General features: G+C 34.6%; 12 protein-coding genes, 2 long non-coding RNA genes and 1 pseudogene across 21 annotated transcripts; 6 read left to right on the forward strand and 9 right to left on the reverse strand.

Moving 5' to 3' along the window:
• Positions 1-9,075: 9,075 nt before the first annotated feature.
• On the reverse strand, positions 9,076-28,079 carry LOC120160232 (formin-like protein 20). Of its 6 annotated transcripts, XM_039170648.1 has the most exons (17): positions 27,648-28,075; positions 26,307-27,010; positions 26,005-26,226; positions 23,725-25,925; positions 23,453-23,582; positions 22,621-22,692; positions 22,085-22,183; positions 21,904-21,945; positions 21,222-21,302; positions 21,075-21,125; positions 20,911-20,992; positions 12,269-12,363; positions 12,055-12,126; positions 11,860-11,976; positions 11,219-11,287; positions 11,049-11,115; positions 9,076-9,971 (listed from the first exon to the last, which is right to left on the reverse strand). In XM_039170648.1, the coding sequence occupies exons 1-17, from the start codon at positions 27,718-27,720 to the stop codon at positions 9,820-9,822; spliced, it is 4,329 nt and encodes a 1,442-aa protein (XP_039026579.1). In that variant the 5' UTR covers positions 27,721-28,075; the 3' UTR covers positions 9,076-9,819. The 6 variants fall into 6 exon arrangements, 3 of the variants coding, with proteins under 3 accessions (XP_039026579.1, XP_039026600.1, XP_039026586.1); XM_039170655.1 differs by lacking the exon at positions 9,076-9,971 and having other exon boundaries at positions 11,049-11,140; positions 27,648-28,076; XM_039170669.1 differs by lacking the exons at positions 26,307-27,010; positions 27,648-28,075 and having other exon boundaries at positions 23,725-25,881; positions 26,005-26,210.
• Positions 28,080-42,878: 14,799 nt separating this feature from the next.
• LOC120159734 (probable LRR receptor-like serine/threonine-protein kinase At1g74360) lies at positions 42,879-46,218 on the forward strand (the record flags this gene model as incomplete). Its single annotated transcript, XM_039170299.1, is given in 1 exon segment — positions 42,879-46,218. A coding segment is annotated over 1 exon segment (3,219 nt), but the record flags the coding sequence as incomplete, so codon positions are not given.
• Positions 46,219-46,981: 763 nt separating this feature from the next.
• On the reverse strand, positions 46,982-51,231 carry LOC120160266 (probable leucine-rich repeat receptor-like protein kinase At1g35710). The gene is made up of 11 exons (XM_039170679.1): positions 51,074-51,231; positions 50,339-50,486; positions 49,720-49,791; positions 48,949-49,020; positions 48,428-48,499; positions 48,192-48,335; positions 48,027-48,107; positions 47,859-47,930; positions 47,534-47,605; positions 47,244-47,315; positions 46,982-47,133 (listed from the first exon to the last, which is right to left on the reverse strand). Exons 1-11 carry the CDS (start codon positions 51,162-51,164, stop codon positions 47,043-47,045), a joined length of 987 nt encoding a protein of 328 aa, XP_039026610.1. The 5' UTR covers positions 51,165-51,231; the 3' UTR covers positions 46,982-47,042.
• Positions 51,232-52,626: 1,395 nt separating this feature from the next.
• Positions 52,627-53,171, forward strand: LOC120160271 (LYR motif-containing protein 4-like). Its single transcript, XM_039170690.1, has one exon. It carries the CDS (start codon positions 52,759-52,761, stop codon positions 53,041-53,043), a length of 285 nt encoding a protein of 94 aa, XP_039026621.1. The 5' UTR covers positions 52,627-52,758; the 3' UTR covers positions 53,044-53,171.
• Positions 53,172-55,780: 2,609 nt separating this feature from the next.
• LOC120160283 lies at positions 55,781-57,199 on the reverse strand. 2 transcript variants are annotated; one of them, XR_005519426.1, is made up of 5 exons: positions 57,142-57,199; positions 56,863-57,029; positions 56,648-56,759; positions 55,894-55,978; positions 55,781-55,795 (listed from the first exon to the last, which is right to left on the reverse strand). It is a non-coding gene; the product is annotated as an uncharacterized LOC120160283 (long non-coding RNA). The 2 variants fall into 2 exon arrangements; XR_005519424.1 differs by lacking the exon at positions 55,781-55,795 and having other exon boundaries at positions 55,875-55,978.
• LOC120159743 (pre-mRNA-splicing factor ATP-dependent RNA helicase DEAH1-like) lies at positions 57,187-60,781 on the forward strand (the record flags this gene model as incomplete). Its single annotated transcript, XM_039170311.1, is given in 8 exon segments — positions 57,187-57,304; positions 57,307-58,019; positions 58,131-58,193; positions 58,422-58,545; positions 58,634-58,734; positions 59,568-59,630; positions 59,729-59,801; positions 60,412-60,781. Coding segments are annotated over 8 exon segments (1,335 nt in total), but the record flags the coding sequence as incomplete, so codon positions are not given.
• A 15,349-nt stretch (positions 60,782-76,130) lies between these two features.
• LOC120159753 (putative UDP-glucose glucosyltransferase) lies at positions 76,131-76,924 on the reverse strand. Its single transcript, XM_039170318.1, has 3 exons — positions 76,822-76,924; positions 76,611-76,749; positions 76,131-76,425 (listed from the first exon to the last, which is right to left on the reverse strand). The coding sequence occupies exons 1-3, from the start codon at positions 76,922-76,924 to the stop codon at positions 76,131-76,133; spliced, it is 537 nt and encodes a 178-aa protein (XP_039026249.1).
• Positions 76,925-78,275: 1,351 nt separating this feature from the next.
• LOC120160298 (protein Asterix) lies at positions 78,276-80,101 on the reverse strand. Its single transcript, XM_039170722.1, has 3 exons — positions 79,902-80,101; positions 79,697-79,797; positions 78,276-78,504 (listed from the first exon to the last, which is right to left on the reverse strand). The coding sequence occupies exons 1-3, from the start codon at positions 80,055-80,057 to the stop codon at positions 78,441-78,443; spliced, it is 321 nt and encodes a 106-aa protein (XP_039026653.1). The 5' UTR covers positions 80,058-80,101; the 3' UTR covers positions 78,276-78,440.
• A 682-nt stretch (positions 80,102-80,783) lies between these two features.
• Positions 80,784-81,302, reverse strand: LOC120160305. The gene is made up of 3 exons (XR_005519428.1): positions 81,176-81,302; positions 80,927-80,975; positions 80,784-80,832 (listed from the first exon to the last, which is right to left on the reverse strand). It is a non-coding gene; the product is annotated as an uncharacterized LOC120160305 (long non-coding RNA).
• Positions 81,303-81,960: 658 nt separating this feature from the next.
• LOC120160292 lies at positions 81,961-82,954 on the reverse strand. Its single transcript, XM_039170710.1, has 2 exons — positions 82,439-82,954; positions 81,961-82,378 (listed from the first exon to the last, which is right to left on the reverse strand). Exons 1-2 carry the CDS (start codon positions 82,728-82,730, stop codon positions 82,155-82,157), a joined length of 516 nt encoding a protein of 171 aa, XP_039026641.1. The 5' UTR covers positions 82,731-82,954; the 3' UTR covers positions 81,961-82,154.
• A 14,353-nt stretch (positions 82,955-97,307) lies between these two features.
• LOC120159978 (PLASMODESMATA CALLOSE-BINDING PROTEIN 3-like) lies at positions 97,308-99,806 on the forward strand. Of its 2 annotated transcripts, none has more exons than XM_039170460.1 (4): positions 97,308-97,420; positions 97,548-97,787; positions 97,882-97,921; positions 99,466-99,806. In XM_039170460.1, exons 1-4 carry the CDS (start codon positions 97,366-97,368, stop codon positions 99,740-99,742), a joined length of 612 nt encoding a protein of 203 aa, XP_039026391.1. In that variant the 5' UTR covers positions 97,308-97,365; the 3' UTR covers positions 99,743-99,806. The 2 variants fall into 2 exon arrangements, with proteins under 2 accessions (XP_039026391.1, XP_039026386.1); XM_039170455.1 differs by having other exon boundaries at positions 97,310-97,420; positions 99,463-99,806.
• Positions 99,807-100,524: 718 nt separating this feature from the next.
• LOC120159996 lies at positions 100,525-102,424 on the forward strand. Its single transcript, XM_039170470.1, has 3 exons — positions 100,525-100,766; positions 101,231-101,313; positions 101,957-102,424. Exons 1-3 carry the CDS (start codon positions 100,740-100,742, stop codon positions 102,219-102,221), a joined length of 375 nt encoding a protein of 124 aa, XP_039026401.1. The 5' UTR covers positions 100,525-100,739; the 3' UTR covers positions 102,222-102,424.
• LOC120159764 lies at positions 102,283-105,893 on the forward strand. The gene is made up of 8 exons (XM_039170325.1): positions 102,283-102,430; positions 102,841-103,026; positions 103,490-103,654; positions 103,808-103,928; positions 104,453-104,686; positions 104,777-104,901; positions 105,411-105,622; positions 105,717-105,893. Exons 1-8 carry the CDS (start codon positions 102,283-102,285, stop codon positions 105,864-105,866), a joined length of 1,341 nt encoding a protein of 446 aa, XP_039026256.1. The 3' UTR covers positions 105,867-105,893.
• A 1,320-nt stretch (positions 105,894-107,213) lies between these two features.
• LOC120160312 lies at positions 107,214-109,796 on the reverse strand (annotated as a pseudogene).
• Positions 109,797-129,683: 19,887 nt separating this feature from the next.
• On the reverse strand, positions 129,684-133,758 carry LOC120160321 (mitochondrial substrate carrier family protein E). Its single transcript, XM_039170749.1, has 9 exons — positions 133,629-133,758; positions 132,999-133,114; positions 132,708-132,765; positions 132,359-132,508; positions 131,627-131,837; positions 131,140-131,185; positions 130,523-130,637; positions 130,332-130,404; positions 129,684-130,073 (listed from the first exon to the last, which is right to left on the reverse strand). The coding sequence occupies exons 1-9, from the start codon at positions 133,717-133,719 to the stop codon at positions 129,842-129,844; spliced, it is 1,092 nt and encodes a 363-aa protein (XP_039026680.1). The 5' UTR covers positions 133,720-133,758; the 3' UTR covers positions 129,684-129,841.
• Positions 133,759-143,502: the final 9,744 nt, after the last annotated feature.

Here is a 143,502-nt window from a genome sequence, read left to right on the forward strand (position 1 = left end):
AATTTTTCTAAAATTATTTTAAAAAGTAATTTTTTAGGTATTTGATCTACCTAACCCAAAGGTCGATGACGATTCCAAAATTTGTTTCTCCCAAAGCCCTAAGTTTTAAAATTAAGTTGGTTATATTCCCGATTAGCCTAAAAAAACTTAAGGACCATTCCGACAAAGGTTTTATTTAAAAAATATTGTTGTAGAATTAAATAAATATAAAGAGCATAAAAATTATAAAATTAAAAATTAAATTATGAACTAGGCAAAGAGACACCTGAAAAGGTACCCAATAAAGGTAGACCTAAATTATTATCTTTTTTTAGATTATATCTAATGTTTAGATTAGGTTTTAACTTAATATCGGTCATTAAAAAATTAACAAAATTATTAACGTGATATTTTTGTTTTTTAATGATTACATGGCATTGTCTTACGATGACATATTAATGCCACCGCTAATTTTTTAACGACATGGTACAAAATGAGACATAAACTAAACGTTAACAATGACTTTAAAAAAAGATAAAAGTTTAGGTGCAAAAATAAAATAAAAGAAATAGTTTAGTGCTAAACGTGTAGTTTACCCAACATTTTTATGTTAACCAACATTTTTTACGTAAGTTTCACTTCAATTATTTATTTATTTAAAGGTAAAAAACATTTCCCATTCGTGCAAACCAACCAATGGCATTGCAATCATGATATTGGACACCATATATAAATTATATAATACCGAATAATTATAATATGAAAAAAATAGTGAAATTTTGCAGATTTACATAATACAAATTATTAATGTATTTAGTATTTTAAATATGATTACGATAAATGTAATTTTTGATATGTTACGCAACGTTTTAATTATTTTTTTCATATTGTTTTATATGATGTCTTCATCTATTTTTTTTATAATTTAATATAGTTATTTAATTTTCACTCCAAAGTTTTCAAGTAAAACATCACTTCCTTGCTTAAATTCTTCCTTAAAAATTCCATAAATATGGACTACCAATGGCAAGTAGGAGAATAAGTACAAAAAATATAATAATTAATTTTTATAAATAAATCCATTTGAAAATTAAGAAAAAGTCGAATATGAACAGCTTCATTAAACCCTACTCAATAATTTTTTGCTAAATTAATTATTGATTTTTTTGTATATTTCCAATTATCCATTATCTACAATGACATTATTGCTTGCTAAATTAATTATTGAATTTTTGTTGTTGTTGTTTTGTATATTTCCAATATCCATTATCACAATGACATTATTACACATGCTTTACTTTAGACTTGTTAAATCATTAAAAAAATATTTTAATATCGATCACTAAGTTCTCACTATTCTATTCATTATTTTCATTAAATATATTTTTAAAACAGTATACATTTTGTAAACAATAAAATAAAAAATTCTAAAATATATTCGAGGTTTATAAATACTCTTATTTTTAATAGGGTGACCATTCAATCGAGTAAGTCGAGTAAAAAAATTTCGAGTTATTCGAGTTGATGAGTCATTTTACAACTCGGAGTTGACTTTCTATTTAAATTTAATTGTAAATATTTATAATTATAATATTATTTGATTCCAATTTAAGTGACTTTCTATAACCATATATATAATACAGATATATCTCTTCATATTTTTTCATATGTGATATACATATATCATACAAAGCCCAGAATCAACTCAAATTTCGAGTCGAGTCGAGTTTATGAAATTGCAACTCGAACTCAATTCGAGTCGAGTCGAGTCAAAAAAATTAGTTTTTTCGAATCGAGTTAAGTCAAGTTTTGCTCACACCTAATTTTTAACGATATAATCTTTAAATTATGAACTTGAATACTCCTATACTTGCTAATTTTTTAAAAATATTAATCGTGTAAAATTTTTAATCTATATACACATGTAATTCGTAAACAATCTTTATGTATTAAATTTTAGGATAAAATACACAAATGATCTCTTGACTATTGGAAATTACTTTTTGAGTCTCTCAACTATTAAAAATTACAAAATGATCCCTGATTATAGGACATTGCTTTGTTGAGTCTCTTGATTTTCAAAAGTTACAAAATCGTCACCCTACTATTCAATAACACCCCAAATTTCGGGCTAGTAGTTTTGGATTTTACTCGAGAGGTAAGTGGACCCCCGTGAATTTTAAAAATTTAAGTTGATGTGTTTAATTGGGTCAGGATCAGGCCCAATTAGTCCTAAAAAGGATATTTTAATTAGTAGAAAAATGAGGAAGGAACAAGAACATTATTTCTCCATTTTTTTAAAGATGAAGCCTTTATATATACTATTTCCTTTTCTTCTCCTCATTTCTTCCATTTTATTATTCTCTTCCTCTTCAAAGGCCAAGCTAAAGGTAAGGTCTTTAGCACTTTTCATGCTTTATTTTCGCTCATAATTCCTCCAGCAATGTCATTTTAATGAATCAAGTCTTGAGTTTTTATAGTTAAAGAGAAAAATGGGAGTTTTCATTAAAATCACCAAAGAAAGGAGTTTAGCTAAGCAAGGGGCTTTATTTCGGGTTTCTAACACCAAGGTAGTGTATTTCTAATCCTTTGGACTGTTAAGATTTTCATAAGCATGAGGATTTACTATGAGTTGTATATTTTATGTTATGATTAAATGACATTTTAGAGGTTATAAAGACATTTTTATGCTTGAGCTTAAATAACTATTTTAGGGTTTAAGTATCGATATTGGGATGAATAATATTGATACTGGATGAATTGGGGTAAAAATTAGGGGTTTCATGCAGGGAGTATCGATAATGTAGGCAGTATTCATACTCAGGGTGAAAGTATCGATACTGAGCCTCATTTTCAGTATCAGAATGCATTTTTGGTACCAATACACATAGAGATATAGATACTTGACCCCATGGTATTGATACTACAAGTAGAGTATCGATACTACTCACTTTAGAAGGTTAGATTTGACCTCTTCAAGGCCCATAAGAGCGATGGATGATCCGTAAGGGTAGACCTTAGTTCGTGAGGGACGTAAATACCAAAAGGGCCCAAATGAACTCGTAGGAGTGGATTACAACCGAAACAATCATAGTAGGTGTAACTCAGTTAAGTTCTTTCAGTCGGCCACGTAGCAAGTATCTAAGAACCATGGATCATTCTGAGGATGTACGACAAACAGTAGGACAATTTTATCAGATTATGAGCAAGTGAAGTTGTGAACTGTAGGAATGTCAGCGAATAGTGGATGTACAGTCGTCCCTTTAATTCAATGGTGAATTAAAGGAAAACGTATCAGGGTGACTAGAGAGTCGTTACTCAAAGTTCAACCCAAGTTAGGTATCAGGCGAGCAAATAGTTCAGCCAGTGATCAGCAAACACGAAAATCATCGTAAAACCCTGAGAACGCGTAGAGATTTCACTAGAGGCAGAGAACGATTAAAATACCCTTAAGTAGCGAGTGAACATAATTGATTAGCATATTAAATAACAACAATAAAAGACCAATAAGCCTTCGCGTAACGTTCCATATAAATAACAAGCGAGAAAGTATCTAGTGAGAATATGGCCTCACCATAGTGAGTCCAATTATGCTAGGGTATATTCAGGTTACCTTAGTTGCCCTAGTGGGCCATTGTCAGTGCACGAGACACTTCAGGAGCTAATGAGGGTGCGAGGCCCGAACACTCACAAGTAATCGGTTAACGATGTCAGTGTCGTGTGGCCTTTGGTATGCATGTATAGTCCCATCAATCCAATTCAAGAGGTGATGATTGTCTAATGGTATAGGATATCCGAGAACACATGAAACAAGTACGCGGCTAAATATGGTCGAGGCCTTAACACTCGCAAGGGATGGGTTGGCAGGTGTGATGTCCTTACACATATACACCACAACAAGTGTGCGAGGCACTTCTATGACTAATTTGGGTGCGTGTCCTGACACTCGCGAAGGGTGGGTTAGTCAGACATGATATCCGTAGTTTTCTAGTGTCTTATGGCTTTGTGAGACCAAATACTAGTCAGTATTGCATATAGATAATGCACAATAGAGTCAAAGTCTCATTTGTATAATGTTGAGTCGAGTCAGAGTTGCATTTAGATAGTACAAAGCAGTCGTAGTAAGTCAATAAGGTTAGAGATCCTTGAGAGGGTGTACTCATGGAGAGGCCCTTGTCTAAGGACTAAGGGAAGCATGAGACCCCTATTTTAGTGACAAATCAATTAAGCTTTAAGTAGGTAACACTTGATCAAGATCATGTATGTGACTACTACTTAGTACCATATCTTTAGCACGCTTATGTTTATGAAATTCTTAATGTTGCTCTAGATTAGTGATTATACTGTTGTGCTTTGTAAGCTCAGCCTTCGGATGTTTTCTGTTGGCAGGTTTCTAACTTGGGCCGTTCTTGGAGCACCGTCGCAGCAGGACTTCCAGCATCTCCTTCAGAGTATTGTATTGTAGCTTTAGAGGGCATGCGTATTCTAGGACCTTACTTATGTATTTGAGTTATAAACCTCAAAATATATTATTTTGTTTTAAACTATGTGTCACAAAGCTCCGGTTTTATAAATTGTTTTTATGACAGTTATGTATGTTTTATTTATGATACCGTTAAGTATGTTTTTAAAAGAAATGAGCAGTTTTGAAAATCAAGGGTTGCCTCGGTAGCTTAATGTGGCACTTTAGGCCCAATCGGGTTTAGGGTGTTACAATTCATATATTCCAAACTCATCCTTTTCTATTAAAAAATTAACGGTAATCTAAGTGGACGTTGACTTGCTGATTGAGATATGATAATATCTGATCCCAGAATCTCAAACGACTATCATATCTCAGTCATCATGTTAACATCTAGCTCATACGACCATCAATTTTTTGATAGAAAATGATGATTTTGGAACTTATGAATAGTCAAGTGATCATTTTGTAACTTTTAATAGTCGAGAGACTCAATAATGCAATGTCTTATAGTTGAAGGACTATTTTATAACTTTTAATAATAAGGAGACTCAACAAAATAGTTTTCTATAGTCGACGGACCATTTGTTTACTTTACCCTAAATTCTATTGCAATAAGTGAACTTCTAATTAGGATGTCATATATTAAAGACAACGAAGTGATCTCTAATTTTTGTTAGTTAAAGAAACGAAGTAGAATCATTATTAGTTAAACAACAAAATCAGATTTATTATATTACAAAATCATTATTATGCAAACTCATTAATTAATTTTGCATTAATTAAAGCCATCTTGCTGCTTAATATTTCATTTTCTTTTCTGGGCTATTATTATTTATTTTCTTGAAAGCAAAGAATGAATCCCTTTACCATGTGAAACGTAACTAAACACAAGTCATCACTTTGCCATACTCGTTGCATATAGTAGACCACCATACCAAAATAATTGATTTTATTTTTCAATATTTAATTTAAATCAAAACAATTAATTAAATTATAAATCAACGAAAAAATACATTAAATTTAATGAAAACGTCGATGAAGATGAAAAGGGTGTTTCTTTTTTACGTAATTTTGTGTCCATGAGTTCGTAATACTGGCCACCTAATATGGGTGATTAGTAGGAAAGCAGAATAAATTGCGTATTTAGTACATAAACTATTAGTTTTTGTTCGTTTTAATATCTAAACTTTTAATTTTTTTAAAATCATAATTAAAGTTTTTAATGGTGAGACATTAAAATGAAATAAAAACTAAACATCAGGTATGCTTTTAAAAAAATTGAAAGTTTAGATACTAAAACGGATCAAAATTGATTATTTAGGTACTAAATATGTAGTTTACCCTAGAAAAAAATGGAAGAAGAACACTAATAAAACCCCAACAATTTGTCATGGTAATATACGACTTCACCTCTGCAAATTGGTTAGTTTTTAGTTGGCCAATCTTGTTCATTTCCATTAAAATAAAACCAAAAACCCGCCATTTGTGGACGACTTTAAAAGGGGGAGGAGGCGTCAAGGCTTTGCGTTTGCCTTTGCATTTGCATAGAGTTTACTATCATCTCTGTGAATCCGCCATGGAAGAGAGCTCAAGAACTCGAAGCAACATCATCATGAGAAGATCAATCTACTCTTTCCTTCAAAACTATCATTATTTCACCACAACCGCTGCGATCCTCGCTTTCCCTTACTCACTTTCGGTCCTCGTTTCGCAGTTCTCCGTCCCTTATTCTCCTCTGTTACCAGCAATCCACGGCCACCTCGAAGCCATTTTCGCGGCGGCCTAGTTCCCGCCTTCTTCGGAATTCTTCACGTTCCTCAGTTTCAAGATTTCCGAGACCGTTTCTTCATCGATCTTTGCTCTCCCTTTCACCCTTTCTTTCTTGCTGTTGTCCAAAGCCTCCATTATTCTCCTCCTCAAAAGCAATAACCCGAAATCCCCGCCACCTTCGTTCTCTTCAATTTTTTCTCTTTACAAGCCCCTGTTTCCCACTTTCGTATGCAATTCCTTCCTGCTTCTGGATGCAAATTCGACGGCTTTCTCGATTTTGTTCTTTGGGTTCTCATTATCTCCTAATTGGGTCACCTTCATGTCGGCCGCCGGTGCCGTTGTTTATTCGATGATTCTTGCCAATGCCATTATCTCCTACTTTGACTGCTCTGGCATTGGCGGTGCCCGGGAATCTGGCGTTGGCTGCCATTGAAGCTCTGTTCCATTACCGTGTTGCTTCGAGAGCTTATGGTGGCGGTGGTGATTTCAATGGCTTTTCGATGGCTATGGAAGGGGTTTTGATTGCTTACTTGTACTCCATTTTCGTTGTTCTTGATACTGTTGTGGGTTCCACGTTCTTCAAGAGCTGCAAAACTGGGTGTTTGGTGGATCGGGAAGGGAGGTATTGTTACAAGATTGAGATTGTTGCGGAGAAGGATGGAAATGCCTATGTGAAGTTGAAGAACATCGAGGAGTTTCCTTAGGTAAAATGATCATCAAGTCTTGGATTTCAAAGCGAAAAAGATGAACAAGAATCTGCATATGTAAATCCATACAAACAAGATTCATTTTCCGGGAAAATTTGGATTCAAAACTCGAGAAACACGAGAGGGATTCTTTCTTTTTAATTCCTTATAAAGTTATGATAGAATTTGTTTTGGGATTTGGGAACTGATATTCGTGTATGCTCTTCTGTAAACAAGACTAAATGCTCTAGTCATGGGAAAGTTGCATATTATATGCGTGCCTTTGTAAACCCTAAACAAAGGCACCCAAAAAGAATTTGTAAACCCCAAAGTTTTGATAGAATTTGTTTTTTGCTCGAGCCATGATACACTGTTTAGTAGTGTATCATTTTCGTGTTTAAACAAAGAGTGGAGTATCGTTCCCTGGAATTAAGGGAAGTGGACCATTTTCTCATGTTTGGTTCAAGTTTTTAAATGGGGAATTGAAATTCAATTCCATCGAGGGAGGTAAAGTAAATTTCATCCATAATATGATGGAATTAAAATCCTTTGGAAGAAGAAATGTGAAATTTGATCATACTATTTTCATTAATATTTTGTTATTCGGGTCAGATTTTTTTTTAAAAATCGAGATTGGTCGGATTTTTTAAAAAAAAATCGGGTTCGGGTCAGGTCGGTCGGGTTTTTTTAAGTTTGATATTCGGGTTGGGTTCGGGTTTAGGGTGAAAAATACCAAGCCCGACCCGAAAAAATATATAATTTTACCTTATATATTTACGAATAATTACAATAATACCCCTCTATATATTTTTTTTCAATTAAGTCATTGTTTTTATTGAATAAAAATAATTTTTTTATTATTTCGAGTCGGGTCGGGTTCTAATTCATATATTCGGGTCGGGTCGGGTTGGGTGAAACTTTATTTTGGTCGGGTCTCGGGTGGAGGTTCCCTTGTTCTCGGGTCGGGTCGGGTGGACCAAAAACCCGACCTAACCCTACTCATGGCCATCCCTAATTGAGATGATTTTAACTTATGATGTTTATTAGTATGATTTTTATAATTTATTGAAATGAATAATCAATCAATAAAATGAAAATTTAATATTTTTAAAATTTTTATAATATATTGCTACGTGTAAGTTATAAAACAAACTAAAATTAAGCAAAAAAAAACAAGAAGGACAATTCTGTCATTTTACATTAATGAAATCAAATTCATCTAACATGTCTGCGAACCAAACAGAATATGGAATTGGATTCCAATTCAATTTCCTGCCAACCAAACATGTTTCAGATTCAGATTTCAATTCCTTCACAGATTTCAATTCCCTCATAAATATTTCAGCAAACCAAACGTCACCTAAACACCCAAAAAGATTCTCATAATTTGGCTTGACTCAAGTAGGAGTGTAAATGAGCCGAACTTGAATGAATAAGGTTATATTCATGTTCGTTTATTTATTTTTAAAAGTATTCATATTAATATTTAATGTTATGTTCGTGTTCATTTGTTTATCTTTTAAGGTGTTTATGTTCTTAATTTAACGTTTATGAACTGTTCACTACATAGTCGTTTAAATGTTCATAAACATACTCGTTTAACATTTGTGTCCAACGTTCATTTATATTCGCGAACATGTTCATTGTTCGCAAACATTTTCATTTGCATACTAAAATGATAAAATTATGCCACTAGTGCTTAGATTCTATAAACTTCATAATTTAAACTCTGAATTTCACAATGTATTCAATTTAGTCCCTACATTCATCAATATTTAAACGTGAAAAAATAAAATACAAATGAAACTTCTAAACGAGTTTGTTCATGAACATAAATGAACAAGTCAATAAACGAGCTCATAAACGAACCGAACACACCTCTATTCGTGTTCGTTTATCAAACAAACATAAAATATTTGTTCATACTAGCTTATTTAACTTAACATACGAACATAAACGAACACTATAAGAGCACAATTCACGAACAGTTCATCGAACGTTCTATTCATAGCATTGAGCTTTAAATTTCAAATCGATTTTGAACTCGAGCTCTCTTACAGCTCGACCTCGAGAAATAGTTAAAATACAAGAGAAGAAACAGACGATTCCATGAATTGCTTCTTGATTGAGGAATGAAGCCAAATCATATCCAATGAAAGGAAAGAAACCAAGGGAGGTTTTAAAAATCGGCAGGCTATATATTCCGGGTGCTATATTACAGTTACATCAAGAAAGCCCCTCTTCTAATTTCTCTTTTTTCCTAAAACCTAACATCCTATACAACCTCTCCCTATGGCGGGCCTGTTTCTTGGAAAAATGCAAAAAAACAAAAGATTATGTTACAAGAATACAAGATAAAAGAATTGAATTCTACACTATGAAGATGGTTAGAGTTGTACACTACATGCCTTCATGGTACGGTGGGTCTCACCGGCTTCTATGAGTCCACTGGCATCCATTCTGATGCCGAAACAAATACGACAGATGAATGATGGCAGATGAAAAGAAATCATTCATTGCCTGGACTTGCCGGTCCACCCAGTTTAGGGTTCAGAAAATAATGCGAGAAGGGTCATAGCAGTTACCTTGATAGCTTGCATTTTAAACCTCTGCTACTCTCCTCATAACCCACTCTATGCGTATAAGTTCGGTCCGACTACTCCAAAAAGAATTTCATTGAATCATTCGTAGTTATTTGATTTGGATATCTTCCCATGGAAAATGTCTCCCGAAGCCTTATGCATAATTCAAGTGGCCTGAAAGCCTCGTTTACGACATCTCTGAAGGCATGAAATAGGAGGCACGTCAAAAGTCCTCGAGAAGCAGCGGTTCCTGTAATTCAGTCATTCTCATCGGCACGGGTATCTGCTGATTGGAAGGATCGTACTACCTTGTAGGAATATAGAAACTGATTTTCAACTATTTCACACTCTTCCTTTTAAGGTTGGTTTCCTTGGCTTTCTCCATTTCAGCCTCCTTCTCGGCTTTCTTCCTGTCCAGTTCAGCCTGTTTAACATTCTCTTCATGTGCTTTCCGAAACAACCTCACGAAATTTAAGAGCGTTGCAGTAACTGCATTGATCAATACAGCATCAGATTGGACCAACTTCACATCACTATATAAAACTAGCGTACAACATCAAATTTGACCGGTTCAACTTCAAACAACTTAGATTATTCAGACTCGAGTGTGACTATAGGTATGGATGCGTCAGACACAGATATGTGCAATTTCTTTCAAGATTTTTATGTATTTGGAAAGTCTTTCAGAGCATCATATCCCCATATCCAGATGTGGATAAGGCACGGATAATTCAAAAAAACTAGAAAGGAGCAACATAGCAAATCACCGTACAGAACTAGCTGTGACGAACATCATTATATAAAAACAAAGAGAACCCTAACTAGGATAGAGATTTCGGTATTTCAAAATTTTCAAATTGAAACTCTATTCAAACTTGAAATTCGAATCAAATTGAGTTTTGCTCACCCCTAAACCAAACAAAGGCCTTATATTGTCTTTTATAGACCTTTTCCCCAATTTTTCATATTTGGTTATTCAACTTATTTTATTGATTATAGTTCAACTTCCAGAGAATTTTAGCCCATTGACCATATGAGGACTGATGTTTATTTCCATTTCATGGGAGGGGGGAAGGAGGAATAGAAAAAGGGGGTTTAGTGTGGTGTGAAGGTTGGAGAAAAAGCAAAGAAAGATAGGTGAATAAAATGCCTTCTAATATTCTTACTAAGAACATAGTGAAGGCATAATCTATCTTAACCAAGACTCGGGTGTGAGTGTCGACAACTACACACCCAACATGGGCATGTTCAATTTTTTTTCATGTATATGGAGTTTCAAATCCCCATACTAGAAGTTTCCATGGGCCAGTCCAGACAGGACAACAAATTTATTTTTAAAATTTTCCAGACTCAAACCTAACCCATATTAAATTTAAATAAAAATAATTTTAAATTATTTAAATAAAGTTTGTGTCGGCCTGGGGGAGCCATCTCGTGGACAGGTCTACCCCATACCTATGTCTGGATATGCAGCGGAAGGTGTCGGATATAAGTATTTCAAGAAAAACAGAGAGGCAGAACAACAAAGGTCATAATAAGTATAGAAGGTATAACTATAGAATCTACCTTGCTCAAATGGGCACCGGGCAGGATCCTCACCAAAATAGAGTGCAAGCGCATCTGCATTTCTACCCTGTCCACCAAAAAGTTGAAAGAACCTAAATGATCGAACATAATAAAGAGTTGGACAACAACGCATGATGTATCAATGAGAATGTTGACAGTTGGAAATTTACCACCGTAGAATATAGATTTGTTAAGGACACCACCTCGGTCTCAGCAACAGAAATAAATTCCTTTAATGTCTAGATTAAAACAAGAAAAAAGAAATGTTCAGAACAATGAAAGCATTCCCAAGATAAATGAAAAAACAATTGATGGTGTTAGATGTAGGTGACAATGCTACATAACAGATGATCACGCCAATGCACCAGAAAACAATATAAAACCCAATGGCATTCAAATGAAAAGGACTGCCATGTAAGATCAGAGAACATTATCCGAAGGAATGTTCAAAACAGAGTATGATTTCTATCCATATAATTCTGACGTTCCACTATATTTACAATAATCACTTGTGCTGCAAAGCTAATGCCTTTGCCTTTTAAACGTGTATTACTCTGGTTCTTTTTTACTAACCAACTTTTAGGGGCATTACATGTTTACATACAATTTCTCTTATTGCATTCTATAAAATAGTTACACATGCAAAGGGTGAAATAAAGGAAAGCTATTAGCTAATCAGGAACTCCATCAATAGTCAACAAATAGAATATGATTGAATACAATAGTTGAATGGGGTAAGATACAGTGAAGACAATTCAACAAACCTTGTAAGCTACGTTGAATCATAAAAAGAAATGAAACAATTATGTACCTTCCGGAAAACTTCAGATACAGGACCATCATTTTCAGAGGCAACCAGCTCCTGCTTAACCTTTTCTAATCCCTTAATTATAGCTTGCATTTCTTCTGCTAAAGATTTTAATTGTATCTGTACAGGAGGCAAGGCTTCAAATTAATATAGCATCATCAAACTACAAACCTAAAATGCTAAAAGACTGATGAAAACCTTAGTTGCAGCTTCGAGGCTAACAAATTCAAGGTGAAAATCCAGAAGCGTGGGTGCCTTGGCAGCTAGAACCTAAGCAAAAATAAAAAGAGTAAGTTCCTCTTCTTTAGTAGTAACATAACATATAAACTGGGTGTAAAACATAATTCAGGCAATTATTACATGATCAGAATGATCTTAATAACACCAGAGTAAAAGATAATTAGTGAAAAACCTTGCAAAGATAATGCATAAGCGTCATCTTGCTGGTAGAAGCACGTGTATCTGTGAGCTTTAGAAGACTGTCCAACTTAAATCCAATAGCAGAACCTGTATAATTGTAAATAGTTTGGAACTTCATATTAAAGTAACATGCAACAATTAAAAGATTTTCACCAACTCAAATCGGAATGGTTGATCAGAATTGAATGCATAAATATATAAAAAAATAAAAAGAGACGACATTTTTAACTAGTAGCTTTGGAGAGAGACAAAAAACAAAACTGGAACTAGTAGCATAACAAGGAATAAAGTATTAGTGATGCATCAAGTAAACAAAATAGATGACATAATTTTGGAAGCTGGACGTAAAATGGCATATATGCATAACTCAATTAGAGTTCTAGCTATTGATGATCAGATAAAATTGTTAACTTCAAAAAAAACATGAGTGAGAGAGTAAAAAACGTAGAGAGATAAATAGTGATAGGGCATGATTCCGTTGGGGAGAGCTGGACGATTTTCGTTGATAATCTTAGTAAGAGGGTCTCAAGAGGAAAGTTAAGGGAAATATTTCATCATTATGGTCAAGTTGTGAGGATTTTCATCCCAAAGTTTACTCTGAAGCCGAAATATATAAATTCTATTTTCGCGTTTGCTCAGTTTGCAAGTGAGGAAGGGAGGAGGGCTATACAGTCTGTAAACGGAACTTGGATTGATGGGAAAAGGGTTATAGTAGGGATAGAAAAATATTGAAAAAATCGGAATGGAGAAGCTTCTGAAGGAAGGACTGAGAGGATCGGTTCAAAGGCATTAAGGGTGGAGAAAACAACGGACAGAATCATTCTGGATTTTTGGGAAATTTGAGGGATAGTAGATCATACAAGGAGGTGGTGGAAACGATTAATAGAAAGGATAGTGAAAATGTTAATGAGGAAGTTAGAGAAAGGTCAAAGAAGGCTGCAAATGGGTTAAGGATTGTCTGGGAGTTGCACATCCCTACGGAGGATTCGGACTGGGTTAAAAGGTCCTTTACAGGGGTAATCAAGCTTCCATTCGAGCAGGATTTTGTTCAGAAAGCTTTGGCGAATGAAGGTATTCAGGTTAAAATAGCGAGATGGGGTTATGCATGGAATGCATGTGTCGTTACATTTAAATCGATTGAAGAGTATTCCGAAGTATGGGCACAAAAACAGGATGATTTGTTTTATTGGTTCGACTGACTGGCTCCATTGCTGAATGATGAGGGAGTGCCATTGACGTTCTGTCTGGTGGAATTAGTGGGATTACCGCTATTATGCTGGAATGGGGAGTTTATGGAGAAACTTGTTCAAAAATGGGGGAAATTCATATGCATCAAAGAGTCCTCAAAAAATAGGTCAGACCTATCGTTAGCGAGAGTTTTGATCAGGGTGGTGAGTCCATTTGACGTCCCGGAATCGATCACAAAAGGGTCCTACGGCAGATCATACAAAGTCAAAGTCATCTTGGGTTCGGTTGAATCAAAATTGGATGATTTTTCCGGGGAGAAGGTTGATGAAATTTCAAAAATTGGGTACAGTGAAAATGATTTTTCCAAGGAAGAGAGAAGCTGCCGACTGTGTCTAGAGGAAGTTGACAATCACAAGAAATCTGAGGACTCTAGGCTGAAGGTAGATATGTGGCTTGACCAGGAACAGAGAAATAGGTTGAAAAAGGGGGACAAGGAGCAGTTTATTCCAAAAAAGTCAAATACTGATACCTGTAATTTTGGGCTGTCAAATTTTCTTGGAAAAGGAAAATATCCTAAAGGGGATCACGTGGGTCTTGGGTTGAGGGAAGAAATGGTCCTAGATGTTCAAGCCCAAGAGGATGACAATTTGAGCTCTATTTCATAATATGAAGATTTTGTGTCCTTCAGGGCTTGCGTATAATTTAAAGTGGATTGGTGAAGGGTCCAAAGGAAGATTTATGCCTCAATTAAACAGGAATTTGAATAAGTCAAGGGATGAAGTGGTAGAGGATGGGGTGGACTTGGACAAGGTAGTTAAGAATGTGGAAGATACAGAGGTGGAAAATGAAGATATACCAGTTGAACCAGCTGGAATTCAGTCACTGGAAATTACTAAGGGTTCGTTATCAAATGGTCTAAGGAGATGGAGTCCTTTGGATCATCTGTCTAGAAGTTTGGCTATTAGAAGCGTTCCGGTTGGACGGTGGAATAGAGGAACTTGTAACAGTGTATAGAAGAACAACAGTAAGAAAGGTTTGGTATAACCTGAGCAGAGAAGAAGGGTTGTTGCAATCAGTAGAGCTGATTGACCAAAATAGAAAAGCATCCAATCCTATCGCGAACACTCAATCGTTCCCAATGTTAATGGAGGAAGGTAACATTTGTGTTGATGAGGAAGGTGGTTCTCCTCGAAAAGAAGCTGATGATAAATTTCAGCAATCTGGGAGTGTAGAAGAAGTTAGAGCAGGTTGTTTCTCTGGATCAGGGGCCGGGAAAGAGAGAAGAGAAAGAGAAGGATTTTAATAAGGGAAGCTTTGGATGTGGTTAGTTCTCCTACAGTCTCCACTTCTTCTTTCTCGTTGTTTTTGGAGGAGGCATTGGCTGTGGGAAGTCAGTAGGATGCTGGGGATTTCCTTCAAAGAGGGTAAGAAGGCTTTTTTGGAAAAAATTATAAAACTTGAGGAGGGTTTGGGTGATAGTAGGAATTGTTGAAAGCAGCGAATTAGGATTTTGTGCTTCTTAGTTCAGAGGCTTTTGGGTTCTTTTTGTTTTTATGACAGTCATCAATATTATTTCGTGGAACATAACGGGTTTGGGGAAGAAGGAGAAATCCAGAGTAGTGGCTAATTTGGTTAAAAAGAATAAGTCGTGCATCTTACTCATCCAAGAAACAAAGCTAACTGTTCTATGGCTCTTAGGAAAAGGATAGGGGGAATTTTCTTAAGGGAGGAGTTTTTTCATCAGCTGATGGGTCTGCAGGTGGACTATTGGTATTGTGGAATGAGAATGAGTTTGAAGTTTCCAACAGTCATATAAGTGGCAGATTTATAGCTATATTTGGGAAGTTTAAGAATATAGAAGAAGAGTGTGTGATTATAAATGTATATGGTCCGTCCATTGAATCTGAAAAGGAAGAATTCTTCAGGGAGTTGTTGGAGTTTGTTTCTGCTCAAACTATTTCAATTTGCATTGGGGGGATTTTAATTTGTATCTTGATCCGGCTAAGAAGTTGGGAAGGTCTCAAAACTGGCATTCTGTTGATACTCTTAGAAATTTCCTGCAGCTAACTAATCTAATTGATATTCCTTTGGTGGGAGGAAGCTTTACTTGGTGTAACAACAGAGAAGATTCAACTTGGGTCAGACTTGATAGGTTCTTAATTTCAGGGAATTTTTTTACCAGTTTTCTGAGGGTAGTGCAAAGACTTTTACCTAGGTCTCTATCTGATCACAATCCAGTTTCATTGGAGGAATCGTCTATAGGGTGGGGCCCTAAACCTTTCAGATTTTTTAATTATCTATTAGAGGAAGAAGGTTTTGAGGACTTGGTTAAATCTACCATGGATGGCTTGAGGGAGAGGAACAAAAGAAGTGGCATCTTCAGCATTCTACAGGAAACTAAAAAATAAATTAGAATCTGGTCAAGCAGGAAATTTAATGGGATTTCTGAGTCGATTGAAGATTTGGAAAGGAAAATAAATGAGTTGGAACTTAAGGCACAAGATAGTAATCTTTCTACTCAGGAGTGGGATCAGGTTAAGCTGTTTAGATCGGATCTTTGGAGGCTATACAGGATTGAAGAAAGTATTTGGTTTCAAAAAGCAAGAACGAGATGGATTAAAGGCGGGATAGAAACACAAGATTTTTTCACCTGTGTGCTTTAAATAGAAGTAGAAGAAATGCAATTACTAGCTTGAAGATTAATGGAATTGTAGTTCAGATCCTTTCTTGATTAAGACTCATATTTCTGATTTTTTCAAGACCGAGTATAATTCCATTTTGACAATGGAAGTGGAGGACTAGTTCTGGACTTTACAAAACTGTCACGGGATCAGACATCTAAGCTAGAGGAGCAATTTTCAGAACAGGAGATTTGGCAAGCTATAGCTACTTCGGACAGCTCTAAATCTTCAGGTCCGGATGGTTTCACAATGGGTTTTTCCAAGAAATGTTGGCATGCATTAAAGGAGCATGTGTTGAAATTTTTTAAAGATTTCTATATTGGAAGGAAGTGGGAGCATGGGGTAAATCACGCTTTTATTACTCTAATTCCGAAGAAATTAAATCCGGAAAATATAGAAGACTTTAGACCAATTAGCTTTGTGGGCAGTTTGTATAAGATCCTATCAAAAGTCTTATCTAAGAGACTAAGCTGCTGTGTTGGTGATGTCATTAGTCCTTTCCAGTTTGCTTTTATACCGGGGAGACAGTTGTTGGATTGTGCCTTTATTGCTAATGAAGGGATCGATTATTGGAGAAAACAAGGACTACAAGGGGTGGTATTAAAAGTTGACTTTCGTAGAGCCTAGGATTCCGTTGAATGGCCTTTACTAATCAGAGCAATGAAGGAGATGGGATTTGGTATTAGATGGTGCTCGTGGATCTCACAGTGTCTTTCCTTAGCTTCAATTTTGGTTCTTGTGAATGGCTCCCCCTCGGATGAGTTTCCTATGGCTAAAGGGCTTAGACAAAGATGTAGTCTCTCTCCGCTTCTATTTAATATAGTAGGGGAGTTGCTGCATTTGATGCTTTCTAAAGCAATTGATAAAGGTCTGTTCCAAGGTTTCATTATTAGGAATTCTGAAGATTCATTTCGGTTATCTCATCTTCAGTTTGCTAACGATCTCATCATTTTTTGCCAAGCTTCACTTAACCAGATTAAAAATGTTAAAAGAATTTTGACGATTTTCAGTATAATGGCTGGGTTGCATCTAAATTTAGCGAAGAGTAAACTTTTTGGGATTAACGTTGATGAGGTTATTCTATCTGATTGGGTGTTGGAAGTGGGCTGTTCAGTTGGTCGATTTCCCACAGAATATCTGGGACTTCCCCTCGGTGCTAGGAAGAATTTTGAAGCTTTATGGGAGCCAGTTTTTAAAAATTTTAATTCTAAACTAGCCGGGTGGAAAGCTTATTCTCTTTCTTTGGCTGGTAGGACAGTCCTATTGAAGTCTGTGTTATCTTCCCTGCCCATATTTTTCTTATCATTCTTTAAAATGCCTTGCAAAGTAGGCAAGAAGTTAAATTTTTTAATGGCCAAATTTTTATGGGGACACAGCACGGATAAGAGGAAGATCACTGGGTTAATTGGAGTACAGTTTGCAAACCTATGAATAGTGGTGGCCTTGGTGTTATTGATTTGAATCTTACGAATCGAGCACTATTGGGGAAATGGGTGTGGAAGTTCGCAAACGAAAAGAATTTCGTATGGAAAAGAGTGTTATGTAGCAAGCATAAGATTAGTTGCAACACTATGTCTATCAGCAAGGTTATTTCTCCTAGATCTTCTTGGATTTTGAGAAGTATTGCCAACAATTTTTGGAAGAATGATTCGGTAGGAAATTGTCTTAGATCATATTCGAAGTTGCAAGTTGGTAATGGAAAGTCTATTTCATTTTGGATTGATCCATGGGTGGAAGAGGTTCCTCTAAAAAATCTTTTCCCGAGAATCTATGCATTGTCTCCTAACAAATGGGGCAAGGTTGCTGATTTTGGCAGTTTTGAATCGAATTGTTGGGTGTGGAATATTTTCACTAGGAGGAATTTGTCTGATTGGGAATTGGATCCATGGATGGATTTGATGTCGAAATTGAAGGATATAAAAATTTCAGATTCTGTAGAAGATTGTCTCTCGTGGTCAGCAAGTGGGGATGGACTATTCTCGGTCAAATCTTGCAGAAGTGCACTCGGAGGAAGCTGTGGGTACTGATCTGTGGTCAAAGGGGGTGTGGTTGGGACTGTCCCCACCTCGGGTTGAAGCTTTCCTTTGGCAGTTAGCTCATCAGAAAGTGACAGTTAAAGTGGAGTTGGTTAACAGAGGAATGTCCCTAGGTGAATATATCCTTTGCCCATTTTGTAAGAAGCATGAGGAATCAGTGCAGCACTTGTTTATAACGTGCAATGTAGTTTGGGAATTATGGAATAAGGTAGTAAGCTTTTGGGATTTATCTGTAGTTTTACCAAAGGACCCTCCTTCTTTACTTATCTCGTGGGGGAATTTGAGGGTGAATTCATTGATTTGGAAGTTTATCCTGGGAGTCATTTTTTGGTCTATTTGGAAAGCAAGGAATGAAATTGTGTTCGAAGGATTATCTCTTGACAGGCTCTCTCCGTTTTTCATTGTAAGATTTAGGTTATCTAAATGGTTTAAAGCCAAGTATCCTAAATTTCCTATACATGAGGATTTGCTCATTGGGGATCCTTCACTTGCAGATGGGATTTCTGTTTCTGAATCTAAGGACTGTTCTGTGCTTTGCTGGCTACCCCCTGTTGATTTTTTGAAGATGAATGTCGATGGAGCTGTAAGGGTAAATGACTCGGTTGGAGGTATTGGAGATATCCTAAGGGACTGGAATAGTTGCACTCTTCTGACATTTTCAGAGAATGTCGGTCAAGGTTCCCCACCAGTTGTCGAATTAAAGGCTATTAAAAGAGACATTGAAATCTTTTTGGCATCACGTTGGTTTTCTGTCACTAGGTTGATTGTTGAGAGTGATTGTAAGTCAGCAGTGGAGTGGATCCACTCTTCGGCTTTGGCTCCTGTTTTCTTATTTCCTCTAGTTAAAGAGATTCTATCACTATTCTCTGAAAAGGTGTTGTTAATTAGGTTGATTCCAAGAGCTTGTAATGGGGAGGCAGATAGTTTAGCAAAGAAGGGGATTGGTTAATTGTAAGATTATAGTTTGTTATTTTCTTTCCCAGTTAGCAGGTTTTTCAAGTAGGTGGAGTTGTTAAGTTTTATGTCAGTTTTTCTGGCGTAATTGTTAAGTCTTAAGTAATTTTGGTTCAGTAATAAAACGAGGCACTTTTTTCCTCCCTCCACTAGTGGATCCTTTCTGTTGGGAAAGGGTTATCTATGAGGGAGGTTTTTAATGAGGCCTCCTATTCCTATCAATTAAAAAAGTTCTAGCTATTGATAAGGATGCATAGATGATTACACCAGTGAAGCATTCTTCTTTTGATTTGGATTTAAATACATGCCTTAGGAATCACACTGCTGAACCACTATATAAAAAGTGCCAATTTAGTATACATCTATGAAATTTAGGGTGTGTTTGATAACAGGAAAATGTTCCTGTGTTCGATAGTTGGAAAATATTTTCCTGTGTTTGATGGTTGTAATTGGCTCTCCTAATGTAATTGGTTTTCCTAATTCCTTTGTCTTTTATGTAAAATGTTTTACCATCTGATTTTCGGTAAAACATTTTCCTTTTCACTTCAAAGTATAAGCACTCAAAAAATATTATTTTATTTATTTAATATTAATATAATATGAAAATATGAAAATATTAATTACTAAAATATTTAATATATATAATATAATTTTAATAATATTATATTAACATGTACTTAGTTATATTATAATAATATATTATTATATTATATTTTTAATTTAATAATGTATAATAAATTATTAATATAATTAACATTATCTATTACTTTTATAGATATAATATTGTTAAATTATTAATAATGAATAATATTAATTTATATATTTAATATTAATATAATAATTTAGTATTATGTTAATAAAATATTAATAATTAAAATTAGGGGTGTTCAAATGGTTAATTCGACCACTGATCGAACCGAATTTCAATTAATCAAATTAGTTGAACTTTTTTTTCTTTAACCGTTAATCGAACTGATTTTTTAAAAATATTAACTAAACTGAACTTTATTCAATTTATATGTAAATCATTTTCTATAAAATTAATTATAGTATACCAAACAATTAGTGAAAAATGATTTACATAATATCATTAGAACACCTTAAAATAGTTTTCGAAAAATGTTCTCCAGAAAATGTAATTTATTTACGTAAAATAGTTTTAGGTAATTCATTTTACGTAAAACAGTTTTCATGTAATTCGTTTTACATAAAACAGTTTTCAGGTAATCCATTTTCTGTAAATTATTTTCTAGAAAACCAATTACAGTCTATCAAACAGACCCTTAGAAACAACATAAACACCAAGACTCTAAGTCGCCAGGCAACCTCAAAGATTAAGACAAACTAGGAACTAATATGAGAATTTTAGAAAAGCATATTTAACTTTTCTTCTTACATCCAAATAACATTTGGCATTTCTTCTAAAGAAGAGGAAGTTAGCATATGGGATTGTAAACTAAGCCTTAACAGCATCACTATCAGAAATGATAAGCATAGTTTTAAAAACTGTGTATATGCCCCAGGACAATTCAGATGAACAAGATTTCCAGTTTGAGATGCAGTAATGCTGTAAAATTAACGTGACCTCGCTTGAAACAAAGTAAGTAAACACAAAAGCACGTATTATTCACATGAATGAGTCTAGACAAACATCAAAGTACTACATTACAAATGTGTGTATAGCTAGTAGCTCTCTCCTCTACAAAACGTTTTTATAAGCTGCAGTTCTAGCATTAAAGATAGAAGCCAAAAGGAAAATTAAACATGGCACGTACCCCTTGCGGTTCCTTGGTTCAATGTATTTCCCAGATAGAGAATTTTCTTCATGATCTCCTTTAATTTATGGGAATTCCGTACCTAAATAACCAAAATAGAAGTAGTAAGACAGAGAATATATAAAAAGTGCAGTCAAGTCTCTTCAAAGATATTAATGATGTACCTCATTACATGCAGAATTTATAGTGTTCAAGCTCTTCTTAAATTCAGAAATCTGCAGGTGGTAAAAAGTGTGAGGACCCACGTCAAAGACTGGATTCAATAACGCAAAAGAGATCAAATCAGATTAACTAAGGAGATACCACCAAACCTGAGAACCGAACTGAATCTTGAAGGAAAACACTCTTAATTTTGACTCCACTCGCGGCACTTTCATCAGCTCCAAAAAGTACTGAAAAAAAAATTCAAAGCCAGTTAGTATTTATAAGATTTTGCAAGATGGATCCAGAGAAGTATCCAGGAACTAATTGTGTTAGCCAGAGTTTCTTCATAAAAGAAATACCAGTCATTATCTGGTATTTTCTACAAATCTCATTATTCTCAAGTGATTTACATTTTATCTTTTTGATGTCAGACCAACCAAATAGCCTCTTGCACTTCCATTTACTGATACCTACTTAATAAAAATTAGGAGCATAGAAGCACAGGATCTTTGTCGAGGGTAATTTTTCCCTGGAACATCCTTATATTTCTCTTTCTCCAAAAAACCACAAAATCAAGTGAGGGATAAATCTATCAGTCTCCTAACCATATATCCAAGACCTAATTCCTTTCCAAGAGAAGCATGCACCAACGTTGAGCCAAATGCATGATTGCAAAAATATTAGATGGTCATAATTTAGAAGTGAACACAAAGGGAAATCATATGTCAGAAGACTGCATTTGCCACAAGTCAATCGCTATGCAACCATCAATCACTCTACCAATATAAAACACCCAAGTCAAACAATTTGACAAAGTTAGAAGATATGGCTATAGGAAATTTTGCAGACCTGTTCACACTTCCCTAGACTCTCCTTGTCACCAGTGTAGCCCTAAAAAATCACATAGATAGTAAATCACAATCAAAGAAGACAAAACTTAAAATGATAAAAGGATTCCTACCGTGATAATAAAAGCAGTTGGAAAGAGGTTAAAATTCAATACTGATGTAAGAATATGCTAAAGCTTCACCTTTAGAAGTTCCATTTCCTCTTTAGTGGGGCAAAATTTAATGAGATTTTCCACTTGATCAACATCTAATACTGTATCATCCATTGCTAGAACTGCAGCCTGAGAAAATAGATGCAGCTGTAAATGGATAATAAACGAATAAATTGAAAACATTTTATTAAAATTAAGAAGAAAATGGAAAACGAGGAAGATAAAGAGGATCAATTCAAAGAAAATCCCATTTTCTTCCATGCATCCACTAATTTAGTCAAATATAGCATGAGAATCCTAATTAGCAGCATAAACCGAGATGTAATATGCTGAAGAAGCCAATGCTCCTAAGGAGACCACCTCCCTGGGCACTTAAGTGCAATTGTGCAGCCACTAGTAAATAACATGAATCAAGTAAACTTTTTCCTGTTCATATATATTATGGGGAAAATTAAAGCTGCCATATTCCAAGTTTACATCTGTATTGATGATCATATCATACACCACTTCCTCTATTTGTGTTTAAAACACAAATAAATGCAAGAACAGGACTGTATCCAGCTTACCATCATATCAGAAAGTGGCATCTTAACTTTAGTGAGCATAATTTCAGTGTTGTTGGCCCTCCTCAAGTCAATCTACAATCCGATAACAAAATTGTCAGTGATGAAATCAAAGAAGGGTTAAATAGGAATCACAATGATGGTACTACAAAGTTCGACGAATGTAATAAACACAACTTTTTATACATTTTGGCATTTCAAGAAAGGTATTTTTACATCAATATTATGTCCCAACTCCCAAGAATACAGAAAAACATAAGAACATCAGGGATAGAAATCAAGGAGAATGTACCTAGTCCCAAGAGAACTTCCTAGTGGTTAGAGCTTGGATCTCAGAATGGGATTTATGGGATCAAGAGGATCACCTCCCCTTGCATTGTCAAAATACCTAAGCCCCAACCCCCAAAAACAAAATAAAAATAAAGGATGCATATCGAATAAAGCTTCATTAATATCATCAACTTGTAGCTTTTTTTTTGGAACAAAAAAAAAAGAAGTGCGTATCATTAATGCATAGTCAAAATACTTATGTTCCCCCAAAAACTTAAGGATGTATATAGAATAAAGCTTCATTAATATCACCAACTTGTAGCTTTTTTTGGAATAAAAAGAGAACTGTGTATCATTTGTTCAAACCAGAAGACAAAGACAAGAAATCCTTCTCTCATGAAACATAGAATCCTGTACTATATGTTTAAAATAACGAATTCTTCAATTTCTAATATTGCGAATCTTGTTCATTCAGTCTAAGGTGGTTCGGTAACATTACTACAATCACTGAAAAAGAAACATGTATATGGTTTATTCAAAAATAAAGAAATAAACTCCAGATTACCAAGTGAACTTTTTCAGGCTTTGATCCAACCGATTTGCGTTGTCCTCGAGATTTACCCCCAGCATCAGCAGGTTTAGGAACAACAGCAGAGAAAAGAGTCTCAATCTCTGACACATCAAATTCAGGTGCACTGGCGAAAGAAGGCAATGTCAACAAATACAAATGGGAAATATATAATGCCATAGAAACTTAGCATAAATATCTAGTCAGAATTTATCACTTATATAGGTGAACCGTACAAAATGGGTAAAAATCAGTATAAGATATAATACATTTGAGGCTCTCCGTATCTTTGCAATTCTTCCCATAAGCTTCCTTGAACTGCCCTTGTAACCTTGCTCCAGTGTAATGGTTTTAAGGAAGATCTCCGAGGTGTTGCAGTTGCCCCAGGACGTGATAGCCCACGCCCTCTTCCTCTCACATCAGTTGCTCTAGCACCCACTGGTGGAGGCGGAGGTGCACCACGAGGAGCTCCAGGTGGAGCTGGAGGGCCAGGAGCTCGACCTCCAGGTGGCGGCGGTGGAGGTGGTGCTCCACCTGGAGGAGCTGGAGGAGCACCACGCATAGGAGGTGGGGGCGGTGCAGGCGTTCCACGCATAGGAGGTGGAGGCGGTGTTGGCACTCCACGCATGGGAGGTGGGGGTGGTGCAAGCGCTCCTTGCACAGGAGGTGGGGGTGGTGGTGCTCGATGTGGGGGAGGAGGTGGAGGTGGCACTCCACTCGAAGGGGGAGGGGGTGGTGGCGATGGAGGAGGTGGGGCACCAGACATCAACGGAGGAGGAGGGGGTGGTGGTGCTCGATGTGGGGCAGGAGGTGGAGGTGGCACTCCACGCAAAGGGGTAAGAGTTGGAGGAGGGGCACCAGACATCAATGTGGGTGGTGGAGATGGTGGAGGTATGACACCAGACATCAATGTGGGAGGAGGTGGGGCACCAAACATCAATGTGGGTGGTGGAGGTGGAGAAGGTGAGACACTAGACTTCAATGGAGGTGGTGGAGGTGGAGGAGGTACGGCAGTAGACTTCCCTCCTAATGGTGGAGGTGCCTCTTGAGTTCCTCTCAACAAAGGAGGAGGCGATGGTGGTGGAGAAGCCCCATGATGAGGAGGCACTGGTGGAGGCGGGGGAGCTGGAGCTGGAGCTCCAGAAAATGGAGGGAGTGGGGGTGGAGGAGGGGCTGATGGCATTCCACGCATGAAGGATGGAGTCATAGCACCTGGAAATGGTGGGGGAGGGGGAACATTACCAAGTTTTAATGTGCTTGATTTGATAGAAGTACTGTGAGGAGAACATGCTACACTAGGGGCATCTGAAAAATACCCAGATTTCCAAGGTGGTGGAGCTGGAGGAGGCAACACCAGTTCGGCAGCCTGCTTGCTGGAAAATGGGGGAGGAGGAGGTGATTGCGGCGGTGGTCGAGATGGCAAGTGTGTAGGTGGAGAGCTAGGTGGAACAGAGACTGACTGCTGTAGACCAATAGTTGATGCTGGAATTATTGGAGTTGTGGATATTTCTTTTGGAGAGTCTGTACCCTTCAAAGGCTCAAACGTCTCTCTGTTTTGCTCAGATGAAACATCCTTCAATACCAAAGCTCCAGTAGAGCCTTCAATATTGGAACCTGAATCTGATTCCGTCAAAGATGTGATACAGGAAAGTACAGGTGGTGCACTATTATATCTTGACGGTGGGTATGACACATGCATTGGCTTAACATGAGCGGCATTGTTAGGAGGGATCCACCGAGATATGATATTAGGCTTTGCTTGTCTTGTAGGAGGGGCCTGAGGTTCGAGTTGTTCGCTTTTTGGTTTCACCAAAACAGAATCTAAAGCTGGTTCTGCGTCAGGTGCAGCCTGTTTCTTTGAAGCAGGCATTAGTTCCTCAGGTTTAGGTTGGGAAACGTCAGGTTTCAAGCTTTGTTCAAACATTTTAAACCGCGACTTCTTTGGCGGAATAGTATTGTCTCTGTTTCCTTTATCTTCTATCTCTTCTAATTTGTCAATCACATCTTCTATAACTTCCCTGGTTTCTCTAGCTCTTGGCACATCAGCAGTAAATACCACTGAATCAATTTTCATGGCTCCATCATCAATTGCTATATCTTTCACTGAATTAATGTCGGAATTAATCTCATCTAATTTGTAGTTCACATCATCCACTGCTATGTCCTTCACTGCATCTATACTAGAATACACCGATGCATCCTGTTTGTGAATCCCATCATCTGACGCACAATCTTGAAATGTAGGAGGATCCACATCCTCCCTCCAGACATCTTTCTGATCTGGTTTGTTGTGAGGAACTATCGAATTGCTGTCATTCACCTTTCCTTCCACTGCATCGACTGCATTGCTGAAGATCTCTTCAACTTCGAAAAATTCCTCTGGTGAAGCACTTTCTATCACACTCCTATCTTCACTTGCTACTACTCTAGTGAGACCAGGTGCAGCAGCATCAGGATCCATAAAAAGTACCTGATAAAGAGATAAGTACGATTCAACTCCTAGAGCTTGAGAAAAGAAAAAAATCTCAAAATAAAAATTTTCAGCTTACCTCTGCTCTGAAATCCTTTGGAAACTGATCCTTGGCATCCCACAATACATCAATCTCATCACGGTATAACATTAAAATATTTGCTCGAACAAACGCCGTGTGGAACATAACTCTGAAGATCATCTCTTCCCGTACCAAATCTTCATCCAAATGAATGCACTCAAGCACAATATCCCCTTGAATACGGCAATGAATATCCATTTTCACCAATGCACACTCTTCCTGCAGATAAACCTTATAAGAACATCCTGAATTTTGGGCATTTTAAATTTTTAGTTTCAATTGTGAGAGTAAGACATCACCTTTAGGAAGTGACGAATTTGTTTTTTCTTCTTCGAAGTTGTAAACAGAAGCTTGGAACTTCGGTTGGCTGGTGTTTTCGGGTCCTGGCCATAAACACGGACAACTGGCCTGCACCCTTTTCCCCCTTCAAAGAGTGGAAGAACTCTAAGAATTAGGCAATCCAAAAATAGTGGTGTATCTGAGGGAGGCCAATCAGAACCCAAATTTCTTCTAGAAATATACTGAAGATATCTCAACTGGGATGGCTGAGGGTTCAAAGGAGAAAGAAGCTGCAGAAGGTCCCGAGGAGCTTGCTTGTAGATCATTTCAAGAGTCTTCTGCTCACCAGTGTACTGTTTGCGATATAACAGAAGACCAGCAAGCATGAAAGCAAGTATGGGCCATCCCCCTCTTTCACAGTGCATCAAAAGCACATTCTGCTGTCCTTCCAACGACAACCAACTTTCACTCGATCGAAGGAAGTGGTGAATCATTTCAAGCGGCAGCAGCGGACATCCCTCATATTGCCGTGGGTAGTCCATAACAGTCATATCGTATCGAGTTAAAATGTCTGATACTTGGCTACGCTTCTCCCCTTCTCTGAAATTAAATACCATGAAAGAAGCATCAGGAAAATGGTCTTGTAGCTGCGCCACAATGCCACCCATGTACACCTTGTAATCATCTTCTTCCAACACATCCGTGGAGAAGCAACAGTCAAATACTGCAAAGCAACCAACCCGGAAGTTGAAACAAATAAGCAATTACTAACCCTATGCCATCAAAAAGCAAAGCATCATCTATCAAGTTATTCAGTGTAAACTGTAAAGTTCCTTCCAAATGTTCACAAGAAGATAAAAGCAAATTAGAGTTCCAAACAAAAATATCCATACCAAAAAAATGGTATTCAAACTCAATGCATTGATAAGAGAGAGAAATAGAGCATATTAGTTTCTTAGCTCCAAGTGATTTTGTAACAAACTTCAAAATCAAATAAACTACTAATTCTACTTTAAGGCAACTAAGCCGCCCAATTTCAGCTCATCGCCCCAACAACCATGAAAACAAACAAGCTAAAAATCAGCCAATTTTCTTAACTTTAATAAATTAACCCAAAATAAACCAACAAATCCCTAAAAATCAGGGAATTTAGCAGTGCATTGTCCACATAAATCAACTTCAACGAAAAAGAAATCGAACTACGAATTTTGAACACAACATTCCTAAAGAGAATCAGAGAACTAAAAAACTCGTCACCGTTGGCATTTCTCGGGTAGAATAAAGATGGTTGCCACAATTTAAAGCTTAATCGAACAATAACCAATTAAGAAGAAAATGAATAATAAGGATGAAAATGCTACCGTAGACTCGTTCTGAGATCTCGAGAAGCCGATCCGGCGGCTTCCGGTAAAACAATCGTCTGAACAGCGCCATCTGATGGCGCTTTAACTCCCCCGATCGGATCCAAAACTATTTTTTTCTTTCGATCACCACCATTCAGCTGAACTTTCTATTCGATCCTCCACCATTTCAACAAAACCACCACAGATCCTCGATTCAGATTCTCAAATTCAATGATAACTTCCGTTACTCATCAATAATAAAACCAACTCCGACGTCAAACCAAGCACAATTATCCGTCAAAACCCTCTCCAAAACTCGAGAAATTGTTTCCAAAGAGAAAAACAAAGCTTTGTTATCAAATAATTGTACAAAAGAATAGTCACTTTCCCAAAAAGAAAAATAAACTAAATTAGAGTAAATATTGCAGAGAAAATAAGGAGAAATAAAACTTCGAGGGAAAATAAGGGAAGGTTTGATGCAGATTAAAAAAAATTAAAAATCAAAGGGAAAAAAGTACGAGACATGTGACAGTAGGCGATCAAAGAAGGTGGGGATTATGATGAAAAATAAATAAAGAAAATGAAACTTTCAGATTACAGAAGCGATCTGCCGTAATAAAATTTTTATTTTATGAGGAAAATGAAAAAGAGTAGACTGGAAGGGAAAATTACTCCTTGGACGGTTGGACCCGGGTTTTTATTACTTACGTGTACTCCACGTGGACATCACTTAAAAGCATGGATAAAGCAACTTTTAATCATTGAATTTTGCTAGACTTCTCAATTTGGTCCCTGAATGTTTTTATCTATACTAATCTTTGAATTTGAATTTTTAGTTGATTTTTAATTGTTTTGATAATGTGGCTCAATGTTGGAGTGTCGTACCATCAAAATAAAATGAAAAGACTTTAAATTTTAAAATTAAGATGAACTAAAATAAAATTTAAGGAGTAAATTAAAAAAATATCAATCTAAGAAATTAGTATAAATCAAAATAAATTGAAAATACTAAATTAATTTGGGTAAAGTACACAAATGGTCCCATGACTATAGGTTATTAAGCCCCTCGGCTATTAAAAGTTACAAGATGGTCCTCCAACTATAGAGTGTTGTTTTGTTGAGTCATTCGACTATTAAAAGTTACAAAACCGTCACCCAACTATTCATTATGTTCCAAACTAGTCATTTTTTTGGTTAAAAATTTGGCTATTGTCTAAGATGAACGTTAACATGATAATTGAGATGTGACAGTCGTTTGAGATTTTGGGATTGGATTTTATCATATCACAGTCAGCAAGTTAATGTTCAACTCAAAATACTGTCAAATTTTAACAAAAAATGAAAAAATTGGAACATATTAAATAGTCGAGTGACAATTTTGTAACTTTTGATAGTCGAATGACTCAACAAAGTAACACTCTATAGTCAAGAGACCATTTTGTAACTTTTAATAGTTGAGAGACTTAACAAAATAATACCCTATATTTAGGAGATCATTCGTTTACTTTACCCAATTGATTTGTACTATGTCTACAAAAAAAGGAAAATTTTAGAAGAAAAAACAACGGGAAAGAGAGACAACTATTGTATATTTCCGAATAAGGTTCTATTTAGTCGAATCGAGTTTTAATTATTGTTCAGTTTAACTTAATTTGAAAATTTGTGAGTTTAAAATTGTCAAATTCAATTCAAATTGAAAAAAAATAATTGAAGCTCAACTTGAATTGAAAAATTGCAAGCTTAAAATTTTCAACTCGACTCGAAATAAAAAAAGTGAAACTCGATTGGAGCTAGAAAAACTTGAAATCGAAATATTATTAGACTTAACTCGATTAAAGCTCAAACTCGAACTCAATTCAAACTCAAACTCTGATTTTAACCTAAACCTTAAATACATGAAAGTTTTATATTTTATTTAAAACAAAACAACATATTAATGTTAATATTATTGATAATTTAACTAAAAATAAAAAAATAATATATTATATTTTTTGAGTTTCTCGTAAGTTTTTCAAGTCGGATATCAAGTAGCTCGTTAAAAACGCAAATCGAGTTCGACCTTAAGTTAAATTTATTTGATTTAAATGTTGATTGAACTAACTTTAATCGAATCAAGTTCAAATATCTTACTCTCTCTCTCGCCTAACTTATATATATATTGAATCCTTTTGTAAAATTTAATTCTATCAACTCCTCCATTCTTATTGATGTTTACCTTCCTTCGTTTGTGTCGAAGTTTTATTTGCTTTGCTCTTCTTTATCATACCCGCCTTTCTATCTTGAGTTATTGACAAGAATAATAACGAAAATTACAATTAAAATAATACGAGTAAGTTTCCAATTTTCAGTACTGAATTTTCAGAAGTAATGAAACGGTCACTAATTTTATACTTTTTAACAAATAAATCACTTGAACGCTAACCGTGGTTACTTCATTAAGAGAAATTGATGTATCATGTTCGGATGAATTGGTGATGTTTGACCACGTCGACACCCTTTGACTTTTGACACACATTTTGACCATCCACAATGACACCCTAAAATAAAAGAACTATAAGGGATGATGAATCTATCTCGTCATCCTTGAACGATAAAAAATTGTTAGAAAAACGTGATCGTTTAGTTTTTTTTAAAGTATTTATGAGGATGGTCAAATTAAGAGTAAAAAAAAGGTTTCAACATGGTCAAATAGTGACAAATCAGTCACCTAAACGTGTCACATTAATTTTCTGTTAATTGGGTAACGATTGCTATGGTCGAATGACCGTTCTGTTACTTTCAAAATTTAAATATTAGAAATGAAAACTTACTCATATTTCGATGACCTGTAGTTTACCCTTAATTTTTTAGTAGCTTTGTTTGTCCATCATCAACGGCAACATCAGTGCCTACGTGGCCCAGTTTGGCTGAAATGTGTCCACGAGAATCACCTGCGTCTCAGCTTATTTAATGTATCTGATTAAAACCAATCAGATCACGAAACGTTTTTTAAATAGTACTAATATTCCGGTCACCCCTTACGCGTTTGTGAAACCGAGAAGCATGTGAACATTTCTCCGGAATTGAGGTCCATCTGTTGGGAAATAAATTTAGTGTAGCACATGGATGGCATAATGATATAAAATATCTCTGATATTTTATTAAATAGATACTTTAACTCTTCTTATTTTTTAAAAGTATTTTAGTCCCCAAAACTTTATTTTAGTGAAAAAATACTCATTCATGGATAAAAATTGTTAGTTAATAAACGATTAACACTATAAAATAAAAGATCTTAAAGAGAAATAGAGGTCAAAATGATTATTTAATCACACGTTATAAGCATTTATTTTGGCATTATGCTTATTTTATGTATGTAGAGATGTTTATTAATATGATCGAATCAAATTTATGTATGAGAATAACGTATTATGTTTATCCAATTCAATTTTATCTCCAATATGATTTTTTTTATCAATAAGATTATAATGTGTGTCACAATTTTATTATATAATACTAATTTAGTAAATAAAATAAAATAATATGTGAACATGTTGACTCACGATATGTGGGTGTATCATGTCAGCTTAATAGTTCAATGACTGAAGTAAAAGTTTTCTTAACGATAGTGACTTTAATGAAACTTTTTCGATTTCAATATTCAAAGTGAAAGTATCCTAAAACTTCAATGACCACCAATATAATTTACTCTTTTTATAATAACACTTTTTTGTATATACATATTTATTTGATAAATTATAATTATATATTATCTGATAACACCCTTTAGTTAAAGTATTTAAATAAAAGATTAAAAGTCAGTGTAATTAATTATATATGTAATTACTATAATTTCCACACCCCTTACTCTAATTACATTTTATTTAATGAGATTGTTTTTGGATAATCCATTTTCATTACCCATGAAAGCATGAAGCTTGCTACAAGAAACCAATTCACTACATAAACAACAAATTAACAGCTAGCTATACAACCACAAACCATGAAACAGGGAACAAGAATCCTCTAAACTCACGAGATCCCCCAGCTTACACAGAGGGTAACGTTCCTCGAGTCTACTCTGTTGATAGACCAGCCATTCAATCGAATCTGGATGGTTTATCTAATATCCTCTAGAACATCATCCATCAGCCTAGCCTTTCCCCCAAATAGACTATTATTCCTCTCCTTCCAAATGCCATATACATAACTAGCCAAAGCGAGTTTAAACACTCTAACTATGATAACTTACACTTAAAATAATGGATAGCCCATGCCAATTCATTGTCCCATCTGTTTACTCTACGATTGACACCACATAGAGAAAGTATAGCCACCCATAAAGCTTTTGCAAAACCAAACTCAAAGAAAATGTGACTTCTAGTCTCAGGCTCAATGTCATAAAGCAAGCATTTATCATTCTCAATTATTAATCCCATCCGCAGGAGCCTAACTCGAGTAGGAATCCTATCTAAGATAGCCATCCATAAGATTATACTATGCTTTGGGATACGCCTAGGGAACCAAACCAGTTACTGCCACAAGACCCTTGGAGTTGTGGTGCACATGTCCTCCCAGACGTGTCTCGTGCTAAGTTCTCTGACCGGATCAGCAACTAAGTGAGAAATAATAGGCCTCATTTTCAATAATCTCTTAAAACTCCAGCTAGAATTTGTAGGGGAATTCCTTTTCCAATAGGTTTCTGATCAGTTTCACAATGCAAGCCTTATTCTAGCTACCTATGTCAATTACACTAAGACCCCCTTCAGATTTCAGCAAACAAATCTGCCTCCAGCTAACTCGGGCACCCTTAGCAGGCAAGTCAGCTCCCTTCTAGAAGAATCGAGAGCATAATTGCTCAATTTTCTTTATTATCGCTAAAGGTAGCATAATTTGTCTGCACCATTAGTTTGTTATGCTGAATAAAACATCACGCATCAATTGTGATCTACCAGCGAAACTCAAATGTCTGTTTACCCATAAATTCAGCTTAGCCCTTATCTTATCAATAAGGCATTGGCAATCCTTCTCTGCGAGTTTTTTAGTCACCAAAGGAATTCCCAAGTACCTTACAGGAAGCTTCCCTATCTTGAATCATGTAATCTCTCTAATATCATTACACTGCACAATAGATATCCCACTACATATATCACATTTTCTTGCATTTAGTTTCAACCCCGACAGAGAGTAAAATACATCCAAAACAGATTGAACACCAATAATAGAGTCAATAGAGCCTTTGCAGAAAATAAGTAAATCATCAGCAAAACAGAGATGAGTTATGCCAATCCTTCTACAATTGGGGTGGAAGTTAAAGATTCCCTTTAAAGCTGCCACATTCAATAGGCTAGACAAAACATTCATGGCAAGGACAAAAAGATAAGGAGAAAGGGGATCACCTTGACTTATACCTCTAGCACCCCTAAAATAGACAACTAAGCTACCATTTAATGAGATTTATGGATTATAATAAGTATTAAAACATATTAAAATTATATAATTATAAATAATTAAGTTAAAATCCAATCACTTTTGTGACTTCCGAAATGTATCAGTTATATATTTATGTAGATTAAAAATTCAAGTTTGTATAACTAAATGAAATATATAAAATTATGATTCCAATATTACCTATTTTCCTTATTGTTTATTTTTATATCTTTTTTACCAAATAAACATTTAGCATCCACACCGTGCATGCCACGTGCGAGATTTAATCATTTCATTTATTTGGTGAAGTAATTATTTAACGCCAATCATGCCCCCTTTTATTTAAAGCTTTTTACTAATGAGTGTTAGATATGTTTTTAAGATATTAAATTCGTACATATAAAAGAAACTTTAATATGATATCGGAGGTTACATCCATTTTTTATTCAATTTAACTTAAAATCTGATATATTTTACTTATTTATCTGTCAATGTATATTTAATTTTTTTATTATATTTTTATCTATTTTTTCATTAAGAGATTGATTGATTAAAATAAAAAATTATAATCTGACCTGATGGTCTAAATAAAGAGAGCATTTAACATCATTTAACATGATATTATAAACAAGGATGAGCCACTACTGATTAAATTATCTTTATTAAGTAAATATTAAAAATTTAAATTATACATTTAGTACCTACATTATTATTTTCATTTTGTTTTATTACCAACATTATTATAAACAAGGATGAGTCACCACTAACTAAATTGTCTTTATTAAGTTTCCATTAAGTCTTTAACAGCGGTTTACTAAAATAAAACAAAAAGTAAGTATTATGTATTGTTTTAAAAAATTGAAAGTTTAGATATTAAAACAGAATAAAAGTGATAGTTTAGATATTAAATTTGTAATTTACCCAATTTATTTTATCGTTAATGTATTAGATAATAGTTTTTAAATAATATTTTTAATTTTTTTTGGAATTTTAATGTATATTAGGATTGCATGGGCAACCATTTCACACCTTACTACATCAATAAAAGTTCATACAATAATAAAATAAAACCTTCAATATTCCCACAGTTTCCCCCCTGATAATAAAGTAAACAGATTTTATAAGAATAATACTAATAAGAAGATAAGAAAGCATCCATATTCCCCCAATTTACAGAGACACATTGGCCGGTTTGTCATACCTTTTCCACGGCAATTTTTGCTCCATACAGTAGGCACACTAATTATTTAATCTCAGTAGGCACACTAACTATTTAATCTAATACAATAATAGATATTTTATTTTGAGAAATAATTTATTTGTTAGATTGATTTAGAACTCATCACGTGGGTATGACGAGTTTTAATAAAATAAAAATTTTATTGAAAATTGTCACTTCTACAAGATAAAATTGAATACAAAATTATATTTTATTAGAATTCGTCATATCCACGTGAGAAGTTTAAATAAAAGATATTATTTGGACAAATTCATCACATGGGCCTTACGAGTTTGTCCTGTACTGTAACATTTATTGTAGATCCCAAATTAATTTTAAAGATGACCTAATTTTTTTATTCGTACAGTCTATTAGGCCAATTTTACCCTTCTCCACTCTAATCAATGTACTGATCATTTGTAGCGATGGGTATGGATTGGATATAATTGGGTTTTTGGTTAATTTAAATTAAATTTAGAGTAAGAATAAAATTATTTTAGTTGTTAAATGAATTGTTGTTGTTTCTCGAGGTCATGAGTTTGAGCACCAGCAGCTACAGTTGTGTAATTGAACGTTTATTGTCATATGATTGAGAGTGTTTAAAACATATACAATTTTATAATCACCTTAACTTAATAAAAAAATTAAATTTAGAAATTTTAAATTTTTATTTGAATTTTAAGCTTAAATTACACCTCATTCCTTCTTGATCCAAAATATTTTTTTTTATTTTTTATTAAAAAATAGATGATATGTGTGTGTGTGCGTGCGTGCGTGCGTGAGTGCGTGCGTGCGTGCGTGCGTGCGTGCGTGCCAACTCAACCCGAATCCGACGTGTTCCGACCCGACCCGATCGGTTCGGATTTTTTTTAAAAAAAAAATCAGGTTCGGGTCGGGTTTTTTTAAAATGTACTGTTCGGGTCGGGCCGGGTTTAGGGTGAAAAAAATCCGACCCGACCCGACCCTAAAAATATATATAATTTTATCCTATATATTTAGGGATAATTACAATAATGTCCCCCATATATAATTTTTTTCAATTAAGTCACTGTTTTCATTGAATAAAATTTTTTTTATTATTATTTCGGGTCGGGTCGGGTTTCTAAGTCATATATTCGGGTCGGGTCGGGTCGGGTGAAACCTTAATTTCGTCGGGTCGGGTCGGGTCACGGGTGAAAAACCCTTTCTTCTCGGGTCGAGTCGGGTGGCCCAAAAACCCGACCCGACCCGACCCATTGCCATCCCTATATGTATGTGTGTATGTGTGTATGTGTGTATGTATATGTGTATGTGTGTATGTGTGTATGTGTGTATGTGTGTATGTATGTATGTATAGCTTAAAATTCAAATCAAAATTATTTTTTATTTGGAAAAAGAACAAAAGAAAAGTGAAAGAAAAAGAAAACAAAAATTAAATTAAATTTGAGTGAATTAGGTTAAAACTAATGAAGATTAAACCATATGTGCAAAACTAAAGGTTCCAAACAAACAAACAAACTAAAACAAGTGTGATTCCTTAATCTAAGAAGAGAAGACAAAGGCTTTTGTCGTGGGATTATGAATCTAAGCAAAGTCCAAACCCCATGCTTCACGTCAGTTCCTGTACTTAATATCTAATCTATCAACCGATATTTATCGTTTTTCATATTTTATAATCATAAGAATACGATCAAGACATACACATTAAATTCATTTTTAATGTTGGCTCTAAACTTGTGGCAGATTTAAGATGGATTCATCGAGATAAATTTTTAGATTAAAAATTTGATCCGATGAAAAGTTTATTTTTGACATATATTCAAGTTACCGTCATATTTACAGAGATAAAAGTCACACTCATAGACCAATCAAACTCATTCAAGGGTGATGATTCCTTGATCATTAGTTTTGAGGATCTTTAACCCTACCTTTTATGGTCGTCCGTGCATCAACCACGATTCTATGTTTAAGTAAAAAGAAATGAATCGTCAATGACTGACGCAACTCACTAGTTATCAACCATGACACACTCAACAAAATCAAGAGAGAGACGTTATACTTCAACTGTAAGTCTCGGGTCAAGCCACTTTATGGTATTTCACTTGATCAAGAGGGACAACTTGTTATACATTCGAAGATGGTCTATTTTTTATTTATTAATATGAGGTAAGTACAAAGCAATATATGTTCAAAGATAACTTTCAACCATTCGACATTGAACACACACCCTTGACATACCTGGTGCTCAAACCCAGGACCTCAAGAATTAACAACAATCCTTTTACCACTGAGGCTCTAGGTTTGTGTTCAAATACGGTCTATAAACAACCATAATAATCATATGACATATACACATACTAAAAATAACTATAGATACCACCAATCAAGACTAAAAAGGGTTAGAACATTCATAACCTGTATCTTCTTTTCCATCCTCCATGACTTATTCTGTTTTCTATAAAAATATTAGCCTAACAATCGTATTTTCATCGACCATGATTAGGGATGAGCATAGGTCAGATCAGCTAAGTTTTTGGCCAACCTGACCTAAAAAATTTATACCCTCTATCTGAAACTCGATCCAACCAGAGTTTAGGGCAATTTCATCCGACCCAAAACTCGATCTGATTTTTGAGATAAAACCTAGAAAAAGATTTTGAGATTTAGGCGCAAAGGAAAATTGAGTCCAAGAATCGGGTCGTTCGAGGTTATAAAGAGAGTTGGACCAATAGGCTTATTAGTTGGTGTTGCCTCCATAGATGAATAAGATTCATAATGTATTTCATGTATCGATCCTTCGAAAGTATCGATCAGATCCTTCATATGTGATTACACCGCAGGAAATTGAGATTCAACTGGATTTATCATATGAATAGAAGCTAGTAATGATTCTAGCATATGGAGTCAAAGAATTGAGAAATAAGACGATTCCACTGGTAAAAGTTCTTTGACGGAACCATAAAGTAACTTGGGAACGAGAAGAAGATATAAAGAAAGAGTTTCCTCATCTGTTTATTTCAGGTATGTAGATACGTATGGAAAATTCAATGACAAATTTTCTAACCTAAGCTGACCTAAAATTATTAATTTTATTCAATAAAATATGGAGTTAATTGGGAAAAAAAACTAATATAAAGAGGGGTACTTTACAATTATCTCTAAATATGCAAGGTATAATTATCTTGTTTATAAATCAATTCGGGTCAGGTTTTTGATCCTAAATAATAACTCAACCCGAATCTATCATCCAAAAAAATGATCCGAACCTATTTTATTTTAAGAATATGACCCATCAAATCAGGTCGAGTCATAACACGTTGGATTTAAGTCTCTTGCTCATCGCTAACCACGATCCTTCGTCCAAATTAGAAAGACGAACCGTTATCGATCAATTTGTTCTCAGAGTTCATTCGGAATATAATATCAAACAAAGGTTTCAAAATTAAAAAAGAAAAAAAAAGAGAGAAACAGTTGGGTGGGCTTTGATGGCGACATAATCGTTCTTATAGTAACGGCCGGCCTTGCTGGCTTTTTTTCTCCGGCGATAGATGACTGTTAATGCTGCTGCCGACTGCATTTTTGTTTTGCTTTGCTGGGCTTGGGCTGAGCTCCACCCCCCCTTGCAATTTTGATATATGTCTCCAACTATTCACACATGGCTTAATATTTCTTTTTGATATATTCATTGTCCATATCAGTAATTAATCTTTTAATTATTCTTCTCGTTAGAGATGTTCTCAAATTAATCCAATAATTAAAAAATTTACACATTTTTTATAGTACGAGGTTGAAACGATTAAAAAAATCGAAGAAATTATGTTAGGAACTGAGATTATAATATAATTTTATCTAAATTCAATTTAAAATATATAAAAAATATATAATAAAAAATGAATGATAAACTACACGTTAGTATTTAAACTATTACTTTTGTTTTATTTTGTGACTTAAAATTTATTTTTTTAAAAACTTATGTCTAACGTTTAGTTTAGGTTTTATTTTGATATCATGTTATTAAAATATTAGCGATGATGTTGATGCGTCAGAATAAGGTAATACCAAGTTACCATTAAAAAATAAAAAATGTCACATTAATGATTATATTAATTTTTTAATATAAAACATCAAATTGAAACCTAAACAAAACATTAGGTATAATTCGAAAAAAACTTAAATACTAAAATGAAATAAAAACAATAACTTAAATACTAAATGTGTGATTTATCCAAAAATTAGTTGGTGGTCAAAAAATTGAAAGATGGTCAAAGAAAGAAACATCGGCACCGAATGGAATCCAATACGGTACCGTGTGGTCGGCAAATCCCCGAGAGAGTTTGGAAAAAAGGCAACTCTCTCCATTGCCTTGACGCAAAAGAAACCCCTAATCTACTCGGGAAAATATTTTAAAAAATATTAAAATTAAATAAATACTTATAAGAATGCCGAAATTATAATTTTTTTCGTTTAATAAAAGAGCTAAAGGTATTCAAATTGTATTATTTATATTTGAGGGATCTATCAGAGTAATTTATCCATTTAATCAAAATTTAAACTAATTCAAATTTGAGGATTAAGTTGAAATTATTATCAATTTTAATTAACGTGGACAAAATTGTCCAGTTAATGTTACTTTTACCGATATACTTTCAATTTTTACAGTTAGAAAAATCATTAAAGCTAAACTCACGTGCGGATTAAAGATTTTCTTTCAGATTTTAATTAAGAAATTTTAATTTATTAGTGTTTTATAAATTATTAATTTTCTAAATTATTATTATTTTGGTTTTGATAAAAAAATATGTAAAAGATTTTAGAAGCATCCGGTTGGTTCGACTCTAAAGGTTTATGAACACAAAAGCTATATAAACATGCCAAGTGGAAGTTTTGAGATGAAATGGTAATTACTGTTTGTTGACTAATAAAATGATTAAAGAATATTTAATCAAACTCATAATCACCTTTGATTTTGACTAAATCATATAAAATTTACTTTTTTATATATAAATGTATAAATTAAACATAACCCTTTTATCTTTATTATATCTTTACCTATCAAGTTCGAGTTGACTTAGCAACGAGATTGTCAGTATTAAGCCCGTGTCAAATAATTATAGTTATTTATTTTGTTAATCTACGAATATCCATCATAGCCATAAACCTGACACAAACATAAGGTTAGGGTATAAAACCTCATGCATGACATGGAAATGAGACTTGGATTCGATTATTCTTGATCCGCATTACTCATCTTCAACTCACCACCTACATAAAATCATCGATGGTAACTCTTCCTCTAAATTAAAAGAGATGAATAATATGCCATTTTAATGCATGTCACATTTTAATTTGTTAATAGTAGGGTTAGGTCGAATAAATTAACAAAAAAATTGAAAATAAAAATAACTCTAGAGTTTTCAAAAGTTATTTTCAAAGTAGACATGCAAAATGTTAGCATCACTAATTAACTAGTCTAGAAAGTATGTCATACATAAATAATCCAAATTAAATAAGTACTTTCAATGATAAATTTGAAGGTGACCTTCTAAGTAGGACCATTCTACTTGATTAATTATTTCAAATTAAGATGGCTTTGACTATGCAACCAAAATTGTTCCCCCCCCTCCTCCATGTAAATGATTTGCGAATTAAATTGATGTATTTAATAAATTAATGAGTCCCTTCCACGGGTAAAGTCAATTGGAACGTAAAAAACAATAATACAAAACAAATATTTAAGGAAAATTCTACGATGGTCAACGAGCACTGACGAATACTAATAAGTAATATTAGTTTAATTTATAAAAATTTAAAATTCTAAAGGGTTCAACATATAATTATAAATTAGTTAAAAATTTATAGATAAATTTATTTAAAATAAAGGTAAATTGTACCAGTGATCACCTAAGTATTATTCATTTTTATTTTGGATATCATTTTTGAAATTTTGTTAATCATGTCACTTTGCTATTTAAATATATTTAATTAAGTCACTTTCTATTAATATTTATGGAAAAGATGATTGAGAGTTAAAATATTTGATATAATTACACATTTGGTCCACATTACTTATATATTTATCAATTTGGTCCTAATTTTAATAAATTAAAATAAACTTAACCCTCAAATCAAATGGTGCCAAAGTAGTATTCATTCATATTATTCTTTCGATTTGTAGGAAAACAAACAATAAAGAAAATAAAAGAAAACTTACAAAATAATTATTTCATTTTTGAGAAACTAAAAAAAATTAAATATCAAACGCTTTGATTTCAAAAACTACATCTATATTAAGTAAAATTAAAATTTAAACTCTCAAAAATTAATCCATTAAAAATTAATCCAAAACAGTTAGATTTTACTTATAATGGGACGAATTAGGTAAAAGTAAAGTTATAATACTTGGATAACTGACAAATAAAAAATAAATAATTTTAAACAAACAATCTAAAAAAGTAATAAAATAAAACATCTAATTTAAACTCTTAAAATCATTGAAAGATATAATTTACACACATGAATTTGTCAAACAATTGCCTTATGTGTATCAATGTAAAATATATTATTTTAAGCTAAAAAAACGAAGAACATGGAGACATGCTGGCACGTCTCCTCACAAAACATTGACATGTTAATTTTTCTTTATTAATAGAAATAATAAAAGTCAATAAAGAGAAAATAAAAACTGTATTGGCTGACATTAAATTGGATTCTTCTTCAATTAACTACTTTGGTATATTTGATTTATTAAAATTAAGACCAAATTGATAGAATCTATAAGTAACAATGATCAAATGTGTGATTATACCAATATTTTAACTACATCATCTTTTCCGTTAAATATTAACGGCAAATGGTTTAATTGAATGCGTTTAAATAGTTGGGTGACCTAATTGATAAAATTTCAAAAATGATGGTCAAAATAAAAAGAGACAATAGTTAGGTGGTCAATGTATAAGTTATCTTTAAATTTTTAACTAATTTATAATTATACATTAAGTCCTTTAGAATTTTAAATTTTTATAAATTAAACTAATGATGTTCATCGTTAGTTGTGCTTATCAGTGTTCATGGAGCGTTGTAGAATCATCCAATATTTAAATATATTAAATTTATATATATATTAAATATTGAATATATATTACATTCATAGGGTTGAAGTGGCTGAATGTTTAATTCTTGCTGTTGACTAAAACTAATTTTACCATGTTAGGTTAGGTGTTGTCCTAGATATTCAAAAATTGTATATATTATTATTATTATTATTATTATTATTAATTATCAATTGATTTAGTGAAATGTAACATTAAATTTTTTAAATAATTTTAGTGATTTCAATATCAATATTGTAAATAAAAAAATTGGGTAAATTATGCAAATAGTACCTAAACTATCAGTTTTGGTCCATTTTAGCACCTAAACTTTCAATATTTTTATAACATGCCTAACATTTAGTTTTCATTTTATTCTAGTGCACCGTCGTTAAAAATTTAACGTGTTTAATACTTAAACTATCAATATTGGTCCGATTTAGTATCTAAACTTTCAATTTTTCAAAACTTAACATTAAATTTTGAACGATGGTACTAAAATGAAACAAAAATTAAAAATTTTAACAGCGGAGTACTAAAATAAAACAAAAACTAAACTTTAGGTATGACTTTGAAAAATTAAAAGTTTAGATGCTGAAATGGACCAAAACTGATAATTTACCCTAAAAATTAGATTAAAAGAATCACTTTTATAATAATAAATAATATGAAAAATTCGAACAGTGAACAGAAAAAAAATAAATTTGGATTAATCTTATACCGATTGTAAAGCAATGAAAATTTTCCAGATTTTCTATGTGAAAGGAAAATATTTTAGTCAAATACAAACAACCCGATTCCATGAAGTAAACCAACGTGAAAGAATGGTGGAGGTCAGACCCCACAGCTTGAAGCAGTCAACATGGGCGGCTAACCAGCTACCTTGCTTCAATTGCCTCTCATTTTCTCAGGAAACAAACACCACGGCCCAAAAAAAAAAAAAAACGGATTAATATTTATGGTTATTCCCATTTAACATTATTAAACAATATATATTTAAATAATACTGTTGTTGGCAAACGTTTCTTCAAAGCTTGGTGTATGGTCTTATGTGCAGGCGCTAGTGTTTTTCAACTGACTTTTTTGATTACGTTTTACAACTAGTTTTTTTTTAATTATTTTCTTTCATATTTTTCTCATGTTTTCCATCGATGGATGTTTAAGTAACTCATCACTGCTATGGTGAAAAGCTTGGTTGATTAACAAAGATGAAGAAGAAGATCATTTCGGGGGACCGAGCATTTTCATGGCGCTTCACTTTGTTTGTGCTTTTAATCCTGATTACATGTATGTGATTTTCATATTTTTTTCATCAGTTTTTGGTGTATGGTTTAATTTGATATTGACTTTTCGTACATATGAATGAAAATCTTTGATGGGTAGCTTTCATTTTTTTTATGTTAATTTGCTGTTATTGATTTTTGTGTTTCCCAAGGATGATTCTGTTGACTTTATGATAATTTTTATTCAAGCTGTTATGTCTTGTTCACCACATGTTTGTGTTTATTCAGGGAAGATTGTCTCTTTTTACTTCACTTGCAAAATTTGTGATGATTTGCAGGCACTGTTGTTGTTGGAGATTCTTTAGACACAGATAAACAGGCTCTGTTGAACCTGAAATCATTCCTGGAAGAACAGAACCGTGTAAATCGAGGAAGGTACTCGGAGTGGGATGCCGAGAACTCGACTCCGTGTCAATGGCATGGCGTCTTGTGTTCCTCTGACGGTGAAAGGGTCATTGGTATAAACCTTTCCGACAACAATATGTCTGGGAAGATGTTCGATCATTTCTCGGCCTTGACCGAGCTTCGGGAACTTGACCTCTCGAGAAACACAATCGGTGGAGCGATTCCGGATGATTTGAGCCAATGCAGCAGCCTGATATACCTTAACTTGTCACATAATATCCTAGAAGGAGAGCTGGTGTTGGCAGGTTTGACTAGTTTAGAGAAGCTTGATTTGTCTATGAATAGGATTCAAGGGGAGATTGAAGCTAATTTCCCAGCAATTTGCCAGAGATTGATTGTTGCAAACCTTTCAACCAATAATTTCACTGGCAACATAGATAAGTGCTTTGATGAATGCTTGAATCTGCAGCATTTGGATTTGAGTGCGAATAATTTTGTTGGCAGCATATGGAGTGGATTTGCAAGGCTGGTCGAGTATTCGGTTTCCGAAAACTACGTTTCCGGGACACTTTCGGGATCAATGTTTACAAACAATTGTAGTTTGCAGGTTTTGGACCTTTCAGAAAACAACTTTCAGGGTCAACTTCCAGGGGAGATTTCTAACTGCAAGAATTTGGTTGTGTTGAACATATGGGGAAACAATTTTACGGGGCCGATTCCATCGGAGATCAGGATGATTTCCAGTCTCGAAGGCTTGTACTTGGGGAGCAACAGGTTCTCCAATGTAATACCAGAATCCTTACTGAACCTCACAAACTTGGCCTTTTTGGATTTAAGCAAAAACAACTTTGGTGGGGAGATACAAGAGATTTTAGGGAGATTCACACAGGTGAAGTTCCTTGTGCTACATGGAAATGCATTCACTGGAGGGATTATATCTTCCGGTATTCTCAAATTACCGACGATTTCTCGATTAGACCTGAGTTATAACAACTTCTCTGGTTCATTACCTATTGAAATCTCTGAAATGAAGAGCTTGAATTTCTTGATGTTGGCGCACAACCAGTTTACAGGTGGTATACCACCTGAATTTGGCAACTTGCCTCAGTTACAAGCCCTCGATCTCTCCTTCAACCAACTTTCAGGATCTATCCCGCCGGCCCTTGGAAAACTGAGCTCACTTTTGTGGTTGATGCTTGCAAACAACTCTCTTACTGGCGAGATTCCACCCTAGATTGGAGGCTGCAGTAGCTTGTTATGGCTAAACCTTGAAAACAATCAACTTTCCGGGGAAATCCCTGCGGAGTTGGCAAAGATTGGTAGAAATGCTACTCGAACTTTTGAGTCGAATCAGCTACGCAATGACCGGATAATAGCTGGTTCAGGCGAGTGCTTGTCAATGAAGAGGTGGATACCAGCAGACTACCCTCCTTTCAGTTTTGTGTATGCAATTCTTACTAGGAAGAGCTGCAGAAGCTTATGGGATCGGTTGCTTAAAGGATATGGTCTTTTCCCGGTGTGTGCTTCAGGTTCAACCGTGAGGACATATCGAATCTCGGGTTATTTGCAACTTAGTGGGAACCTGTTCTCGGGCGAGATCCCTTCCGATATCGGTATGATGCAGAATTTCAGTATGCTTCACTTTGGTTTCAATGGCTTCAATGGAACACTGCCTGCGAATATCGGACAGTTGCCGCTTATCGTTCTAAATATAACCCGAAACAGATTTTCAGGAGAAATTCCAGTTGAGATTGGCAATGTCAAATGCTTAAAGAATCTAGATTTTTCATACAATAATTTTTCTGGCTTATTCCCAACAAGCTTCAACTACTTGACCGAACTGAGCAAGTTCAACATTTCATACAATCCGCTCATTTCTGGCGTAATCCCATCAACCGGTCAATTGGCAACGTTTGAGAAAGATTCTTACCTTGGAGATCCGCTACTTGATGTTCCAGATTTTATCGACAATGGAACAACTCGCCAGCAAAACCACGATGCAATGCATAAAAGATCTACCAAGTTGGCTGTGTTCTTGGTGTTATTATCATTAACGCTGGCCATTTTTGTTTTTGGGGTCATAACACTTGTAGTTTACATATTTGTGAAAAGTCCGGAAGAACCGCATGGATACCTCTTACAGGATACCATTTATCGACATGATTTAGCATCGAGCTCAGGAGGGTCATCACCATGGTTATCGTACACTGTTAAGGTCATCCGTTTGGACAAAACAGCTTTCACACATGCTGATATTTTAAAGGCTACAGGCAATTTTTCGGAGGATAGGATTATCGGAAAGGGAGGATTCGGAACAGTGTACCGAGGCGTATTGCCTGATGGGAGAGAAGTAGCAGTGAAAAAACTTCAACGAGAAGGAATCGAGGGCGAAAGGGAATTCCGGGCCGAGATGGAGGTCCTTAGTGGCAATGGCTTTGGTTGGCCACACCCTAACCTTGTAACACTTTATGGTTGGTGCCTTGATGGTTTAGAGAAAATATTGGTTTATGAGTACATGAGAGGTGGGAACCTCGAGGATCTTATTTCGGATCGGTTGCGGTTCACATGGCGGAGAAGGATCGATGTGGCAGTCGATATTGCGAGGGCATTAGTGTTTCTACATCATGAATGCTACCCTGCAATTGTCCATAGGGATGTCAAGGCTAGCAATGTCCTGTTAGATAAAGATGGGAGGGCAAGAGTTACGGATTTCGGTCTGGCTAGAGTTGTCGATGTCGGACATAGCCATGTGAGCACAATGGTGGCAGGAACTATCGGTTATGTTGCACCAGAATACGGGCAGACATGGAAAGCCACTACAAAAGGTGATGTATATAGTTACGGGGTATTAGCAATGGAACTGGCAACCGGGAGGCGAGCGGTCGACGGAGGGGAAGAATGCCTGGTGGAATGGGCCAGACGTATGATGGGAAATGGACGAAACGGATTAGCCCGAGCTGCGATACCAGTCGTGCTTTTCGGATCGGGGCTAGCAGACGGTGCTGAAGAGATGTGCGAGCTGCTCAGAATTGGTGCCCGATGCACGGCAGAAGCTCCACAAGCTAGACCGGACATGAAAGAGGTGCTAGCTATGCTGATTCGAATAACAAGCAGCAATCAGAATCTCAAGTCTTCACACAGTTAGTATGCGAGAGAGTTTACAAAACATAAAAACAGGTTTTAAAATATACAGATTTTCATGTATTGATTCTTCTTGTAAAGAGAATTTCTCCATTCGTTATTAATCAAAATTTTGTCCCAAGCAATTTCATGCAGAACTTTAGCAATTAGATTTCAGTCATTTTTTTAAATGTAAGAATGAATTTCAAGAGTAAGGGGTTGTTTGTTTGCCTCGTAATGGAACCATTCAGCGTTAAATGCTAAACCGTTCAGCATTCAACGCATTTGTTTTGCATCTCTGAATGATTCAGTGCTTACTGATTCAACAAAACAATGCTGAATGATTCAGTGCTGACTGATTCAGCAAAACAGTGCTGACTGATTCAATGCTGACTGATTCAGCAAAGCAGTGCTGGATGATTCGACACAAAATACATTCTGAATGATTCAGAGCTATTATCAAACAACATGTCACATTCAGAGCTAATTCATATAAAGCCTCTAAATCATTCAGCATTAGAATCATTCATCGCTTAATCATTCTGATGTAAACAAACAGCCCCTAAATGACATTATCTGATCATGTTACTCGAACTCGGATATGAATGTAAATAAAACTCGATTTTTGTTGTGAATCTGGATTTTTTCTTGTTAGTCTTCTTTTTGAAGATGACATTTGTTTTTTTCAAAAAATCTCGAGTAAGTAAATCATTGTAATAAATTATAATCATGTGGAAATGTGTTATTTTTCATTCATTTTCTTGTTACAAAATACATCAAATGTACCTGCAAGCATAAAATTTCATTTATATGTTCCAGAATTCAGCTGTTTTTTTCCTTGCTAAAAAACCCGATAATGATACAGTAAAGAACCTAGTTCGTATCTACAGTAAAATATTACTGACTTTAGATAACTGGAAATCCCCATGGGATACTATATCGATAAGGTTTCTGTTATCGACTGTTTTAACTAAATCAAGAAATCTGTGTCCGAGAGTTCGAGGACCTTGTGTGCACCGATGGGGTTTACGCCAGGTCGGAATGTGTTTCCTTCAATACACCTGAAATCGGATTTAAAATAAGTTAGATATTTGTTTCTTTTCTTTTTAATCTTCATGGTATCTGGAAGTGGCTATTTTGCTCGAAAACTAATCGATGGAGGACAACTCACAGTTCTTTCAAGAAAGGGTGTTTATAGAACGCGTCGGGAATCCTGCCTGAGAATTGGTTATGATCCAAGTACCTGTTAATTGTTGAAGTCCAAGAGCAGAAGTTAAGCATCACAACAATGCATGCAATGCAGTAAACACCCTACCAGAGACCCCAACCGTCTTTTTCGGCAAACTTTGATCAAGTAAAAGAAATGCAATCATCATGAAAAGAACACTTCTGATAAGAAAACAATACAGATTTCCCAATGAAACTCGACTCAAGAGTGGTAAACAAAAAAAAGAAATTTACAGATATGTCAATTTAGGAATATGGGCAAGGGCTGTTGGTATTGCTCCAGACATTTTGTTGTATGAAAGATACCTGTAACAAATAGAAAATAGTTAAGCGATTCCAGAGCCATAAGAGAAGAAGACACACATAATACTTAATGTTACTCGGACTCAGGTGTACATGTCGGATTTAGGGTATGTGCCCAACATAAGCATGTTCAGTGTTTTGTGCAAGTTTCTTCATGCATTTGGAGGGTCCCTAGAGGAACATATCCGCATCGAATGTGCATGATACAAGTATTGGAAACAGATACCTAAAGAACTATATATATACTGGCACTTACAATATCTCCAAATTTGTCAGATTTGCCAGCTGAGCAGGAATTCCTCCGGTCAAATAATTGTTATTTAGATACCTGCATATGAAACCGTTAAGAAAAACTGTGTATTTGATCATATATAGCAAAACATTAATCATTTTGTATAGAGTTAACAATTAAAACATGACATACAGATTTCGTAGAACCGGAAAGCCTCCTTCTATACGAATGAGCTCCCTAATAGTACCGACCAAATGATTATTACCAACATCCCTATAAAAAAAAGACCACTTAGCACAATAACAATAATAATAACACGCATTGAAAGGGTACAGAAAATAGTAGACAGAATATTACAAGTGCCGAAGGTTTTGTAAGGTTCCCAACTCTGCCGGCACTCGACCGGTGAAACGGTTTTCTTGAAGATAGAGATAACGAAGCTCAGGTAGATTTGCAAGCTCCCTCGGAATCTCACCCTTAAAATTGTTAAAGCTCAATGACCTGAAGAAATTTTCAATTACAAATTCCGAACTTACATACAAACACATTCCACATTAAAAGAGAGATTTCAGGGATTATAAAAAGATACTCACAGATGGGTTAGTATTTTCAGTTCACCGATCTCGGGAGGAAGAACATCTTGGAGTTTATTCCACCTCAAATTTCTGTACAGTTCGTCAAAGCATGTTATCAGATTTATGATAACAAATTTTTGAAGAAATAAAATGCTTTTACATAAAATGTTATTTGTTGTTCTTTCAAAAAAAAATTGAACGGCATTTCTAAATATTGGTCCAGATTTTAGATATAGAAACATGGTTATTATCGAATGATGAAGCTTGAATGAACTGATGTGTGTAACATGTCAAGTAAAATTGACTCGATTCAAAATTTCGTATGGCAAGCTATAGCCAGTAGCCTAGCCAGCATATTAAGTATACTCTAAAAGCAATCACTTCAGTAATAACAATGACCTTGATGTCATAATTGCTTCTCTTACGGAAAAATGCAGTCCACAATAGTTTTAAAGAACAAGAGGAAAGAAACTATAAGTGAAACTCACTGGAAGTATAAGAAATATGTCGAAAACAATTTACATAATAAGAAATCATACAACATTCTAAGTCGTCTCAGGCGTCCGATTTGGGGAGGAATTGGGCCTGTCAGCTTGTTGTTATGTAGATCCCTGTAATATTAGCAAAGTCAAGAAAAAGAATTCCAGTTAGAATTCTCATGCAAAATCCAGAGGCTAAAACATCTAAATTGTAAAACCTATGCTTATGATTATTTCATACATAAACTACCTTTTTTGTTGTTGAGAATCACGACCGAAACTTATTAAGTTGCTAGATGACACATTATTTCAGGTGAATGTAATTTATCTAACAATTAAAAGCATTCAGCACGAGTGAGAGATGTATAAATTATGGACATAAGCTTATTCAAATCTACGTTAGGTTGTTGTGAGGCAATGGATACAAGTGAAAAGACCTTGGGCAACATCCGAAAGGCAAACAGAAGAAACCGTGCTTGCTTCGACCTTTTATCTGCTCAATATATTTTCTTAATCTTTTATCCAAACCTTAGTATAAGGAAGAACAAACGTGCACAGGTCTCTTATTCATTTATGCATGCAAAATGCATTAAAATGTCAATGTCATCTGCATGGTTTATGGACCAGTAACAGGAATGGAACTCAAGTACATGCAATATTGTAAATCCTAAACGACTCCAAAAGAACTTGTGGAGACCAAAACCTGATCTCGTAATTTGAAGGTTAGGTTTACAGAGAATTTGATTTCCATTTTGAAGGACAGTATAAAAAATAGGTTTTGCGGACCTTAAACAAATAATTTTGCATATTAGGCATGGAAGAGAAACTTACAGCCTTGTTAAATCCAACAAATTAGTTACAGCAATAGGAAAAGGACCAACGATTGATACTGCATAGACTTCCCTGTAAAAGAAAATGGTACAATAACAAACTAATGTCAAAGTCGGTATAAACCGATAGAATTAGATACAATCATACAATAGTGAATCAACACAAAAAAGTAATACTCAAGTATCTTTCCCGTAACCCGAAACATAAGATCCGGGGGCAAGTTTGAGTAAAAATGAGAAGGTGAAAGGCATTTGAATTCAATCATAACAGAAAAGTACTCAATTGAGTATCTTTATGATGAACCTGAACATAAGATATAAAGACCAATGGGAATAAAACTTAGAATGGGAAAGAAAAAGGCATTTGCAATGTTCATTAGGTTGCATTGATGAAGCAAAATCCTGGCTTTTCACTAACAAGCATATTAAGCATTTTATTGATGACTCCGACTCTGATTTTTTCTTTAAATACCCATATTAAACACCCACATACAATGAATCCCAGAAATCGATATAAGGAAAAACTTAAAAAATAGATATGAACATATCCATGTCAAACACATACATGTATCCGACTTTCAGAACCATGTCCGAGTAACTTAGGCGGCAATGATACTTACAGTTCAGTAACAACTCTATAGTCTCCTTGAGTAGAACATGTTACACCAGACCAAGGTGGTAAATCACCATCTCCACAGGGATCATCTCCAATCCAGGCATATACCACTCTCCATCCAAGTGACGCTTTTATCTCATTCAAGGCTTTTACTGCAACACGATATGAACTATTAATCCATTGCGCCGCTTCTTATTTACATTATATCTTAATGTCCTTAATAAGGATAAGCCAATATTCATCCTCAACAGCAACCATTAACCATCAGTGTCCCTAAAAGCCTCTACTTAAAAACTTTAATTTTCTATTTTGCAATTGGGAAACACAGACTCTTAGGTTCTAACCATAAATAAAGTGTCAAATTTTCATTCAACCTAGATCAGCTTAAGTACATTTATCATCTAGATTGCTCTACAAAGGAGCAAGCTAAATGGATAAAAAGTTGCACGTAGTTGACATCTGACTCCTAAAAAGTTGACAGAAAATAACCAAAGAAGCCAAAAAAAGATCACAGCTTCAGTTCATGAATTTGAACACAATTACTGAAAGAATCAACTTACTTAGTACTAAAAAATGGGTTTTCGTTTTTTCCCAGTTTTATTAAATGAACAGGTATAAAAATCTGGGTTTAGTAAAAAGAAAGCTTCCATTTCTTAATTATTTTCCCCACATTTTCTCACAAACCAAACAGAGCAAAAAGAAAAGAGGGTCTAGTAGAAAGAACAAACAAAAAACTTACCATCTCTCTTGAGAGTTTTGGAGTGAGTAATGGAGACTGAGAAAGCGAAAATGTAAATCAAAATCAATGTCGGTGAGCAAAGTGAAGCCATTCTTGAGGTATACAAAGAGAGAGATCTAACCCCAAAAAGACTAAAAATAAATCCTTTCTTATAAATCTTATATATTAAATTGAAAATTCGGCTGAATTCACCATTTTTTTAATTTACTGCAATTTTTATCATTTTAACATTTTTCATTCTCGGACACATACGTGAACGAGAGGAAATCAAAAAAAAAAAAAAAAAAAAACAAGTAAAAAGATAAAATAGAATATCGTTTTTTTTGATAAATTTAAATACAAAATTATTTATCTTTGTAATTTTTGTTTTAAAAAATTATTTTAGTAACGAAAATTTTATATTTTTTATTGAAATGTAGTTTTTATTATTGACTTCTTTAAACTAAAAAATTTAAAATATATTCTCTAAATATTTATAAATTAATTTTTTTATTATAAAAATTAATGAATTATCTCATCAAATATGCCTTAACTTCCTTTGTCATCCAAATTCAAAACTGAAATTTAATTTAATAAATTTTTTATTTACATATATATATATATGTATCTTAATTCAAATATAAATTTATTAGATATGTCAAAAGAATCTTTGACTTCATTCATAAGAAGTATTTGAAGTTGATCAACTCTCCAACACTAAAAATTATTTTCGTATTAGCTTTTTATCTCTTGATTTTTTATAAATATTATATATTACATAGTTTCCTTAATTCAAATATAAATAGCAATAATCTTTTATATATATATATATATTGACCCGAGTTGTACATCTGACTCTGGTATGTAAATCTTTACATAAAGATTTTTTTACATATACAATGACTTGAACCTGAGACTCTACTTAAGCAATATCAAACTACTTATCACTTGAATCAATCCCGTTAGTAAAAAAGATCTTATATATATATATATTGATTAGTTCGTTTATAATTATTTTTTATATTTTATTTTGAGTTTTTGTACTATATTTATGTTGTAGATTTTATTTATTAATTTTCATTTTTTATTTTTAATATTTTGAAATGTTATTCTTCACTCAAATCATATGATGATAATGTAAGTAAATAGTAAAATAAAATAAAAATCAAAATAAAAATATGAGTTACATCTTCAACTTACCTATGTTAGAAAAATTAATAATAGATTTTTTTTATAACTATCGATATTCGATTTATTATCAATGAATTCAGATTATGTAATGTAAAGACAATGGTGATCCTTTTAACCTAATTTTATTTATTTACAAATATTAAGATTAGAATCCTTAATATTACTTAAAAAATAGTACTTCATCCTATTAGATCAACTGATTGTTAGTGTTAATAACAGAATTTGATGTGGCATATTTTATGACTAAAGTTTGGGTTAGGATCAAAATTTGATATAGTATAAGGATTAAATCCATAAATTCAATATAGTACAGGGACTAATTGAAATGTTTAGCCTCCTATTTTTCTTATGCTGAAATGCTTAAACGGTGCGTAGAGTAATCATCCGTCAACATTCAACAAGGGCACGGTAAAGATTCTCTCTTTTCCCACAAGACTCGTCTAGAAAAGAAAATCTCACTCCTTTTTCTCGGAAAATTTAACAACCTTGGAATAAAAAAAGGAAAGAAAAGGCAAATGGCGGCGTCGGGGATCTCAGCGACGACAAGAACAGAGGTTTTACAGCTCTACCGATCACTTCTGCGAGTGGCGCGTCAGTTCTGCGACTACAACATAAGGGAGTACACAAAACGACGAGCCATCGACGCATTTCGAGATAACAAGAACTTAACCGACCCTTCTCAGCTCGCCGCCGCTTTCTCCGACGGTAAGGCTCAGCTGGAAGTCGCCAAAAGACAGGCTTTGGTTTATCCACTCTATGCTCCAAAGGTCAAAAGCATTATGGAAATTAAGCTTTCTTAGAAAATATTTGTCATTACGTTTTGACTTGTTCCATTGGCGAATAAAAAGAAAAACTTTGATTCTTTGAGATAACTATCAAGTTTTGTACTTTTATGAAGTGATTTTAGTTATGTATACACTGTTTGGGATACATAGCATGTTGGGTTCTGTTTGTTTTTGATTATATGCGGGACTTTTGTTCTTTAAAAATTTATGATTTTATTAGCTACTAAATCATTACTGATCTGTCCTTTTGAGGTGAATGATAATTTGGGGTTTTCAGCTGTATGATAGAACTTGAATAGATTTGCAAATTGGAAGTTGTTGAAGTAGAAAATGCGGAAATCATTTTCTGGAAGACATTTTACAGGAAACAAACAGGCCCTTAGTTTGATGATTGATGTGTTTTTTTTTTGAGTTAATTGTTTATTTATCCTTGAAGATATAAATCATGTCAAAGCTATGTTTTCAAGTGTTAGTTAAATTGATAGCATTCAAGATGTAGCCATTTAAGAACTTAGTCAAAGACTGGTATTAGATCGATTGCATTTGCAGGCATTGAATCAATTCCGGTTATCTTGTTACGAGAAGAAAATGTCGTCGATGATATATTTCGTACTTTGCCTTATTTCCTCTCCTTTAGGTCCAAGATGAAGTTATGTAAATCAATAGCATTGGAGTTGTGGCCTTCAGAGAATTCTGTTAAAGACTGATATTAGAGGTCTAGGTTATGAACTTAGTTAAAGACTGATATTAGAGGTCTAGGTTATGAACTTAGTTAAAGACTGGTATTAGAGGTCTTGATTTTGATCTGTTAAGTTAATTTGAGTGCATTTCCAGGAATTTAATTAATGGAAATTGTCTTGTTACGATAAGGAAATTTCTTCGATGATATATTTCGTACATTCCCTTGTTTCCCTTCCTTTAGGAGAAAGCCCAAGTAGCTTTCTCGACATGTAGATATTGATTTTGAAATTGGAGAATCTCTTAATAACCTGTAGCATTCAGGGTTTGCTAGTTGAGAAGTATGTACAATAGTGTATCCTAGCTTAATAAATGGTCGTCTACAATGCTTTTGATGAAGATTGGCAGTATTTTTGGAGTAACAAATGCTAGCCATAGTTCTTTTGGAGCAATATGGATTGCTGTAGTGGAACTTGTATAGTGATTTATGAAGTTCTATGGCTAGAAAAGATATTTAGGTGAATTTGAAATCATTCACCGGCATGACCAATTTTGGCTGATCTTTTTCATGTTTGATATTGACAATGGATAACGAAAGGGAAACTGAGCCGATTTAGGCACCCCATAGACAATGTCAGCGTTAGATTATCAATTATTAATGTAAATATGCCCATCACTGTGTATTTTTCAGAGCATCCCCATGAGAAACCTTTATGGAAAGTTCACACGTTCCATATCTGATACATATTTCAGCCTGGATAGAAAGATCTTCATAGGTAAGCATCATGTTTCTTGTTACCTCTTATGCTTTTAGATAAGGATTTGAAACCATAAGATAGGACTTTGAGGTCAGTACCGGGAATATAAACTCGGGCAAAGGTGTCTACTTCCAATGTTACTTGGGCTCAGGCACGATCGTTGAATACCGGACATGTCCAACACAGGTCTGGTTAGATTTTTTTAAGTGTCAACCACGGATATTTGAAAAAAATATGAAATGATGTATCGGAGAGTTGTGGAATTGACATAATAATCATAGGTTTTGCAAAATCTAATACATTTAGTTGTATTGCCTGGAAATCAGGGCTCCCGCATAATCACTTAATAGAGTTGGCTTTCATTAGTGACTTCCTTTTCCCTAGCTTGCACTGAGATCACTAGCTTCATTGAATTTAACTTCTGAATTTTAGGGGTTTTGTTAGTAGGGTTGAGGGGGAAATTAGAGCTGTAAATAAATCACACATCAATGAACAGATATCTGTTTATTTTTTAACAGATTTGTGTTCAGATTTTTTCATTTAAGAATTTCAAGATTGTATTTGTACTATTTTTTAAAGTTATGTTTGTTCATTTCTATTCGTTTAAACATGCTTACGAATTGAATACACCTTTGTTCATACTCATTTATTTATTTTAGTAAACACTATACAAATGATTCACGAGTAAACAGATCAGATTATCGAAGTGCATATTGAAGAACAATCGTATGCCTAAAACTTGTGGGGGGGGGGGTCCCCATATTGGTGAAGGAGAGATAATATAGAACCCCCCATTCGTCTGAAAATGGAATCAAGATAGCAGAATATGAAGCTGAAGAAAGGTTAAAAACATGGCGGCATGAGCAAGCAAATCTCATCAGCAAAATCAAGAGACTGCACATTCTACTTCCCAAGTAATCCACGAGTTTTAGCCATCTTTAAAGAGACTGCAAACGGATATTTAGAACATCCACATCGTCTTGTACAGCCACATCTTTAAAGAGACTGCACCCCTAATCACGGAAGTCGGAATAAATTGAACTATATATTTCATTGAAATTACAGGATTTGGACATATAAATCAATTTTCAACTACCGTGCACTGCAAACCAACTTGGCTAAATTCAGTTCTTGATCTTACAAAACATCTTGCAAAACATAATATGGGGGAGAAACTTTACCATGTCCAGCACAGTTTTAGCCGGATCTGCATACAGTGTGCTCTATTTGAATGTAATCCCAATACAGAACTTTTTATTGCTGAAATTTGAACAAGAGAATGAAGAACATCGATGAAAATCCGAAGCTTTGGACCCCTGCAGGATAACCGGCTGTAACGAATGATAAACTACTGTTAATTACGGATCACTTTAAAAACTCGTACATGTGCTACTAGGGCAGTATTTCTACCTTGGTATATTTGGCTTACCTTGTGAAGCCATAACTTCATTCCCAGAACCTTCATCATGCAAATCACATACATCTTTCCTCGGTTTAATCATCAGAAGGCGTTTCTGTTGGAACATAACATGAAAAGGTTTGTCAGTTATGCCTACTATCGGGAAAAGAATACAAGTACACGGCTGAAATTAGGAGAACTAAAGTTACATGCATTTTGTGAGCAATAAGCATCTGAACTGCATATTAACTGGTGACATTAAGCACAAAACCAAATCAAAGCCCTTGATAAGTGCATCACGAGAGTTGGTTAAAGAGTATTACAAATTTGCAGCACTGTCTTAGAATGGTGGACTGTAATCAATTTTATCCAGATTTGCACCAGAAGAAACAAAGCCATGTGTAATACTATAATTCTGTTGAAAAGAAGCTTAAAGAAAGCATTGGAGAAAAGTAATTATAGTGAAGCATGCAAGGGAATAGCTATGTTATTTGGACTCGAATATGATTGCTGGATATGGGTATATTTTTCTTTTCTAAAGAGTCCTTGGAGAGTCATATCCTCATACCCATGTCCAGATATGTGTTTATCACAGGTACTTCAATAAGAATGAAGAGTCGAACAGAATAGGAGACTACTGTATTGATATGAAAAACATCTAAAATATCAACCAAGGACTAAAAAATGTCATTAAAATTAGTTACATTTACATACATGCAGGACATTGGAAAAATAAAATATATAAACTGCAAAAACAAAGAACAAGATTCAATAAAGTACGAACCTCTGAATCAGTTCCGAATCAATGGACATCAACAATCCTTACCACAGCCAACCCCTATGATTCCGAAAGATGTCTAACAATGACCATTGAATTTTGGGGTTCTTTTTTTAATCTTGAGCCCAAAAACCCAGGAACGCAAACAATACTAACCATCGAATTGGAAGTTAAATACATTACTCGGTGATAAAAAAGATCAGCTACCATAACAGTATTACCTGTGCCTCCAACTCCGCGATTTCTGTAAAGACACTTGTTCAATACATGCACGGCGCTTGCACTCTTCTTTAAGCATGCCCGTCATTTGGTACCTCAGCTCAGCCATTTCTTGTGCTAGATCCTCGGCTTCTTCCTTTGCTTTTAACTTTTGCTCTCTCAGTTCTTCCTGTTAACCATTTTCGAGATCAGGAATATAGCAGTCAAAACTCATATTTCACCTTGTTGGCCTTACATAATATCATAAAGGTTAATATAACTCCTTGAAACCACAATTTTACCTTAAGTTCCTTCACCAAGAGTTCATATTCATTTATCTGATGTGACATGCTTTTACCGTACTTCAAATCCATGTGACACAGACACCTGGAGATATTTTGGTTTTCCTCACTGGTCAAGAAGAAATTGATACAGCAGAAGAAATTTTGAAACATAGGGTAAGAGGCTTTGGGCCAATCTTCCTACTGAGCTTCAAGCCAAAATATTTGAACCACACACCATCGGTGCGCGTAAGGTAGTCTTTGCAACAAATATTGCAGAAACATCATTAACCATTGATGGCATTAAGTATGTCATTGATCCAGGTTTTTGCAAGATGAAATCTTATAATCCGAGGACTGGGATGGAGACTTTGCTAATAACTCCTATTTCTAAAGCCTCATCTAATCAACGTGCTGGTCGGTCTGGGCAAACAGGTCCAGGAAAGTGCTTTCGATTGTACACTGCATACAATTATTATACTGAGTTGGATGACAATACTGCACCAGAGATACAACGGACCAACTTAGCTAGTGTTGTTCTTTCTTTGAAGAGTCTTGGAATTCATGATTTGCTAAACTTCGATTTTATGGATCAACCGCCAGCTGAGGCTCTACTGAATGCGTTGGAACTTTTGTTTGCATTGAGCGCATTAAATAAACTTGGAGAGTTGACTAAAACTGGAAGGCGAATGGCAGAGTTCCCTCTTGATCCAATGCTATCCAAAACAATAGTTGCTTCCGACAAGTACAAGTGTTCAGATGAGATTATTTCCATTGCCGCTATGCTTTCTGTGGGGAATTCCATCTTTTACCGTCCAAAGGACAAACAAGTTCATGCTGATAATGCAAGGATGAATTTTCATACTGGCAATGTGGGTGGCCATATTGCTTTAATGAAGGTTGTTTATTTGAAGAATAATTTGGTTACAAGAGTCTAACCTTACTGGCATTCAAGCTTTTGCATTTATCGACTTGATAAGTTGACACTTTGCCTTGTTTTTATATTCTAGGTTTACAATTCTTGGAGAGAAACAAATTACTCAACACAGTGGTGTTATGAAAATTATATTCAGGTATAGTTCAAAGGATTGTTGTAAATTGATGGTACTACCTTCAACCTTTTCTTTAGAACTTTAAGGCTTCTTTTCATTTACTGATTTCAAGATGAACCTTTGAGTTTATTCATCTGTTTGTTCAGTACTCCTTTGATGAATATGAATTTTCTTGGCTTTCCTAGTGTTCATTTGTTTGCTTTTTGTTGATAGCTTATTATTTATGGTTTTTATGATTTCAATTTTTAGGTCAGGAGCATGAAGCGTGCGAGAGACATTAGGGATCAATTAGAGGGTCTCCTGGAGAGAGTTGAAACTGAACTAACATCCAGTCCTAATGATTTAGAGGCTATAAAGAAGGCCATTACATCTGGTAAGTAGCCAAAAGTTTAGTGTTTGCAGTACCTTCATAGTGTAAGTGCTCCAGCTGTTAACTCTAAAAATTCATCATATTCTTTCAGGATATTTCCCTCGTTCGGCTAGGTTGCAGAAAAATGGTTCTTACCGGACTGTGAAGCATCCACAGACTGTCTATATACATCCAAGCTCAGGCTTGGCACAGGTAAGATTTCCAATTGTTTTTTCTGTTAAAAAGGGACTAGTAGCAAATATAGCGCATGATGTACATAGCTGCTTCTGCAAATGCATGAAAAGTTTTTGTGATTACAAAGAATCGCCTTCTTATGCTGTTGTCTAGAGTAGTGAATATTGCTGTGAGTGGTTCTAGTGTTCATTTTGTTTACCAGGCAGAGCTGTTGTTAGGAGGATATTGCATTGACCTCTATTTTATTGCTTGAATTTTATAGTGACTAAGCAAGTAGCCAAGTAGTATCAACAACAGTGTTATTCAAGGCTCCATTTACTTGAAGCATTTGCAATTTGTTTTTTTCCTTGTTGGAAAGCAATAAGCACAAGATAGAAATTGAATAAAATAAAAGTAGCCAAACCTCAAAAATATCGACCAACTGGAGCCGTAGCTTCCTAATCTCTGCAATAATACAAGTTACTTGGTTAGAATACTGCAAGATGGGTGAAAAACTTCAATTCCCTTGGGTTTATCATCTAGTCTGTCACTCTTATCTGACGAAAGAACATTTTTGTCTCTAAAGTGGGTCTCTCCCTCCTACCAGTCATTGTTTCATTTGCATACAGTTGATAAGCATGCAATTGCATAAACCAGCCAGTCTTGGATGTTAAGTCTGTCAACAAACATGTATGCATGTCCCTTTTCCCCAATTTTTGAGGAGGTTTGCGTGTTTCCTGCTGTTTGTTTTTCCTTTCCGCTCTGTCGCTGTGGGGGTGTGGGTGGATCAAGTTTTGTGTTGCCTCCAATATAAAATCAAATAAACCATTCCAATGTTCCCCTCTGCTTGCAAAATCTATTTCTGTCCTCAGGCGCTCCCGAGATGGGTGGTATACCATGAACTGGTTCTTACCTCCAAGGAATACATGAGAAATGTAAGTATTCTTTTCTCTTTGGAATATAAATTCAGTGTTAAGTCGTTGCTTAGTAAGTGTCCACGACTAATGCCAATACCATGGGAGTTCAATTGCAGGTAACTGAGCTGAAACCAGATTGGTTGGTCGAAATAGATCCGCATTACTACCAGATGAAGGATGTCGAAGATGGTATGCTCTCTCTCATTCTCCCTCCAAATCTTGAACCCAAAATTTGCCCTGCACTGTCTGATCCTTCCGCTCTTCCACTCATATGCACGGTTATATCATTCCATGCACTCAAAGTGTATTCTAATGTTTTCTTTTGTCATGGTTAATGTTATTGAGGGCCCTAATTGATTAGAACAAGTCTTGAACTCGGTTTATCGCCATTTAACACTTACGGTTTCTTAGTGACACCAGAGGGTGATTGCATTATAGAACCTTAATAATGTTGGAAATTCTTACAATTGACCAAAAGCTATATATGTATATATATAGCAACATAAAATAGCATGATTACTCAATTCATTTCTTTGCAATCTGCATAGCACCCTTGTCCTCGTAATGTTTTCTGGTAATACAATTCGTTCCTTGGATAGCATTTGGAGATAGTTGCATTCATGTTTAGTTCTTAAATGCGGAACCATTGATTGCCATGGTGTACTTATATAACACTGATATGTATGCTCTTCTGTTTGTTCCATGATAACCATCTACAGACTGACTGCCAGATTCATAGCTACCTAGGTTTACATGTTTTTAAAATGCACTAATAGCTTAAACATTATTATCTGTACAGTTGGATCAAAGAAAACGCCGAAAGGACAGGGACGAGCGGCAGAAGAACCCTTGCTTCTGTTCATGTTTAGACGGTTATGATCTGTATCACCAAGGAAAGAGACCTAACCAAGTGTGCACGGAGGTGCTTGTTTCGGGACACGAATTCTTCTGCAACCACTGTAAATACAATTAGCACGTATTAATTAGTAGCTATACGGCGCATACTCGAATGAATGTGTCGGATAATTAGTTTTCCCAAGTTTTTTTTCCCCATGTATTTTGAAGACCTTGTGAGATTATATTCACATGCCCATACGTGAAAACGAGTACTAGATGTGGATACTTCAAGTTTTGGGACAACAGAGGCCGGTAGAGTGCTAGACTTTTAGCCATTTTACATGAAACTGATCAATCTGATGAAGAACAAGATTAACCACTTTTCATTAACATTTTTTTTCTATTATTAATTTTGGTGAGGAAATTGTAGAACTAATATTTGATATAACAAATAAGGACAAAATATTTTGGACTAAATTGAATTTATTGAAAGTTTTCATCAAAAAAATTCAAAGTCCAATCAAAACATTAAAATAAGTATTTTGATCAGAAATTTTGAAACTTTCCAAGACAATTTCCCAAAGTTTCGATATCGTAACCGGTTTTCGTCCGGGCACGAATTTTTTACTTGGCGGGAAAAGTGATGTGAATATATGGTTTTTTAAAATAATTTGGGAGTCGCCATCGGCCTTTTGGGCCAGGTAGGTCGAATACCTAAAAAATTATCTTTTAAAAGATTTTTAAGAAACATCAGTTAAAAGATAAACTGATCTGCGTTTTAACCAAAAATTCATTCTTTTTAAAATAAAAGGGATTCGTAGTCGGTTACGTTTAGGGAAGGATTAGCACCCCTACAACGCCCAAAATTGATACTTTTTAATTATAAATTGTCTCTATTATTAGAAATTTAAAAATTCAAAATATATTTAATTTATAATCCTATTATTTCAAAATTATAATTTAAAAAAAATATTAATTTATATATTTATAAATAAAATATTTATTTATTTAGAAATATCTGAAAAGGACTTCTAGGTGCCTTAAGACATCTATTTTCTTTGATATTAATAAATATTATAATAATTAAAAAATAAATTATAATTTTTTATAATATTTAATTTTAAAATACATAATAGGACATCCAGTTGTATTAAGACTGCCCTTTTCTTTGATATTGAAAAATAAATAAATATTAAAATATGATAAAAATAATTTATGTAAAATCAAATTAAGATTTAATATAAATTATTATTTATTATATATATTTATATGACTATATATAATAATAAATAATATTTAAAATATAAACAATAAAATTAAACATAAATAAACAATAATAAAAATACAATTAGAGCAATAAAACTTTATAATAAATGAAAATATTTAAAATTAATTACTAAATTATAATCTAATAAAATTAAATACTTAATTTAATTAATTATTTAAAATTATAGGGATTAAACATGCTATTTTCTTATTTATTAATTTAGTGACTAAACTAAAATTATATAAAATTCGAATATCATTAAAATAAATTAAAACATACTATTCAGATTAAATATTAATTATTAAAATTAAAGGACTAAATCTGTTATTTACCCTAAATATATTATTTTAATATAAAGACTAAAATAAATAAAATTAAAATTAAAGAACCGAATTAAAAGGATTATAAATTGATTTAGTGACTAAAATGTAAGAATTACAAATTAGGATGGCTGCGGAAAGGGTTTAACCTTTATGAAATTACACAGATACCCCTCCCTAAAACGACGTCGTTTGAGGAGAGTTTTAAATACCCAATTGGGCGGCCCTTATGAGCCATTTTTCTCATTTCTTTTCTTTCTTTCTTTCTCTGAGAGAGAAAACTCTCTCTGTTCTCTCTAAACTCTCTCCCCGGAGAGAGAGAGCTGACCACCGGCCGGCAACCATGATCCGTCGCCGGCCACCATGAACGGTGGCCGGAATTTACAAAACCATACCAAATTAAAGCTCTTTTAACCCTAAAGCCAAATCTGATATCCTTTTCTCCTAAAACCTCATAGTATTTCCTAGATCTAAAGATAATACCTTCGGTATTTTAACGGTTCGATGACGTTTTGGAGGGCTCCGATGGTCGTGGTAAGTTTCTCTCCTCTCTCAGTTTATTTTTCGTTGTTGGTTTGTTGTTGGTATTGGTGTTGGTTCTCGGTTTTATGTTGTTTTTGCTCTCTGTCTTTTTGTTGTTTCCGGTTTTGGTTTCTGTCCCTTTGCTCTCCGTGGTTGTTGGTTCCTTTTTTCTGTGTTTGGTTTTTTCTTTCATTCTGTTTTGCTCGATATCCCTCAGTCGCTCCTCGTTTGCAGGTTTGGGTGGTGGCTTTTATAGCCACCACAATGTTTGGCTCGGACCAGTCCAAAGGGGGGAGCTTTGGTGAGTCACCAAACTATTATGGTGACTCACCCCTAGAGCAGCGACATGTGTGGTTTCGTAGCGGTTCTGGAGACTTCGACATGGTGGTGGCGAGGCGTGGCGGTAGCTGAAGTGTCAACGTGGAGATGGCAGCTGGCGTGGGGCGGCTGGAACTCACTGGAAGCTTGAGGCGGCGGCTGGAGCTAGGGTTTAGAAACCCTAGCTGAAACCCTAAATTGGTTTAGGGTTTCCTTTTGGGTCTGGGCCGGTTCTGGTTGGGCCTTCAATTTGGGCTTGTAAAACGGGCCTCGGGTTTATGCCTGAACTGTAAATAAAATTATTTATTATTTAATATAATAATATCATAATAATAATAATAATAATAATAATAATAATATAATAATAAATGAGAGAAAGAAAAAAAAAACTAGTGTCTTTAGCTGCCCCTCTTTGCTTATTCTTGTTAACGAGAATAGAGCAAAGACGAAAAGAGAATAAGTTTTTTTTATTTGACTTCACTTGGAAATGTTGAACAAGTTTTTCTTTGGGATTAGTTCTTCTTATTATGAACTTTCCACTGGGGATGATAATTTCTTCTTCTGTGATGTATTTGGAAAAGGTTGAACAAGTTCTTCTCATTATAAAATTCTTCTTCCTTCTTCAGATGAGTTCTTCTTATTATGAACTTTCCTTGGAAAAGTTGATGTTGACCTATTTCCTTCTGTGATAGAGTCATTCAAAAGGTTGAATAAACTCTTCTCATTATGAACTTCTTCTTCCTTCTTCAGATGAGTTCTTCTCATTATGAACTTTCTCTGGAAAAATTGATGCTGATCTATCTCCTTCTGTGATAGAATTATGCAAAAGGTTGAACAAGCTCTTCTCATTATGAACTTTTCTTCCTTCAGATGAGTTCTTCTCATTATGAACTTTCTCTGGAAAAGTTGATGATGATCTATCTCCTTCTGTGATAGAATTATGCAAAAGGTTGAACAAGCTCTTCTCATTATGAACTTTTTCTTCCTTCTCCAGATGAGTTCTTCTCATTATGAACTTTCTCTGGAAAAGTTGATGCTGATCTATCTCCTTCTGTGATAGAATTATGCAAAAGTTGAACAAGCTCTTCTCATTATGAACTTTTTCTTCCTTCTTCAGATGAGTTCTTCTCATTATGAACTTTCTCTGGAAAAGTTGATGCTGATCTATCTCCTTCTGTGATAGAATTATGCAAAAGGTTGAACAAGCTCTTCTCATTATGAACTTTTTCTTCCTCCTTCAGATGAGTTCTTCTCATTATGAACTTTCTCTGGAAAAATTGATGCTGATCTATCTCCTTCTGTGATAGAATTATGCAAAAGGTTGAACAAGCTCTTCTCATTATGAACTTTTTCTTCCTCCTTCAGATGAGTTCTTCTCATTATGAACTTTCTCTGGAAAAGTTGATGCTGATCTATCTCCTTCTGTGATAGAATTATGCAAAAGGTTGAACAAGCTCTTCTCATTATGAACTTTTTCTTCCTCCTTCAAATGAGTTCTTCTCATTATGAACTTTCTCTGGAAAAGTTGATCCATAGAATGATTAATTCAAGCGAAAAGTTGAACAAGTTCTTCTCATTATGAACTTCTTCTTCCTTCTTCAGATGAGTTCTTCTCATTATGAACTCGACCTGGTAATGCTGATCCATTGAATGATGGATTTGAACTTTGCTAAAATCTTTGAAATTCTGTCAAATATTCAACATGGATAAAATGAATGAAAATGCTCATATTTGCAAATGTCTAAATATGATGCAGAATGTTGATGCAATCTTCATTTGACTTCAAAATGGTGAACTCGGTTTCCTCCACTTCATCATTTATTGCCAGGGTCACCTCTGGATATCAGTGTAGCAACTTATGCTATCAAGCTTGCATTTCTGAAGAACCATCTGATCAACTTGTATCTTTATGTTTTCTTTACTTCATGAAAGTCTCAGAAGAATTGTTTCATTTGTGGAACTCTTGTCGTAGTCAGAACTATGACCCTGACGTCCCATTTTATCTTGGATAAAACCAACTTTCTTTGCTTGGAGTTGTGCAGAAATCCGATAAAGCTTCATCTTTGAAAAGAGAATCTGTCATCTTTAAAAAGGGAATTTATCATTTTTAAAGAGTAGATGTAGATAGACTGATCAGCAGGAATTAATTAGGAGAGTAGAGTCTGTTCTAATTTAACTCTTTGAAACATATCACAAGGAGGATTTATCCTAATTCCTTTCATGTCTCTACATCTAATCCAATCTCGAATATGGCAACTTGGACCATATCATGTCGAGATGTTTAACAACAACCTATTGTTCAACCTTAGTTGGTGCCATTAGTTTCTTGTTTTTAAAATTTCAGCTCTCCTTCTGTGGAAAGAAATCTTCATCATACTCACTTTTAATCTTGGGTTGAAGAAGACAAACTTCATCTTGGATCAATAAATGGAAACCATATGATCGCAACATTGGTTCAACATTAGAATAGCAGGTTCGTAAAATATTTGACAGTGCATTCTTCATCTCATGTGGTTTAAGCTCATATGTAAAACACTTGACAACACATTCATCCTTTTCTGTGGGATGCAAAACACTTGACAACACATTCATCATTTTCTGTGGCTTATGCTCAGATGTTCGTAAAGCATTTGATAACACATTCATCCTTTTCTATGGCTTCTGCTCAGATTTCTCAATTATTGAAGCTCTTTGGCTAGTGTTCAAAGTTTTTGTATGATATCACAAGATTACTTGAGATGTTGGTTGACAAAAACGTTGGTCAAAATTCACGATATATGCTAGTGTGAGTTGAATAAAAGATACCAACTGATCTCGATCATCTCGGGTAAGGGCAAGTGTGATATTGATCACGTTTTCTTTGTAATGAGCATTGTAGGAATTAGAAACACATAAGCTATAGGGGCCATGTACAGAAAGAGGTTCATGGAATTCCTGCCGCTGGGGATGAAACACCCATGATAAACCAAAATAGATGAAAACTCAGTTCACCCTGGCTAGCAATGATGATCCTAATAACAACGGGAATAACAGTAATATAAGTGAGAGTCGGTCTCCCTTTTCAATGTCATCAAGTAAGCAAAATTGATGTTAAAAACAGCTTCATAATCTCACATTATGGTTGAAACTAACTGCCGGAATCTCAAAGAAATATTTTCAATTATCACCAACACGGATAATGAAAAATTCAAAGCTGAGATCTTGAGGAACTGAATCCTAGATCGAATGGTCTGCTTGGGGACCATCTTTATCATGTAACCATGATATAGCTTAACAAAGAACACGTTGTCTGTGATACATGGTTAAGAAGAATTTGTTTCTTGTTAATCTGAGCCTTCAAAATGCCCCACATGGATCTGTCTGAAGGAACCTTTAAAATGCCACAACATTTGCTGATACATATGTTAAAAGTGTGCTCAACATTACTTCTTGTTGAAATGAGCCTTCAAAATGCCCAAATATTCATACTGACGTGAGCCTTCAAAATGCCCCAATATTCTATTTCTGTTTGAAATGGGCTTTCAAGATGCCTCAATATTCTGCTTATGATTCACTCTCAATGTATGTTTAACTGAAATGTCATGATCCCCACGAGGTCCAATTTTGACAATGAGAGCTATTGTAGGTACTTGTAGCTTTATTCATGCCCCAAATCTATTTATGTTGAATACTCTCATTCTGGTGTCACTAAACAGTAGTATTGTCAGTAACTGAAATTTCTTTATGTTGTCACAAACTTAAGAAGTATTCAATCATTCTGACAGAAACGCCTGAAATATGTGTCTTCTGAATGAGGTGACCATTTTCTGTATCTGGAGGGATTTAGTCAGACAATGAAGTAAAAATAGCTTGGTAATCCGTTCCAGGCTGACATAGTGGCTTATCATCTTTCAGTGAATGCCATCTCTGAAATATACTTTTCTGTGAGAAAGAAACCAATTTCTGCAAACAGTAATCTGATGCAATACAAGACTACATATACAGTGATACCGGTCTTCAAAAATCCACACACCCATGCAACATGTTGATTCTGATAACAAACTCATCTGATTATGAAGCGATCTTTCAGGATGATTTCACAGATATTGATAGTTCTTCGATATCGAGGAAATCCTGAATTCTAATTCTGATGAGGAGAGTAAACTGTTATACTTGGCAAAAATGGGATTCTCAAAGGCTGAGGCTTCAATAGCCATGAAGAGATGTGGTTCAGATTCATCAATTAGAATTGACAGATTTTATATGTGCTGATCAACTGGTTAAGGCTACTGACACACTTCTTCCGGTAGAAGATAGGAAGCCATTATGTAATGATCCCAATTACAAGAAAAGGCAAAACTCGAGCTATGATTTTTGGAAAGGAATAAGCAGAAGAAGCTTGAAAAGAAGCTTCTTAATGAAGACGATCATGCAGTTCATCTTTTAATTCCAATGATTGGTTCTGTGGTTCCTACCGAACCAGATCAGATAACTCAAGAACACTTCCAGAAGATGCTATTGGGTCTTCTTATTTCTACTATGATCACATTCATCTTTCAAATTCAATGATTGGTTCTGTGGTTTCATACCAAACCAGATCAGATAACTCAAAGAACACTTCCAGAAGATGCTATTGGGTCTTCTTATTTTCTACTATGATCACATGAAACTTGCTCCAATTAATGTTTGGACTGGAATATCATAGTACTTATTCGATGTTGAGCCAGAATTTGTAGATTCGAAGCATTTTCATGATACTACACTGAAAAGGGCTATATTCATAATTCTGCCAATTGAGAACATATTTTCTCTATTATGCTTCCTCCATGTGCTGATTTTTTCCATTGACAAAGAAATGATGGCCTTCCTGGGATCCAAGAACAAAGTTGAACTGTTTATAAACATGTACAGGAAGTGCCAAATTGACAGAAATGACCTGTAAGGCTCTTGAAGCTTATGACAATGAGCCACATTCAAGTGTCCAGAAGTATGTTCTTGATGAGTGCTCAAAATGGAATCTGGTATGGGTTGAAAAGAATAAATTTGTTCCACTTGAATCTGATGAGGTGGAAATGCTTCTAGGTTTCCCTAAAAACCATACACGAGGAGGAGGATCTGTTAGAAACATGTTCCCCTAGGATATCAATGTCCTGTCTCTTTTCTCTGGAATCAGTGATACAGAGATTGCCTTCTATTGTCTTGGCATATCTTTGAAAACAGATGTGTAAGAACTGAATGATGATGAGTTGGAGCAATTGATGAGTAGATTTGTCGAATTCGACCTTGTTGTCGGTGGTATCCAGCGTAACAACCTTACTGGAAGAAATAAAACATCAATGAACTAATAAATGAAAATATTTAAAATTAATTACTAAATTATAATCTAATAAAATTAAATACTTAATTTAATTAATTATTTAAAATATAGGGATTAACATGCTATTTTCTTATTTATTAATTTAGTGACTAAACTAAAATTATATAAAATTCGAATATCAGATTAAAATAAAATTAAAACATACTATTCAGATAATATTAATTATTAAAATTAAAGGACTAAATGTTATTTACCCTAATATATTTATTTTAATATAAAGGACTAAAATAAATAAAATTAAAATTAAAGAACCGAATTAAAAGGATTATTAATTGATTTAGTGACTAAATGTAAGAATTACAAATTAGGATGGCTGCGGAAAGGGTTTAACCTTTATGAAATTACACAGATACCCCTCCTTAAATGACGTCGTTTGGGGAGAGTTTTAATACCCAATCGGACGGCCTTATGAGCCATTTTTTCATTTCTTTTCTTTCTTTCTTTCTCTGAGAGAGAAAACTCTCTCTGTTCTCTCTAAACTCTCTCCCCGGAGAGAGAGAGCTGACCACCGGCCGGCAACCATGATCCGTCGCCAAGCACCGCCACCGGCCACCATGAACGGTGGCCGGATTTACAAAACCATACCAAATCAAAGCTTTTTAACCCTAAAGCCAAATCTGATATCCTTTTCTCCTAAAACCTAGTATTATTCCTAGATCTAAAGATAATACCTTCGATATTTTAACGGTTCGACGACGTTTTGGAGGGATCCGATGGTCGTTGGTAAGTTTTCTCATCTCTCAGTTTATTTTCGTTGTTGGTTTTTGTTGTTGGTATTGGTGTTGGTTCTCGGTTTATGTTGGTTTTTTTGCTCTCTGTCTTTTTGTTGTTTCTGGTTCTGGTTTCTGTTCCTTTTGCTCTCCGTGGTTGTTGGTTCCTTTCTGTGTTTGGTTTTTTCTATCCTTCTGTTTTGCTCGATCCCTCAGTCGCTCCTCGTTTGCAGGTTTTGGGTGGTGGCTTTTTATAGCACCACAGTGTTGGCTCGGACCAGTCCAAAGGGGGGGAGCTTTGGTGAGTCACCAAACTATTATGGGGACTCACCCCTAGAGCAGCGACGTGTGTGGTTTCGTAGCGGTTTTGGAGACTTCGACGATGGTGGTGGCGAGGCGTGGCGGTAGCTGAAGTGTCAACGTGGAGATGGCAGCTGGCGTGGGGCGGCTGGAACTCACTGGAAGCTTGAGGCGGCGGCTGGAGCTAGGGTTTAAAAACCCTAGCTAAAACCCTAAATTGGTTTAGGGTTTCCTTTTGGGTCTGGGCCGGTTCTGGTTGGGCCTTCAATTTGGGCTTGTAAAACGGGCCTCGGGTTTAGGCCTGAACTGTAAATAAAATTATTTATTATTTAATAATAATATATAATAATAATAATAATAATAATAATAATAATAATAATAATAATAATAATAAAATGAGAGAAAGAAGAAAAGAAAAAAAAACTAGTGTCTTCATTCGATACTTTTCAAGAGTTTCAAAACTATCTCAAGAGTTTTGAAACTTTTCTTAAAGTTTCGATGCTTTGGCTCCAACGTTCAAATTTTTTTTAACGTCTCCAAACCTTCCCAAACGACTAAAAATGGCTAATAACTCATTCCAACATATAAAAACAAGTTCAAGACACTTGAAGAAGGTTACCAACAACCATTCAAGCAATCAAATACAAGAGAAAATTTTTTCATTCTTTATTTCTCTTTTTCTTGTAAATATTTGTGTTTTTGTGAGCTTTAATTTGTAAACACATTTTTTTTAGAGATTTTCTTGTTTACAATTATTTTCCTTTGTAAAGAGATTTTTGTTCTAGTTTAGCCAAGTGAAAAACTAGGGAGTTGTAAAAGTTACTATTGATCCTTGAAAAAGAAATAACAATTAGATGATTTGTCAGAAAATCCTAAGTGATGAGCTTAGATAGTGGATGTAGACCTTATTGAGGAAGTTGAACTACTATAAATCATTGTGCAAGTTGTCTATCTTTTTCTCTCATTCCTCCTAAATTTTCAAAAAGCTAATTCACCCGCTCTTGGCATATTTCGGTTGATCAATCGAGCTTCATAAATCCTAACAATTGGTAACAGAGCTTGACTTATTTGAAGATCTAACAACCTTGAGACGATCCTTGAAAAAGCTTTATCCATTTCCTAAAGCAATCGAGTAGATGACTTTTTCCTCCAACGCTTACTACATCGAATATTCTCAACAAGTTAACAAGCCACCCTATTTCAATGGATCAAATTATGCTTATTGGAAGAATAAGATGATGCTATTCATTGAAGCTACCGATCTAGATACTTGGAGCTCTATCTTGACGGGTCATTCTACTCCAACCAGAGCTATGGCAGAATAGAGTGAAAGAAAGAAGAAAGAGTTCAAACTCAATGCTAAGGCCATGCACATTTTGTTTTGTGTATTAGGCTCGGAAGATATGGAAGAATCTCTTCTTGTTCAAATGCCAATGAAATTTAAGACAAGCTCCAAGTCACTCATGAAGTGAGAGAAACGGAAATCAATCTTTTCAATCATAGTTACGAGAATTTCAAGATGAAACCAGATGAAGACATATAAACTATGACGGGTAGATTTTTCGTGATTGTCAACAGTCTCAAGGGATATAGAGAGATCATCCCTAACGAGAAGCTTGTTAGGAAGATGATATATTCTCTTCCAAAATCTTGGTAATCGAAGAAGATGGGATCATTGAAGCGAAGAACTTAAAAACTCAATCGCTTGATGAACTTATTGGCTCATTTCTCACTCATGAGATGATGGAAAAGGAGGAAGAATAAGAAGAAGAGAAGAAACAAGAAAAGAAAGAAAAAGGCTTTGCCTTGAAATCCTCTACTCAATATGAAAGCACCTCAAGTGAAGAAGAGGATGAAGAAGAAGAAATGACCAAGTTCTTTAAGAAATTCCAACGATTCTTGACATCCAAAAAAGATAAGAAGCATGAATCGAGCAAGAAGAAAGGTCCCTTGGTATGCTTTGAGTGCCAAAGGACGAGACATGTCAAGTATGAATGTTCTCTCTTAAAGAAGAAGGGATCAAACAAAAAGAAGGCATTTATGGCGGCTTGGAGTGATGAAGTAGCCAACCTCTGTCTCATGGCCATTCAAGAAGATTCAATGGTAACTTCTAACTCTTTTGATTCAAATTCTTATTAATTTAAAGAGTTATAAGATGCCTATGATGAGTTCTATTTAGAATTTGAGACCATGAATTCTAAATATAAGAAATTAGTTTCAAAATTTAAAGTTAAAAATAATTTGATTTTGAAAGCAAAAGTTGATTTAGAAAAATAAAATGAAATTTTGAAAAATGATTTAGACCTTTCAAAAATCAAAATCAATGATTTAGAAAAAGAAAATCTTGATTTGAAAGTTAAGCTTGAAAGCTTAACAAAAGAAAAAGAATTAATTTTTAACACGACTCATTATGTTTAAAAATGACAAAATGCTCACATTGCCATTTTAATAGTCATTTGGAACATGCTTGTCCTTTAAAGAAAGAAAAACATTTTAAAATTAGACAAATATGGGTTCCTAAAGGAACAATGGACATTGAAACTAATGTTCAAGGATCTAAAGCAATTTGGATACCAAAATCCACATAAATGTTTCTTGTAGGTGTGTGAGAGCAATGGTGATGAAAGTAAAGATATTCAAATACTTTAGCCACACTTGAAAAGGAATGGGTAACCTCTAAGCTTAATGTTTTTGTTTTGATAAATTGGTTGTCTATTTGTTGTATGCATGAATGAGTTTTGGAATTAAATGATTTTTGTTGATTTTCTATCTCATGTATGTTAAAAAGTGTTGTGATGAACATTTTATAAAGTTTTAATGATTTTTTATAAATGTTTGTTCATCATAATGAATTTTGGTCAAAATTGATTTTAATGCTTTATTTTTACAAATTTTAATTTTTGACCTTAATTTAAATGTTTATGCATGTGACTCATTGCAAATGATATCTCCCTAACAATTGATATCGATTTTTTTTCAAATGCATAACATTTTTTGATAGCTTTATGCACATGCACATGCACATGCATAAAGTATATTAGACTTGGATATATTAAATTTCATGTGCTACTAGTTTGTTCATCTTTGTTGAAATTCAATATTCTTTGAAGTGTCTAAGTTTTTTTTAGATCAATTGTTTTTTGGTTGCATTTGTTAAGTGAGAGCTTTTGATTTTTCATATGATTTTAATGTTAAAATTTCTACTTACTCTCCATTGTTATTTTGTATCTTAAAGTTTAAATTATTTTTTATATAACAAAAAGGGGAGAAATATGAGTTTGAAAAATTCAATTTCAAGAATGAAAAAAGGAGAGCTGTAATATTTTTCAAATATTACTCTTTTCCATTAAATGTTTTATTAAGGGGAGCTTTTTGTTAAAATCTATTTTTCAAATGTTTTTTTATACCAAAAACGGGAGATTGAAGAACTAATATTTTGATATAACAAATAAGGGCAAAATGTTTTTGAACTAAATTGAATTTATTTAAAGTTTTCATCAAAATAATTCAAAATCCAATTAAAATCTTAAAATAAGTATTTTGACAAGAGGTTTCGAAACTTCTACAAGAGTTTCGAAACTTTCCAAGACAGTTTTCCAAAACGTTTTGATACTTTTCAAGAGTTTCAAAATTTTCCTTAAAGTTTTGATGCTTTGGCTCCAACGATCAAATTTTTTCAACGCTCTTTCGAAGAGTTTCGAAATTTTTCCCAGAGTTTCAAAACTTTGTGTGTAGAAAGTTTACCAATGGCTCCAAACCTTTCCAAACGGCTAGTAACTCATTCTAACTTATAAAAACAAGTTCAAAACACTTGAAGAAGGTTACCAACGTCCATCAAAGCAATCAAATACAAGAGAAAAACTTTTCATTCTTTATTTCTATTTCTATAGTAAATATTTGTGTTTTTGTGAGCTTTAATTTGTAAACATCTTCCTTTTTAGAAATTTTATTGTTTACAATTCTTTTCCTTTGTAAAGGGGTTTTTGGTTCTAGTTTAGCCAAGTGAAAAACTAGGGAGTCGTAAAGGTTACTCTTGATTCTTGAAAAAGAAAAAACAAATTAGTAGATTTGTTGAAAAATCCTAAGGGAAGAGCTTAGCTAGTGGACATAGATTTCATTAAGAAAGTTGAACCACTATAAATCATTATGCAAATTGTCTATTTTTTTCTCTCCTTACTTCTAAATTTTCAAAAAGCCAATTTATCTCCTCTTGACATATTTCGATTGATCGATCGAATTTAATAAATCATAACAGAAATTAATAGTTTAAAGAATTACACTTGTTCACATGCAGCTGTTATGTTTTTTTTCATGCCTTATTTATTTTTTGAGGCATGAAATCCAACTTATATTATGCAGCTAATGCTTATAAAAGCAACAAAGGGACATTAAAAAGTACAGACTTTCAAGGGGACTAGACACTAAAATTGTGGAAATTATAAAATAAACAGTAAATTTATCAAATTATTCTAAATAATCGTTATATATATTATAATAAATGTAAAAATTTGATAAACTTACTATCATTTTACATTTCTTTAAATTTAACAATAAAAAATAATAAATTAATGTCCTTTTGGGGTCAAAGTCAAAGCTGTGTCTACATTCAAATCATAGATTTTTACGCAAAATAAAATCAATTTAGGGCATTTTGTAAGGCAATTTCAATCATTCATATAAATTTATGTAAGGCTTAAATATACAAAAGGTATCCAATGTATACTTTTAGATCCAATTTAGTTTCTAACGTTTATTTCGTTTAAATTTAATGTTTAACATTTCATTCTGTAACTCAGATTAGGTCAAATCGTGACGTATCGTTAAGTCTAGCCGTTAAGTGATACGTGTCAGAACCTGATATTTTTAAAAAATTTATTTAAAAATTAAAAAAATTAAGACTATATATATATATATATAACATAAATTTTGAAATAAACCCAAAACCTTAAAATCCTTCATTTCAACCCCTAAATCCACACCATCCATCGACTTTTGCCGTCGACGAAGCTCCACTCGACCTCCCCTCCCCTCGACGACCAAAACCCCCATGAAATCGTGAAAGATCGACGATCGATCGACCATCAGAATCGTGTGGGATCACGATTTTCATCCTAGGGTTTACGGGGTATAAAACGTTGATTCTTCATCGATCGATTGTCGATCGATCACGATTTCATGGGGTTTTGGTCGTCGAGGGGAGGGAAGAGCTTCGTCGATGGCAAAAGCTGATAGCCAGTGTGGGTTTAAGGGTTGAAATGAAAGTTTTCAAAGTTTTGAGTTTATTTCAAAATTTGTGTTTTCTTTATATATATATATATATATAATTTTTTAATTTTAAATAAATTTTTTAAAATTACCAGGTTGTGAAACGTGTCACTTAATGTAAAAATTAACGCTATTAACTGTCCGAACACCTAAATAAGTAACATAATAAAATGTTAGACACCAAACTGGAATGAAATAAACATTAGACATTAAACTGAAAGCAAAGACTTACATTGGACACCTTTTGTATATTTAATCCTTTATATATTGATCTTAAAAGTCCATATAAAATCGAAGTTTTACAAAATACAATGAGATTCTATCTTCTTATATATATACACATATTTAAACCATTTTTACTACTGTCCACAACCCACGGCAGAACATGCTAAAACGTAGAAAACAAATAAAATTTCTTGTTCATCATGGCACTCAACTTACCTTGCTTGATTTCAATGCATTCAAAGCCTGAAAACCTACCATTTAAGGAGAAGAACTCAAGACATTTGTTTACCGATGAGAGAAACGTCCAAGGAAAGCATCCGGCCTCCCATCCAGAAATTCCGAAGGAGATGCAGCTAACATACGCATCTCCGACTTACGACCACATCCAAACTCTGGACCCTATCGCAAGGCTAAGCCCCCGGAAAAATGGCAGCACCCTGTACGACTCGTATGAGCTCCAGGCTGTGTCATACCAGCTGAACAAGGCGATGCAACTGCAACGACTTAGCTGCTCATCGCCGGCTTACTTGTGCTACCTAAAATCTCCCTTATATTCTCAATGTTTCAGCAGAGAAGATAAAAAGAAAGTTTTATGTTCACACTTAACGTGCGCAGCCATTAACAGAAATGCAGCAAGCAACATGAGAACAAAGAAAGTCGCCGGAGGATTTGCTGCTAAACTTTGGAACAAGATCAAACAAAGGCTGCTTAGGAGTAATATTAAGCTGAGGAAAGACTTGAGAGATGCATAATCGACTTCAGTTAAATATCATATTCTAAAAGACAGTTGAACTCGGCTGATTCAGCAGATCTCAAGTTTGAATTCCTTTACCTGTAATCCTCTCTTATCTTAGACTCTGATCTCATATATATATTGTATTGTGCAAATAATATAGTTGAAAGATATATAATCAATCTGAACATATATGAACTCTTGGCATTCAATATGTGTCGGGTTCAAATCTGAACATATATGAACTCTTCTATCTCAGATTAGGACCTCTTCTGTACAAAACAAAAATCTCACATCTTGCAAATAAATAGGGTGCAATTTTCCTCCTAATCTAAAATCCTTTTCAAGAAAAGGAATTCATATCTAGGAAAAGCGTACCTTTTTGTTCATGAATGAGGCCCCCATCCTTGGGAAAACAGTGTTTAAAATAAACATGTGTATATATTGAACATAAATTTTAAACAGAAATGTACTTATGGGTATTGAGGGCCTAAAGGCTCTCAATATGTTCAATAAAGCTAAAAAGATTCTTGAAAGAAGAACCACCTTCACTGGAACTCTTTCTAACAATGTCCATTACATGTAATGCTTTTGCTTTTATTACATCAGATGAGATCAATGTGTTTATCTTTGAACTTATTTCAGGCCTGCTTGTAATTCCATTCTCATCTTTGTTCAACTCCAAACCAGTCTTCACATACGTACTTCTTGTTACTGAACTGATCAGCTATGTATGGCCAACGTAGGAAAGGTACCCCCATGGTCAGGCCTTCCATGTTCGAATTCCATCCGCAATGGCTTAGGAAACACGAAACCGAAGAGTGAGCTAACACCATCTCCTGCGGCACCCATTCGACGATTCTCGCCCAATCGGATACTCGATCACGGAATCCGTCTGGGAATTTCGCAGTCGATCCATCCGTGAAGTTTGGTCCAACAACCCGTAAATGACTGAACCCACTGGTTGTTCATCGAGCCAAGCCGAGCATGGCTAGTCTTTAGGCCAAGTTTTTCCGGCGAAAGATCCCGAATGGTTGGTGAAAAGCAATGGACCAATGGGCAAGGCTTTGGGAATCGATTTGAAGAGTGGTGAATCTTGTTCATAAACTGAGTTGCAGAGTATGAGATCATAAAATTCTGCATACTAAGGAACAATTGAATAAAATCCAAGTAAAGCTTTGCTTGTAATTGGATGACTGCTCCTCCATCCAATATCTGAGCTGCTCCAGGCACAGGCAGGGACATCCTCTGATAGTATGATCAGCTCATCTTTCATTATAATTCCTAGAAGTTCAAGCTTTACCATTAGGTCAAGCTAGCAATGTTCATTTATGTATGTATGTGAACCCATCATACCATCACTGTTTATAATTTTATCTTGAAGAAGTATAGGAACGTGAGCTGCCAAGGCCAAGCATGGAGCACCAGCAGGCCACATTGCCACTGCTTCAAGTCCCATCTTCTTGGCCACTTCAAGTGCCCTCCAACTGATCAACAAACACAACTGATCTTCTCTTCGACACCTGACCGGTTAATTTCCGCAATCAAGTCCGCCACATAATCTGGTATGATCCTCTGTATCTTCTCGATCGCCTCAAAAGTCTTGAGAACATCAAATCAAACAACTTCGCCCACTCCGTCGGGGGGCAGCGATTCCCTAAAATTCCCAAGTTCAACCTCCGCGTTGAATAATGTTACCTTAAATCCATGGGCAGCGATTTTGATCGACAGTTTCATTAATGGTGATATATGGCCTTGTGCAGGGAATGGCACAACAAGGACATGGAGTAGTAAAGTTTTTTCGTATATTTAAAGGATCGTATTTTCGTATTCGTATTCAAATATGTATCAGGTAAATATTGTCTTTTACAATGGACTGAGATGCGAATGGCCTTTTCATGGCGGTATTTTCAGTACATATACCTTCAAGATTATCATGTAGACATGGAACTTTATACTCGATGGCACTTCTACTTGTTCGGCAGGATCAGTTCAAAGATTCTGTAAATTACGGGTTATCATAAAAAAAATCATTTTCATTTAAATTTAATTATATCAAGACCACCAAATCAAACCAGGTCTAAATAATAATAAAAAATAGGAAAAGTATTTCCTTTGTCCAAATTATCTAAAAATTATTTTATTGTTAGGAAATATTTATATAATTTTTATAATTTAATTTAAATATTATTTAATTAAATAATAATTTAAAATTTAAGGTTTGTGGTTGAAATAGTTAATAATTTTATCATATTCTTGTATTGTATTCGATTTTTAATATGGCTACTGCTTCCTGTGCAGGAGAATTTTATTTGTCATTGGGGGCTTTGGGAGAACTGAAACACTGATCCATGGCGTGCCAACACATCCTGATCAGACAATAGCATATGCCGAATCTTTTGCAATCAACGAACAGAGAGTCTCGGTCGGATGTACCTGACTGGCTAGAAGACCTTGTCAGATTGGCTGATTGCGACGGCTAGTGACCTATAGAGAGATTGGGGAGTGGATGAAGGTCAGCATTTGGCTAAAGAAATGGTACTGCCTCAATCGATCATTGAATTCGATGCATTCAGATGCTCAACCGTCCTTTTGATTCTGATAACTCGCTAGGCACTTTGGTTCATGATTGTCAGGGGGTTGGATTATCTCAATCCGACGAAGAAAAACGTTGCGCAGGCCGCGATATGAACTAGAGTGTCGGATTATTCGACATATTTGCAAGGTTAATGAAAATCATATCCCATATCCATATATCATAAACAAGTGCCACATACGAGAACTTCAAGAAAAATAAAGAGAGAGCAACATATAACAAAATTATCAGTACCATAAATATAAACTAGTTTGTCATAGTCATCTAGAATAATTATCCAACACAATTGAACTTTAACAAGATCACCACTTATCTCAACATCATGATCTGATATGAACGAGAAAAAAGAAATTCGCAAACTTAACTACATGGTTTATCTTTAACTCTGTGTTCCTGGTCGAGCTGGTCCGAAATAGTTTGTAACTAATCCCATGATAGCAAACCTGATTTCAAGACAAAATCAAATGAGTAACAAATACACAATATGGTTGAACCCTCGTATGAATCAAAGTGAGGTAGTAAAAATATTCCATACAAAACAGCGAAAGCAATATAAACACTACCTAGAATTAGAAACATAATTAACAAAATATATCTCCACAAATAATAATAAAAAGGTGAAGATAACTGAGATTACCACCAAGCCAAAAATTTCTAAAATGACCTCTGAGCTAGTTAGTAGAAATAAGGTATCAAGAGAAGGATACCATAGAAGGAAAACTGTTTTTTTCCATAAAAACATCAGACTAAACACCAAATAAGGGAGCGGGTTACTGAATAAGGGTGTCTTTCATAGTTCAAAGAGACCAACACCAAAACCAGTGCAGTTCAAGTGATCTGCTGAACAAAGTAAACCTGACCCCAAATAAAATAATGTAGTTCATATTGAAAGCAAACATTCCAAGAACAAGAACTGAGGGGAAGGAATGCCAGTGTTTTAAGGAATTGGCATAGATCAAAAGTGATATTCTCAACTAAGTGAACCAGACCGCAAATAAAATAATGCAGCATTACTTTAAGGAAGTCCAGATTGAAAACAACTCATCCAATAACAAGAACCGAGTACAAGGAATATCTGCGTTTTGCAGATATTGGCATAGATCCGAATGGAAACCGTGCTCTTTAGCTTTCTAGACATAACACCTTTTCTCAGAAATGCTTTGGAATAGCACCGAGCACAACCCTTGATCCGGCACCCTAGCTCACTTAGTTACCCAGCATTCTTTTCTTAATGGAAAGTCTTGCACCATCACCTCAGACTTCAATAACGAAAATTTTATGCTTCAAACAATGCTCGTTGAAGTCAACAAACAGTAGCAATTCAAGGATGGTCTAATTCAACCATATGAACATTCAGCAAATCTAAAGGTAGAAATAACTAAAGTCAGATTTATCGGTTATATATTCAGTGGAAATAAAGCCTCCAAAAAGAATTACACTTACAATCCAATAACTGTCGGATCCAATAGAATTCCTAATTAGAGACCGTAATCTAACCCCTTTCCCCCAGAAAATAATAATAATAATAATAATAATAACATAATATCACTATAATTTTTAAAGCTTATATTTCGGATGAAACTGGAGTTTAAATAATAAAAGACAAATTAACGAAAGACGAAAAGGATAACTAACATCATAGCCATAGAGATCTGCTTTAGATCGTTCTCGACGTTCTTCATGTTCGCCAGTGATTGGGCGCAGAATATGATCGCTAGCCACGAGCTCAGCTTATACTGCAAAAGAAAAAAATATGAAATTCAGATCCAAAAAATTAGAGCAATTAAACGACGTATTCAACTTCAACAACAGAAGAAAAATCGATGAGTGGAGCAAGCACCCTGAACATAACGCCTGCGATGCCGAAGACCACGGCGATAAAACCGGAATAATCGACGGGGAGATCTTGTGCAGCAACCGGCTGCGCCACGTAAGGCTTTGCCGCCGACGGTTGTCTGGGGTCGTTTGCCGACATTGAATTGTTATTGTGAGACATATCTGATATCGATCTCTCTATCTCCCAGCACTCTCTTCTCCCTTTCTGCTACGTGGAGTTCTAGATATATTTAAGGGACTAGTACAAATCTCGCCGGTGAAATATCAACAAAAATAGAAAAGGAAAAACTTTACTTGAATATGGTTATTTTAATGATCGTGAGATTAGGTTTATCAGATACAAAACTTAATAATCATTTTTATTATAATTTAATAAATTTAAGAATTATTTTATAAGAAACTTAAATAATTAAAAAAAACGTCATTCTTTTTAAAAGATATATTATTCTATAATCGTCCCAAATTATTTTAAAAAGTTATTTTATAGTTTAATATTTAAAATAAATAGTTGATAAATTTTATCATTTTTAACTAGTATTAATATCACCTCCGAATTAAATTCGAATTCGAGTTAATCGAATTTACAAACATAATCAATTTTGATTTTTGATTTTGAAATAAACTGCAATTGATCATAAGCAATTGAAATAAACAGGATTCAGGGATTACAAACATAATCAGCATATTCTTACGTTCTCCCACTCTCAGAAGGAACAGCTGTATCACTTTCAGGTAAGTATGCTGTACCGCATGCTTCTCCTAAGCCTAATCTGACAACAAAATAGACCAGTCTCATAGTTTTTACTAGCCTCTGCAGAAAGAATTGACCTTGGAGGAGCACAATGTAGTTGCTGCATAAGCTGTGAAGTCAAGAGCCTTCTTTTTTATCTAAGCACTGGTGACCAATCTTCAATCATTTCAGGTTAATATTCAATCTGTGAACAAGACCAATGTCCTAAAGTCAGAACTGTCGTAGTTCAAATAAGGAATAATATAAGATCATACAATCACAGTTGACACTGAACACACCTTATCAATCAATCGATTTGCTGAATGTGCCCATTCAGCTTCAGCCACACTGTGATCAACAGAAAACATCAATATAATTCCAATAAAGAGGGACAAGCATAAGATAGTGAGAGAAGAAAGCAACTAATTTATGAATTTTAGCAAATTGCTATACTGAAATCTTTCAGTGCTTTTGGCCATTGATACAACACACAAAGAGGCATATGATATATGATAAAAATGTAGCAAAATGGATATTTATCTAATCACCTGATGTTCTGAGGTCTTCGACAACCTTGTTTCACTTCTCTATGCAATGACACAAGCTCAAATGTCATACTTCTACGCTTCTTAGCACTCAACAATCAGGTTCTGATTTGGTACCAGGAGAAGCAAGTGACGAGAGATATGTTCACTTGCTGTTAGCAAGAGGTTCAAGTTTTTCCGAGCATCGTCCAGCTGACTAGATTGAGCAGCATTAACTTGCTCATTCGAATCAAGAGCATGCAAACTGTCTGATGGTATGAATGCTTTGTCCGTGGCCTTCATCATGGCAATTTTCCAAGTATCGTAAATGCCAGTTTTAAATGCACCATGCCGATCAAACCATGATGGAGTCATCTGGGGTCTGATTTTAAACTGTTCACCCCTAGGACTAACAGCTGAATTATTAGCATTGCTGACATGCAGGGTATCGTTTCGAGCAAATGACATCGTATGATTAGCGGATAACTGTGTCTTGTGGTAATCTCCAGCATTCGGTGACAAGCTTAGCATCTTAGAATCTCCAGAAGGAACCATAGGACAATTCACTAAGGCATCTTTCACCATATCATTGGATCCATAAGGCAACTGATCTGCACCTTGAGATACCTGTTGAGCACCCAAACTAGACGCTGGAGTTGGGCCTTTAAATCTTTTGGCACTCCTATTACTTGGATCAATCTCTATTTTTCATGGCTTGCATCTGATGCAACAATGAATATCTCTGATGTACAATATTATTGGTCTTACAGAATGGCCAAAAGTTTCAATGTCCATCTGCACACTTGCGGGATTTTGGTTGGCATCAATATCTGGCAATAACAGCCGACTTGGCTGGTTGTTCTCTCCAACAGAGTTCTGTGGTTAGCAGACCCTGCAGGGTATTCAGTTGGTCCAATCCCTCCTGTCCAAGCAATTTGATCATCTAGCTTCTTTGCTCCAGGAAGAGCTGTTTCCGAGTTACTATTGGACTGTTCATGGCACTTCAACAAATTCTGTGAGGCCGAGAAGACTGAGCTCCTAATAGATGTGCAGCTGACACAGTGGTCCATGCGTTAGGCATATTGGTAAAAGCACCTTGCTGTGAAGATTCAGCCATAGAAGAAGTTTGGGAAGCTGACATAGCCTCCAACACCGGAAACTGCAGGTCTGGATCCCTTGCATGGTTTTGGCTGCTACATCTTTGCCTGGAATTCTCTGAAGCAAGGTCATTATCTGTACTGTTTCAGGTGTGCGAGGCTGATATCCTCCCAATTGACTAATTTGGGCTCTCAAAAGAGTCATCAATCCGCCTTGACTGAGATGCCAACCCACTAAAATGTGCATTAACATGTTTATTCGATATTATCTGATTACCCACATCAGTAACATGTTGGAGCTGAAGATGACTTTCTAAATAAGGATAATCAGAGGTAAAACGCAGAAACATTGCCCGAGATATTATGTTGTGGGACTTTATTGTTGGAATGACCAGAGACACTTGGAATATTATTCCTGATATCTCCCTGGAATGCTCCATGAGTTGAGGACTGAACAGAAGCCGTTGGACCCAACAAGGCATTACCCTTCCTTCCTACCTCAGGAGGTGTGAACTGAATTTATAGAATTAACTCCTTGTGGTGAACTTTGAGATAAAACTGAATAGTCTGGAATGGTAAACCTTTGAGATGGGGGACCTGGCTGTGAACCAAAAACTTTGAGAAGTAGAAGGCCCATTATGCTGAAATTGGCCTACTGATCCATCAGAAGTTTCTGCATCTGGCATTTCAGATGATTGATTGTGTTTCAGAAGAGCTTAAGTAGTTGCAGTACCAGGTTCCCTTAGTTGATCAACCTTTCGAAGAAGAGCTCCAGCATATTCTGACTGCCAAATTTTGAGGTAATATGAAGACAAAAAGGGTAAATAAGGAAATCAGCACAACACTAATTATAAGGAATGCAGAAGAGTCAGCATTATGATCAAGGATATCAGATTTCACATATCAATATGATCAAGATTTCACCATAATCATTTTAACAACTGAAATGAATGTTTCTTACAGCCAAGTTTTATCAAAAATTAAAATTAAGAAAAGTAATGAATTCAAGTCGAGCTAAAAGTTGAGAACTACAATTATTCAACTACCTCATTGAAGCTGTCTTATTTGGCACAAAATTGCCAAAGATCTGTCAGTGCAGAACCAGAATTTGAGCTTTTGAAAGGCGCTTCATCTACTTGAATGCCAGGAAAACAACCCTAACATACAGAGACAGAGAATGCTTAGTCTTCCAAAGACTTGCTATTCTAAAATTAAAGTAAATTGCACAGGGATAAAGAGAACATAGATAAATAGTTGGTAATTTCACACTTTTCACATATATGGACAAAAAAAAAAACCTTTTCAGTTCCTGTAGACTCCCCAACAGCATGACCAGTATAATTTGACAGCGCAAAATATCGTTGGTCAGGACCTTCCATTCAGAAACATGTCGAGCTACTGCTGCATATGTGAAAGACTTTTAGTTCCATAAGGTTCAACCTCGGCATCCTGATCCCAATAGGACGATACTGAAAATTATGGGAATTAACTTGAACAGATGACTTCTGGTCTACTGCCCGTGGATCATTTGCATCTAACCAGCCATTGTCTATAATGCCACCAGTGGATGTATGGTGAGACAAGTTAGAACAAAAACTGTCATTTGAAGTGTCCTTGACGTTGGGGTTCTCCTGCATATTTGCTTCAAGCATTCCTGTATCCAAGCAGTTACTTCCAGATGAATCAAAAGGTTGACGTTTGCTCTCCTTTTTGACCCTTCTCATTCTCGTATCTGTTAAAGCGCAACATTACCAGATCAGAACCTTCCATGTTTCTTTTGGGCTTCCCAAGCCAGTATTCACATTCCATAGTCCGATATTTGTTCATGAACCGGACGATCAATCAGAACTGACAAAAACCATGATTTTACTGTAATTCACTCTTATTAAGCGTGTAGGAAACTTATAAATATATACAAGCCTAAGTCTTATCTTAGGTAACTTCTAAACTAGGTAATAGACTAATTTTAGTAATAAAAAGAATCCCTTAGATTTAGGGATACTAACTAATAGAATATTTACAAATTCAACTCAATCTTCTTAACTTAGGTACTAATCTCTGAAACTCCCCCTCAAGCTAGGAGCATGGATATCTTTCATCCTCAGCTTGCATGTTAACTTCAAAAAATACTTACCAGGTAGACCCTTGTATGCCTTCAACTTGATCTCCAGTGGTCACATAGGGATAGATTAGGCCATTGTCAAGTTTCTCTTTTATGAAATGTCTATCCACTTCATATGTTTTGTTCTGTCATATTGAACTGGATTATGAGCATGTTATTGTTGACTTGTTATCACAATAGAGTTTCATTAGTCCATTCCACTTTACCTTCAAATCTTCTAAATAATCTCCACATTATGTTTTTGACTTCTCCAAGTAACTAAGTTTCCTCCAAAGGAAGTGCATAGCCTGAGGTTGACCTTCTATCAATTATGGATCATGCATAATCTGCATCCGTGTATCTTCCAGAGTTAAGTTCCCCTCTCTTCTAAATAGAATTCCTTTGCCTAGTGTACCCTTCAATACTGCAAAATTTGACTACAACCTTAGGTGTGATTCATTGGGATTGTGCATGAATTGGCTCACACCCCAATAGCATATGCTATGTCTGGCCTGGTGTGTGACAAATAGATACACTTTCCCACCAGTCTCTGAAAAAAAGCTTCTCTCAACTGTTATATCATCCTCCTTTGAGTCTTTAAGCTTGTGATTGATTTCTATAGGAGTTCTGCTGGTTTACTTCCTAATTTTCCAGTTTCCTTCAACAAGTCCAATGTATACTTCTGCTGAGATATAAAAATCTCTTAGATTTAATAATACTAACTTCTAAACTAGGTAAGAGACTATTTCTAGTAATAAAAAATATCCCTTAAATTTAAGAATACTAACTAGATAGAATATTTACAAATCCAACTCAATCTTCTTAACTTAGGTAACTCTCTGACAAGAACCATGACCTCTTTCTTCAAACGTGACACCCTTGTGATCCCTATGAGACCTTTCGATATGGCCCCACCACTAAGTGATGCGGACTCAATGAAGTTCCAACCATTTGCCTTATTATAAGGCTGACCACGAGCATTAAATACAGACGTGCTTCGGTGGTCTGAAATGTTCTGGACTCCAGATTGCTGAACCCCAAGTACTGCACAGCAACCACTCCACTCTTCCTGTACCCTATATCGTTACTAGATTTGTTTCTGCACAGCAGACTGCATGAGAGCACTCCAACTACCACTTGCAGGCAAGGAAATTCCCCAAATGAATCTGTAGCATCCAACGCTGTACCCATGTTGGTGCTCTTTCCTAAGACATCCCACGCACCGTCATCTGAACCAAACAAAATCTTAGGCGCAACTGTTCCTTCTATCATTTTCTCTTCCCAGCTAGCCTATTGTAATACATGAATATATTTTAATAATTAGGAGCAAATGCACAGATAAAACACGTGTGCAGGATTTTGATAAAAGAGATAATTTCTTATGTGGTCCCTTGTATTTTTGTTCTATTCACTTTCATCCCTACATGTTTGTTTTAATTCTATTTTGATCTTAAATCGTTTCATTTCTTTGTAATTTAATTTATATTAGTCGAAAGGTATAATAACTCTTCTGAAAATCATCAATAATAGTGACAACACCCCAAAATAAAAATTGAGCCCAATTTCGTCCAAAATTGTACACATTTTGTTAACTATTGTGTAAATTAACGTAATTCACTAAATAATTTGGTAAAAATCATCAAAGGTCCATGTACTTTTAAAATTATCAATATGGTCATCGTATTATTTTCTATCATGCCCCGACTCAAAAAATTAAGTTCAATGTGAACATGACAGACGAACTTCGTTAATAACGTAGATTATCACGTTAGCACTGTGTATTGTTACGTCACCGTAACGGTCAAACAACAAAAAATATTAGTAAATGGGTCATTAAATTTGTTTTGAGTTAGAGGGTCACACTGAGAAATAATACTAGGACTACATTAGTTTTTTTTTCTTCAAATTACATGAAATTGGATACCTTTTCTTTATTTTTTATTTTCATTAATATTTCCTAGTTTTACCCTTTTAAAACCATTTTCATAATATTTGAAAAATAATAATTCAATGACCGAAATAAAGCAAAACTATAATTTGATAACTATTCAAGAAATTTACCCTTTAAAATAAAACAAAGATAAAGCTTTAAAAATGAAAAAAATAATTCTCATTATTATTTTGCACTCACAATAAAATTATATTAACACTATAAATCATAAATGCAATTTTTTTATACTTGTCTAGAAAATAAGAGCATGAATTGGTTACAATATTATTATTTAATACATTAACATAATTTAAAAAAATGCATTTCTATGATTATTTATTTTTCCTATTAACAAAAAAATTATAAATGCAATTCTCATGTTTATTTAGGAAATAGAAAATATAATAATTATGATTATTATTGATATACTGACAATAAAATTAAAAAATATTATGTATCTGAAAAATAATTCTAAAATTTTCATTTAAAAAACACTAGTTTACATGCAATGACATGCTAGGCAAGCCAATTATTACACGTAAAGGCTGAACAATTAAATCAATGGGGTGTCAAAATTACCATTATTTGTGTATCATATGAGAAAACCTTATCTTCTTGAGTTTGTCTTGAATATATATTTTAAAATGTTCCCTTTTTGAGACAAAAACACAATATATCAATGAGGATTACTCGACTTCTATTCTATAGCATGGCTCGAGAAAGAGAGCTCGGCGCAGTTTCTCAGGTTACCTGGACTGATCCAACACTACTGGTAGAGTTGGTTGCTCAAGATGGTGCAGTAAGATCTTCAATGGAGTGTTGTTGCTCAAAACCAAGATAGCATCCATAATCTTTTCACCCCTGGAAAAGGAAAAGAACGATCTCCAGTTATCAGCTAACAAAGATTCATTCCATGGCCTTATTTATTCAAAGATCAATTTTTTTCTTTGCAAACCATATAAAAGGTTTACATCCACTTCAACAGAAAACACTAATGCTCTCTCTCTCTCACACACATATATACACACACGCACATTATTCGGTCTTGTGTGTGCGCAGGATATTGACATGTATCATGGGTATTCAATTTCCTGAGTTCTTTCATACATGTTGAACGTCCTTAGAAAGTCAAATCTCGACATGATATATGAAAATGCCTGGTTACTGCCAATGGAAACTCCAACAAAAATGAAGAGTGGGAGTACTATGATTAAGAATCCGGGAGCGAGTTCGGCTTCTTTTGGTTTTCTGGTTAAGGAAATTGTTGATTGTGTTGGATCGTAATGTGATTATTAAGCATATCCAGAGATGTTCAATTGGGAAGCTGATAGTTTAGCAAAGGCTAGCATAGGGTAATTTAGGTTGAATTTTTGTATGTTGGGAAGTTGGTATGTTTAAATTAAGGGATAAGTTTAGTTTTGTGGGTATTGGTTGTATTCATTTGGGGTTTTAACCTTAGTGTAATTAATAAAATATGTTGCACTTTTTCCTCCTTCTAATGTCTGTTTATTCATGTAGCATGACGATTATGAAGGGGTTTTAACGAGACTCTTTTTCTTGTATAAAAAAAAAAAGTGGGAGTACTGTGTGTATATATATATATTACCAAATCCCTACTAATTAGCACATATGCAACTCAACCTCCAAACATCAAACAAGGAATGCTTGTTTGGTCATGAACTAATTCGTATAAACAATTACATTTGTATGCAATACTTTAACCTGAAAAAAAGGCACACGATTTCAGTTTTCAAGAGAGGGCTTTCAAGAGTCTTGATAACTGAAACGAGGACACAACTGATGGTAACTCCATGTGGGTAGCTAAGCGATCGGAGAAAGAAACTCTCTTCAGAGCATATAGTTCGGCAGTAGAGGTGTTACCGAGAATCAGCCACCAAGCTTCATCTTTAATCTGAACATAACATATAACTAAGTTTGTGTACCTAAACACGAAACTAAAGAGAGAGAAAACCATGGTTTAAAAAACCGGACTGAAAGTCGAATAGTGTGCCGTTCAGTTCCTGGTCCAACCAACATTGTCCTTCTAGCAATGTAAGAAATAGTTTACCTTAGGGATCGAGGGGCAAATGCCCTTGATATATTCCGCCTCGAATTTGTCTTCTCCAATCTAATGTTCAGTTGAAGAGACCTTTCACTCTCAGTGACCTTCTTCAGTAGTTTTAATTTGATTCGTATACAGGGGAAATGCTGCAGATCCTGACAAATGATAGAACACAGAACCAAGCAAGGTAATCAGTGTCTTAACACATCAGGAATAAAATCCAAGCAACAACATTTTTGTGGTTAAGAGGCTAATTATAGAAGCACCAAATTTCTATATATTTACCGACACCTGGAACAAAACTTGGAAGAAATTTATTAGAATACCAGAGAGAACCTGGAGGGCTAAAGATACCGCAGTTTATAAGTTATATCATCCTCAGAACGGTGAGACTAGAGGCAAAGAGAGGAATGAATGCATGAAACTAGGAAGTAATGCCACCATAACGAGATCGAGCGAAAAAATGAAACTCAAGGACACGAAATACTATTTCTAGCATTATATTCTCAAGAATACGCACCTGAAGGAGGAAAATTTCCAATCACAGTTTGCAACGTTGCCTTAGGAATATCGAATAGTTGCTGCATGGTGGAAATTCCTCTCTTGCTCAATGAGCCAGCAAGTTCATTATTCATACATGGCAATATCCAAAGGGCCGATCTTGGTCAAACCAAAAACCCTGAAATGTTAGGAGACATCAAAACAAAGACAGAAAAACAATTTTCTGTTCTAATGTTTTTTTAAGATCAGAAGAAAAAGTTATATGGACACTCGTAATAGGGTTCCACTAACATCATTCATAACATATAAAAACATCTATAGTTGATCACAACTCAAAGACAAAACATAAATTCTTTATCGGATGGGAGAAAAAAAATCAGATATGTAACATAAAGGAAAATACCTGCATGACCATCTGCAAAAGATGCATGCAAGAAATTGAACTTGTAAGCCATCCACTATTCGCACATATATCTATCATGGCTTGAATAATACGTATGCTTTGGTCCAACACTGACTTTAAGTCAGTGACATAGTCGCTGATTGGTAAATCTAACTGGGAAAATGTGCCTGAACTCCAAAGATATGCCTTAATTAGATGATATTAAAGAAAATTAAAGAACATTGGAGTAAAACAAAGATAAAAGGAGGGTATAGATATGTAATGGATGGGTGAATATATATAATATAATGCATTTACTATGTGTGTCCAAGCATGCTAAAGGTTATGCATTATATGTGGAGAACAAATAAAATTTCTGGTTCTAATCATGCAAAAAACCAGTCACAAATAACTCAGACATGAAATAGAAAGTTAGCTTTGACATGTGATCATCAAGCCGATTCTGATCCACCATATACCGGACTCTCTTAGACAACGTTTCATTGTAATTTTCCTGAAATGCAAAAGCAAAATTCATTAAAAGTCATTAGCAAATGTGATGGGAACCATGTTATTAGGAAGCCAAAAATACCACAAAATAATTTTGTTTTCAACTGAGCATCATCTAAGCTTTTAAGTCTTGACTGCTTAACCACAAAACTATTAGTACGAGACATTAAATTACCTCATTATGCCGCACAGGAAGTTCATCATATTCAGAAGCACCCGACAAAATATGCAAAATACCTATAGTATAAATATTTCAACAATAAAAAGTGGTTGGAGTAGAGCAACATATGCCAAATTATGTTCAAAATTCACTTTTTTTTCACTTACTTCAAGAGATGTATCTGGCCCAATGTTTGACCCATACATTGATACAGTCATGTAACTAAGGTAATGCTGAGATGCTATTGTGCCCAACATCATAGGCTCTACATTTTCTTCAGTCATCTTGATCACCCGCTATCTTCTAGATCCTCAAAAGTGCTTTGCACCAATCTGTCAAAGACAGTTTTACTCAGCACAGCACTAGAAAGGACAAGTATCTACCCTAGAGAGAGGTGCAGGAGGATCTGCTATACCTGGACAGGTAAGAACTTAATGTTTCATCTTCTTCACTCTCCAGGCCATAGTACGCAGGATTAACCATCTGACACATATTTACACATAAGAACTTGTGAAGGTAAATAAAAAAAAAGTAAATTGTTTCACCTATAAAGATAAGAAAAAAGAAACAGGATTTTGTTTTTTTCTCCACTTAAGAGGCTCCCATCAGGTTCACGTTTTTCGGATTTGAATTTGTGTAATTCAGGTTCAGGTAATTTCAAGTTCAGCTTCTTGTGTTTTGAAGTAAAATCAATTTCATTTTGGACTTGAATCGTTTTAGCTTAGGTTATTCAGGTTCGAGTCATTTAGGTTTAGGGTTGTTGATTTTCTTAGTCAAATCAGATTGTGCCAAGTTCGAGTAAAGTTTGCCTGTTCTATTTCCATCAATTATACTGAAAAACACAAATAGCATAAGCACACAGGAATCATTATAGTAGAATATATACATGTGTAATATGAGAAGTGGAAATACAAAATTACAATTGCAAGTAAGAAATAACTGTTAAAACACATTGTTTTTGTAGATGAGCTGTTACCATCCTTCAGTTAAGGGATTCTGTAATTTTTTTTTACAATCCTTTATTTTAAGGGATCATATCTCCTTTGATTAGTATCTTTTTTAACTTAGAGTTTCCTAATTTAAAGATATAATTTGTATATATAAAGATGCAATATGTCCTATTGAATTAATAAGAAAATACAGAGAATTATTTTGATTTTTACATTGTATCATATTAGGTTACAGTTTCCTTCCAACCTAGACCATGCCCGCGACTTCTTCTCCTACATCTCCTACACAGAAGATCATTTCAAATCCAGGAAATCTTTATGGTTTTGATGCTCAATCAGATTCATCTGGTCTGACTATCACCTGCTATCGATTGAATGAATGAATGACAACAACATTCTTGAATGGTCTAATCGGTTAAGATTTTTCTCTTGGGCAGAGAAAGACTGGGCTACGTTATTGGTGAAATCAAGAAGTCTGTTGTGTCTGACACTGTTTTTGCTAAGTGGATGCGTGACAATGGTAAGATTATGACTTGGCTCCTTAATTCCATGACCCTGAGTAAAAGCAAAAACATTCTTCTATACACCACAACCTCTGAAATCTGGAGTGTAGTCCGTGAAATCTACTCTAGCATTGATAACAATGTCGAATTATATCATATTGAAGATCAGGCAGCCACCCTTAAGCAGGGAACCATTCCTGTCACTCTCTACGACAATACCCTTGCCGCCCTTTGGCAGCAATTAGATTTGTATACACAACATGATTGGGCAGATCCAAGAGATGCTACCATTTACCAGCAAATTGTCACTCAGCGAAGGCTTTTTCAATTTCTCCAAGGCTTAAACAAATAACTAGACGAGGTTCGCACCAGGGTCCTGGCTATTTATCCTCTTCCCTCCCTTCGAGAGGCTTTCTCTATTGTTAAGAAGGAAGAAAGTCGAAGGTGTGTGATGTTGTCTGATGAACCATAATCCCCTCTTGAAGGATATGCTTTACTCAACCATCAATCCTCCCACTTCCAAACGAGGGATACCTTGGTATGATCATTCCAAAAAGCTCAACCACTCCAAGGAGAAGTGCTGGAAGCTTCAGGGTAAGCCTCAGCATTGGAAGTCCAAGAACTCTCGCGATGATATATCAAGCCTAGTTGTTGTCACTAGCTTCACCAAGGAACAAATTGATGTACTTCAAAAACTGTTTGGAAAGTTTCAGGGGCCTTGTGAGGGTAATCTGGTCATGAAAAAAACCAGAAGGTAACATTTATGCTAAAAAATTTTTCTCCTCCCAATTGACTCTTAATTGGATCATTGATTCTGGTGCTACGGATTATATGACTGGTAACAAGGTTTTGTTTTGTAATTTTTTCTCAACCTTTGGTAAAGCTGTCAAAACGACTGATGGTTCCTTGTGCAAAATAGAAGGACTGTTGTTCTCAATGAACAAATTGTACTTAAAAAATGTTCTATTTGTACCAAATATGGCTTGTAATCTCGTTTCTGTTAGTAAACTCTCCACAGACTTACTCTGCTCCGTAATTTTTAATGATATTGATTGTACTTTGCAGGCACTGATCTCAAAGAAAATGATTGGTACGGCCAGCTTGCAGAATGGTCTCTACATCCTCTTTTCCTCTCCTAAATCCAAGATCTCCAAATCTTTCACCGCTTTAGGAAAAGTTGATATTGTTATGTTATGGCACTTTTTTTAGGCTATCATAGTTTCCAATACCTTACAAAATTGTTTCCTGCTCTATTCATTAATAAAAGGCCAAATTCTTTTTCTTGCAAAGTTTGTTCTCTTGCCAAACATACTAAATCATCTTATTTTTTTCTACATACAAGTTTTCTCACCTTTTTGCTTTGATCCACAGTGATATTTAGGGCCCTTCTCGAGTGAAGAATGTTGATAATTGTAAGTGGTTTATCAATTTCATTGATGATCACAGTAAGATAACTTGGACTTATTTGTTGAAAGATAAATCTGAAACTATTGGTGTTTTTGTCCAATTTTATAACATGGTTCTCACTCAATTTGGGTATAAAATCCAGCTCTTTAAATATGATAATGACAGTGAATTTTTTGCTAGGAATTTAGGCATTTTTTAAGGAAAAAGAGCATAATTCAACTTAGTTTTTGTATTGGAACCCCACAGCAAAACAACATTGTCGAAAGAAAAAATAGGCACCTCATTGAAGTTGCTCTTTCTCTTCTATTTACCTTTAATGTTTCCAAATATTTGTGGGGGAAACCTTATTAACTTCCACATATTTAATCAACCAAATGCCTAGTAAGGTTTAACAATTTCAAACACCTTAATCTACATTTTTGCAACACTTTCCCCATTTTAAACCAATCTCCTTCATTTTTTCACTTAAAATCTTTGGCTATATTTTTTTATCCAAAACATTGCTCCTAATAAGTCCAAGTTAGATCCTAAGTCTTTAAAATGTGTATTGGTTGGGTATTCTTCACTTAAGAAGGGTTATAAATATTATCATTATCATTCTAAACGATTTTTTACCACTATGTATATAACATTTTATGAGCATGATCCCTATTTCACTCATGCTAAAATTCAGGGGGAGACATGGAGGGATTTTCAACCACATCAGATATCTCCTTCTAATCTTCATTCTCAACCTTCATAATTTCCACCTTTTTTTCCTTTACCTACAGATTTGTCACCCGTGATTGCTCCCATTGATTCTCATGTAATACCTATCACTAATTCACCCACACCTATTTTAAACACCCTTCTTGAAAATACACCTACTCCCATTGAAAGTCTTCCAAAAACAACACCACCCAAACAACTTTGTGTCTACACAAGGAAAAATCCCTAAGGTTGTTTTACAATCTAATTTTTACCGAGAATTGGATTTGGGTCCAACTGCTGAAATAAAAGAAGAAATCAGTAAGTCTACTTCTCATACTATAGATGACTTCCTTATTGCTACTAGAAAATGGGTTAGACAATATACTAAACATCCTATTGGAAAATTTGTTGGTTATAATTTATTGATGCCTTCTTTTCAAGCATTTACAACAACCTTGGATAAAGAACATGTTCCCACAAGCATAGTTGAAGCTCTAAAGGATCGAAAATGGAGATGGAATGTTGAAGAGAAAATTTGTGCACTAGAGAAAAATACTACTTGGACAGTTACAGACCTTCCTCAAGGAAAAAAGGTTGTTGGTTGTAAATCGATCTTTTTTGTAAAGTAAAACTCCAATGGTAATATCCAACGATACAAAGCTAGACTGTTGGCCAGAGGCTTTACGCAAACATATGATATAGCTTTCACAAAAAAACTTTTGCATATTTGGCAAAGCTTAACACTGTTCGAGTACTCCTAAGTTTGCCTGTAAAATGCGATTGGCAATTACACTAACTTGATGTAAAAAACTGCATTTTTAATGGCAAGCTAGAGGAAGAATTCTATATAAAATTGCCACATGGCTTAAAGTCTGTTGAAGGTAGCAACAAGGTTTGCAAGCTCAATAAGACTCTATACGGGTTAAAACAATTACCCAGAGCTTGGTTTGAGAGGTTCACTAAAGTCATTCTTAAAAATGGCTACAAGCAGTCCCTCGCCGATCATACTCTTTTCATTAAGGTAACTTCTACAAATAAGAAATCTATCCTGATTGTGTACGTGGATGACATAATTCTTACTGGAGATTATGAGGAAAATAATAGAAATTTGAAGAAGTTGTTAAATAGGAAATTCGAAATCAATGACTTGGGAAAGCTAAGGTATTTCCTAGGAATGGAGGTGACAAGATCAAAAGAATGACTTGTGATCAACCAAAGAAAGTATGTACTTGATTTACTCAAAGAAACTGGTTTTCTTGGTTATAAGCCGACTGATACACCAATGGAGGCAAACTTGAGATTCAACAAAGAATATGGGTCCTTAGTAGATAGAGAAATTTCAAAGATTAGTTGGGAAACTAATTAACTTATCATTGACAAGTCCAAATATAACATTTCCCGTAAATGTAATAAGCCAACACATGACTAATCCTACTGAAGAGCATATGATAGCAACAAATAGAATTCTCAAGCACTTGAAGAAAAATCAAGGACACGACTTATTGTTTAAAAAGACACAAGACATAATTGTTAAGATTTTTACAGACTTTAGTTAGGCTGAAGATCCACTAGTGGCTACTGCACTTTTGCTTGGGGTAACCTTACAACTTGGAGAAGTAAGAAACAATATGTCGTTTCAAGAAGTAGTGCTTAAGCTGAATTTAGAGCACTAGCATTGGGAATATGCGAAGGAATTTAACTACTTAAACTATTAAAAGAACTTGGCACTAACCAGAAGGATCACTTTGAAGTTTTGTGTGATAATAATCTACATTCAGATTGTCAAGAACCCACTTCAACATGACCGAACAAAGCATGTTGAGGTTGTTAGGCATTTTATTGTTGATCAATTCAATAACAACAAAAAACACCCTTTCATACATTCCTTCAGAAGGACATATTGCAGACATTCTTACTAAGGTTTTGTCAAAGCTTGTTTTCAATAAATTCCTATTCAAGTTAGGATTATAAAATGTATATTCTCTAGCTTGAGGGGGAGTGTAGGAATTATAGAAACATATGAGTTGTTACCATCCCTTCAGTTAAGGGATTCTGTAAATATTTTTTTTTACAATCCCTTGTTTTAAGGGATCATATCTCCTAGGATTAGTATATTTCCTAACTTAGAGTTTCCTAATTTAGAGATATAATTTGTATATATATAAATATGCAATATGTTCTATTGAATTAATAAGAAAATACATAGAATTACTCTCATTTCTATAGTTTTCCAAGCAGCTAAGGGTGCTTTCAGAGTCCATCGACTATTAAATATTACAAAATGATCCTCCGACTATAGAGCATCGCTTTGTTGAGTTCCTCAACTATTAAAAGTAACAAAATGGTCACTCGATTATTAATTATGGTCAAAACTTGTACTTTTTTCGTTAAAAATGGATGATTTTTTGAGCTAAACGTCAACTTGTTGATTATGATATGATAAATCTAATCATAGAATCTCAAATGACCAACATATCCTAGTCATCATGTTAACGTCTAACTTAAACAACCGTCAATTTTTTAATAGAAATTGATTAGTTTGGAACATAATAAATAGTCAGGTAACTATTTTGTAACTTTTAATAGTCAAGGGACTTAACAAAGCAACATTCCATAGTCAGATGATCATTTTGTAACTTTTAATAGTTGAGGGACTTAATAAAGCAATAATCTATTGTCAGGGGACTATTTATGTATTTTACCCTATTTTTTAATTCATTATTATATATGTCTATGTCTTATGGTGGAATGAAGGTGTATTATTAAGCAGTTTAATAGATTTCATTTGATTCTATATGCATCTTTGGTAAATAATATCTAATTCATCCTATCACAATATAGTATTGATCTTTTTGGAATATATGTATATCCATTTAAAATTTACTTGTACTTCAATTAATAACTTTGAAAGTATGTATTTGTAAAAAAGAATAATACTTATTATAATTTTTAATTTCAATCACAGTTCAAGTTAAATACTAATTTAATTAAAATATAATAATAATAATAATATATTTTTTAATTTAATAATTAGGTATTATATATTTTACAAAAAAATTATCCTTCAAAAATTGATGATATATATAACTAAAATGAAAAAAATATAACATTAATAACAATTTTATAAAAAATAATTTAACAATCAAAGTGAAAAAATATAATAAGTTAACGGCTAGTAATATAAGATACTCCAAGTTAAGAAGGTTAAAATGGGATTAAAAGTTTAATTTTGCATTTCATATACAGTATTTTCGAAATATTAATAAATTATTTCATGTATAAAAAATATTAAACTATACCTAGGGATACGGGTCGGATTATTGGTCCACCCGACCCGACCCGAAAATTATAAATCTAGCATCCAACCTAAAGAATATACACCTTTCATCCAACTTAAATCTAACACGATTTTTTTAAATAAAATTCGAATCCGACCTTATCCGAACAGAAATAATATATTTGTTAAAAATTATTATTTTTATTCAATAAAAATAAAAATTTAATTAAAATAAAAATAATATAAAAAAATATTATTATAATTATCTCGATTCTACGTTTTCTAAAATAATCTAATTCAATTAAGTCAGATTGTATTGAAACCATAGAGTGCGGATCTCATGCCTATTCCCAGTTACACCCGTACGAAATAAAGTTAATGAACCGAAAGAAAAAGGAGTTCATAAAACGACACAGAACAAGGACTCCATCGCACCGTCCAGAGAGCTACTGCATCATCACTCTCTGTTACATGTTTTATTTATTTTTTTCTTGTCTTAACATCAAACAAACCACATTTGCTTTGCATTTGATCCCTCTCTCTGTCTCTCTCAGTCACACTTTTTCATATACATAAACTTATCAGACCCAAACACCGCCATTCTCACCTCAACGCTTATTTTCTGCTTTTTGTTCCCATCAGCCATGGCTGCTGCTTTACTGCTTTCAGTGCTCTTTCTTGCCATGACTGGCCACTCAAGTAAGCTCTCGAGTTGCTTTCTTTTCGAGAACTCAGTTTAGATTTGACATTTTCTCTTAAAGAAATGACCATATTTGATATGGAAAAGAGCTTAAATCTGTGTTCTTTTTGGGTTATTTTTTTGCAGGTGCCACATGGTGTGTGTGCAAAGATGGTGTGGGTGAAGCGAACTTGCAGAAGGCACTGGATTATGCTTGTGGAAACGGTGCGGACTGCAACCCGATCCATTCAAATGGACCCTGCTTTAACCCCAGCACTGTTAAAGCACATTGCAGTTATGCCGTCAACAGCTATTTCCAAAGAAAAGGCCAAGCTCAAGGCTCCTGTGATTTTGCTGGCACTGCTGCTGTTTCTTCAACTGACCCTAGTAATGTCTACTCTTTTAATTTAAAATTTTGAAAACGATGGGGAACAAAAAGTCACATTTACCCTTTTGTTTTTGGGTTTTTGGTGATTTACAGGCTCTGCTGGCTGTTCTTACCCCTCCAGCGCCAGTGCCAGGTATGCAGTAAATTTCTGTTTTTTTTACCCTTCTTTTAAACTGCTCATTTTCCATATATACTAAGGTCATTAGATGCATTATTTTAGGGTTTTGAGATGAAAAGAAATAAGCTTCTCTAGGTAGAGGGTAATGCCCCGAAATAGTTAGGTTTAATTCTATTTCTAGCTGGTTTAACTGTGGTAAGAATTATTGTGCCACGGCTCATGATATGTTTATTTATGTATTGTTGGTCTACATGCTAATGTTCTAAACTTTTTATCAAAGCTGGACCAACTAGTTGAGGGAAAAAGTTTTTGAATCCTTTAAATTTATAATTTTTATCAATTTAACTTTTAACTTTTATTTTACACTTTTAAACCCAACTTTTATTTAATGTTAAGTATGCTAGAAGTCAACAATCTTTTACAAATAAAAGAGAACTAAGATTTGAATTTTAGAGATGAAGATATTTATTAATTTTAAAAAAATAATATCTATACACAATAAAATAAACATAAAATATAATTTATAAAAAAATCCATACCTGTTACCAAGTCTGGTATGTGCATTTTGCCACCTGAATAATTTATCTGAAAAAAAGAACAATAATGATATTATTTGTTGAGTTCTTGTTTAGTGACATGGGATTAAGATGATGCCTTTTATGCAAATAATGCATACCCATTTTTTTATACTATTACGAGGATGAATAAAAAAAATAGTCTAATATAAAGTTAAGAAAAAATATTATTAAAAATATTTTTTTTAATATTTCTTGTATATTGTTATCTAAAATATTAATTTTTTTTATCGAAAATATTAATATTAAAAATATTTATTTTAGATAATGAAATTAATATTTTTGATAAAAAAATAATATTTTAAATATCATTCTATAAAAAATATTAAAAAAATATTAATATTTTTAATAACATCAATCTTATATTAGATGTACAACCTACTATTATGTCACGTTTATACTTGATAATTGCATCTTGTTTTACATTAGTTTAATCATTTGTTTTTGAAAGAAAAAAAAAATCTCATCACCGATTAATTTGTGGTGGGGCAGTCTTTTTAGGATTTATAGTACCCCTTTGAAAGGGACAAATGTTTGCATTGAGATTAGAGCCTTTTTTTTTTTTTTTGAGATTTGTGATGCCTTGAAAATTGTGCACATGTTGTCCTACAACATAGGTGACTTACCCCAAGTTTATGGGGGCACCCCTTCTGCTATTTACTCTGTTGTGCTTTCATTTACAGGCTTTAAAATTCTAAATTGTAACCATGGTAAATGGTAAAAAGAAATTACAAATTTTTGTGTGCTAAACTTTTATTTACGTGTTTGAATATATTTGGATAATCATTAAATTAAGATCGAATATTAAAAAAATAAATTATTTTATATTAAAATAGTATAGATTTAATAAATATTAAAATCTGATCTGGATAACACATGTTTAGTATCCTCGTTTGTAGACATTAGACACATGCACTACATTATATGTTTGTGATCTGATTTATTGCTTTTCGGACTCGTGCGTTTTCATTATCGGATCAGTAGCACCGGCACCTCCACAACACCAACAACTCCGGTTACAACGACAAATCCATCAACCACCGCACCCACAAACATGAATCCGGGCACAAATACCCAAACAGGCACAACACCATACGGCTCAACAACGCCGACAGGAGTGTTAGGGGGAGTCGGCACCGGCTTAGGCCCATCCGGAACCAGCACGACCAACACGGATTACAGCCACGGAGGGCTCCGGCTTCAAGCCATTTCTTCCCTCACAACCTTCGTGTTTTCAGGCTTGATGCTGTTGTGGGGTTGACTGACAGCAAAAAAAACCTATGTGATGTTTATCGAAGGACATGTTAAGGCTATCTAAGTTTTTTCTTTTCTTTTTTACTATGTGTTTATTACGAATATGTTTATTTTTTATGTGATTTTGGTGTCTTTAGATAGTCACGATCCTATATCTATATTTATATTTATATTTAGATATATGTTGAATATAAATATTTAAAAAAATGAGTTATAATTTCATCTGATTTATATTTCGATATACTTTAAATATGAATATTTAAAGAAAAATAAGTTATAAACTGACTCGACTGGTAAACAATGAAACAATCATTATGTATTTAAATAAAAATTTGTTGAAAAATTAAAATGATAATTTATATTTTAGTCCAAATAATTTTAGTTTATACGATAATGTTAATCGTTCTTGAGATCATGGGCAGTGTAGTGTTATGACACCCCAATTTTTTTAAATATAATTCAATAAAAATTTAATATAAAAATTTTTAAAAATAAAATTAACGCATTTTAGAAGAATATTAATGTTAACACCCTCTTAGAAATATATTTAATTTAGTTAATAATTTTAAATTTTTCTGATTTTTCTTAGCTTAAAATGAATTAATTTGATTAGCATATATATAAAATCGTGTGTATATAGAAAATAAGAAAACATATCTAAACACGTGTTATTTCAGTTTAAATAATAATATCAATCCAATTAATTAATAATAATAATAATAATAATAATAGGATCGTTCAAAATACTATGTTACTAACATCCTAATTCCTAGCTTCCACCGTCTCTTCCACTGGGTTTCTTCATTTTTTCTTCCATTTTCTCTCGTTCCGGCTTTGTAGGAGCACAAAACTTTCTTGCTTATTTTCTTTCTCGAGAAAATCTCACCACCGTTTTCTTTCTGAGCTATTTACAAAGCCAAAAAAGTTAAAAATCCGACAGAAGAATATATATTGTAGTGAGACCCGCCGCCAATTGTTTTGCCCACAGACTCACCACGAGTTAAATGGGACAATCAGGAGATACTCAGTCGGTAAAATGCTCTCTTTCAACGACCTTGAAACTTTCTATTTATGTTCTTTTTCCCTCTTAACTTTTCCCCCTTTTCTTAAACACTGTTGGTTTCGTTAATGTATTTCTCGTTGTTATTATAGCACCATTAGTACTAAAAGACAACGTTGATCATGCTGAAAACGATTGCTTGATGCCATGAAAATGGGGGTTTTTTACTTACTTTTTACTCTGTTGCAGTTAACTGTCGAATTATAATTGTTTGGTAGCTACATAAATGCACTTCCTTTAATGAAATAATAAACATTGATGTTACAATATCTAGTGCTTGTGCAAGGGGTCCATGGTTATTTGATTGTTTTATATGCTTGTAATGGAAGTTTTCTTGATGAAACTTCATTTTAATTGCACTGATTATTAGTTGCTTGTTATTAAATGGACAATGATATCCAGAAATTCTTATAGGGCGTTTACTTGTTTCAACAGGACAAGCGTTGCGACATATGTGGTGATGTTGGCTATGAGGAGCTATTTAATACCTGTTCTCAATGCAACATAAGACGACATTTGTAAGATTGTGATTGGTTAATTTTAAGGCTTCGCTTGTGTGTATGATGGAAATGAATAGGGGAGAAAGCTTGTTTTAATATAATAGTTAAGTGATATAGTAGGAAAATTGCTATGAAACCTACCAACTGCAGTAAAATATTTTCGATCTTCCAAACAAGTGGAGCCTATGTTTTTAATGTACCTTGTGATGTCTTTTGTATGATAACCATGGATTTTTCTGAGGGCATTTACCTGGGTGTGACTGGGAGGATCGAAACAGATAAAGAAGAAATACATGTTTTATTCTAATAATTAGGTGATAAAGTACAAAAACTTGCATTGGAACCTACCAAATAGAGTAAAATACTTTCCATCCTTCGAAACTAGCAAAGCCTTGTATGTGCGATATGCTGCTAATTTCCTTTTTTGTTTTGATATGAATGTTCATGATTGTCTGGTTTCCATTGCCCATTTTTTATCAATTAAATGAAGAATCTGTTGCATAGTATTTCTTGTTTGATGTTGAAAGGATTAACAACTATCACCCTTAGTTACTTACTTGAACTAGAATAATAACATCTTATCTAATTGTTTCATTTGTAGCTATACATTATGTTTATTCAACCTTCAATTCTAAATACGATATTTTTCCCTTTTTGGAAGCTATTGCATGACGACCTTAGTGAGGAACAAGATAGAAGACTGGAGATGTGAACTATGTCTTTCGAAGAATGATATAGATTCTCTAAACTCTGACCGGACAGAAAATGGTTTGGTTTCTTCTAAGAAAGTTTGTTTCAACTTGGGGAGACGGGTTGCATGTAAAAGGAAAAAAGCTGTTGAAACTGGGAAAGTGAAATTTCTTCCTACAGAGGAAGTTATTAAGCTGTCTTCTGGCATACCAAAAAACCTCATTTCCTTCAAATAGCCACTCTGGGTCAAAACCTGTACCAGTGAACTTCACTCCATCTCCATCCAAGAAGCCATTCATGGGATCCAAAAAGGCCGGCCCTTGGTTTAACCCGATAAAGGAGAGAAGAAATCCTACTTTTCGATCTGTGAATGCTGGGTGTTGTGGTGCGCAGATCACTCCAGCAAGTTGTCAGCATGTGGTCCGAACATCAAACAAGCTAAAAGGTGATAAATTTTTTTGTTTTTGCACAAATTTTGTGTCTTGAGAATGTTGAAAGATGTAACAAAAGGAGTTCCTAATGGCGTATTTATATCATTTAGCCTTTAATTTTACTGTTCTTTCAAGCAGTTGGAGTAAGTACTTCTGGAAACAAGATAAAAACTGTGACCCAGTAGGTTTAACTCGAGTTGGTTAGTGTTAATCATGATATATCTTAAGCTCTTGCAGGAGTTAGTATGACATGATTTCAAGTTTATGTTATGCTTTATAATGCCTATTGTCTTAAATCAAGGTTGTCTATTATCCTAAAGTTTCAGTCTTAGACAAAAAATATAGGTTTTCTTTTCCCGGTTGGGGAAAGGAGAAAATGATGCTCTTGAACTTTGTGAGTAATAGTTGCTTCTGTGTTCCACAGCAGAAGATGATGAGAAGGCTCCTCGGACACTTGCAAAGAAATACAGTACTAATGAAGACACGGTATCTTCTGTTATGGCTGCTAAAGAAGTCAAAAGTAATGTTGATGTTAAAGCAATGATCAAAATGAGAGAGACATTTTCTGTACCTGCAACTTCAACACTTTGTTCGCCTATTGTCAATACAGGCAAGATTTTTTTCTCAAATGATATCATTTTGTCATGTTTTTCCTTGAATTAAAACAAAAAACTTTGTTTTGGAGATGTTTGATTGTTTGAAAGGTGAAAATCTTTTGTTCCAAACTTCTCTGATAGATGTGTCTTATACAATTATGATCTTATGTATTATATCTATGACCTTGTATATAACATTCGAATATTATAACTCAATTTGAGTGTTAGACCCTTTTACGTGATGATATTTCCGGTCTTAGTGAATGACTGAGCTCTAGGTTTCAATTTGTATGGTGCTACATGATCACAAGTACCGAATTTTCAAGTTCAACAGTGTTCAATATTGGCTTTTTAAAGCTACTGTTGCTGTATCCTTATACTTGTTTATTTGCAGTCTTTAGCCACTTGATTGATATTGTAGTCTTAGATTCTGGTGGCAAATATCTGCTCTTATTGTATATTATTTTTTTTCAGTAGAAACTGCCCATGTTGCTCCCAACAAAGAAAATGTCCGCAAAGGGATGATATCAGATACCATCCTACCCGATAAAGAGCTCACACATCTTCATTCTAAGACTGAGGACCCTGTAAGGGCAACCCAACATTTACCATCAAAGCATCATACAACTACTATAAATGCAGGCAAGCTAATTCTAAATTTAACTTTCCGGATTTTGTGGTATTTATTATCCAATTTTTTTAACTTGTTCAAATTGCGGTGGTGATATTGATTATATTGAATCTTTTTCTAGCTGATCAATGTGTTATGTTTTCTTTAAATAAATTCCTTCTCAGGTCAAAACTTTCATAATGTTGCTGAACCTGAGAACCCTGATGTCCCAAAAACAGAAATCTGGAACCGACTTAAGGTTTCCTTATATAGACCGCATGCTCCTTCTTTATATGCTACCTGGATGTAAGTAAGCATGCCGTTGCATGATAGCGCACGCACTAGTTCACTACATTCTTTCTTATTACAAAATTGTATACTTGTTGAAATGTGTCTAGATAATTCTTCAAATAATAGAAAAATGGCATGGATTTCTTGAGGATTTGAAACTTGAGGTAGATTAACAAGCTTTCATCATTGTCAATTACGTTGTTGTCCTTGGTATGTTCGAGTCTTGTCTATATATATGACATGAAAATCAGTTTCAGTTTACCTATTTTGCTTGAAACTATGTGTCTCAGATGGAATTGTCGGATATGTTTTTGAGTTTTTCCATGTATATGGAGGGGTCTTGAGGGTCATATCCTCATATATGTGTTCAAAATGTGTTAAACTTGGGTGCCTAAAGAAAAATGAAAAATGGGGATAACATAAGCCTGAAAATTTCACGAGGCCTTAAAGCATGCAATTTGCATTTAGGTTGGCATTCATTGCTTCTTTCAGTATGTTTACTTTATATCACAGTATTGATTTTCTCCCACCTCTTTTAGGGGAGGTTTCAAATTTCCCAATACCACTGCCCCAGGTGAATATTTCGGTGGTTTCCAGGCTCGACCGCCTTGCAGAGTCCACCGTAAAGCATACGAGCTTTCAAAGAAAATGCCCCCAGTTCTTCAGGTTGATCTGCTTCAACAGTGTCACCTTCAGGCTGATATATTGCAGAATGGTTGTTTAGATCTTTTTGACATTGCTTTATACTTTTTTCCAGCGGATTACATGGAAAGGTTTGCTTCAACATGTAAAATTATGGATTAAATTCATTTGCAGTTTCAATTTTCAACTCATGTTACTTCAATGTCTTCTTTGAAATGCAGTTCTCGAGAGAATTACAATAAACTATTTGAGCTCATGGGAATGGAAAATTCAGTGATGATAAGTTACATTGAAGATATGGAGTTGTTGATATTTACTTCTAAACAGTTGCATGGAGATTCACGGGGTAAGTCTAGTTTTTTGTCAGCTTCCCTTCAAACCAATTTATTAGACACTACTCGGGACTTGGGTGTGAGTGTTGGACATGAGAACATGTCTAGAACGGGAAAGTGTAATTCTTTTAAGTTTTTCCATGTATTTGGAGTGTTCCTGGAGGATCATATCCTCATGTCCAAGCACATGTATTAGGGTTATTTCCTATGTTGCTTCAACTTTTCATTTTTCTTGAAGCATCATCCAAAATCCATAATCCTCCAAGGATTTTCTAATATATGAAATCTTGAAAAACAATCTCCATACCAGTATTGGAGACGTGGCCCTGTCCAACACTAACATCCAGATCCGAGTAGTACTAGTTATTTTTCCTTTGAATATTATTGCAAATTAAAGTCTTCTTTGCTTGGGATTTGATATATTGGACTTGTTGGCTTCACTTGATGTGCTAAATATTCATGCTCAATGGATATGGTCTCAATGCGTTCATGAAGATGACTAATACTATTGTAATGTTCTTAGACGTGTTTACTAGATCGAAGATGGACTTTTTCGGGGGAGTCTTCTGCCGTGCGACAGAAAATCAAATGAAGCTACATGATAAGCTTCCTTCACTGGTGTCTTATACGTATGATGATGGTAATGCCAATACGAATAGCAGTGAGGCTGCTGATATGGATATTGACATGATAGGCGGAAAGATATTAGGGATTCCTAATATGGTTCTTTCAAAGGTATCGACACAGGAGTTCAATAAACAAGTTGCAAAATCTAAAGTTTATGTGGGTTGAAACTAATTGAGAATTGTATCTTGTATGTTTCTAACAGGTTTCGGCCTATCATTCGATAAATGATCCTTCAGCTGCTTGTCTTCCTCTGTGTATGTTGGAAGAGGGGAGAGAATTTGGACCTGAAGTTAAAACCGAAGTTCACGAGGATGAAAAAACCCTTCAAAAGGAGAGAGCTCGGCAAGGATGAATCTCAAATTGCTGGTTCAGAGGTGAAAACTGAAGTTCAAGAGGTGGTAAATGATTGCACAGCTGCCTGTCCTTCCCTTTTGTTGAATACAAGTATAAAACTTGGAATGCAAATCAAAACCAAAGAACGTGAAGGAGAAAACTCGGATGAAACAAGAGAGAAAGGCTTGGGAGGATTATCACATCTTAGCAAGGGTAAATCTAAAACGGTTGGTTCCTCCAACGATCTTTGTACTGTAAAGGACGAAGTTGAAATGCATGCGATATTGCCTGGCAATACAGAGACATCATTATCTTCAGCACTTTTGCAGCAAATATGGTGAGGCTGAGTGTAGCAGGGAGGTCTCGAGGGAAACCTGGTGCTGCTAGTGTTGCGGGACTGATTCGTGATGGATCCGGAAGGTGGATTGTTGGTTACAATCTTAATTTGGTGGTCTGCAATTTCTTAGCAGTGGATTTGTGCGCACTATATCAGGGAATAAAGCTTACTTGGGATAGAGGGTATAAAAAAGTTCGGGTCGAGTCCGACTCTGCTGCTGCCGTGATGAGTTTAAAGAAAGCCCCATCTCATCAAAATCCTAATCGAGCCCTCATTGAAAGCTGCCGTGCACTTATCAACGGTGAGTGGGATTGCGAAGTGTATGACATCCGAAGGGAAGAGAATCTGTGCGCGGAATGGTTAGCTACTCATGCTGACGGCTGTCAGCTTGGATTGTCTGTCATTAGTTTACCACCATTGGAGCTAATTCCACATTTGGAAGATGATTATAAACGTGTTGGATGGATTTGTTGATTCTCCGTCTGGTACTTGAACCACATTTGAAGACGCTGGTTCAAGAATATATAGGCCAAATACTTGTGTTCATTTGTAAAGCCTCTGTAGGTATTAACCAACGTCCTATCTCGTACTAACACCCATCATTTTGAGGAAAAACCGAAGGTCCAAAGCGACATCGGATCGTATGAGATTTTTATTTTGATATCCGTTTTATATAATCCCTTTTAGTTGTTAAATTGTTCTATTTTTGGCGTAATGACTAATTAAGTATTTTTCATCCTCACTTTTTAATTAAATTTAACCTTCAACATTACAACGAGTCGAATTATTTCTTAAACATAAATCTTAAATTTTACAATAAAGGTAACTACTCACATATTAGCTTATGTATGTATTATGCTAACATAATATTATGTCTCATATACCACGTTAATAAATAAATTAAAATTTATAAAATATTTTAAAAAAAGTAACATGAAACATACTGTAACTTTCTCCCCGTTGTATTTCTTCCAAGAAAAAAAATACTGAAATAGCAAATCATTCTACCCAACTCAAAGCATTAACAAATTACAAAATCTCATTTCTATCTTCTAAAAATTGGCAAGAATAAAAGGAACATCAAATATTAATAAAAAATGAAAAAGAAAAAGAAATTCCCAAAAATGTCACTCGAGCTCGGCAGAACGAGTTTCGTCGATGGATTTTGAGCCGTTGAGGTAGCACATCTACAGTGTTAGGATGAACGATCATTTTATATATGCTAATAGATATTGATAGAGAATACCATAAAGTTATCATCGGAATTTCAACGAAGTATGACCGCTGTCACCCAAATGCTTGTGTAATTTATTCCCGCCATGTTTACAATATGATTAGATTGTAGCATGAAAGGTGTGATGCAAATGCTTCAAACTTATTATATATTTTTTTCTTTTTGAAAAGGAATGGTTATCAGAATAGAGTATCTACATACTTTGATTGAAATTCTTCTCCACATGTCTCACATACATTGCCGGAATGCTTCGCCGTTGCCTGCATGTTAATGTGTATTAGAGGATTTCTACAACCAGTACTCATCAAACCCGAATTATAAAAGTATCGGAGTGAAAGCTGGAGTGTAGCGATAGATGGTAGGCATCCCTTGTACGTTTATGTCCGGTTATCTTATGAGAAAGAAGTGCTCAAAGGTTTCTAGTAGAACCGGTTAGATAATCCGTCATTTAAAGTTTTCCATCGCTCTTCTAATGCCATGTTCTTCCCCTGCTAACTAATTTTGTACTGCTTGGCAAGGATTACTATCATCAGCAAAGTCTCCGATCCTAAGATATTTATGGCAATATTACATGCATGATACCTATTGTTCGAACTAGTCAATCAACTAAAAACCTTTTGTGTGTATTCGAGCATGTAAAGAAGCAAGCAATTATGTAGTTCCTTCTTCCTTATATTCTATCCATGTACTACATATGTACATGCAAGCACGCATTATATATATATGGAGGTAACCAGGTCTCATTTCATCAAAAGAAATAACAATAAAAATGAAAATGCATACCTTTGCTTTCTTTCCTTTGGTTGATTTATTCGATTTGGTATTGAGTTCTTTCTTTGTATTCCCTTTCCTATCAAGAGGTTGCTTTGAAATATTGGCATTGTTCCCTAATTTATCATCCTTTTCACCATTACTGCTCTCGTCCTCTACAGGTTGCTTATCCACATGCAGAGAATCACTTACACTAGCTTCTTCATTCTTGCTTTCAGCTTCATTTATGTCGCTCTTCATGGCATCACTGATATTCTTCTTACCCTTATCTTTCTTCCCTGATCTGTTTCTTCTCCTGTTTTTCTGTCTACCATATTCCATATATTCTTCCTCATCGGTTTCATCCTTGACATGGAGTCCAGTCTGCGAAACCATATCCTCGCTGTTGAAAGAAACATTTTTCTTATCTTTCAGGCTGGACAGCATTTCTTCAAGAACACTAATTTCTTCAGCATGATTGTTATCGCTATCGAATTCAACACGCTCTTCACTCACTTGGTTAACATCAAAAAACGTGTCATCCTCCTCGCTTAGCTCACCAACTCCATCCTCCCCTTCCATTTCGATCTTTAGACTCTCCCTAAACCTCTCCTCCATGTCCGGTTCCACCTCCAAATCCCCTTCCTTTTCTTCCTCGTCGATAAACGACTCCCTCAACTCCGCTACTTTCTCCTTATGCTTCTTCGACTGCTCGTGATTCTTCCATTGCTTCTCACTCTTGAACTTCTTGCTGCACGCCACGCAGTAAAACTCTCCCTTCCTATTCCTTTCTCCTCCATCTCATCCCAATCTTCCTCTTCAACTTTCACCCATTCCGGCTCCTCGTACGCCTTAACTCTTTCCAACCTCTCCTCCTCCAACTTCTTTTTCCTATTCCTCTCCTCCTCTTTCTTCCTTTCCATCTCCTCCTTCCTCTTCACACCCATGTCAATAACACTCTTATCCCTCTTCTTTACAAACTCCGCCAGCCCTCGAACCGTCTCATTATACTCTCTTTTCGCCTTCTTCCGCAGCTTCTTGTTCTCTTCCTCCATAACCCGCCTCGATTTCCGGTTCGGCCCGGCCATAACATCATACTCGTCAACCCAAACAAAATCCATAACAGTCGAAAACCCCAACCAATAGTTATAAAAAGCCGTAACTTGAGTGTACGGGCTGGCTCTATAAATTCCCCATCAAAGGAGCTTCTTTTACAATATCCAACCGTAACCCTAACTTCCTAACGAAGTTAGTTTCATTGGCATAAATCTTCGAGAACAGTTCGGAATAAACCTTGTAGAATCCCCGACCCTTGTCGGAGTAACCCGAATAGACGGTGTTGGAGAAGAAAGAGAAGAGGTCGGGGATGGGGGAGTTGTGTCGTTGCGATCGGCGAAGAGGATTTGGGAGCAGTGAGAGTCGTACCAGGAGCGTTCTCTGGGATCGGAAAGGACTTCGTAGGCGCGGACAAGCTCTTGGGATTGGGCGGTGCCGTTGGAGGGCTAGCTTCTTGTAGGCGGATCGGATTTCGTCTTGAGAACAGTCGAGGTATAGGCCTAAAACCTCGTATAGACAATGCTTCTCGGCCGCCATTAGAGGATCAGAGATTGAAACCCCACCCCCCCCCCCCAAACGCCTCCTTTGTTTGGATTATTATGTTGTAATTCTGGAGGGTTAAAGGGTAATCGTGGTGTACGATAGTTGTCGTAACCGGTTTTCGTCCGGGCACGAAATATTAAATTTGGCGGGGAAATTGATGTGAATAAATAATTTTGAAAATAATTTGTGAGTCGCCATCGGCCTTTTGGATCAGGTAGGTCGAATACCTAAAAATTATCTTTTAAAAGAGTTTTTAAGAAAACCATTTTAAAAGATGAACTGATCTGCGTTTTATAACCAAAAATTCATTCTTTTTAATAAAAAGGGATTCGTAGTCGGTTACGTTTAGGGAAGGATTAGCACCCCTACAACGCCCAAAATTGGTACTTTTTAATTATAAATTGTCTCTATTATTAAAATTTAAAAAAAATTCAAAAATATATTTAATTTATAATTCTATTATTTAAAAAAATATTTATTTATTTAAAAATATCTAAAAAGAACTTCTAGGTGCCTTAAGACAGCTCTTTTCTTTGATATTGATAAATATTAATTTAAATAATATTGTTTACTTTTTAATTTTAAAATATCAGAATAGGACATCCAGTTGTATTAAGACTGTCCTTTTCTTCGATATTTTAAAAAAACAAATATTAAAAAAAATATTTTATATGTATATTTATGAATATATATAAAAATATTTAACAGTATAATAAAATAAAAATATCACTAAAACAATATATTTTAAGCAATAAAATGAAAACATATAAAATAAATAACTAAATTATGAATAAAATAAAACTAAATCTAATTCCTAATTAATTGAAATTATAGGGATTAAATATTTTTTTCTAATTTAATAATTTAATGACCAAAATAAAATTATCTAAAATTCAAATTTTATAATAAAATAAATTAAAAGTATGAACTAGGGACTAAAAAAATTATTTATTAAAATTAAGGGATTAAATCTGTCATTTATCCTAAATATATTATTTTAATTAAAAAGACTAAAATGAATAAAATTAAAATTCAAAGACCGAATTAAAATTCTTATAAATTCAGTTTAGTGACCAAAATGTAAAGTTTACAAATATGAAGGACTGCGGAATGGATTTAACTATTTTGTAATTACGCGCCTAGTCCTTCCCGAAACGACGTCGTTCGGGAAGGACTATATAAGTCCAAATCGGCTGGCCCGAAGGGCCAGCCATTTCATTTCTTCTTTCCTTTTTTTTTCTTTTTTCTCTCAAACAGAGAGAAGAATTCTCTGTCTTCTCTCTAAACTGAGAGAAGTTCGGTCGTCCGGCAGCCGTTAGCCGGCGTTCATCCGCCGTCAACCACCGCCGCCGGCCACCGTCTTCGGTGGCCGGAAAATTTTTTTTTACATCTAAATGTAGATCGGACCGTCCGAATGACGGTCCCGATACTTTTTTCCGTTAAATGACTCCCAATCGGAGCAGATCTACAAATATACCTTCGGTTTTTTCGGTTCTCCGGCGATGTTCAGTGTTTCCGGCGACGGTCAAGGTTTCCTTGGTAAGCTTCTCCCCTCTCTTCTTCTTTTTGTTTTTGCTCTGTTGGGATCGTTGGTAGTTTTTATATCTCTCTATTTTCCCTTTTTTTTTTCTTTTTGGTTCAGTCTCTGTCTCTTCTTGCTGTCTCTCCCTCTTTTTTTTTTCGCAGGTGGGTGGTGGCTTTTATAGCCACCACCGGTGTTCGTCTCGGACCGGTCCGAAGAGGGGGCTTCGGTGAGTCACCGGACTACCAGTGGTGACTCACCCCGTAGCCTTGGCGTGGCCGGCTGGTGTTCTAGCTTCTGGAGTCTTCGGCTGGGACGTGGCAGCGGCGGAGCGGCGAGAAGACTGTCGGCAGCCGCATGGAAGCTGGGGCGGCGCCGCGTGGCCCTAGGGTATCAAACCCTAGGGTTTCTCTCTGGAACCATGTGGACCGTTGGATCGTGCCAGATCCAACGGTTGTGATGAGGCGGCTGAGGATGATTAGGGTTAGGAAACCCTAACTGGAAACCCAAATATTTAGGGTTTCTGGTTGGATTTGGACCGGTTTCAGTTGGTTTGTAACTGGGCCGGTTTAATTGTAATTGGTTTGTAATTTATATGTATTTAATATATTTAATAATAAAAATAGTAATAATAATAATAAAAATAATAATAATAATAATATTAATAATGATAATAATAATAATAATAATAATAATAATATTAATAATGATAATATGGATAAAAAAATAGTATCTTCAGCTGCCCCTCTTTGCTCATTCTTGTGTTAACAAGAATAGGGCAAAGATGAAAAGATAATAAAATTTTTTATCCATTTGACTTTACTTTGATCATTATGGAGATATTGAATAAATTCTTCTTTTTCTCCAAATAAGTTCTTCTTATTATGAACTTTCTGCTGGGGATGATGATGACCTCCTTTTTATGATAGAGTCATTCAAAAGGTTGAATAGGCTCTTGATGAGTTCTTCTCATTATGAACTTTTTCTTCCTTCTTCAGATGAGTTCTTCTCATTATGAACTTTACCTGGTAATGTTGATCCATCAAATGATGAATTCAAGCAAAAGGTTGAACAAATTCTTCTCATTATGAACTTCTTCTTCCTTCTTCAGATGACGAGTTCTTCTCATTGTGAACTCTTCCTCTGGAAACGATGATCCATCAATTTGATGAATTCAAGCAAAAGGTTGAACAAATTCTTCTCATTATGAACTTCTTCTTCCTTCTTCAGATGAGTTCTTCTCATTATGAACCTTCTCTGGAAACAATGATCCATCAATTTGATGAATTCAAGAAAAAGGTTGAACAAGTTCTTCTCATTATGAACTTCTTCTTCCTTCTTCAGATGAGTTCTTCTCATTATGAACCTTCTCTGGAAACAATGATCCATCAATTTGATGAATTCAAGCAAAAGGTTGAACAAGTTCTTCTCATTATGAACTTCTTCTTCCTTCTTCAGATGAGTTCTTCTCATTATGAACCTTCTCTGGAAAAGAATGATCCATCAATTTGATGAATTCAAGCAAAAGGTTGAACAAGTTCTTCTCATTATGAACTTCTTCTTCCTTCTTCAGATGAGTTCTTCTCATTATGAACCTTCTCTGGAAAAGATGATCCATCAATTTGATGAATTCAAGCAAAAGGTTGAACAAGTTCTTCTCATTATGAACTTCTTCTTCCTTCTTCAGATGAGTTCTTCTCATTATGAACCTTCTCTGGAAACAATGATCCATCAATTTGATGAATTCAAGCAAAAGGTTGAACAAGTTCTTCTCATTATGAACTTCTTCTTCCTTCTTCAGATGAGTTCTTCTCATTATGAACCTTCTCTGGAAAAGAATGATCCATCAAGTGATGAATTTAAACAAAAGGTTGAACAAGTTCTTCTCATTATGAACTTCTTCTTCCTTCTTCAGATGAGTTCTTCTCATTATGAACCTTCTCTGGCAATGTTGATCCATCAAATGATGAATTCAAGCAAAAGGTTGAACAAATTCTTCTCATTATGAACTTCTTCTTCCTTCTTCAGATGAGTTCTTCTCATTATGAACCTTCTCTGGAAAAGAATGATCCATCAAGTCTGATGAATTCAAATCTTTGCTAAAATCTTTGAAATTCCTGTTAAAAATTCAACATAGATGAAAATGAATGAAAATGCACCTATTTTTGTAAATACCTAAAATGTGATGCATGAATGTTAAGTTATTTGATTTCAGATGAGTGAATTGAATATTTCTTCAATTGTAGAAACCCAATATATCTGTCTTCTTCAAATCAAAGAATCTATCATCTTTGATAAATGTAGATGTAGATATAATGTCATAAAACCTCTTGAGAATAAAACTCAATAGTATAAACTCTTGAAAAGCTTGCATTCTGGCAATATGTTGATTCTGATAACAACTCATCTGATTATGAAATGACCTTTCAAGATGATTTCACAGATATCGATAGTTCTTTTAATACCAAGAAATCTTGAATTCTGATTCTGATGAGGAGAATAAACTGTTATACTTGACAAAAATGGGATTCTCATGGGCTGAAACTTCAATAGCCCTGGAGAAATGTGGTCCAGATTCATCAATTGCAGAATTGGTAAATTTTATATGTGCCGCTCAAATGACTAAGGCTGCTGATGCACTTCTTCGGATCAAATAACTCAAAGAACACTTCTAGAAGATGCTATTTTCTGTCCAACCAGATCAGATAACTCAAAGAACACTTCCAGAAGATGCTATGTTCTGTCTAATCAGATCAGATAACTCAAAGAACACTTCCAGAAGATGCTATGTTCTGTCTAATCAGATCAGATAACTCAAAGAACACTTCCAGAAGATGCTATGTTCTGTTTAACCAGATCAGATAACTCAAAGAACACTTCCAGAAGATGCTATGTTCTGTCTAATCAGATCAGATAACTCAAAGAACACTTCCAGAAGATGCTATGTTCTGTCTAACCAGATCAGATAACTCAAAGAACACTTCCAGAAGATGCTATGTTCTGTCTAACCAGATCAGATAACTCAAAGAACACTTCCAGAAGATGCTTGAGCATATTCATTTGTTCCAGTTAATGTTTGGAATAGGATATCACTGTACTTATTCGATGTAAAGCCAGAATTTGTAGATTCGAAGCATTTTCATGCTGTCACACTGAAAATAGGCTATATTCATAATCTGCCAATTAAGAACAGAGTTTTTTCTTATTCTGCTTCCTCCATGTGCTGATGCTTTTCCATTGACAAAGAAATGATGGCCTTCTTGGAATCCAAAAACAAAGTTGAACTGTTTATAAACATGTACAGGAAGTGCCAAATTGACAGAAAGGATCTGTAAGGTTCTTGAAGCTTATGACAATGAGCCACCTTAGAGTGTCCAGAAGTATGTTCTTGATGAGTGCTGAAAATGGAATCTAGTATGGGTTGGAAGGAATAAAGTTGCTCCACTTGAACCTGATGAGGTGGAAATACTTCTAGATTTCCTTAAAGATCATACACAAGGATCTGTATAGAAACGTATTTCCCAGTGATATCAACGTCTTGTTTCTTTTTGCTGGAATCAGGAATGCAAAGATCATCTTCTACTGTTTTGAAAACAGATGTGCAAGAACTGAATGGTGATCGGTTGGAGCAATTGATGAATAGATTTGGCGGATTCGACCTTGTTGTCGGTAGCACCACTTGTAACAATCTTGATGTTCATGGCTTTAAGCTAGTGATGATTTGCTTACTTTGTATTCCATGTATTCAAAAATATTAACATAAAGTGATATTCAGAAATCTTTAAATTATTTCAAAATTATGTTAATTCAATAGAAAAGAATAAATTGAATTTCCAAAAATAAATTGAATCTCAAATAAATTGAACTTGAAATAGATAGAATTGTATTCAAAGTTCTGGAAATCATAAGAATAATAAAAATTCAAATGTCTCAACAAATTATAAGCATAAGTATTTCTAAATTAATCAAGTTGACACAACTTAGAGTAATGATGTAAGCCTTTGTCTGGAAGATCTCAATCGTTGTCAAAATGCTTGTAGATGTGAAGCTTCTTCCAAACCATCAAAATCTTAAGAGAGTTCAATTGCCAGATGCCTAATATCAACCTGCATTTGAGCCGCCTTTTCAGGTTTTCAACTCAAATCCTTCCTTTGGTTACAAGATGCCCTTTGCGGGTTTTCACCTTGACCCCTTTTTTTTTTCTTTTTCTTTTTCTTCTTTTCCTTTTTTTTCTTTTCTTTCTCTTCTTTTTCTTTTCTTTTTCTTTTTTTTCTTCAAGCATAATATTTCTTGACAGAATCTGAGTTTATTGGATTTTCAGAATTTTCCATCCATTTCTGCCAAGATCAATGCTCCTCCGGAAAAGGCCTTTTTCACAACGTATGGCCCTTCCCAATTAGGCATCCATTTCCCACGGAAATCTTTATGTATAGGCAAAATCTTTTTTAGTACTAGATCACCCTCTTGGAATTCTCTTGGATGTACTTTTTTGTCATGAGACTTCATCATCCGTTTTTGATACATCTGTCCATGGCAAATAGCTTTCAATCTTTTCTCCTCAATAAGGTTCAATTGATCAACTCTAGCTTGGATCCATTCAGATTCATCCAATTTTGTTTCTCTCAATATTCGAAGCGATGGAATCTCAACTTCAATTGGTAAGACTGCTTCCATCCCGTAGACTAAAGAAAAAGGCGTTGCCCCAGTAGATGTTCGAACAGTAGTTCGGTATGCATATAGAGCAAAAGGTAACTTCTCGTGCCAATCTTTGTAAGTTTCAGTAGTCTTTGTAATGATTCTCTTGATGTCTTATTTGCTGCTTCAACTGCCCCATTCATCTTTGGACGATATGCCACTGAATTTGCATGTTTGATCTTAAACTGTGCACAAAGTTCGGTCATCATTTTGTTGTTCAGGTTCAGAGCATTGTCTGTAATAATCCTTTCTGGTAGACCATACCGGCAAACTATCTCTTTCTTTATGAACTTGCATACTGTGGACCTCTTAATATTGGTATATGACGCAGCTTCAACCCATTTAGTAAAATAATCAATTGCCACAAGGATGAAGCAATGTCCATTTGATGCTTTTGGTGTGATTGCCCCAATGACATCTATTCCCCACATAGAAAATGGCCAGGGTGCTGTCATTACATGTAAAGGAGATGGGGGTACATGAATCTTGTCTGCATATATCTGGCATTTATGACATTTTCTTGCATAATCAATGCAATCTGTGTACATTGTAGCCCAATAGTATCCATATCTCATTATTTTTCTGGCCATGGAAAGACCATTTGCATGTGTTCCACATATTCCACTGTGTACTTCTTCAATGACATTTCGAGCTTCGCTAGTATTTAAACATCTCAATAGCATTTGATCACTGCTTCTTCTATAAATAATCTCTCCATCAAGAAAATATCCAGCAGCCATTCTTCTCAAGGTTCTTTTATCAATTTCTGATGCATTTGGTGGATAACTTTGATTTTTGATATATTGCAGGATATCATGATACCATGGTTTACCATCTACCTCTTCTTCCACACTATAACAATGTGCAGGAATTTCATATACTTGCATTTTGATTGGCATCATATCAACTTTCTTAGTTGCCTGAAACATAGCAGCTAATGTAGCCAAAGCATCTGCCATTTGATTTTCTTCCCGAGGGAGATAATTGAATGTAACTTTCTCAAATTCTTTCACTAATTCAAGTGTAAAATTTCGGTATTCCAATAATTTGGGATCTTTTGTTTCCCATTCTCCTCGTAATTGATACACCACTAACGATGAATCTCCATATATCTTGAGAATTTTGATTTTTCTTTCTATAGCTGCTTTCAACCCCATGACACAAGCTTCATATTCCGCCATATTATTGGTACAAAAGAACTCCAGTCTGCTTGTAAAGGGATAATAAACATTTTCAGGAGAAATTAACACTGCCCCGATTCCTCGTCCCAAAGCATTAGATGCTCCGTCAAAGTAAAGCTTCCAAGTTGCAAATTCATCATTTGTTCTGACTTCTTCATTCATGGATATGCATAACAAATCTTCATCAGGAAAATTGAAGTTCAAAGGCTGATAATCATTTGATACACGACTGGCCAGGAAATCAGCTATGGCACTTCCTTTTATCGCTTTTTGGTTGACATATACAATATCAAACTCAGATAATAACATCTGCCATCTAGCCATTCTGCCTGTCAAAGCTGGTGATTCCATTAAGAATTTCAAAGGATCAAGTCTTGATATCAACCAAGTAGTATGGTATAACATATATTGTCTGAGTCTTCGAGTAGTCCACACCAAAGCACAACATAATTTTTGTATTGATGGATATCGAACTTCACAATCAGTAAATTTCTTGCTCAGATAATAAATAGCTTTTTCTTTCCTTCCTGATTCATCATGCTGTCCTAGTACACATCCCATCGAATTTTCTAAGACCGTCAAGTAGAGAATTAATGGTCTATCAGGCATTGGTGATACTAAAATTGGGGCATTGGATAAGTATTTCTTAATAATATCCAAAGTTTCTTGACATTCTTCATTCCAGACTTCAAGATTGTTCTTTCGAAGTAATTTGAACACTGGATCACATTTGTCAGTCAATTGAGAAATGAACCGAGATATATAATTTAATCTCCCCAAAAAGCCTCGAACTTCTTTTTTTGTATTGGGTGGTGGAAGATCTTGAATTGCTTTTACTTTATCTGGATCAATCTCGATTCCTTTTTTGCTGACCACAAATCCCAAAAGTTTTCCGGAAGTTACCCCAAAAGTGCATTTAGCGGGGTTGAGCTTTAATTGATATTTCCTCAATCTCTGGAAAAGCTTTCTCAAATTTTGAATATGTTCTTCTTCAGTTCGGGATTTGGCAATCATGTCATCCACATATACTTCAATCTCTTTGTGCATCATGTCATGAAACAAAGTTACCATGGCTCTTTGATATGTTGCCCCTGCATTTTTCAATCCAAATGGCATCACTTTATAACAGAATGTGCCCCACATGGTTATAAATGTTGTTTTTTCCATATCTTCAGGATTCATTTTTATCTGATTATATCCTGAAAAACCATCCATAAATGAAAACCATGCGTGTCCTGCAGTATTGTCCACCAATGTGTCTATGTGGGGTAAGGGAAAACTGTCTTTCGGACTAGCTTTGTTGAGATCTCTGTAATCCACACACATTCGAACCTTCCCATTCTTCTTTGGTACGGGAACAATGTTGGCTACCCATTCTGGGTATTTAGATGCCTGTAGGAAACCTGCATTGATCTGTTTCATTACTTCTTCTTTGATTTGCAACAACATTTCTGGCCTCATTCGTCTAAGCTTTTGTTGGATTGGTTTATATTCTGGATTGATTGGAAGCTTGTGTATCACTATATCTGTGCTCAAACCAGGCATATCTTGATAAGACCATGCAAAGATATCTTTGAACTCTTGAAGGAGATTTATCAATTCTTGTTTTATCTGGAATGTCAGAGTAGTACCAATTTTCACCTCTTTTCTTTCTTCATCTGTTCCCAAATTCACAGTCTTAACCTCTTCTTTGTGGGGTAGAATTGTTTGTCTTCTTTTTCTACCAATCTTAATAGTTCAGTAGGAACATCACATTCTAGTTCATCTTCACAACCATTGATTTCTTCCAGACATATAGGCTGCTCTAAATTTATCACTGGATTAAATCTAGGAATAAACATGCTATTAACACGGTGACACCTGCAAATTTAAGTCGGAACATTTCCGAAAGAATATAGTAAATTTATGAAAATAAATAAATGTAAAAATGTAAGAAAATGTAAAGAATGATTGTCATCTGAAAATTTTAAAGAAAGTTCCTTATATTTAACATAATTTCTTTTACAAGATAACAAAAAGTTTTCATATTTTTGATCTAAACATAAAGATTAGTTCTGAATATTACTCTGCATTAATATTAAAAACTATAGGAAGATCTTCAGTGGTCCAATTGGTGAGTGTTTCTCCAGGAAGACATGGTCGAATCATATCCAAGTACTTGCCAGTCTTGTTGTTATCCGTGATCATGTTGATAAATAATCCATTCATAGCTTCTTCAACTATGTCTTGATTTTTCGTCAACTTTTCTTCTTTAAATGCTTCAACAAGCTGCTGTTCCACATTAATTGTTCCCCCTGATCTGAATGTTGTCCTCAACTGTGGGAAAGACATGTGTTTCCAAAGGATTTCTCCCTTTCAATTTTGCCTTTCTGTCTTCACATCTTCTTTTCATCTCTTTGTTCCTTTGCTGAAAATTTGGCTTAAATCCCAGCCCAAAACGGTCTTTTTTCATCTTTATACTGATAGGAACTGAAATCCCTTGAAGATTCTTTCCTAGACCTCTCCCAGCTTTAGCTCCGATGCCTAAAGTTTGTTGTACCGTCATCTTGGTGCAATCAGACAATTTGGGATATGGAATTTTGCTTCCTTCTGCAATAAAGGTTGCATTTACAAATTCAAGAGCTCGAAAAGAGCATTCAAGAGCCTCATCATTGGTGTCGATATATGGAACATCGCTTGTTACAGACGCAATGATTTCTTCTTCAGCACTGATGCATATGAGTTGTCCATCAACAACAAATTTCAATTTCTGATGTAATGAAGAAGGAACGGCTCCTACTGAATGAATCCATGGCCTCCCTAATAGACAATTATATGTGGGGTGGATGTCCATCACCACAAAGTCAATATTGTACACGACTGGGCCGATTAACAAAGGTATTTCCATTTTCCCAAGCACTTCTTTTTGAGTACCATCAAATGCTCGTACTACATTCTGATAACTCTTCATGTGTGATTGATCCAGAGGCATTCTTTGAAGTGTAACTAGAGGCATCAAATTGAGGGCAGACCCATTGTCAATCAATACTCCTGGCAACACATGACCATGACAATGTGTCGTGATGTTTAAAGCTTTTACTGACCCCATTCCGCCTTCTGGTATTTCATCATCTGTGAAGGTTATGTAATTGTCGGCGGCTATATGTCCCACAATTCTGTCAAGTTTATTGAGGGATATATCTTCGGGGATAAATGTCTGATTGAGGATTTTCATCAAAGCATTCCTATGCGCTTCTGAATTCATCAAAAGATCAAGAATAGAAATTCTCGCCTGTTGTTTGTGTAGTTGTTCAACCACACTATACTCACTATGTTTCAAGAACTTCAAAAATTCTTGAGCTTGCTTTTCTGTCACAGGTTCATTGAATGCTGGAAGGGATTCATCCTCAAATACCTTCTGAGATACTGCCATGGCTTTTCCTTTTGGTTTTACTTGTTCTGAAGCATTAGATGTTTCGGGAGAGTAACATCTCCCACTTCTCGTAAAGAAACCGACTTCGCTCACTGCTTCAGATGTCGATGTAGTACTCAGACTTTGTATTTTCTCTTCTGTTTTTTCTAAAGAAACAGGTCCTCCTACCATAGAAACATTGGTAGTATAATTCCAAGGTACCCTACGGGTATCTTTGTATGGAAATGGTAGAGGAGTGGTGATAACTACTTTTGGCCTTATTGGTGCAGGAATCGCCGTAGATGATTTCACATTAATGATCACAGGATCATTTATTCTTTGACTTGGTTTAGAATCCTCTGATGAGCAAACATAATCTTCTTTTTTCCCAGGTTCTTCTTCAAAGAATTCTATTTCTCTGTTGTTCATCAATTTTTGCACCAAGTTTCTAAACTCAGGACATAATTGAATTTTATGCCCTTTCTCCTGATGATATTTACAATAATTCTTGCCTTCATTTTGCTTTGGCCTGAATTGTTGTGGAATTATACCGGCTAAAGAAAGCTGTTGGAATATCCAAACAAATGGAGATTTAATTTCAGAAATGTCAGTCTTTGCTTTCTTTCTGTTTTCTTCCTGAATTGCATTCACGTTTTTATCTCCATGATTGGCAATGGATGACTTGATGCGGATGGTGTATTAAATTCCAACTTCCCAGTGTTGATCAAATTTTGAACCACCCTTTTGAATGCTAGACAGTTTTCAATAGAATGTCCTGTAATTCCTTCATGGTAAACACATTGTGCCTTTGTATCATACCAAGGAGGGAATGGTGGTTGCATGGGAACCAAAGGGTAGGGCCGTATAACATCTGCTTTTAACAGCGAATCATAGACCTCTGCATATGGTACTGGTAAAGGTGTAAAAGACAACCTTTCATTTTCTTTTCGAGATCCTCTGGACTCTGCTCGATTAGTGTTTGTTTCCTTTCTTAACCCTTGGCTGGGTTATTGTAACACTTTTCGATGAATCCTTGCTGTAAGAATTGGTATTGTTGACTTCATTCTCCTTTTTCCGGTATGTAGGTCTTTTGGAACTAGACCCATCATTTGATTCAATCTTGCCGCTTTTCAAGACATTTTCAATTAATTCTCCAGAAATGACCAAATCTGCAAAATTTCTGGTTGCATTCCCCATTAGATGGTTTAAATAAGGAGCCTTCAATGTATGGACAAACATAACTGTGGCCTCTTTTTCTGACAAAGGTGGTTGAACTTGAGCCGCAGTGTCACGCCATCTCTGGGCATACTGTCTGAATGTTTCATTATTCTTTTTCTCCAAGTTTTGGAGAGTCCATCTATCAGGGACCATGTCTGTCACATGGCGATACTGCTCTAAAAATGCTTTAGCCAAATCTTTCCAAGATCTAATGTTGGCTTTGGTCAATTGAGTATACCATTTTAAAGCCGGTCCTGTCAAACTATCCTGGAAGCAGTGAATTAACAATTTCTCGTCCTTCAAATATCCTGCCATTCTTCGACAAAACATAGTGATGTGGGATGAAGGGCATGTAGTACCATTATATTTATCAAATTCGGGAGCTTTGAACTTGATAGGGAGGATTAGGTCTGGAACCAAACTCAACTCACTAGCATCAAATCCATAGAATGATTCAGTTATTTCCACGGATTTCATTCGTTCTTCTAAGCTCTTGATCTGTCTGGTCAGCTCTTCATTTACTTTTTGTTTCTCATTCAGCTCATTTAAATCTGGGATCAACTGATCAGTATTAAGATCCCCTACTTTCACATCTGATATAAGCGGATTTTTGCTTGAAGATGTGGGATCCACTTGTTGATCTTCATGTGGTTTAGCTTCTTGTAATGCAGATGTACGAGCATTGATTTGTATAGGGGTAGTACCAGAGTGATAAATTGGTTCTGGTGAAAAACCTAGAGGATATATGGGTTCTTGATCGAAAGATACAGGATTTTCATGCATTTTTCCACTGATAGCCTGCCTTTTAAACATGTCCTCTATCTTCTTCATCATACTGTCTTGTGAATTTGCAATACTGGCTTCAATTTTTTCCAACTTCATTCTCATTTCTTCTTGTTCTTTATGATGATGTTCCTCAATACGCTGTATTTTATCCTCCATAATTCTCTTAGTAGCTTGTCTAGTACTGTAGTGATGTAGTATTTCTCTTTTGGCCAGAGTAACTGCGATTGAAAAATCTTTTAATATTATTTTTCAAATTTTAATTGATGAATTTTAACTTAATAAAATAATTCATAGTGAAAATTATGAAATGAATGATGAATGTATGCAAAATGCATGTATGTAAAAACATTGATCCCAAAAGGTTAACTGTCATAGAACAACTTTCATCGGCATACAAAAGTTTCTTTATAATAGTTCATAACTACAGATAAGGCGTAGCTTTCCTATTAAGCTCTATAATTTCTTTCATTATCCATGACACCTTCTTTCCATACTTAGAAACTGGATCAACTTGATGCTCAATTATTTCGGCTTCAACAGCTAGTTCCCCATATCTGGCAACCTCACTCATTTGTACCATGGCCTCGAACACCATATTGCTTCTTTCTTCACTTCTTTCGACATAGAACTCAGTTGACTTTTGCCATCGTTCAGTTGTTCCTTCAAGAGTTTGCTCTAACTCAGTGACTCTGACTTGACAATTGTGCAGAAATTTTTCAAGATCTCTAATGCGTCTTCGCAGTGAAGCATTTTCCTCATTACTTTCTTTGAGATCATTAGGTCCTAGACGAACCTTTTCTTGAAACAATGATTCTTCAAGTTGCAAAATGTAAGAATTAAACTCGGAATTTTTACTCGGAATTTTTCAAGATCTCTAATGCGTCTTCGCAGTGAAGCATTTTCCTCATTACTTTCTTTGAGATCATTAGGTCCTAGACGAACCTTTTCTTGAAACAATGATTCTTCAAGTTGCAAAATGTAAGAATTAAACTCGGAATTTTTGTTTCTAGACTGATCCAGATCCTCTTCAAGTTTTGTTCGTGCTTCTTGCGTTCTTTGATTAAACTTCTGGATTTGAACATCTTTGTTTCTGCATCTTTGCATCCAGTTGCTAGCCACTTCCTGTTCTACCTCAAGTCTGGTGTTGAAATTTTTTTCTTTCTAGCTCCCATTTTTCTTTTTCAACATTGGATTCTTCCATCTTTTGGCCTCTGACTTCAAGCTCAGCAATCAACTGGTTCATTTCAGATTCAAATCCCTTGAACATGATACTTTTCTCGCTTTCAAATTTAACAAAGATGTCATTCTTCATCTCTTCTAAATCTTTGGCTCGATCTCTTTCTCTTTGCATTTCATTCATGATCTCACGGTGTTCAGCCTTGTGTTTTATAATTCGCTCTCTTCTGTCGACCTCGAAATCTTCCATTTTTTGCTTTCCTTTTTCCAGGCTTTTGAGTAGACGATTATTCTTTCCTTTCAGATCTTCAACTCGTCTTTTCTCAATGTTCAATTCTCTGGTCATCTGTACCGTCGATTGGCTGGGTCCTGATGATTTTCGAGATTTATATAACTCCTGGTAATTTTTCTGTAAGGCTCTGTACTCATCCTCACCTTTTCTTTATTTTCTCAACATTGCACATTGTGATGAATGAAAGTCAATGTCAACCCCCAACATAACTTATCTTGTCTCATTTGCTCTAACTCTTTCGACCAGCCATCTCTTTCTGCTTTAAACTCAGCTCTCAAGATTTCAATCTCTGATGGGACCACCTTAATGCGATCTTCCATAGAAATATCCTCATTTTGATCTGGTAGAGGAATATTTTCGTTTTTTCTGACAGATCTCCAATCTTCATAATCAGGAGTTAGCATTTCCTTTGCTGCTTTAGCTCGAATACAAAAAGTTGTTTTCCAAGCTGTAACGGCTTCCATGATGTTTCTTTTATAATTTTTGCTGTGGAATGCGAACTCAGATGACTGTAATCCAACAGTGACAGGTACAAATTGACGACCTTCATATTGTCTTATAACCAGAAGTGGAGCATATCCAATTCCTCCCTATAATCCGAGCAGCATTATCCAGTTGTAATCACCACATCTGTAACAGAACTCCCTTTGTATTTGCCACGGGGCGCGCCAAACAACATCATTGCTTTGCAGATTTCGAAAGGCATTAATCCACATATCCTTCTTAATTTCTTTCGGCCATTCCTGCTCCAGAAATTCCTTTAATGGTGAATAACCCGTATTGAAGCGTCGGTATGAAACCTTTTCTGTTCTCCAGAAATGACTACGGATCCAAACATATAATAACTGAGTACACCCTGAGAATCGTCCACCTCCTAACCTTCTGCAAGCATTTAATGATCTGAAGGTCTCTGCTAGGATGGCAGAAACAGGATTAATCTTCTTCGGTAGTTGTTCAAACAAGTCTACCACTGCAGCTTCAATATATCCCAATACTTTTGGGAAGATGACCATACCATATATACCCAGAGCAAATAAATCGAATCGTACTTTAATATCTGGATGGCTCTGAATAAGTTCTCTGATGTTGGTCCAAGCAATGCCTTCGCTTTCGCCTTTTTGTTTTGTACGGGATGCTACCCATTCTTCTCGTACCCCAGTAATCTTTGCTAATTTAACTCGAAAGGGCTGAGTTTTAATTGACTTTGAATATATTCGACTCTCCAAAGCACCTTCAAGATGTAACAAAGTTGTATATTCTTCAATAGTAGGGACCAAGTCCTCCTTATTGAAAGTGAAGCAATTGTACCCTGGATTCCAGAATTGAACTAGGGCTCTGAGTAATTCATCATCAACTTCAACATAGAGCAAATATGGGATGTCTCCGTAAGTCTGATAAAACTGCAATTTTTTGTTTGAATCCCAACTTTCCCAAATACCTCGCAAATCTTGCAGATCATTTCTTTTTAGTGAAACTGAAGCATAACTGGCCAAGTCAGATACATAATCATCCTGCAGACTGTCTCCTTCTTGTCTTTGTAAATCTTCAGCCCACTGTCTTACTTCTGAGTTTAGAATTACTTGACTTGAACCCTTTTTATCCATGGATGAAGGTTTTCCAATGAGACTATTAACACAAGGATCAATGTCTTTTATCCTGTATGATGCTATGCAAACAGAAAAATAAAGAACACAAAAAAAAAAAATTAGTTTACATAAAAAAATTCAATAATAACATTTATTTAATTTAAACATGCTTTTCTAAATTTAAATAATTTAAATAAACATGTAATTTAAACAATAAATAGATTAACAGGAAAGACAGAATTCATTTCTCCTGTGTGTACACCTATTTTGGACAAAATTTCGGCATGACTTCGGATTGGAAGAGTTTCTAAGGTTTTTTTTTTTATATATGCAGGGTTTCAGATCTAGGAGTAAAGGTACCCGAATTGTCCTTGTTAGTGCCCCCTTGGGTTGCTAACCCTCAATCCTAGTCCATTACAGACTAAAGTGGATTGAGTTCAATTCGAGGGGATACATTTCTCTATGCCTGACACGGAGAATAAATTCTCACGAAGACATAGAGCATATGAACCCCGAAAGTTACTTGCTAGGTCTGACACGGAGAATAAATTCTCACGAAGACGTCGCTTTCACTCCCACTTAAAAGGGACAACTCAATTATAGAGCTTTATGTTATGCAATGCAAGTGTTGTGTGTGAGGAGAAATGTTAAACTTTTGACATAAAAATAAATACTGAAATAAAATACTTGCCAATAAAACATATAAATATTATAAAAATAATAAATAAAAAATTTGAAAAGAAAGAATTAAAAATTAAATATATAAATTTTTAATTTTTAACTAATAGAGACAATTTATAATTAATTTTTAAAAGTTTGACCGGTCCCCAGCAGAGTCGCCAAGCTGTCGTAACCGGTTTTCGTCCGGGCACGAAATATTAAATTTGGCGGGGAAATTGATGTGAATAAATAATTTTGAAAATAATTTGTGAGTCGCCATCGGCCTTTTGGATCAGGTAGGTCGAATACCTAAAAATTATCTTTTAAAAGAGTTTTTTAAGAAAACCATTTTTAAAAGATGAACTGATCTGCGTTTTATAACCAAAAATTCATTCTTTTTAATAAAAAGGGATTCGTAGTCAGTTACGTTTAGGGAAGGATTAGCACCCCTACAACGCCCAAAATTGGTACTTTTTAATTATAAATTGTCTCTATTATTAAAATTTAAAAAAAATTCAAAAATATATTTAATTTATAATTCTATTATTTAAAAAAATATTTATTTATTTAAAAATATCTAAAAAGAACTTCTAGGTGCCTTAAGACAGCTCTTTTCTTTGATATTGATAAATATTAATTTAAATAATATTGTTTACTTTTTAATTTTAAAATATCAGAATAGGACATCCAGTTGTATTAAGACTGTCCTTTTCTTCGATATTTTAAAAAAACAAATATTAAAAAAAATATTTTATATGTATATTTATGAATATATATAAAAATATTTAACAGTATAATAAAATAAAAATATCACTAAAACAATATATTTTAAGCAATAAAATGAAAACATATAAAATAAATAACTAAATTATGAATAAAATAAAACTAAATCTAATTCCTAATTAATTGAAATTATAGGGATTAAATATTTTTTTCTAATTTAATAATTAATGACCAAAATAAAATTATCTAAAATTCAAATTTATAATAAATAAATTAAAAGTATGAACTAGGGACTAAAAAAATATTTATTAAAATTAAGGGATTAAATCTGTCATTTATCCTAAATATATTATTTTAATTAAAAAGACTAAAATGAATAAAATTAAAATTCAAAGACCGAATTAAAATTCTTATAAATTCAGTTTAGTGACCAAAATGTAAAGTTTACAAATATGAAGGACTGCGGAATGGATTTAACTATTTTGTAATTACGCGCCTAGTCCTTCCCGAAACGACGTCGTTCGGGAAGGACTATATAAGTCCAAATCGGCTGGCCCGAAGGGCCAGCCATTTCATTTCTTCTTTCCTTTTTTTTCTTTTTTCTCTCAAACAGAGAGAAGAATTCTCTGTCTTCTCTCTAAACTGAGAGAAGTTTGGTCGTCCGGCAGCCGTTAGCCGGCGTTCATCCGCCGTCAACCACCGCCGCCGGCCACCGTCTTCGGTGGCCGGAAAAAATTTTTTTACATCTAAATGTAGTTCGGACCGTCCTAATGACGGTCCCGATACTTTTTTCCGTTAAATGACTCCCAATCGGAGCAGATCTACAAATATACCTTCGGTTTTTTCGGTTCTCCGGCGATGTTCAGTGTTTCCGGCGACGGTCAAGGTTTCCTTGGTAAGCTTCTCCCCTCTCTTCTTCTTTTTGTTTTTGCTCTGTTGGGATCGTTGGTAGTTTTATATCTCTCTATTTTCCCTTTTTTTTTCTTTTTGGTTCAGTCTCTGTCTCTTCTTGCTGTCTCTCCCTCTTTTTTTTTTCGCAGGTGGGTGGTGGCTTTTATAGCCACCACCGGTGTTCGTCTCGGACCGGTCCGAAGAGGGGGCTTCGGTGAGTCACCGGACTACCAGTGGTGACTCACCCGTAGCCTTGGCGTGGCCGGCTGGTGTTCTAGCTTCTGGAGTCTTCGGCTGGGACGTGGCAGCGGCGGAGCGGCGAGAAGACTGTCGGTAGCCGCATGGAAGCTGGGGCGGCGCCGCGTGGCCCTAGGGTATCAAACCCTAGGGTTTCTCTCTGGAACCATGTGGACCGTTGGATCGTGCCAGATCCAACGGTTGTGATGAGGCGGCTGAGGATGATTAGGGTTAGGAAACCCTAACTGGAAACCCAAATATTTAGGGTTTCTGGTTGGATTTGGACCGGTTTCAGTTGGTTTGTAACTGGGCCGGTTTAATTGTAATTGGTTTGTAATTTATATGTATTTAATATATTTAATAATAAAAATAGTAATAATAATAATAAAAATAATAATAATAATAATATTAATAATGATAATAATAATATTAATAATAATAATAATAATATTAATAATGATAATATGGATAAAAAATAGTATCTTCAATAGTCTTACTATATTGTTAAAAAAGACGTTATTAAAAATATTATTTTTTTATCGAAAATGTTAATATTAAGTGCTACCTAAAATGTTTAACATTTTTGATAAAGTGTTACTCAAGATATTATTTTTTCTACCAGATTAACATTTTTAGTAGAAAAAATAATATTTTAAGTAGCATTTTACTAAAAATATTAAAAAAATAATAATATTTCTAATATATTTCTTTAACCGTATATTAAGGTTGACGTACCTGAAACATCCCCATATTATATCTTTCAAACCCTTCTTATATTTTATATAATGCCTTTTCTTTAAACTATTTTTAAAAGATTTAATTATACCAAATCTCCTAATTATAATACAAATCTATACACTATACAATTATAATACAAATCTATACACTATACAATAAGGTGGAGTAGGAGCACAAACCAAACGGATTTAGTGACAAAAGAATTTGTTATTATTTTTAAAAATTTTAAATTCGAACACCACATCTATTTGGTTGACATTTCTTGAATATATACAAATTGAAATACATAACAAAATATAAACTCTAGTTTGATTTAAATTTGTATATAGTTAATTTGATTTTGGTGTAATTATATTCATAAAATCTTAATTCTAATTAAATATATTTATAGTTTCTTAATTTTAATATAACTATATATATATAAATAAATACATTATTTTTTGTTGTTGTAATACGTGAACATCAAATATTGAGAATACTATTTAGAGTTTATAAAAATTAATTAAATATAATTAATATTCGTATATTACATTACACTCCTCATTATATGTAATTCTGAAATGTACTTTGAAATTGTTACATGAAAGTACTATCTATTTATTAAATATATCTTTTAATAAATAGATAGTATTGTATATGATATGTTATATGCAATATATTAATATAATGATCGACTAACTATTCACAATCTTTCTTAGTTATCAACAACGCATACACGTATTACAAATATATTTGTTTAAATTTATGACCTGTATAAAAAATAACGCTCTATTTTATCCACCGATTCCAATCAATGAATTCTTTATAATTAAATTTAAACAAATATAATTTTATTTTGGGGTGAACCGGGTAACCACAAATTTAAAAACCACCTGTCCAAGGCCCGGCTGCTGGTCAGGAAGTGTTAATAGCTCAAATGGCTTCAAAAACATTAAGCAAAATCTGACAAAACCCGTGTTAAAACCGTTGAATGAAAATTCAAGCTACCTCTTGGAAAGAAGATGGTTTGTCGATTGAAAAGCTTCTGACTTCTTGCACTTTGTCATTCTCCAGTTTTTCGTTGAATTGGACTCGTAGGAATTCGACAGCCATGAAGGTTAGAGCCGAGGCTGGAATATACCATGTGATCCGGGGGACGCTTCCCCGGAACATTCCTTTCGGGCCTTCAGTTTTCCAGATCTTACTCATTGCATCCAACCAGCCATTATAACTGTTAAACATATAGCACCAAGGTAGGCACGTTAAACATTACCACAAAAGAGGGGGCGGGGGGATGAAACTTGGTAATGCTTGTGCATGCAGAAAGAGTAAGTGACCGAAAAAAGGGTTAGATAATCCAACTTTGATGACACTTAAAAGGTTTGCTCTTTGCTAAAAACCCTATGAAAGTAAATGAAATTTCCGATGTTCGAGACAATTTTATGTCCACAAGTATACATCATTAATAACAATGCGACTGTTTCGATACCTGGAGGATGATCCTTGGACTTGTAATCTTGTTTTTATTACATCCAAGGGAGTGGTAAGGTATGCACTAAACCCTGCATATTTGAATTAGAGTATTAACAGTCTCCGGGGCACGGTAAATTCTGCATTCAATCATTAAAAAATGAAATAAAAACTGCATGAAATAAGCTGAAGCAGAAGCATGGTAAATACCACCAGCCAATCCTCCTAATACAAGTCCCTCGAAAGTACTATCAACATGGAAATTAGGAGCCCGTTTTCGTCTCCCTTTCTCTGTCAAATCTTTCAGGGCTTCGTAGAACATAACCTGCACGGTGGGTCATTAATTCTGTTTAATGTTGAATCAAAGATGCAAGTAGAGTGTACAAAAGCTGTGGATACTTTATAAGGAATTTCGTGATTAAAACGATAATGGTTCGGCATACAAGAAAAGGGAAAATGATAATCAGTAGTCAGTTCTCCCTTGATTGAGGCATGAAACTAATCAATCTAGTGATTCAATTTATGCATACAGAAAAACATGCGTATAAATGCCAAGAAGTTGAAAGCAATCTTAATGGCGAGCTCATTTTCCATTCATGGAGAAAGAATGTGATGGTTCGAAGAGAGAAAAGTACAGATGAAGGAATGCTAGATCTGGGTACATACAATGTTTTGATGATCATTTTCCTAACCTATTGATCATAAAATATTATTGAACTGAATTGAAGATAAAATGGCTATTAGAAACAAAAATGTAACAGCAAGGAAACTAAGAATAAACACAGACACCGTATGCAATTAAATCTAAAATAATTTACATTACGTACCATAAGGCCAGCAAACGGCACATCCCTTGCAAGTGTGGAGCCATACCTGAAAAGGTACAAAGAAGAATGAAATTCATCAACAATCCGAAAGTTCAGAATACTCCAGATTTCAGAAGAACTGTCTTAAATATAAAAGATTAAAAGAACATTCTGCATGGATCCAATCTAGAAGACCTATAGCACTTACGAACACATACTGTTAGATGCCCCTGCATGCTGAACAACAAAAGATGTAAAAGAATACGCGAGAGAAGATGACGAGATTGCATTCAGGCCATCTAAAATGAGGTTGTATAAAATTCCCAAAAGGGTAGAAACATTCAAATCAGAAGTGGCGGATACAAGATATTAAGCATCTATGTATATGCTGTTCAGGATGTATATGATCATATGTGGTTGGAGTTAGACAACATAATTGTTGAATGCTGGAATCCAAGTATTTGTTTATCTTACAGTAAATATAATATGCAAAGAAGGAAATACTTACCCAGCATATAATCCCCTTAGTCCTTGCTCTTTCCATATTGAACATCCAGCTTGGAACATTCCAGTGTAATAACCATACATCTGTGCACCGGAATTCATTCGCATCTGGTCTTTCATGATAGCAGAATTCCAAGAGTTTCCTGAGCCTTGAATCTGCATGCGTTGCTTAATCACTTCACATGGAACATATACAAAAGAACCAAGTGTATCACCTGAAAATCACAGAAAATTAAAAGATAGAAATCAGTGCTCATTTGTGCATTTCAATTGCTTTAAAACATAAAACATAAAACATAAAACATGAAAGCATTCTGCCCTGCAATGCTTTATCCATACAAATCTAAAGCAACTATAATTGAATCAGCCAGTATTTACGTCTCCAGCGCATGAGAAACAAGCATCATCTACCTGATTGAAAGGACTATATGGGCATTAAATTTTACCAAAATGGAAAATTTAAAAATATGGGGAGAAAAGAAAATAGGAAACATCATGTACCATTTACATCGGTAGCAAAAAAGATATTTGTATGGCACACAAAGAGAGAAAATATTAATCACTGAAGCAAAAACAGAACAAAGTGCACTTCATTGTCAAAGTTGGACCAAAACAAGAAGGGGCATCCCAAAAGTGAACAATAAGTAAATGTTAATCGCACCATAGTTGTAACTAGAATGCAAGAAAATTCAGTGGAACAATTTCACTAAAAGATAGAAGTTCCAGAACAGCTTACCAACGGCTCCAGCTATGAAATGTGCCCAGTGGCCCCCAAGGTTAGGATGCGACTCCTCAATCCATTTTTTAGTGGACTCTATGAAACCAAAGTATGTTGCTCCAGTTGCGAGAGATCCAGTAATTCCAGGAGCTATACCCCTATAGAAGCCTACAAATGTGATCAGTCCAGACAAACTGCCTAACATGGTGGATGTGTAACACATGATTAAAGACAGAAGCCAATAAGCAAAGTCCAGAATATGCTACATAGAGCACATGTGCAAATCAGAAATGTAAGAACATAAAAAACATAAAAAAAACAAGAACAGGATGACCACCAATGAAATAAGCAAAGTGGTTGAATATACCTCTTAAGCCATCTGCAACCCAGACAGTTCGAACCATCTGCACTATGCTCTTTTGACTCTGCTCGAAACCATAAAAAAAATGCATCAGCAAACAAACAAACAAACAAAGATCATATGTCATCACGGACAGCATTATGAGGCAGGTGAGCAATTCACCGCCCTCGTAGTTCCTAAACATTTTTTATACTAAAATTTTGTTCCTTCTCCCACCCCCCACCCCTGCATAAGATTGTTATAAGATTTTCCTTCCATAATTGTAAATCCTGGTTCCATTACCGAATATTACCATACCTGACTTCCACTAAGAAGAGCTTCACTCTGAATTCTAGTCTTTATGGTGTCAATGGGATGCATCATACCCTCTCCAAAAGCTCCAGCTATGGCTCCCCACATGAACTCTCTCCATACTATATACAAATCATAAATGTTCATCAATTTCCTTTAAATTTTTCCCCGTAAGCACAAATTATTAGAGCAATTTCTTTATAAGCCCATTGTTAATACATCAATATGACTAATAAAACCCTTAAAAAAACAAAAGATATTTCATTTCATTCTTAAGACAATAAAAGAACTTGCTGCAAAAATAGTTAAAAAACAAAACTTAGTTCCATTTCTTCAACAAGAATAACCAAGGAAGGGGCAAGAACAAATATCCTTTTTCCAGTTCTAAAACTACAGCTATAACTCTACTTTTTATGCTAAATCCAATGATTTACAAACAACTTAAATGGGCCAATTGCACGTATATATTCTGTTTGAACAGAACATCGCACTAAGGCACTAAAAACGAGTATAGCTTCTTTCTTTACACTTAGGTGGGTTTCCTTTGCCCTTCGGGATTACCAAACATTCAGATTATATCGGGGAATCAAACAGAGCAGATTAATAGTAAGAGAGAGGAGAAACAAGCAAATTTACCAAAGAACTGATCTCGATGGTGAGTGGCTTTGTTGGTTACATGATATAATGGGCCATCCAATTTGATTGAAGTTGAGCTTTTATTCGCCATTTTTGAATATCAAATTAGCAGAGTTTTGTACTCTATGAATTTTTGTATAAAGTCTAAAAAGCTTTTTTCAGTAGGTTTAGGGTTTAAACTAAAGTTTAATGGAATGACAAGGACAAATTTTAACCGGGTAGGATTTGGGTATCTTTCTCTTGAACCGCACGGTCTGGTATATTTTTATTAACGGTGATTACAAGGGTTCAAAAATATTCGATCCGGTTGACCTAATTTATCGAACCATTTAAAAAATTATATTGAAAATATCTAATTTTTGGGTAAGGTACTCGACCTGTTAAAATTTTCAGGGTTTTAGTTCGAATCCGGGTTACAAAATGTTAATTAACCGGGTAGTCGATGACTAGGTATTCGGTTTATTATATATATTTATTTTTCTTTTATGTTAAATTTTTATTTATAATTCTCAAATTATTTCACTTTAACATTCTAAATTCTAAATTTCTTAAATTTTATCACCATAACATTTTAAATTCTTAATTTCTTAAAATTTTCACATTAACATTCTAAATTATTTTTAAAATATTTATTTTAACTCCTAAATATTTGAAATTTAATTATACATTTTATTTTAATTTTTAATATTTTTTTCAATTATATAATTTGAAGTTTTAAACCCTATGTGTGAGTTATATATTATATACTTTTAAATTTTAAATTTTTTTATATAATATTTTTAAAATAATATAATTTAAAAAATAAAAAAATTATGATACTTGCAAATTTCGGATAACCGAAATTATGTATACGTGTACCCGATTTTGAACATCCGTAAGAGTGATATAGTCCTTCACCTATTGAACCGCACGGTATGGTGTATTCTTATTAATCGAGATGAATTAATACATTACATTAATTGGTATAAATTCTAGAGATGTATCATATTAAAGTAAAAAAAAATTAAAACACTAAAAATGAAGAAGATTAAATCAAAATCGAAATAGATTGAAACAAAACTATCATTATTTTTGTAAAAAAATAAAATAGACTGAAATAAAATCACCATTAATTATAAAGAAATTAAAGTAATTTTTTATAAAAAAAATTATTTGATATATACTCAGCATAAATTTTAATTTTTATAAATCTATTTATTTTAGAGGTTTTATTTGAAATTTGGAAATAAAGAATTTAAGTTTAGAATTTAAAATTATAAATTTCAGAATAACGAGCTAAAATTTTAAATTTTAAAATTTATGATTAATAAATTATTTTACATTGTTCATGCATCAAATGATAAACCAACTTTTATATACCTCCAAAAACTAAAAAAAAAAATTATTTTAATATTTCTCTTTTTTCAATATTTAAAATTGTTATGAGTTTGACCGGTAAAGGTGAGAATAGGTCAGGTCAGGCTTTAAGAGGCCTGAGTCTGGCCTACGATGATATTTGTAGGCCTGAGTCTGGTCTGTAACCTGTTAAAAGTTTTTATTTGAGCTCGGTCTGGTCTGTTTAAAAGTCTGTTTCACAATAAACATTTAATATTTTTAGTTTAGTCACTAATTTTAGAGTAAAAACCCTATTAAGTCACTCTAACTTAATTTATTTTACAAAGTAATCACTTTAAATAGGCCGACCTATCAGACTTATAAGCCTTTTTAATAAGCTTAAGCATGACCTATTTAATTTAATAGGCTTTTAAAAAGGCCCGAGCCTGACCTTTTTATTAAATAGGTCAGGTCAGGCCAGACCAGACTTTATACAGGCCAGACCCTATTGACCATGTAGCTTGAAATAGAAAACGATGTCGTATTCGTCTTTCCTCAAATCCTTTTCATCTGCATTATTATTCTGTACTTGAAAGAAGGAAGCCAATAAGCAAATCCCAGAATATGCTACATAGAGCACATGTGCAAATCTGAAATGTAAGAACATTGCAAAATATAAAAAATAAAAAATAAAGGATGATCATCAATGGAATAAGCAAAGTGGTTGAATATACCTCTTAAGCCATTCGCAACCCAGACAGTTTGAACCATCTGCACTATGCTCTTCTGACTCTTCTCGAAATCATAACAAAATGCATCAGCAAACAAGCACACAAAGATTATATGTCATCATGGACGGCATCATGAGGCAGCTGGGCCCTATAACTTTTCTATACTAAAATTTTGTGCCTTCTCCCACCCTTGCACAAAGATTGAATATATTATTTTCCTTTCATAACTGTAAATCCTGGTTCAATTACAGAATATCATCATACCTGACTTCCACTAAGAAGAGCTTGACTTTGAATTCTAGTCTTTTTGGTGTCAATGGGATGCATCGTCCCCTCTCTAAAAGCTCCAGCCATGACTTCCCGCACGAATTGTCTTGATATTGTATCCGAATCATAAATGTTCATCAGTTTCTTTTAAATTTTGCCCCATAAGCACAAATTACCATAGCAATTTCTTTATGAGCCCATTGTTAATACATCGACTAAGTCAGAAAACCCTTAAAAAACAAAACATATTTCATGTTAAGAACAATGAAAATTATGGAGTTATTTAGTTTATATAAATATATTAAGAATACTCTAAAATAATATAAAAATTATAAATGTGTAGAAATATCTATATAAAAATTTATATATTTGTAATATTTAATATTATATCTAAAATTATCTATTAGAATAATCTAGATATTTGTAATATTAAATGGCTAAGATGTTGACATGTGTCAATAATTTAATGACCATTAGAATCTATAAATAGGAATTGAAGATACTAAATTTTTTTTATCCATATTATTATTATTAATATTATTATTATCCTTATTATTATTAATATTATTATTATCATTATTATTATTATTATTATTATTATTATTATTATTATTAATTTATATTAAATATATTAAATACATAATAATAATTACAGACCCATTACATTTGGACCGGCCCAGTTACAAACCAACCAGAACCGGTCCAGATCCAACCAGAAACCCTAAATATTTGGGTTTCCAGTTAGGGTTTCCTAACCCTAATCTAACCAGCCGCCTCAGCTCATAGCCGTTAGATCTGGCAAGATCCAACGGTCCAGATGGCTCCAGAGAGGAACCCTAGGGTTTGATACCCTAGGGCCACGCGGCGCCGCCCCAGCTTCCACGCGGCTGCCGACAGTCTTCTCGCCGCCACGCCGCTGCCACGTCCCAACCAAAGACTCCAGAAGATAAAATGGCAGCCGTCCACGCCATGGCTACTCGGTGAGTCACCACTGGTAGTCCGGTGACTCACCGAGAGCCCTTCTTCGGACCGGTCCGACGGCTACAACGGTGGTGGCTATAAAAGCCACCACCCCACCTGCGAAGAAAAAAAAAAGAAAAGAGAGAAAAACAGAGAGAAAAAAACAGAGAACGGAAAAGAAAAAAACAAACACACAGAAAAAGAAAAAAATACTAACCAACGATCTCAGCTAAATATCCCATAAGCAGAAACAAAAAAAGAAGGAAAAAGGAAGAAGAGAACTTACCGAGGAAGCTCCGACTACCAGATCTCACCGGAACCTTCGAAACAACGAAGGTACTTTTGTAGATTTGCTCCGATTGGGAGCCTTTTAGGAAGAAATAACACCGGAACCGTCCTTAGGACGGTCCGATCTATATATTAGTGTAAAAATCTTTTTTTTCCGGCCACCGGATGCGGTGGCCGGCGGTGATGGTCACGGCGGCAGACGGTTGCCGTCCGGTGACCGGCTTCCCTCCGATGAGGGAAGCTAGAGAGAGGGCAGAGAGAAATTTGTTCTCTCTCAGTTAGAGAGAGAACAGAAATGATGAAATGAAGCTGGCCCTTCGGGCCAGCCGGTTTTTGGACATATATAGTCCTTCCCGAACGACGTCGTTTCGGGAAGGACTATGCGCGTAATTATGAAATAGTTAAACCCCGTCCGCAGTCCTTCGTATTTGTAAATTTTACATTTTGGTCACTAAACTGAATTTATAATAATTTTAATTCAGTCTTTGAATTTTAATTTTATTCATTTTAGTCCTTTTTATTAAAATAATATGTTTAGGATAAATAACAGATTTAATCCCTTAATTTTAATAAATAAAGTTTTCATCCCTAGTTCATATTTTTAATTAATTTTGTTATAAAATTTAAATTTTAAATAAATTCATTTTGGTCATTAAATTATTAAAATTAGAAAATAAATATTTAATCCCTATAATTTCAATTAATTAGGAATTAGATTTAGTTTATTTTATTCATAATTTAGTTATTTATTTTATATGTTTTCATTTTATTGCTTAAAATATATTGTTTTAGTGATATTTTTATTTTATTATACTGTTAAATATTTTTATATATATACATATAATAAATATTTTTTTAATATTTGTTTTTTAATATCGAAGAAAAGGACAGTCTTAATACAACTGGATGTCATATTCTGATATTTTATAATTAAAAAGTAAACAATATTATTTAAATCAATATTTATCAATGTCAAAGAAAAGAGCTGTCTTGAGGCACCTAGAAGTTCTTTTCGGATATTTTTAAATAAATAAATATTTTTATATAATTTTGAAATAATAGGATTATAAATTAAATATATTTTTGAATTTTTAAATTTTAATAATAGAGACAATTTATAATTAAAAGTACCAATTTTGGGCGTTGTAGGGGTGCTAATCCTTCCCTAAACGTAACCGACCACGAATCCCTTTTTATTATTAAAAGAACGAATTTTTGGTTATAAAACGCAGATCAGTGCATCTTTTAAATAATGTTTTCTTAAAAACTTTTTTTAAAAGATAATTTTTAGGTATTCGACCTACCTGACCCAAAAGGCCGATGGCGACTCTCAAATTATTTTCAAAATTATTTATTCACATCAATTTCCCCGCCAAAATTTAATATTTCGTGCCCGGACGAAAACCGGTTACGACAGCTTGGCGACTCTGCTGGGGATTGGTCAAACTTTTAAAAATTAATTATAAATTGTCTCTATTAACTAAAAATTAAAAATTCATATATTTAATTTTTAATTCTTTCTTTTCAAATTTTTTATGTATTTATTATTTTTATAATATTTATATGTTTTATTTACAAGTATTTTATTTTATTAGTTATTTTGTCAGAGGTATGAACATTTCTCCTCACACACAACACTTGCATTGCATTACATAAAGCTCTATAATTGAGTTGTCCCTTTTAAGTGGAAGTGAAAGCGACGTCTTCGTGAGAATTTATTCTCCGTGTCAGACCTAGCAAGTAACTTTCGGGGTTCATATGCTCTATGTCTTCGTGAGAATTTATTCTCCGTGTCAGGCATAGAGAAATGTATCCCCTCGAATTGAACTCGATCCAATTTAGTCTGTAATGGACTAGGATTGAGGGTTAGCAACCCAAGGGGGGCACTAACAAGGACAATTCGGGTACCTTTTACTCCTAGATCTGAAACCTTGCATATAAAAAAACCTTAGAAACTCTTCCAATCCGAAGTCATGCCGAAATTTTGTCCAAAATAGGTGTACCTTTTAAATTCAGAAAAGCATGTTTAAATAAAGAATATTTATGTAAATGTTATTATTAAATTTCTTTATTATGTAAACTAATTTATTTTCTTTTTGTGTGTTCTTTATTTTTCTGTTTGCATTGCATCATACAGGATAAAAGACATTGATCCTTGTGTTAATTGTCTCATTGGAAAGCCTTCATCTATGGATAAAAAGTGTTCAAGTCAAGTAATTCTAAACTCAGAAGTAAGACAGTGGGCTGAAGATTTACAAAGACAAGAAGGAGACAGTCTGCAGGATGATTATGTATCTGACTTGGCCAGTTATGCTCCAGTTTCATTAAAAAGAAATGATATGCAAGATTTGCGAAGCATTTGGGAAAGTTGGGATTCAAACAAAAAATTGCAGTTTTATCAGACTTACGGAGACATTCCATATCTGCTCTATGTAGAAGTTGATGATGAATTACTCAGAGCCCTAATTCAATTCTGGAATCCAGGGTACAATTGCTTCACTTTCAATAAGGAGGACTTGGTCCCTACTATTGAAGAATATACAACTTTGTTACATCTTGAAGGTGCTTTGGAGAATCGAATATATTCAAAGTCAATTAAAACTCAACCCTTTCGAGTTAAATTAGCAAAGATTGCTGGGGTACGAGAAGAATGGGTAGCATCCCGTACCAAACAAAAAGGCGAAAGCGAAGGCATTGCTTGGACCAACATCAGAGAGCTTATTCAGAGTCATCCAGACGCTAAAGTACGATTCGATCTATTTGCTCTGGGTATATATGGTATGGTCATCTTCCCAAAAATATTGGGATATATATTGAAGCTGCAGTGGTAGACTTGTGTGAACAGCTACCGAAGAAGATTAATCCCATTTCTGCAATCCTAGCAGAGACCTTCAGATCGTTAAATGCTTGCAGAAGATTAGGAGGTGGACGATTCTCAGGGTGTACCCAGTTGTTATATGTTTGGATCCGTAGTCATTTCTGGAGGACGGAAAAGGTTTCATACCGACGCTTCAATACGGATTATTCACCATTAAAGGAATTTCTGGAGCAGGAATGGCCTAAAGAAATTAAGAAAGATATGTGGATTAATGCCTTTCGAAATCTGCAAAGCAATGACGTTGTTTGGCGAGCCCCGTGGCAAATACAAAGGGAATTTTTTTACAGGTGTGGTGATTACAATTGGATAATGCTGCTCGGATTATGGGGAGGAATTGGATATGCACCACTTCTGGTTATAAGACAGTATGAAGGTCGTCAATTTGTACCTGTCACTGCTGGACTACAGTCATCTGAGTTCGCATTCCACAGCAAAAATTATAAAAGAAATATCATGGAAGCCGTTACAGCTTGGAAAACAACTTTTTGTATTCGAGCTAAAGCAGCAAAAGAAATGCTAACTCCTGATTATGAAGATTGGAGATCTGTCAGAAAAAACGAAATATTCCTCTACCAGATCAAAATGAGGATATTTCTATGGAAGATCGCATTAAGGTGGTCCCATCAGAGATTGAAATCTTGAGAGCTGAGTTTAAAGCAGAAAGAGATGGCTGGTCGAAAGAGTTAGAGCAAATGAGACAAGATAAAGTTATGTTGGGGGTTGACATTGACTTTCATTCATCACAATGTGCAATGTTGAGAAAAGATAAAGAAAAAGGTGAGGATGAGTACAGAGCCTTACAGAAAAATTACCAGGAGTTATATAAATCTCGAAAATCATCAGGACCCAGCCAATCGACGGTACAGATGACCAGAGAATTGAACATTGAGAAAAGACGAGTTGAAGATCTGAAAGGAAAGAATAATCGTCTACTCAAAAGCCTGGAAAAAGGAAAGCAAAAAATGGAAGATTTCGAGGTCGACAGAAGAGAGCGAATTATAAAACACAAGGCTGAACACCGTGAGATCATGAATGAAATGCAAAGAGAAAGAGATCGAGCCAAAGATTTAGAAGAGATGAAGAATGACATCTTTGTTAAATTTGAAAGCGAGAAAAGTATCATGTTCAAGGGATTTGAATCTGAAATGAACCAGTTGATTGCTGAGCTTGAAGTCAGAGGCCAAAAGATGGAAGAATCCAATGTTGAAAAAGAAAAATGGGAGCTAGAAAGAAAAAAATTTCAACACCAGACTTGAGGTAGAACAGGAAGTGGCTAGCAACTGGATGCAAAGATGCAGAAACAAAGATGTTCAAATCCAGAAGTTTAATCAAAGAACGCAAGAAGCACGAACAAAACTTGAAGAGGATCTGGATCAGTCTAGAAACAAAAATTCCGAGTTTAATTCTTACATTTTGCAACTTGAAGAATCATTGTTTCAAGAAAAGGTTCGTCTAGGACCTAATGATCTCAAAGAAAGTAATGAGGAAAATGCTTCACTGCGAAGACGCATTAGAGATCTTGAAAAATTCCGAGTAAAAATTCCGAGTTTAATTCTTACATTTTGCAACTTGAAGAATCATTGTTTCAAGAAAAGGTTCGTCTAGGACCTAATGATCTCAAAGAAAGTAATGAGGAAAATGCTTCACTGCGAAGACGCATTAGAGATCTTGAAAAATTTCTGCACAATTGTCAAGTCAGAGTCACTGAGTTAGAGCAAACTCTTGAAGGAACAACTGAACGATGGCAAAAGTCAACTGAGTTCTATGTCGAAAGAAGTGAAGAAAGAAGCAATATGGTGTTCGAGGCCATGGTACAAATGAGTGAGGTTGCCAGATATGTTGGGGAACTAGCTGTTGAAGCCGAAATAATTGAGCATCAAGTTGATCCAGTTTCTAAGTATGGAAAGAAGGTGTCATGGATAATGAAAGAAATTATAGAGCTTAATAGGAAAGCTACGCCTTATCTGTAGTTATGAACTATTATAAAGAAACTTTTGTATGCCGATGAAAGTTGTTCTATGACAGTTAACCTTTTGGGATCAATGTTTTTACATACATGCATTTTGCATACATTCATCATTCATTTCATAATTTTCACTATGAATTATTTTATTAAGTTAAAATTCATCAATTAAAATTTGAAAAAATAATATTAAAAGATTTTTCAATCGCAGTTACTCTGGCCAAAAGAGAAATACTACATCACTACAGTACTAGACAAGCTACTAAGAGAATTATGGAGGATAAAATACAGCGTATTGAGGAACATCATCATAAAGAACAAGAAGAAATGAGAATGAAGTTGGAAAAAATTGAAGCCAGTATTGCAAATTCACAAGACAGTATGATGAAGAAGATAGAGGACATGTTTAAAAGGCAGGCTATCAGTGGAAAAATGCATGAAAATCCTGTATCTTTCGATCAAGAACCCATATATCCTCTAGGTTTTTCACCAGAACCAATTTATCACTCTGGTACTACCCCTATACAAATCAATGCTCGTACATCTGCATTACAAGAAGCTAAACCACATGAAGATCAACAAGTGGATCCCACATCTTCAAGCAAAAATCCGCTTATATCAGATGTGAAAGTAGGGGATCTTAATACTGATCAGTTGATCCCAGATTTGAATGAGCTAAATGAGAAACAAAAAGTAAATGAAGAACTGACCAGACAGATCAAGAGCTTAGAAGAGCGAATGAAATCCGTGGAAATAACTGAATCATTCTATGGATTTGATGCTAGTGAGTTGAGTTTGGTTCCAGACCTAATCCTCCCTATCAAGTTCAAAGCTCCCGAATTTGATAAATATAACGGTACTACATGCCCTTCATCCCACATTACTATGTTTTGTCGAAGAATGGCAGGATATGTGAAGGACGAAAAATTGTTAATTCACTGCTTCCAGGATAGTTTGACAGGACCGGCTTTAAAATGGTATACTCAATTGACCAAAGCCAACATTAGATCCTGGAAAGATTTGGCTAAAGCATTTTTAGAGCAGTACCGCCATGTGACAGACATGGTCCCTGATAGATGGACTCTCCAAAACCTGGAGAAAAAGAATAATGAAACATTCAGACAGTATGCCCAGAGATGGCGTGACACTGCGGCCCAAGTTCAACCACCTTTGTCAGAAAAAGAGGCCACAGTGATGTTTGTCCATACATTGAAGGCTCCTTATTTAAACCATCTAATGGGGAATGCAACCAGAAATTTTGCGGATTTGGTCATTTCTGGAGAATTAATTGAAAATGTCTTGAAAAGTGGCAAGATTGAATCAAATGATGGATCTAGTTCCAAAAGACCTACATACCGGAAAAAAGAGAATGAGGTCAACAATGCCAATTCTTACAGCAAAGATTCATCGAAAAGTGTTACAATAACCCAGCCAAGGGTTAAGAAAGAGGAAACAAACACTAATCGAGCAGAG

This window comes from Hibiscus syriacus, unplaced genomic scaffold (assembly GCF_006381635.1).
Source record: "Hibiscus syriacus cultivar Baekdansim isolate YM2019G1 unplaced genomic scaffold, ASM638163v2 tig00002847_pilon, whole genome shotgun sequence".
Classification (NCBI taxonomy): Eukaryota; Viridiplantae; Streptophyta; class Magnoliopsida; order Malvales; family Malvaceae; genus Hibiscus; species Hibiscus syriacus.

What these genes read in the sequence shown, in the direction of transcription:
- LOC120160232 (XM_039170648.1), bottom strand. Translation starts at nt 27,720, where the DNA reads ATGGCGCTGTTCAGACGATTGTTTTACCGGAAGCCGCCGGATCGGCTT. An exon ending in AGGAAATGGAACTTCTAAAG is followed by an intron (nt 21,946 to 22,084) that starts GTGAAGCTTTAG and finishes GTGATTTTTTAG; the next exon opens with GGCTACACTGGTGACAAGGA. An exon ending in GCCTCGAAGCTGCAACTAAG is followed by an intron (nt 11,977 to 12,054) that starts GTTTTCATCAGT and finishes CCTCCTGTACAG; the next exon opens with ATACAATTAAAATCTTTAGC.
- LOC120160266 (XM_039170679.1), bottom strand. Translation starts at nt 51,164, where the DNA reads ATGGCTTCACTTTGCTCACCGACATTGATTTTGATTTACATTTTCGCT. An exon ending in CTGAGACGACTTAGAATGTT is followed by an intron (nt 48,500 to 48,948) that starts GTATGATTTCTT and finishes CGAACTGTACAG; the next exon opens with AAATTTGAGGTGGAATAAAC. An exon ending in TTTCCGGTTCTACGAAATCT is followed by an intron (nt 47,931 to 48,026) that starts GTATGTCATGTT and finishes TTTCATATGCAG; the next exon opens with GTATCTAAATAACAATTATT.
- LOC120160271 (XM_039170690.1), top strand. Translation starts at nt 52,759, where the DNA reads ATGGCGGCGTCGGGGATCTCAGCGACGACAAGAACAGAGGTTTTACAG.
- LOC120159753 (XM_039170318.1), bottom strand. Translation starts at nt 76,924, where the DNA reads ATGGGACTTGAAGCAGTGGCAATGTGGCCTGCTGGTGCTCCATGCTTG. An exon ending in TAAAATTATAAACAGTGATG is followed by an intron (nt 76,750 to 76,821) that starts GTATGATGGGTT and finishes TTGAACTTCTAG; the next exon opens with GAATTATAATGAAAGATGAG. An exon ending in TTTTATTCAATTGTTCCTTA is followed by an intron (nt 76,426 to 76,610) that starts GTATGCAGAATT and finishes ATGAACAACCAG; the next exon opens with TGGGTTCAGTCATTTACGGG.
- LOC120160298 (XM_039170722.1), bottom strand. Translation starts at nt 80,057, where the DNA reads ATGTCTCACAATAACAATTCAATGTCGGCAAACGACCCCAGACAACCG. An exon ending in TCGCAGGCGTTATGTTCAGG is followed by an intron (nt 79,798 to 79,901) that starts GTGCTTGCTCCA and finishes TTTCTTTTGCAG; the next exon opens with TATAAGCTGAGCTCGTGGCT. An exon ending in CAGATCTCTATGGCTATGAT is followed by an intron (nt 78,505 to 79,696) that starts GTTAGTTATCCT and finishes TCTTGAAATCAG; the next exon opens with GTTTGCTATCATGGGATTAG.
- LOC120160292 (XM_039170710.1), bottom strand. Translation starts at nt 82,730, where the DNA reads ATGCCTTGTTGGGTCCAACGGCTTCTGTTCAGTCCTCAACTCATGGAG. An exon ending in GATTGATGACTCTTTTGAGA is followed by an intron (nt 82,379 to 82,438) that starts GCCCAAATTAGT and finishes GTACAGATAATG; the next exon opens with ACCTTGCTTCAGAGAATTCC.
- LOC120159978 (XM_039170455.1), top strand. Translation starts at nt 97,366, where the DNA reads ATGGCTGCTGCTTTACTGCTTTCAGTGCTCTTTCTTGCCATGACTGGC. An exon ending in TGCCATGACTGGCCACTCAA is followed by an intron (nt 97,421 to 97,547) that starts GTAAGCTCTCGA and finishes ATTTTTTTGCAG; the next exon opens with GTGCCACATGGTGTGTGTGC. An exon ending in TGTTTCTTCAACTGACCCTA is followed by an intron (nt 97,788 to 97,881) that starts GTAATGTCTACT and finishes GGTGATTTACAG; the next exon opens with GCTCTGCTGGCTGTTCTTAC.
- LOC120159996 (XM_039170470.1), top strand. Translation starts at nt 100,740, where the DNA reads ATGGGACAATCAGGAGATACTCAGTCG. An exon ending in AATCAGGAGATACTCAGTCG is followed by an intron (nt 100,767 to 101,230) that starts GTAAAATGCTCT and finishes TTGTTTCAACAG; the next exon opens with GACAAGCGTTGCGACATATG. An exon ending in TGCAACATAAGACGACATTT is followed by an intron (nt 101,314 to 101,956) that starts GTAAGATTGTGA and finishes CCTTTTTGGAAG; the next exon opens with CTATTGCATGACGACCTTAG.
- LOC120159764 (XM_039170325.1), top strand. Translation starts at nt 102,283, where the DNA reads ATGGGATCCAAAAAGGCCGGCCCTTGGTTTAACCCGATAAAGGAGAGA. An exon ending in AACATCAAACAAGCTAAAAG is followed by an intron (nt 102,431 to 102,840) that starts GTGATAAATTTT and finishes TGTGTTCCACAG; the next exon opens with CAGAAGATGATGAGAAGGCT. An exon ending in CTAATATGGTTCTTTCAAAG is followed by an intron (nt 105,623 to 105,716) that starts GTATCGACACAG and finishes TGTTTCTAACAG; the next exon opens with GTTTCGGCCTATCATTCGAT.
- LOC120160321 (XM_039170749.1), bottom strand. Translation starts at nt 133,719, where the DNA reads ATGGCGAATAAAAGCTCAACTTCAATCAAATTGGATGGCCCATTATAT. An exon ending in CTAAGGGGATTATATGCTGG is followed by an intron (nt 131,186 to 131,626) that starts GTAAGTATTTCC and finishes GTACCTTTTCAG; the next exon opens with GTATGGCTCCACACTTGCAA. An exon ending in GTCCAAGGATCATCCTCCAG is followed by an intron (nt 130,074 to 130,331) that starts GTATCGAAACAG and finishes TATGTTTAACAG; the next exon opens with TTATAATGGCTGGTTGGATG.